Raw genomic sequence first — 136,760 nt, forward strand, 5'->3', positions numbered from 1 at the left:
TGGCATCTTGGCCAACTGGCATCTGATAACTCAGAATAAAGGCAATTAATGTCTTAAATGATAAGTTCCCATAATCCAAGTCTCATATGGATTTAAAAATTGAGGATAATAAATGATTGCAAAAAATGTGAATACATCTTGACTCAGAACACAATATATAATTATGCAACAATTTCAAATAATACCCCTTTTTTTAACTTAGTATACAATTACTTTTTTGAAAAATCTGAACATATTTAAATACAAGTTAAAGCACAACAGAATCTCAAAGAAAACTTTTTTTGAAAAAAGAAAACTTTTACAAATGTTCCCCTCTCTTTTTTTTTTTTTTTTGGAATGTGCTTATCAAAAATAATACTTCTAGAATCAATTTACACTTGCCATGGCAACCAATTTGCCAAGGAAATGCTTTAAAGAGTTTGATCAAATAATCAGTTGAGAAAAACAAAAACAAACAACTCAGAATATGGGAGCACAATACTCCTAGAATTAACATTGTATTATGAAATCAAAACCATCTTGCAATTTTTCAAAATTAGATAGATAAACGAACAGAAGAAAATACACATGGAACAATAAAAAACAATGAAATTCAAACTAGGACTAAATGAATGTGAACTTAATATTAATAAGAGTATTATAAAATATAAACTTGATCACATGACTATAAAAAGCTTTTACAAATATTCTCCTTGTTTTAGAAACTAAGTATAAGACACAATCTCAAAAGCATGAAAATCTCTATGAAAATAAACCCATACCATTAATTTCAAAATGTATATATAATAGCACAGAAATCCTATGTAACCTCTGAACTGATACTATTACTCTGAGTGAATTCAGAACACTTTTGATTCCGATATCTAAAATCCCCAATACTCATATCAATACCTTGCTGTTTACTTCTACATTTCTGTAAAATATATATACTTCCATGGCAAAAGAATCGGAGTCTTGAACTATGGTGATGATTGTCATTCTCATTCAGCTTAAGTTTTTCTTCTTTAACCCCTCTATATTGTCTGTCAGTCTTTTCACCATACAAATGCTTTATAAGATTACTAATTAAAGACAAAAGCAGGTTAGCAAAATTATGAACAAAACGAGTATATCTGGAATTTAAAGGGTTTTCTAAGGTTGTCTCAGAAGCACAGCCAGGCCGGGGAAGGGCTGAGCCTGAAGCTGCAAATGTAGTTAGAAAAAGGTGAGCATGCGCATCAGATCTCTGGACTTCCCAGGCAGGGGAAGCTATGGGCTTGGCCATAGGAGGAGTAGAGGGTGGGGTCTGGAGAGGAGGGGAGGGACCAGAGCAATTTGAATCAGACTTGATTTTGAACTCAGGCCTGGATTCCTCTTCCCCCACTTTGCCTCCAGGTGCTAGGGGATTAAAAGCTTCTAGAGGGTGGGTCATTGCCTCCAGGCATGCAAAATTAGAGCAACAATTAGTGTTAGAACTGGGAAAAGCTGCGGGAATCTCTTCAGGTTTCTCTGAAAAAGCAAGGTTGGGAGAGGGAGAGATATTTCCTTGTGTGAGTAAGTTGCTGGCTCTTTTAACAAAAATAAAAAGAAAAATAGAAAATCCACAAAAACAAAGCATTAACATGATCTTATCTCCCATTTGTCTGGTTAAACAGACTAAAATCAAAAATAGGGTAATTAGGGAGTTTAAAAGGTCCATTCGAAAAAACTTAAAGGGAAAACACAGCCAGTGCGCCAGTACTTAGCAGTTTAAAGGGTAGGAGAAATTTCTTACCCAACCAGAAGATCAGAAGTAAGGTTCAGCTTTCCTCTTCGTGGTCAGCCATCTGTTAAGGGTTAAAATTCTAGCTAGTCTGTCTAAAATATTTAATGAGTGGTCGCCAATAAATTATAAGCTTTAGCAAGAGTTAGGCTTTTAAGCATTTATTAAGGAAAACAAGAATTTGGTAAAGAGAGAGAGAAAGGCCTAGATTTCTATCTATTAAAGGGAGAGCACATTTTTAGCTCCCTTCTCTGCCAGCGTCCCCAGGAAAGAGACCGAGACTGAGCGCCAGTCTCTTCCTTCCTCCTCCCACTAGCCCGTGTCACTTCCTGATTCCTGGTCTTGCCCTCAAAGACCTTCCCTTCATGGACAGAACTCCTCTACAGTAAGTATCCAGCAGGTGGCGTTATTCCAATCGTTACATTGCCCAGGGTCACACAGCTAGTAAGTGTCAGGTGTCTGAGGCTGGATTTGAACTCAGGTCCTCCTGAATCCAAGGCTGGTGCTTTATCCACTGTGCCACCTAGCTGCCCCCGGTTGTTCACATTTTCAATTAAGACATTTAGAGAATCACAGGAGTTGAAAGCACTGTTAGAGTGCAATATCCTCTCTGGAGAATGAATCCCTTTCATAATGTCTCTACCAAGTATGGCCATTCCTAGTGATGGTGAATTCACTCTATCCCAGCCCATTGCTTGGTGGGGGCAGCTCAAATCTTTAGGATATTCTTCCTTTGTAATTGAGCTGAAATCTTTCCCCTTGTCACTGACATCTGTTCATACCTACTTTGCTCTCTGAGACCAAGCAGGGCCCTTTCCTGTATGCCATCCCTCCAGATACCTGAGGACAGTGACCATGCCCTCCCCAAGTCTTCTCTCCTCCAGCCTAATCATTCCCTATTCTTTGAACTCTTCCTTATGGGTCTTCATGTCTACACCTTGCACCTTCCTCATGATCCTCCTCAGCTTGAGCTCTATCTGGTCCTGCAGGAGAACAGGATGAGAACTGAAGCCAGAGGATCTAGAGTCAAATCCTGACTCTTTTAGCCTTTGTGACTTTGGGCAAGTCATTTAGCCACTCTGGGACTCAGTTTTCTTCTTTGTCACATGAGTGGGTGGACTTCTAGAACCTTAGAGATTCCTCCTCACTCATCATAGGTCACCTCCTCACCCTCTTAAAGTGAGCCCAACTCAGCCTTTGTCAAACAGATATTATCCCCTCACAGTAGAAGTCTCATAAGACTTCAGAGAAATAAAAACTAGCTCCTCATTGGAAAAAGATTGCCCACCTTTGATATGAGGACAAGATAATTTTGCTTAAACCCATCCCAAGTCCCACTGCTGAGAGCTAGCAGCTTGTCTCTTGCGAGAGAAGAAAACATGCCAAGTTATTTAAACTTTCTGGCTTTTTGTTGATGGCTAAGATCACATCTCTGAGGGGGATGCAGGAGGAAATGAGGTAGGTGAGAAGAGACCAGTCAAGTTACATGGGCTTTGAGGTAGTAGTACCAACTTTTCACCAGCCAGATGCCTCATGCCAATAGGTTTGGCTCTTTCCCTCTTTCCTCCATCAACAGGATGTCACAAAAATTTCAGTGCAGCCTTAAGTTACTAAAACTTCAAATTGCACTAATATTTTTGGGACACTCTGAATATATGATCATCTGGAGCCCTATTTCCCCTGCCCCAAAGATCCCAACTCCACCACCAACCTAGGACTTCTGACTACATCTAAAGTTTAAAACTGCACTAAGGTTTTGGGCACACTCTGTATGTATTGTTTGCTGGAGTCCTATTTCCCTTGCTCTGCAACCTACTTCTCCATTACCACCCTGGGCCCTCTAACTGGGCTCAAGGCTCTTTCTGGATAGTTGCTCAACTTTTTAACAGAGCAAGAAGGAGAGTTGTAGTCTGGAAAAAAAGATACTATGGAACTCCCTTATCCCAGGACTAATATTCCAGGTTCTGGAATCCATGTGCCCTGTGTAGCTTCTAAATGCCAAGAGGATTTGTTGTAATTCTGTAGTTTCAGAAACTCAGCTTACTTTCTGAGAACAAAGTTTGTATGATGATGATAAAGAGAATTGATTTAGATTCCTGCTTTATCTTTAGGATCCAGTATTAAAAGAGGAAGCCACTCAAACCTGATCTCATGTTCAAGCTCAAGATCATAAAGAAAAACATTTGTAAAACTGTATTTATGTTTGAAAACTTGTACAGGAGTGACTAGGTGGTGCAACGGATAGAGCACTGGACCTGAAGTCAGGAGTACCTGAGTTCAAATCTCACCTTGGACACCATCTGGGCCCATTAACAGTAGAAAATTCATTCCTACTTATGCCTGAGATTCCATTTTATTCTCATGATGTTCTCTATCTCTTCTTTGGCAATAAACTCCTCCTTTATCCATAAATGTGCCCCTTTATTGTCTAAAGAATGTACTCATTTTTTTAGTTCAAAAATATATGTTCTTTTCACATAACTATCATGTAAAATGAAGCTAAATTGGAGGAGGACATGAGGACAAAAACAAATTCAGGTGAGGAGGAGAGAGGTACTTTTCATCTTTTCATCTTTAGCATTCATTGTCTTTAAAAGTGAGATTTTGTCAATGGTCTTTTCCAAAAGCTCAGGCTATTCCAAGAGCTAAATAAGCAGCACAGATATATTTTACAGAATAATATAGCCAAAGTCTTACCTGTGATCTGAGTAGGTAGAGCAGAGGAAGATGAGCTAACCATTGTTTTGGGGTTTTTTGTTTGTGGGGTTTTTGTTGTTGTTGTTGTTGTTGTTGTTGTTGATTTTGTTTTGTTTTTTGTGGGGCAATGAGGGTTAAGTGACTTGCCCAGGGTCACACAGCTAGTAAGTGTCAAGTGTCTGAGGCTGGATTTGAACTCAGGTACTCCTGAATCCAAGTCTGTCACTTTATCCACTGCACCACCTAGCTGCCCCCTAACCAGTGTTTTAACTAGGGAAAGCCAATCCCCATTCATCTCTAGGAGGCTCTTAGAATTCCTAGATCAGAATCTCCATGAGATGAAGTTGGTAAAGTCCTACCTCACCCTCCTGAAGGAAATTCAAGTCAGAGCTGACCAGAATGAGTTGAACATTGTACTACTGTGCTCTCCCCACAGATTTGTCCTGGTGTTTACATTCACTTCATTGTAAGGGGAACAGCACTTAGCTGACTGTAAATCATGGCTTCAGAATTCAACACCATTCAATCCTGACTGGGAGCAAAAGACCTATTCCTCATGAGTAGAGGACACAGAGACAAGAACAAAAGCAATACAATTGACAGAATCCTTCTTAATGTTTGCCAAAGGCAATCATTCCTCTGAGAAGACTCAATTCATTGTGGCATATATCCCAGACCAGGAAAACAAGAGTCTCCATTTTCCTCCATGAAAAGGGAATTCAGGTCAGCACCAACTTTGAGCTAGCAATCAAACCTCCCCCTCCCCAGATTGGTGAGGTCACACATTACTGTGTGGTGTTCAAACTGACTCCAACCTCTGGGAATGACTAGAGGTCCACTGGCTATCAGGTAGAGTACCAAATGATAGAGGAAGGGGACTGGACCCCCATCCCTGTGTCTGGAAAGCCAGAGGCATTCAAAATTAGTGATCTCAAGCCTTGTACAGAGTATCTGCTCAGGTTTTCTGAGGTATATGAGCAAGGGTTGAGTGAGAGCAGTGATGTGAGCCTTGCTCTTTCCTTGATCATGTATTTCAGGTAGTTTGATAATTTTCAAATTATCTGTGCTGGATCTATTTTCCAGGTCAGCTGTTTTTCCAAGGAGATATTTCACATTGCCCTCTATTATTTTTTATTCATTTGGATTTGTTTTATTGTGTCTTGATTTCTCATAAAATCATTAGCTTCTATTTGCTCAATCCTAATTTTTAAGCAATGATTTTCTTCAGAGAGCTTTTGTACCTCCCAGGTCAACTTGCTAGTTAACCAGGCAGAAAAACTTTGTGTGCTGTGGTTGTTAGCTCCAATGAGCCTGTGGTCCTCCCCAATCTGGGCCACGGTTACCCAAGCCTACTTCTTGGTTCCCAGTAGGGGTGAAACACCCAAGTTCCATATCAGCACCAGCAGAGACCCCTGTGATCTCCCCCTGGCCAACTGCTCAGCCCTTTCACCAGACCGTGAGTTTGGTTCCAGAAGACACTGGCACTGCAGCTGATTCAGAGGTTCCAGGGGTCTTTTTCTCTAGTGAGACCTGCCTGGAACTGGATCTGTGTCAGTGTAACCTTGGGCTTGGGCTCCACTTCTGCCTGGGCATGTCAGCCCCCCTCCTGCCAATCTTCTAAGTCATCTTTGCATGGCTCACATTTCTAATTCATTCTGTTCAAGACTCTACCACACTGATCTAATCTTAACTCTCCTGAACAACCTGCTGGAATACATTCTTTGTTTTCCACATGATCCTTTGCTGATACTACAAAGGTCGAGGACAGCTCTGGAAGCTGCCCAGGAGATAGTGAGTGACCTTCCCTAGGTCATCATTGTAATCCCACCTCCTGCCACATGTTAGAGAGTTTTCTCTCTCTGATGGCATAATTCCAAGACATTCATATGTTTTATAACTATACTTCTAAGGACAGAATTATGGCAAACCAGATTCTCTCGTAAATCTTCCTCATCAAGTCATTTTGATTTACATTTCTCTTATTATTAGTGATTTGGAACATTGTTTTCCATGTGGTTGTGAATTCTTTACAGTTGTTTTTGTTTTTGTTTTTCTTTTGTTGTTGTTGTTGTTTTTTGGCATATTGATCATGTCCTTTGACAATTTTTCTATAGGAGAATAATTATTAGTTATATATTAGTTATACATATATACACATAGACAAATATATTCACATATACACACATGGCTACAATTATAGGTATAGCTGTTACTTTTTATATATTATATTACAAAAACCTTATCAGCAAATGTTAAAACAAAGATATTTTTTCCCCTTTGACCACTTCTTTTCTTATCCTGAATGAATTAAGGTTGTCTTAGTAGAAACTTTTCAGTATCAAGTCTTCCAAAGTTATCTATTTTTTGCCATTCATGGAAACACAGAACCAAATTAGCTCAGAGCGTGCTGGTCTGAGTAATCAGAAAAACTCATTTGGATGTATAGTATGATCCAAATTGCCTGAGGTAGAATTTTTGATATGCATATCTAACATACTTTTGTGTATTGTTTTTGAATTCATATTTATTTTCCCTAGTAGATATATATTCTTGTTTAAACCTGAAGTAGATGGGGTAAGGAAAGGGAAAAAGAACAGGGTGATAGATTTGAGGATTCAAGGTAGAATTTGCAAAGAAAGAAAGGTCAATGAGAGGTAGAGGCCAATCTTTCCCTCATCCAAGGAACCTAGCCAGCTCAGGAACCAGGAAGGTCAGGAGGTCTGCTGCTTTCTTCAACTTAGAATCTGGAGATCAGCATAGCTTTAGTATTTGAGAATGCAAGGAAGACCTTAGGCTGAAGGTAAGTTCTCCTGGTTGGAATCAAATATAAAATCCTCTGTTTGACTTTTAAAGCCCTTTGTAACCTGGCAACATTTCAATCTCTTACACATGGTTTCTGCCCACCTAAACTAAAATCCATTAAATAATGCCAGCCAGCAGTTAGACATGGCATTAAGATTTAGAAAGCACTTTTACAAATATATCTCATTTTATCCCCATGACAGCTCTAGGATGTTAGTGCTATTATTATCCCCATTTTACAAATCAGAAGACTGAGACAGACAAAAGTGATGTGCCCAAGATGCACAAAGTTCCTAAGTGTCTTAAAACTGGTCTCAGGGGCAGCTAGGTGGCGCAGTGGATAAAGCACCAGCCCTGGATTCAGGAGGGCCTGAGTTCAGATGCGGCCTCAGACACTTGACACTTACTGGCTCTGTGACCCTGGGCAAGTCACTTAACCCCAATTGCCTCACCAAAAAACCCCCCAAAAACAACAAAAAAAACTGGTCTCAAACTCAGGTCTTCACAACTCCAGGTCCAACACTCCTATTCTAGCTTCAGTGACACTGAACACCCTACTGACCAAGACACTTCATTTCCCCTGGCTGTCCCCCATGCCTGGAATACTCTCCCTCCTCCCCTCTGCCTCCTGAATTCCCTGGCATCCTTCCGGTCTTAGCTAAAACCTCCTCTTCCATCTCCCCCTTAATACTAGTGCCTTCCCTCTGAGATTACCCCCAAGTTATCCTACATTCACCCGCTTATCCATAGTTCTTTTCATGTAGTCTTCACTATGTTAACCATACAGAAAAGGGATTTTAGTGTTCCAAAAATAACATAACATAACATAACATAACATAACATAACATAACATAACATAACATAACATAACATAAACCTTCATATTTTTTCCAGCCTTGAAATTTTCCAGGCCATCAGAGTAGAGGTCTCTTATATTGTTTCTTTTTTTTGTATATCGTTTTTTAATATGTAACTAATAGGTGTCTGATCTTATATCAGCTACATTTAAATAGGAAATACCTTTACAATGTCAGAAAGTTGTCTCCATGAAGGATGTTATTCAAAATGGTTAGTTCACTTTTCAAATTTTTTCCTGCCTTATACATGAAGCCAGACTTATTTTTAGTATTCTCTAAAACATAAAACAGAATGAGATTTTAATTAACCTTGTGAAGCCAGAACCATGAGTTTTTATTCTCCCTGTAATCCCTGGGGTAAAGCGTCTTACACAGTGCCACAAAAGGCAGAATTATTGGCCAGCCCCCAATGGGCAGTGATCTATGGTATTTAACCACTTACAGGAAACAGATTATTTCTATATTTCAATTTAACCATGAGCTTTTCTTTTCTTTCTTTTTAATTTTTTTTTTAGATTTGGAATCCAATCTTGTCCAGGCTCAAAGTGCAGCAGCCACTCACCTGACCAACACTGTCGATCCTGAAAACAAATGATCAAAGAGTCACAGAGGTTATGTAACCGCTGCCAACTCAAATAAGATAAAATACCAGAGAGCTCACAAAGGTCATCACAACCATAATTAACTCAAAGAAATATACAACATTTAAAAAAATAAAACCAAAGAGATATTAGTGGTCATAAGGAGAAAGTTTTCTTTATTGATTGGAGGAGGGAAACTAGACCATGTGCCAGCGTCTAATCTAGAAAGAGGTCTGCTTTAGTGTGGGCAAATCTCAATGAAAGGACTCTGCAGTGAGGTGTAGCCCTGAAAATGAGGGGTAACAGCAACAATTAGATGTTTGATTCCTAGCAGGCCTTCATGACCAGAACACGGGTCCTGCATGTATTTGTCTGAGCTGAAGGACCAATGGGGCTGGTGTGAAACAATTCTGAGATTTTGCTGTGGCCGATTTCATCTAGTGGGCGAGCACAAAGGATTGTTGTTATGCCAAGCTCAGGACACGACTTGCTTGTTGAGCCTTTCCTCTGGAAAACAGGATATCTCCTAATGGAAAAAAGGGAGGAGTAAAAAAAGAGAGGAGGTCTTGGCCTGGGGGTCCTGACAACACCAAAGGTTTAACTTGCCCCTTTTTTCTGACCTTGGCAAGTTTGTCGCTCCTACTCAACATAATAGCCCTCCACTTCAGGAGACTCATCCTATTGGTGTTGAACATAGTCTGACATCTGATTATCTTTAGCCCTACTGCAGCTCAGAACTCCTGAACTCAAGCAATCCACCAGGCTCCCCAGAAGCAAGATGAATCTGAAAGCGTGTGGGAGAGGCCAGAGCAGATTAACTTTGAAAAAAAGTGGATGCGGGGCAGCTAGGTGGTGCAGTGGATAGAGCACCGGCCCTGGAGTCAGGAGGACCTGAGTTCAAATCTGGCCTCAGACACTTGACACTTACTAGCTGTGTGACCCTGGGCAAGTCACTTAACCCCAATTGCCTCACTTAAAAAAAAAAAAGTGGATGCTAGATACTCCCAGTCCACCCATTTGCAGAGGTAGGAAGCCCACATGGGTTCTACATTGCACATATTTCCTAATGTATTGGTCAGTTGGTGCAAAATTTCCCTTTTTTTTTTTTTTTTTTTGGTACTTAAAATACAATACTGTTTGTTCTATGAGATGGTTCCCATAGATGGGGGCAGGAAGGATACTGGGGAAACTATGGGGATGATAAGAACAAAAGACATCAGTAAAAACTCATTACAAAAGGAAGAAACAATTGATGCTCTGGGGAGTAACTAAAAGCCTTTGGATACAACTCCAGGGGCATTGCCTCTCCTCCATGGCCTCTCTCTGCTCAACTCAGCCACCTGAATTCCCTGGCTTCCTTCAAAACTCAGGTCAAGTCCTACCTTCTACAAAAATCCTCTTCCAATGGATCTGCCTCCCCGCCCCCTCCAGTGGTGCCTTCCCTCTGAGATTACCCCATATTTACCCTGTATATACCTTGTAGATACATGGTCCTTTACATGACTTTTGCATTAGAATGTGAGCTCCTTGAGGAATGATCTGCATCCACAGTCCTTAGCCCAGTGCCAGCACACAGTAAGTACTTGGTTCAAGCTTATTAACTTGTGGGGACATTCAGAATCTCTAGGGATGGGGGAGGCACCCAGATAAAAAGGGTCCTGAGGAGCCAGAGAGCCTTGGATTGGGGCTGTTGGAAGAGATATCAACCAGAAGAACCAACAGTCAAGTCATATGGAAGGAGAAAGAAAAGCCCAGGCTGTGATGAAGGTTCTGGTAGAAGCAGATCCCTGTTCTCTGAAGCATGAAGAGACTGAGAGGAGAGACCCTCTAGCTCCTGCCTCAAGACATTCAGGTACTTTTTTTCAACACAGCCAGCAGCATCCTGAGCTATGGATGCTAAGCCCCCCCACTTCCTCTCTATTGAAGTTTGGCTCTACTGGCCCAGAATTCAGAAAGTGCAGATCAAAAGGAAAAGTATGTGTGCATATATACCCCCTGACCAGCTACTTGTGCAACATTTATCTGTAATCCCCGGTATTGCTCTATAAACCATTGCTTGAGCTCAGCAAGAGTACAGTAGAAGGACAGAGAATACTCCTTTATTTAGCATCTACTAGGTGCCAGGCACTATCCTAAGCACATTTTTACAAATATTATCTCCCTTGATCCTCACAACAGCCCTGGGAGGTAGGTGTTATTATTATGCTCATTGTACAATTCAGCAAACTGAGGCAGATAGAAGCTAAGAGACTTTTTCTGGGTCACACAGCTAATAAGTGTCTAAGGCTGGATTTGAATAAATGAAGAAGAGTCCTCCTGACTCCAGACCCAGCATTCTGTGCACTGACCCACCAGCTGCATCTAGTAGGCTGAGAGTATGAAGACATCAGCAGACTGGAGGCCCCATCACAAAGAGGCTGGTTAATGAATATAATTACAATATTTGGCATTAATATATTACTTTGAGGTGTGCATAATCTTTTAATTCCATTATCTACTTTGAGTCTCACAACACACATGAAACACTAGAAAGAACAGTAACATATCTGCCCACCTTTGGTGCTGCAAGTGATGGCTGTGAGGAAGGCCTCATCAAAGGGAGATCTAATTCTGGATGAATATAGTAGAAGCTATAGTTATTAGGTTACTAAATTTAAGGCCCATACCCCCCTTTTTTTCTTTTTGACACATGTTACATCTCTTTAACATTCATATATTTTTAGTTTTGGATTTCAAATTGTCTCCATCCCACCCTCCACTCCCCCTCCGTGAGACAGTAAACCATTTGATATAGGTAAGATATGTGCAATCATGTAAGACATAGTTCCATATTGGTCATGTTGTGAAAGAAGAAAGTATCCAAAATTTAAAAGGCATGAAAAACAAAAAGTGAAAATAGTATGTCTTTGTCTTGATTCAGACTCCATCAGTTCTTTCTCTGGATGTGGAGAGCATTTTTCATCACGAGTCTTTTGGAATTGTCTTGGGTCATTAGATTGCTGAGAAGAGCTAAATCGTTCATACTTGATCATTAAACAATGTTGGGATACAATGTCTTCCTGGTTCTGCTCACTTCACTTTGTATCAGTTCACTTTAGTCTCTCCAGGTCTTTTTTAAATCTTTCTGCTCACCCTTTATTATCGTTTAATAGTATTCCATGATATTCATATACCACAACTTGTTTGACCAATGCCTAATTGAAAAGCATCCCCTTAATTTCAAATTCTTTGACACCACAAAAAGAGCTGCTATAAATATTTTTGTGCAGGTATGTCCTTTTTCCATTTTTCCCTTTTTCCTAATCCTTTTGGGATATAAACCTTGTGGTAGTATTGCTAGAAGAAAAGGTAGGCACAGTTTGATTGCCCTTTGGACATAGTTCCAAATTGTTCTCCAGAATAGTTGAATCACTTCACAACTCCACCAAAAAAGTGCATTAATGTTCCACTTTTCCCACATCCTCTCCAATATTTATCCTTTCCTTTTCTGTTATACTAGCCAATTTGGTGGATGTGTGATGGTATTTCTGAGTTGTTTTAATTTACATTTCTCTAATCAACAGTGATTTAGAACATTACTTCATATAACTATAGATAGCTTTGATTTCTTCCCCTGAAAACTGCCTGCTCATATCCTTTGAGTATTGATCAATTGGGAAATGACTTGGATTCTTATCAATTTGACTCAGTTCTCTATATATTTGAGAAATGAGACCTTTATTAGAGCCACTTGCTTTAAAAATTGTTTCCCGGCTTTATGCTTTCCTTCTAATCTTGCTTGCATGGGTTTTGTTTGTGCAAACCCTTTTTAATTTAATATATTCAAAACTATCCAATTTACATTTCCTAATGCTCTTTATCTCTTCTTTACTCATAAATTCTTCTTTTCCATTGACATGACAGGCAAACTATTCCTTCCACTTCTCTTCTAATTTGCTTGTGTATCATTCTTTTTTTTTTTTTTTTTTTTTTTTGCAGGGCAATGGGGGTTAAGTAACTTGACCAGGGTCACCCAGCTAGTAAGTGTCAAGTGTCTGAGGTTGGATTTGAACTCAGGTCCTCCTGAATCCAGGGCCAGTGCTTTATCCACTGTACCACCTAGCTGTCCCCATGTATAATTCTTTATGTCTAAAATATGTAGTCATTTTGATCTTATCTTGGTATACAGTGAAAGATGTTCTATCCCTAGTTTCTGCCACAATATTTTCTAGTTTTCCCAGCAGCTTTTGCCAAAGAGTGGTTTCTCCTACAAGCTGGGGTCTTTAGTTTTATCAAACATGAGGTTCCTGTGGGCATTAAGTACTGTGTCTTGTGTACCTAATCTATTTCACTGACTATGGGTGAATTATGGGTGGACTTCATGTTAAATGGTTTGCATCTAATATATAGTATTGAGAAAGGGATGCTGAAATACTTTGACAAGGTCTTAATAGACCTGATCCCATTATTTAAAACACTCTGGTGAGGTTCAGCATCAGGGCCTTAGTGCAACAATTTCAGAAACTACTTTAAATCACTTCAGCCAGGTGTAATCAAAGTTTCAGAACGTGGTCAATAATCACCAGGTTCACAACAGAGTTGGTGATATCAACTGGAAAGTCAATTAATATATAATGAGGGATGTTACTGCAGAGGTGACCAGGATCCTCCATGGTAGTATAAAATTTTTAGACTAAAGTGGGCTTTTGGACTGGTGTAGCATTCTGTTCTAAGGTGGGGGGAGTCTATGAAGAAAACACAATGAAGAAGGGAAGGTTCCTTGGGGATCCTAAGATAGCTTGCCCTTCTCCATATATAGGGGTAACTCCGTGGAAGCAACAGGAATAATTTTGTTGGGATATTTCTCTGTCCAGTGCATAGGGCTCAGGGAACCAAACAAATTTTTCGTAGATGCAGTTACATATCATATTGAGTAAAGGTCTGCACCTGGAAGTAGAGACATAAGTTCAAATTCAGCTTCACATCTTTCCTAGATGTGTGACCCTGCGCAAACTTCTTAACCTCTGTGTGCCTCATTTCCTTCATCTGTAAAATTCAGATAATCAGAACTACCTTCTAGAATTGCTGTAAGGATCCAAGGAAATAATGTTTGGAAAGCACTTTGCACATTTTAAAACAGTACTACTTCCCAATTAGACTTTTCTGTCACTAAAATGTGTAGTTAGGCTTCCGCCTAACAGAAAAGCAGTAATTTCTAATGTTATAACATATATTAGTCACATTTTCAGTTGAAGCCTTCTTGGACTCATTGGAAGCACTTGTATAAGCCGAGCATCCTCCACAAAGAATGAATCCCCTTTATAACATCTCTACCAACTCTGGTCATCTCCAGTGATGGTGACCTCACTCTCTCCCAGACCATTCCATGGTGGGAGCTGCTCAGATTGTTAGGGCATTCTTTCTTTTTAATTCAGCTGAAATCTTTCCCCTTCTAACTGACACCTCTTGGTGCCAACTTTGCTCTCTGGGGCCAAGCAGGAGGACTGAGGCCTTTTCTGTATGACATCCCTCCTGATACCTGAGGACAGTGACCATGCCCTCCCTAAGTCTTCTCTCCTCCAGCTAACATCCCCTATTCCTTGAACTCTCCCTTCTGGGCCATCATGTCCACACCTTGTACCTTCCTCACTGTCCTCCTCAGCATGAACTCTAGGTTCATCCTGGAGCAGAACAAGATGAGAGGTGAAGCCAGAACATCTAGAGTCAAATCCGGACTCTTTTGGCCTTTGTGACTTTGGACAAGTGATTTAACCATAATGGGACTTAATTTCCTCATTCGTCAAATGAGAGGGGAGGATTTATTTAATGCAAACTTCCAAAGCCCAAACTTCGGAAAACATGAGGCCTAAAGTAGAAAATGATACTGCACAGGGAATCTGACTAGTTTGAGGTTCAGATGGACTGTCATTTCCCATGGTAACCCCACTCCACTGTTGCTGATGCAGCTTAAGATAGCATTAGCTTTTTTGGACAGTTCACCTCATATTAAGCTTTATTTTGGTCTGTAACACAAATATTATCACAATTTCATGGGAAATCCCCATGATGGAAACTTCTAGAGGGCAGTAACACCTTTGTAACTCCTTTATGGTTAGGGGCAGGAATTCTTTTTTGTTGTTGTTGTTGTTTACTGGACCTTTGGCAATATGGTAAAGTCTGTGGATCCCTTTGCAGAATCATGTTTTTAAGTATATGAAATAAAATACAGAATTGCCAAAGTAATCCATTACATTCAAATGTAATTTTCAAAAACATTTTCAAAACAAACTTATGTTTATGGATCCCAGAGTAAAGACACCTATAATTTAGGGATTTGTTGAAAGTACACTAAGAGGTTAATGGCCTTTGCCCATCATCACACATTTCATGAACCCAGGATTCTCTGACACCAAAGCCAGCCTTCTATCTATTATCCCATAGTGCTGCTCTTAGGTTTATAGACAATTTAAAGGACCAGGTCTTACTCAGTACCTCATATCACTAAAGATGTTGTGTGGCACACAACTGACATCTTAGGTAAGAAACTTAAGCTACAAGGATTGTATTTAAGTAGCCTAAGATTCCATGAGGGTTTTCAGCTGCCCTATCACCTTGATCCTTCATTGAGGACCAAGGTGGGGAGTCCACCAAAACTCCTAGGTTGTGACAGTTTTCTGGTCTTAAATAGTTTATCCTGTGCTTGCATCTGGTAGAATTCTCCCTGAGGACAGAGGCTTTCCTCTTTGTCTTGGTATTCTCTATAAGCCTGCTTCTTACCCAATTTTTGTTGAACTGAATTTGCTCAAATGCTTTTTACAAGGCTTTTTTCTCCCAGGGCTTTATTATAAAACCTGGTCATTCAATTCTTCTTTCTTGATGGTTTGCTATAGACCCAGACAACAGTAGAAGAAAATTTACAAGTCAGAACTCAGAATTGTACTCTTGGGGAAAACAAGGGTGGGAAAAATGCAAGAGGAAACACTCTCCTGAGCTGGAGAGAGTTTGAGTACAACTATTCAAAAAAAGCAGAAAAATTTAGGAGACTGCATACCTTGCCTTATCTTTATTAGAAATAAATAGGGAGGGGGCAGCTAGGTGGCTCAGTGGATAAAGCACTGGCCTTGGATTCAGGAGGACCTGAGTTCGAATCCAGCCTCAGACACTTGACACTTAACTAGCTGTGCGACCCTGGGCAAGTCACTTAACCCTCATTGCCCTGCAAAAAAAAAAAAAAATAAATAAAGAAAGAAAGAAAGAAAGAAAGAAAGAAAGAAAGAAAGAAAGAAAGAAAGAAAGAAAGAAAGAAAGAAAGAAAGAAAGAAAGAAAGAAATAGGGTGGGGGGGCAGCTAGGTGGTGTAGTGGATAGAGCACTGGCCCTGGAGTCAGGAGTACCTGAGTTCAAATCAGGCCTCAGACACTTAACACTTACTAGCTGTGTGACCCTGGGCAAGTCAGTTAACCCCAATTGCCTCACTAAAAAAAAAAAAAAAAAAAAAAAAAGAAGGAAATAGGGGCAGCTAGATGGTGCAGTGGATAAAGCACTGGCCCTGGATTCAGGAGTACCTGAGTTCAAATCTGGCCTCAGACACTTGACACTTACTAGCTGTGTGACCCTGGGCAAGTCACTTAACCCTCATTGCTCTGCAAAAAACCAAAATGGATGTTTAAAACTATCTTTACATGTAATTGGTAATCTTTACATGTAACATGTAAAATAAAAAAATATATTAAAAAAAGAAATAAATAGAATTCCTCTTCTTTGATTTATTTAGAATCTCTGTTTTTCTGACCTACTTCTCTGAGTATTTTATATGTCTGAAAGTATTCCTCTATGTCTTTTTTGTTCTGTTTTGTTAACATATGACAGTATATAATATATTCTGATTTTTCTTTTTATTTCTTCTGGTTTTACTGTGATTTCAACTTGCTCATTGGCTATTTGATTGATTTGAATTTCTACTCTTTTATCAGGTTCACTTAGGGTTTTTTTCGATTTCCTTAATCTTTTCAAAGAGCTGGCTTTTAATTTTATCATGTATTGCCAATTTATCTATATTCTATTGAATCTAAGATCTCTTGTACTTATTTTAGCTTTGTTTGTTGATTTCCTAATTTCAAAAAATGCATATTCAGTTTTAAATATTTTTCTCTTTTTCTCTTTTGTTCAAGTAAAATTGTAAGGATATGATTTTCCACCCAAAGGAATGCTTTTGTTACATTCTAGAAAATATCCCATGTGTTTAATCATTATCATTTTCTTTCACATAATCATTAATTATTTCTATGCTATGTTCTTTGATCCACCTTTTATTTCAGATGTCATTGTTAAGTGTCCATTTGGATCTGTTTCTTCTAATTCTGGTCCCAGAATCATTTTTTATATTTATTGCATCATAATTTCTAAATGATGTATTAACTATTTATGCTTTTTTGACATTTGCTTCCAAAATCTCTGTGTAATACTTTATGAAAGATCTATGGAGTACAAAAATGTATTGTTCTTTTGCTTTTCCATTTAGAAGATGCCATAAGTCCTTCAATTCTAGTCTCACTAAAAATTATTCAATTCTACATTTTACATTTTGTTTATCTTACTATTAGGTTTATCCAAATCTTATAGAGGGATACTGAATTATCCTGTTATATATGTGTAACTGTCTAATGTCTTCTTGTAGATCATAACATTTTTGCTTTATGAATCTAGATGCTAAGACATCAGGAGACTTATTTTTTTCTTTTACTGATATTTGCTTGTTGTCTGTGGTTCATTTTGGCATAATCTAGCTTCCTTTTTGTTCTTGTTGTTCAGTCATTTCCATTGTGTCCATATTTTCATGATTCCATTTGGAGTTTTCTTGGGAAAGATACTGATGGAGTTTGCCATGTCCTCTAGTTCATTTTGTAGAGGAGAAAACAGTCAAACAAAGATTAGATGACTTAGTGAGGGTCACACAGCTAGTAAAAGTGTAAGTCTGGATTTAAACTCAGATCTTTCTGACTCCAGGCCCAGCACTCTATCCACTGTGCCACCTAGCAGATTTTCCTTATTAATGTCAAAAGTTTGAAAAATAGAAGAAAATGTGAGGTGTGTGATAAAAAAAAAAATTGACCTGGAAAAAATCAGGGAGAGATAATTTAAGAATCATTACCTGAAAACCATGACAAAAAAAGAATCTAGACATTATATTTCAAATTTTGAATGAAAAGTACCAGATCTACTAGAACCAGAGGCATAGACAGAAAGACTCCATTGACTACCTCCTCAAAGAAACCCTAAAAGGAAAAATCCTAGGAATGGCATAGTTAAAATCCAGGCCTCCCATATCAAAGATAAAATACTGCAAGCATTCCCCCCAAAAGAGAAGTTCAATTATGAAGGAACCAGAGTCAAGATCTGACAGCTGTTAGCCTAAACTTGAGGAGATCTGGGAATTCAATATTCTTAAAGGGAAAAGAATTTGCTCTACAAAGTAGAGTATGATCATACTGGGCAGATGTATATTTTTAATGGCCTACAGAACTTTCAAGCATTTCCAGTGAAAAGACCAGAACTGCATATAAATATTGAAGTGAAAAAAATAGAAGTCAAGAGAAACCTAAAAAAGATAACTTTATTTGAACAAGTTAAGTAGCCACATGGTATTGGTAATAGTCTATTGGGGGTGAGGGGGTGTAGAATAAATGTTTCCTCAGAACCTTAATGTCCTCAAGAGGTACTGAGAGAGTGAAAAAAATAGAGAATACAGTAATGTAGAAAGGAGAAATGTATTAAACTCAACAGGGAAACAAGGCAAGGGGATGGCATATTAAGAGGAAGGATAATCCTGAGGAGAGAATAGCTACAAACAAAGCAGAATAAAAGGGGAGTGGGGGGATAACAAATGAGCTAGCATCTAAAGAGGAGTACTCAAATTGGGGGATGGCTGGGACAAATATAGTATTGTGCATGAAATTGAATCTTAATTGTGCCATAATAAATGACAAAAGATGATGTCAGAGAATACAAAAAACTGATGCATGACAATTGAAGTGAGCAGAAACAGCAGAATTTCTTTTAGAAAAATAACATTGCATTAATGTGTTTGTAAATATGTAACCTACATTGGATTGCTTGTCATCTTAGGGAAGGGGGAGAAGAGAGACAGAGACAGAGACAGAGACATTTGGAATTCAAAATCTTATAAAAATAAATATTGAAAACTATCTTCACATGTAACTGGAAAAAATAAAATACTATTAAGATTGAAAAAAAAAAGAGGGGTAGCTAGGTGGCATAGTGGATAAAGCACCAGCCCTGGATTCAAGAGGACGGGAGTTCAAATCCGGCCTCAGACACTTGACATTTACTAGCTGTGTGACCCTGGGCAAGTCACTTAACCCCAATTGCCTCACCAAAAACAAAAAAACAAAACAAAACAAAAGATTGAAAAAAATACAACACTGTAGAAAAAGCAATCTGAAAGAAAAAAAATGTTAAAATAATCATCAAACAAGTGTTCAGAGGACTTATAAGGAAACATTATAGTTAAACATAATGAAACACCTCCCCTAACAGAGATGTGATAAACATAAGGTGCAGAAAGATGTGTACATTGTTGTATAATTAATATCATATTGCTTTCCTTCTCAATGGGTAGGGTAGGAAATGGAGGGAGAGAGTATTTGGAACTCAAAATTTTTTAAAGAACATTAAAAATAAACAAATAAACAAAAATATACATAGATTGTTGGCCTCAACCACTTAGGACATTTATATCATTTGACTATATTTGTCACAAATTTCTTTCTTTTTTAATGGGAGAACAGGTTGTTCGGAGAAAAAAAATGTTCAGAAGGGAGTACAGATAAGCAAGACAGTTTTGAAAGTAATATGTAGAAGTTATTATATACAGCCAGTACTTCCTTTCTGTAAGTGAACCATTCTGCAGACCTCTTTGTAAAACAATTTTTGCATAATGCAAATCTGCCCCTATCTACTCACTTCCACTTGGCTTATAAACAAAGTATTACCTTGACAGGAGTCATAAAGTGTTCAGAAATGCATATATATTACATACTACATGATAATAATCAACAGAATTATGAAAGGTAAAGTTAATGATAAAGTATCCACAATAATGTACAGTAAAATTATCACAGGTGTGTAGCATGCTATCCTTTCTGTACTCACTGCACCTAGCCTTTATTACTGGTGGTTGTCTGTACAACGTTTTTTTTTTTTTTTTATGAAGCTCTGGAGAGATGTTTGGAAAAGGTCTTTTTTTTTTTTCTTGTATATCAGATGATAGGAAGTAATATTATCCTCAACTGGTCTTTGAACTTTAAAAAAATCTTGAAGTATTTGGATCCATGTTAGGTGATAAAATGTTTCTGCCAAGTGTTTCATTGTGATGCTTTTGGTTCCACCTTGGGTTCCAAAGCTTCCCTTTCTTCTTCTGAAATCTTTACAACTACCAGCTCTATCAGATGTTCTTTGGACAATTCTTCTCCACAAGATTCAATCCACTCCTAATTATTCTCATTCACTCCTAGCTCCAATTCTGCTAATTTTATAATCCTTTTGCTCTCTTCCTTGAACTTTTCATCTTTGTCAAACCCTGGAAAATCAGAATGAACTGTAGGTACACTTTTCTCCAAACTCTCTTCATATATGCTTCTTTTACATTTTTTGATAATTTTAATTCATAAAAGTATTTTATTGTTTTCCAGCTACATGTAAAGATAGTTTTCAACATTTATTTTTTTTATTTGGGGGAGGGGCAGGGCAGTGAGCATTCAATGACTTGCCCAGGGTCACACAGTTAGTGACAAGTGCCTGAGGCCGAATTTGAACTCAGGTCCTCCTGAATACAGTGCTTTATCCACTGTGCTACCTAAATGCCCCTCAACATTTATTTTCAGAGGATTTTTAGTTTTAAATTCTCCTCCCACCCTCCATTCCCTCCCCTCTCTCCCAAGAAGGAAAGCAGTCTGATATAGGTTATATATGTATAATAACATTACACATATTTCTACATTAGTCATATTGTAAAAGAAGAAACAGAGCACAAGGGAAAAACCTCAAAAAAGAGGGGGAAAAACAGGCAAAAAGTAGAAAGAGTAAGTCTTAGTTCAATCTGCATTCAGAAACCACAGTTCTTCTTTCTGGATGTGGAGAACATTTTCTATCATGAGTTCTTTGAGATTGTTTTGGATCATTGCACTGCTGAGAAGAGCCAAGTCTATCACAGTTGATAATCACACAATGTTGCTGTTACTGTGTATAGTGTTCTCCTGGTTCTGCTCATCTTGTTCAGCATCAGTTCCTTAAAGTGTTTCTTTTACATTTTCCCTTGCCTTAGCAACGTTTCAGATTGCATGATAAATATTATACTGCTTCTAGAAGTCTCTCAACTTCAAGTTCTTATCTGCATCAAAAGCTACAATTGCCTGGGCAGATGAAATTCCCAAATAATGTGCATTGAAATTCCCAACTACTCCCTGATCTAAAGGTCAGAATAATGAAGTAGTGTTGGGGGTAGGTAGACCACTTTACATTTTTGTTAAACTCATCCAGATGGGGAGAGTGACTTGAGGATTTATCCAAAAGAAGGAGAAACTTGAAAGGAATGTCATTGTCATTACAGAATTTCTCAACTGTGGGAATGAAGAGCATATAAACCATGCCTGTCCAAAGATCCTAAGGGTTATCCATGCATTAGGGTTAGGGAAAAAATGCCTTACTGATTTCTTTCAGTGCTCTAGGATGTTCTGACAAGTGCACAAGAACAGTTTTAAATTTGCAATCCCAGATGCATTCCCTCCAAACAGAAGAGTAAATAGATTTTCCAAAGTTTTATGCCCCAGCATCGGTTTTTCCTTCCACAAAGATCTAGGTTTGAGATGGCATTTTTTGATAAAAAAGGCCAGTCCCACAAGTAGGGATTTTCATCTATTATTTTTTGTAGCAATTCTGGGAACTTCTTTGTTGTTTCAATATCTACACTATCAGCCTCTCCTGATACTTGTATATTATAAAATCCTGTGTGATTTTTAAATTGGAATACAGATTTTTTCAGAATTCTTTAAATAAAGTCAATGCCAATTTATGTAAAGTGAAATGTCTATACTTCTAAAAATAGCAGGATAAAATGGACACAATTTCATATGTAAGACATTTTTGTGTTCTGATGTATATATTATGCTCCTTTTTTGATGGGTGCTTGAGTTCTAGATTTTAAAAAATGTGTGTATATACATACACACATATACATATATATATTATATATACATATATATATGTATACACACACACACACACACACACACACACATATAACGAGATTGAAGTAGGAAAAAAGGAATTGGAGGCACTGATTGGAACCAAGTTTTTCAAAAATTTCAGCCACTGAGTAAAAGATAGCTATTTGGGGTGAGAAGCATCAAGTCAGAGTTTTGAGTATTTTATATTTATGCCACTGTTAGCTTTCTACCCAAAACTCCTCAAATCCCATATGAAAGCAATTTCTATACATATATATTCTAGAAGTTTCTTAATAAAAGAAAGTCCTGGGGCAGCTAGGTGAAAAAGTGAATAAAATACCAGCCCTCGATTCAGGAGGACTTAAGTTCAAATCCAGCCTCAGACACTTGACACTTACTGGCTGTGTGACCCTGGACAAGTCACTTAACCTTCATTGCCCTGCAAAAAAACAAACAAAAATAAATAAATAAATAAAAGAAAGTTCTTTCCTACTCCTTTTTGGCATCCAAAGTTTCATCTGTTAAAACTGACATACCTCAATCCATTAACAATTAAGCCTATTGTTTTGCAGAAACATTACTATTCTTTGATTTTATCACAAAACTGTTGTCCATGAAAGTTCCTTAAAGTGACAGCACAGCTTGCAAGCTAAGAAAAAAAGGAGAGTTCACTTACAGAGAGTAGCTCAGTCTTTCCTAATTGATTATCTTTACAATAATGCCATTACTGTGTACAGGGTTCTCATGTTTATGATCACCTCACTATTGTAGGGAACAATTTTTAATTGGGGAATGTTAGGCGGCTCGCCACAATATTGGGGCAAGGAAGGAGACCAACAGCCTCCCGCAAAATAGAGCAGGATTTATTTAACAAGAATGAACTTTAAAAAAACCCCACACAAACAGGATCAGTAGGATTAAGGAAAAGGAAATAAAATGGGGAAAGGGAAATTATACAACCTGAACAATACCACCACCCAGGAATCAGCTGAGAGCACACAGCAGCATCCTGTTGCCTTCCAGCTTCAAGCTAGAATGGTAAAAAACCTCCCTTCTTCCCAGCAGACCCCAGGCTGACCACACACAGTCCCCAGTCAATTGGCTGGCTGCTCTGACAGTCACATGACTGCCCTCACTGGGCTTCCAATCATTATAATTTTGCCAGGCCCATGTAGGCATTGGCGAGTGGTGATGATGTAAGGTGCTAGCACCATGGTGAAGGCTACAACCAGTGGGTGAAGCACCTTGAGGTTTGTGGAGCCCCAGGCCAGTGAGCAATCCGAGGTTTTTTTAAAATTCTAGCCAAAAGATGGGGTCATAAAAACCTCAAATAGAGATGCAAATTAAAACAACTCTGAGGTACCACCTAACACCTATCAGAGTGGCTAAAATGACAAAAAAGGAAAACAATGAATGTTGGAGAAGCTGTGGGAAAATTGGAACACTAATTCATTGTTGGTGGAGCTATGAACTGATCCAACCATTCTGGAGAGCAATTTGGAATTATGCCCAAAGGGCGATAAAGCTGTGCATACCCTTTGACCCAGCAATACCACTTTTAGGTCTTTTTCCCAAAGAAATCATGGAAAGGGGAAAGGGACCCACATGTACAAAAATATTTATAGCTGCTCTTTATGTGGTAGCATGGAATTGGAAGTTGAGGGGGTTCCCATCAATTGGGGAATGGCTGGACAAGTTGTGGTATATGAATACAATGGAACACTATGGTGCTATAAGAAATGATGAGCAGGAGGACTTCAGAGAAACCTGGAGGGTCTTACATGAGCTGATGATGAGTGAGATGAGCAGAACCAGAAGAACATTGTACACAGTATCATCAACATTGATTGTTGACCTACTGTGATGGACTATATTCTTCTCACCAATGCAATGGTACAGAAGAGTTCCAGGGAACTCATGAGAGAAGAGGATCTCCAAATCCAAGGAAAAAAAAAAGAACTGTGGAGTATAGATGCTGATTGAACCATACTATTTCTTTTGTTTTTGATGCTGTTGGTTTTTTTTCTATTTTGAGGTTTTGCATCATTGCTTTGATTTTTTCTCTTATAACAGGACTAATGCAGAAATAGGATTAATGTTATTATGTGTATATATATGTGTGTGTATAGATATCTATATCTATATGTATATAGATATATAGATATAACCTATATCAGATTACCTGCTGTCTAGGGGAGGGGGGAGGGAGGGGAGGGAGGGAGAAAAATCTGAAATTATAAAGCTTGTATAAACAAAAGTTGAGAACTATCTTTACATGTAATGGAAAAAATAAAATACCTTATATGTAAAATAAAAAAAATAAAATAAAATAAAAACCTCAAATAACAATTAATTCTTTACACTGTGCATCAGTTGAGATAAGTCTTCACAAGTTTTTCTGAAACCATCCCCCTATCATTTCTTATACTATAATAATATTCTATTGCAATCATATACCACAACTTGTCCAGCCATTCCCCAAATGGTGGACATCCTTCTCAACTTCTTTTTGCCACCACAAAAAGAGCTACTATAACCTGTCTCATACATATTGGTCCTTGTACTTTTTCTTTGATCTCTTTTGGATATAGACTTAGTAACTGCATTGCTAGATATAAGGGTATGCTCAGTTTTACAGCCTTTTAGAAAGACTTTGAAATTGTTCTCCAGAATACTTTGACAAGTTGAAAACTATGCCAACAATACATTAATGTCTCTGCTTTTCCATATCCCCTCCAGCATTTGTCATTTTCCTTTTCTGTCATGTTAACTAATCTGACAAGTGTGTGGTAGAACATCAGTGTTGTTTTAGTTTGCATTTCCCTAATTATGAGTTATTTGGAGCATTTTTTTCATATGCCCATAAATTGCTTTGATTTCTTTTTCTGAAAAATCCTGTTCTTATGCTTTAACCATTTATCAATTGCAGAATGGCTCTTATTGTTGTAAATGTACTTGGCTCCCTATATATCAGAGAAATGAGACCTTTATGAGAAACATTCTATGAAAAAGGTTTTCCCATTTTCCTGATTTCCTTCTAATTTTGGATACATTGGTTTTATTACTGTAAAAACTTTTTTAAATTTCATGTAATCAAAATTATTCATTTTACCCCTGTGATCTTCTATATCCCTTCTTTGTTAATAAACTCTTATCCACATATATGAGAGGTTGTTTTTCTAGGCTCCCCTAATTTGCTTATGTCTAAATTATGTAACAATTTTAGCCTTATCTTGGTATTTGGAGTGAGGTGAAGGTCTATCCCCAGTTTCTTTCCTGTTTTCTGAGCACTTTTTTTTTTTTTTTTTTTTGCCAAAGAGTCTGTTCTTGCCCCAAAGCTTGGATCTTTTGGCTTATCAAATTCTAGATTGGTATGGGCATTTCCTTCTGCATACTGTGGATCTAATTTGGGAATCAACTTTCAATACACAAAGATCCTGACAATACCATTAAAAACCTTATTAATTACCATAGCCACACATAATTGTGTATATCCTTGTGTACATTCTAAAGCAATCAATATTGAATCATTGACATTCCTGATGAGGAAAGAGACCACTTGCAGATACAAATGTCTAAGGAGTCAAAATCACATTCACAGAGACTTAATAAGAAGAGGTAGAAAACTACACAGACCAGATGTAATGAAAGCATGTATTAAGTTTTTGTGGACCCTGACACATGTTTTCAGTTGGTTTTAAGGATGAAAGGAAAGGAATCATGAAGCTATGAAAATTATGTAGGCAAACAGGACAGTAGCCAATTAACATAGGCATGAGTCTTCCCAGAGAGTATTGGTAGAAGGATGGCTTTGGGTTTTTTCTTCAAGGGAAGTCAAAGGCTGTGACTTTATGGAGGTGAGTATAACTTTTCTCTTTTGGGATTCAAACTATGAAATATCCCTTTAGATTTTTTCAGGGACAGAAGAATAAACTGCCATATCACTGAAAGATCCTAAAATGTAAGAAAAGGCCTCAGTAATTGAAATACCTGGGTATAATATGGCTATGTATAAATGTGTTCTTTCATGCATGTGTTTTCCTGGAAGCAATAATCATTCATTCATTTTATGCCCCAGAAGAAAAGTGGCATTTTCAGTATAATTCTAAGAAACCCCATCTCCCACCTCCTCCCATTCCTAATAGGCCCATGGTGGAGGTGGTGACTTCCCTTTTGCTAACAAGAATCTGTGAATTTCATTAGGAAGAAAGAGAGTTGCCCGTACTCAAAACTTGTCCAGATGTTTAGGACCTGTCTCAGCTTGTGATCCATGGGCATAGCCCTCAAGGACCTATGCATGACGTTCATGTCATGCTGGGATTTCTGAGAAGAGATTTATTACAATCATCTATAAAACTGACTCACTCATTCTTCTTTCTTACTTATTTCCTACAGACCCAGACAAGTACGGAAGAGACTCAAGGGAGCCAAAACTCAGAATTGTCCTTGTGGGGAAAACAGGGGCTGGGAAAAGTGCAACAGGAAACACCCTCCTGGGCAAGAGAGAGTTTGAGTCCAGGTGTTCAGTAACATCAGTCACCAAGGTCTGCAGGAAAGCCAAGACCACATGGAATGGGAGGAACATTGCTGTTGTTGATACTCCAGGCATTTTTGACACTGACACTAAAAAGGAAGAAAAATTGCAAGAAATAGCTCATTTCATGACACTGTCCTCTCCAGGATGACACGCTGTACTCCTGGGGCTGCAAGTGGATCATTTCACCAAGGAGGAGAAGGAAGCCATTGAAAGGCTTTATAGGATTCTAGGAGCTGAAGCAGTGAAGTTTTTGATCCTTGTATTCACTGGGAAAGACAGACTAGGAGGAGAAAGCTTAAGGGATTACTTAGAAACAATTCAAGACTCATATTTCAGGAAGTTGTTGGAGAAGTGTGAATATAGATGCTGTGCATTTGACAATAATGCTAGTGGAGCCCAGAGAGATGCCCAGGTTTCAAAGCTGATGGCCATGGTTGGGAAAATGGTACAAGATAATGCGGGTATCCATTACACCAACAATACATATAAGTCTGTGGAAATGTTCCTGCAGAAGGACATGGAGGTTCGTTGGCAACCTTACAAGCAACAGTTTGAGAGGGAGAGGGTAAAAGTCTTACAAAAGTATGAGAAGCTAGAGTTGGAGAAAGAAAAACAAATGTGGGAGAAGAACATGGGAAAGAAGCCAAAGGAAAATTTTGAGAAGAAAAAGCAGAACTTGGAGAAGAAGAGGAAACAAGAGTTGGAGCAATTAAAGCTTAAGTAAAAGGAAACTTTGCAAGGTGTCCAAAATGAGCCTGAGAATGCTCAGTCTACAGTTGTTCAAGTTTTGAAGTTTCTTTTGCCCATTCTTCTAACAGTTGCTATGACTGTAATTTTCAAGAAGACCTTCTGAAAACCAGAATCATTTCCATCTAGTTTCTACTTTTGGCTGCATCCAAAAAAGATGGGAAGTCCTTGGAGGATGCAAATCTGAATGGCAGGAAGCCTTCACAAACAATTTATTCCTGACCCTCATATTTCTAATCAAATCCTAAATGCCTTTTAGAATTACTTCACCATTAACCCAGGTAGAGCTGTGGATAGAGCACTGGTTCTCAATTTGGGAGGACCTGAGTTCAAATCTCAACTTGGACACTTACTAGCTGTGTGATCCTGGGCAAGTCATTTAACCCTAATTGCTTCAACCATAGAGGGCCATCTCCATTCATCCTGCTGTATACCTTGCGTTTGGACCCAGAGAGCTCTGTAGGAGAGAGGCTGATGACTTTGCATAGCCCTCCCTCACTTAAATCCAATTCACTACTAGTCTTGATATCACCCTGATATCATGGTCCTCTTCCAGAACAAAATATGATGTGTAATGTCACATTTATGATCCCAGGTGCCAAGTAGTCATTTGGGCCTCAGCGTAAACTTTTATATAACATCATGATTTGGGAGAGAGAGGGAGACCTCAGTTAGGGCTCCTTACTGGCAATAATTAGAACAAGGGTTTCCTGAGTTTGATGACATTTCTTTAAAGGAAGATCAAGGTTCCCTGCCTAATTCATTTCCTTCATTTGGTGGTAAATGTCTCATAAATATTTCCTAATTACATTTTAGACTTTTAAAAAATTCATTTTTAAATACTGAGTTCCAAATCTTCTTCCTCCCTCAATCCCTTAAATTATGTTTTAGAAGACAAGCAATATGATTCCCATTATACATTTGAAGTCATGCAAATTATATACCAATATTAGCCATGTTGCAAAAAAAAGAAAAAGCAACAAAAATAAAAATATATTCTTCTAGCTACACTCAGAATTAATTAGTTCTCTCTTTTGTGGATAACATTTTTCATCATGAGTCCTTTAGAATTGTCATAGATTATCAGATTGGTCAGAATAGCTAAATCTTATACCAGCAATCAACTTTACAATGTTAATGTTACTGCATACAGTGTTCTCATGGTTCTGCTCACTTCACTATGCATCAGTTCAGATAAGCCTTCACAGGTTTTTCTGAAACCACCCCCCCCTTGTCATTCTTTTACTACAACAGTACTTAATCACAATGATATGTGACAACTTGTTCAGCTATTCCCCCATTGGCGGACATTCTCTCAGGTTCCAATTCTTTTTCCACCACAGAGTTACTATAAATTATCTCTTACACATAGGAAACTTTTTCTTTGACCTATTTGGTAAACAGACCTAGTAATTGTATCACTAGGACAAAGGCTATGAACAGTTTTATAGCCTTTTAGACACAATTCCTAATTGTTCTCCAGAATGGTTGGATCAGTTCACAGTCACACCAACAAGGCATTGGTCCCTGCTGTTCCACGTCCCCTCCAACATTTGTCATTTTCCTTTTCTGTAATGTTAGCTAATTTGATAAGTATGTGGTAGGATCTCAGGGTTGTTTTAATTTTCATTTCTCTAATTATGAATTATTTGGAGCATTTGTTCATATGACTACAGATTGTTTTGATTTCTTCTTCTGAGAAAATTACTGTTCTTATCCTTTGACCATTTATCAATTAAGGAATGGCTATTATTTTTGTAAATTTGATTTGGTTCATTTGAGAAATGGGACCTTTATCAAAGACACCTGCTATAAAAAAAGCTTCCCATTTTCCTGATTCCTTTCTAATTTTAGATGCATTGGATTTATAAATGCAAAAACTTTCAATTTCATGTAATCAAAATTATCCATTTTATTCTCATGATGTTCTCTATCTCTTCTTTGGCAATAAACTCCTCCCTTATCCCTAAATAAAAATCCTTTGTTGTCTAAAGTATGTACTCATTTCTTTTTACTTCAAAAATATATGTTATTTTCACATAACTATCATGTAGAATGAAGCTAAATTGGGGGAGGACATGAGGACAAAAACAAATTCAGGTGAGGAGGAGAGAGGTACTTTTCATCTTTAGCATTCATTGTCTTTAAAAATGAGATTTTGTCAATGGTCTTTTCCAAAACAGACCAGGGATGACATTTCTAACTGAGTTTTCAAGGCTTTAGAAAACTCTCTATCCAGTAGTTCATGAAGGGACACTCCATTGTGAGTATATAACCAGTTCTTCCCTGTCCAGTTGTAGCATTTGGGACCACTGGATGAAGAAGACAATTAGATCTGCCTGTTGGGAGTCTGTTTGTTGATCACATAGGTTCCCAGTTCTCTACCCAACTTTACTGTTAGAACACTACTCCCAAATGAAACGTCATAATCCTTGGATATGTAAGGCTTGTCTCTAAGATCTTAAAAAAAATATGCTAAGGAGTCCAGTGTTTCCTCTGTAAGTTTTTTGTGTTTTCATCTAGTGAGTTTTCATCACTCAAACTTTCTGTTTTCCTCAAATTCATCAGATAGACACTCTGTTTTTTGACCTTTGGAATCTGGCCTCCAGAGCCCTGGAACTGAAAACTGAACTGCCCCAGGGACCAGGAAGCCCCAGCTCCAGCCCCTGATGCCAGAGCCAAGGGGCCTTCCTGAACTTGGAGGCTGCAGAGCCCTGCCCTCCTAGGCCCAGGCACCAGACGCTGCAGGATGTGTGGCCTGGCTCAACAGGACCTCCAGGTGCCACCTGGGCCAGCACTTCCAGCCTGGGCCTCCACATACTCCTCCAGCTGCCTGCAGCCACAGTGCCAGGGGCTGTTGTGGAGGGAACCTCAGTATGTATTCATTTTAGCCTTATCTTGGTATATGGTGTGAATGCTGGTCTATTCCTAGTTTTTGCCAGAATGCTTTCCAGTTTTTCTAGAAGTTTTTGTCAAGTAGTAAGTTCTTGTTCTAAAGGCTTGGATCTTCCTTTGGACTTACCAAACTCTAGATACTGTGGTCATTTCCTTCTGTATACTCTGGGTCTAATCTGAGAATTAACTTTCAATATACAAAGTTCCTAACAAGAGGATAAAAGTCTTACTTAGTAATATTGTCAAACATAAGTGTGTATATTCATGTGTACATTCTACAGCAATCAATATTAAATCATTTCTATTCCTGAGAGAGTAAAGATAGCACTTGTAGGTACAAATGTCTAAGAAGTCAAAATTATGTTTTCACATGTTTTCAGTTGATTTTGAGAATGAAAGAAAAAGAAATAAAGAATCAATGGAAACTACTTAGGCAAACAGGATAGTAGCCGATTAATAAGTGAATGATTCTTCCCAGGAAGTACTGGTAGAAGGATGGCTTTGGGTTTTTTCCTCAAGGGAAAATCAAGGACATTCTGATGGAGGTGATTATAACTTTTCTCTTTGTGGTTTCTAACTATGAAATAGTATTTCAGATTCTTTAGGGGAGGGAGGAATGGACTTCCATATCATGCAGATATCCTAACATGGAGGAAAAGGCCTCAATTATTCTATAATATGGCTATGTATGTACATGCAATAATGTGTTCTCAGGAAGTAGTAGTAATTCATTAATTATATTCCTCAGAGGAAGGGTAGCATTTGCAGTTATACAATTCTAGGAAACCCTACTTCCTACCCCTAGCCTTCCAATAGTCACCTGGTGGTGGTGGCCTCCCTTTCTGGGATAAAGATCTGTGAATTTCACTGGGATAATAAAGAGCCGGCCCATACTCAAAGCTTGTCCACATTGTTAGGACCTGTCTCAGCTTATGCATTAAAGGTATGTCCTTCAAGAAACTAAGGGTCATCATGTCATGCTGGGATTTTAGCAGGACTTTATTACTCTTTATTTCTAATTATCTACAAAACTGCATCAATCATTCTTTTTTCTTACTTGTTTCCCACAGGCCCAGACCGCAGTGGAAGAGGCTCAAGGGAGGCAAAACTCCAAATTATCCTAGTGGAGAAAACAGGGGTTAGGAAAAGTGCAACAGGAAACACCCTCCTAGGCAAGAGAGAGTTTGAATCCAGCTGTTCAGGGCAGTCAGTTACCAAGGTCTACAGGAAAGCCAAGTCCAGAAGAAATGGGAGAGACATTTCGGTTGTTGATATTACAGGCACTTTGGACATTTACAGTATAGGGAAAGAAGATTTGCAAGAAATAGCTCATTTCATGACGCTGTCCTCTCCAGGGCCACATGCTGTATTCCTGGTGTTGCAAGTGGGTCGTTTCACCCATGAGGACAAGGCAGTCATTGAATTATTTTTTAATGTTCTAGGACCTGAAGCAGTGAAATTTATGATCATTGTATTCACTGGGAAAGACAAACCAAGAGAAAAAAGTATAAAGGATCACTTAGGAACAATTCAAGACTCATAGCTTAGGAAGTTGTTGGAAAAGTGTGAACACAGATGCTGCGCATTTGACAATAATGCTAGAGGAGCCCAGAGAGATGCCCAGGTTTCAGAGCTCACGGACATAGTTGGGGAAATGATGCAAGATAAGAATGGTGCCAGATATACCAACAATATATATGAATCTATGGAAGTGTTCCTCCAGAAAGACACGGCGGCTCGTCAGTGACGCTACAAAAAGTAGTTTGAGAGTGAGGAAGAAAAAAATCAAACATAATTGGAACAACAACCAAAAAGTTTGAGAAGAAACATGAACTGGTTAAGAAACAAAAGGAAGACTATGAGAAGAAAGATTTGGAATTTCATGATAAAATGAAGGAAGTAATGTCAAAGTACCAGAATTACTATGAAAGTTCCAGGAGTGAGGCTGAAAATGATCAGAGTACACTTTCCAAATTTGGGCAAAATATTTGGCTCATTATTGTGAGAAATAATATAAAGGGATTATTTCTAAAGTTTCACTGTGAACCACAGGAATTCTTTAAATAATCTTAGTCCATAAAGATGTCCAGTTCTTGAATGATGCAGAGCCCAGTGGCAGGAAGACTTCACAAACGATTGATTGATTGATTGATTGATTGATTGATTGATTTAGTGAGGCAATTGGGGTCAAGTGACTTGCCCAGGGTCACACAGCTAGCAAGTATTAAGTGTCTGAGGCCGGATTTGAACTCAGGTACTCCTGAATCTAGGGCTGGTGCTCTATCCACTGCGCCATCTAGCTGCCCCTCAAATGATTTATTTTTGAACCTCATGTTTCTAATCAGATCCTAGGTTTCTTCTAGGAATTACTCCATCATTTACCCAGCTTTCCCAATAATTTTTACCAAATAATGAATTCTTATAGCCAAAACTTAAGCCTTTACACTTGTCAAACACTGGGTTACTATCTTTGTCAGTTGCTGTAGATTGTATATCAACTCTGATCCACTGATCTACCTTTCTCCTTAGGCTGTACCAGATAGTTCTGAAAATTACTGTCTTATGATATAGTTTAAGATATGGTACTGCTAAACCTCCTTCCTTTATATTTTTCCATTAGTGTCTTTTATATTTTTGACCTTTTGTTCTTTCAAATAAATTTTGTTATTATTTTTTTCAGTTCAGTCAAATTTATTTTTGGTAACTTAGTTGGGATGGCATTAAAATATAGATTAATTTTGGTAAAATTGTCATTTTTATTATATTGCCCATGTCCACCCAAGAACAATTAATATTTCTCCATTTATTTAAATCTGATTTTATCTGTGTACAAAGTTTTTTAAAATGATTTTGTTCATATAGATGCTGTTTGTTTTGGTGTTTTCTTTGTATTCTCAGTGATTAGCACAGAACTTCCACATACTAGGCACTTAGTAAATGCTTGTTGACTTGTTGATTTGGCCAAAAGGAAACAGGTCTGAGGAATTGCAAAACATAATCATGTTTCCCAGTGAACAGATACATTCCTCCCATTGTCAAAGAGACAAGAGCAACATAGGCACACATTAGACAAGGTCACTGTATCAAGGCCACTGTTTCATTTCACTGTTTCCTTTGTTACAAAGGAGTGCTCCCTGGTGAGGCATGGGTTAAGATCCAGAAACAACTGTGATTTTATCAGCAAATGATTTATGTTCAGATTTATTGAACATTCATGAAATCCATTGCAATAAGAATCATTTATCTCTACCATGTACAAGAGAGCCAAAGAGGGGCACAGTTGATCAAAGTTCTTTCTGAACACACTCTTCCAACTATCTCTGCTCCTGACCTCTACCTGGAGCTGCTGGGGAGGAGAAGGAAGAACAGGCCTACACTTGCCCCAGGGAGAAGAAAGAGTGAGGTTCTTCCCATTGGAGCCAGATGTGCAGCCCCAGGGAATCTGCTGCCATACCAGCTGTTGCTGCTGCTGTTCCTCCAACCTGACTCTACCCCACCTCTGGGCTGCAATGGCAACCATCAGTTCCAGCTCACAGGATGTTTCCCTTCTTCTCGGCCTACACCAAAAATCTGGGTAGGTAAGAGAGACCTGAACAGCAAAGTTAAACAGAGGTTAAGAAAATTCCAGCAAACACCTTTATTTTTTCACCAGTCATGGATCCCTAAACAAAATTGGAGCTGAATGCACTTAATTCACCCTCAGGTCAAACAGAGACCCAAGAAGGAAGAGCAGGGAATCTGAAAGCAGAAGGATGCTCTGCCCATTCCTGCCTCCAACTGTAATAGTTCTTCCATTCATGCCTCTTTTGTATGATATGATTTGTTCCATGTTACTTCTCCCTATACAATTTTATTTTTCAGGATCATCCCATCATACTCAATGCAGCCCTAAGCTTTCTATATACATACAGTCTTTTGAACTACCCTAGTAATGACAACATATTTAAAGTTACATATTAAAATTTCCCATATAAGAAGTAAATAATGTAACCTTATTGAATTCCTTATAGTTGGTCATTCATATTTACCTTCTTATGTTTCTCCTGATTCTTGTAAATCAAATTTTCTGTTCAGTTCTTTTCTTTTCCTCAAGAACACCTGACAGTCTTTTACTTCATTAAATATTCAGTTTTCCATTGTAGGACTACTCTCAACTTTGCTGAGTAAGTTGTTCTTTGTTTTAAACCCAACTCTTGTTCCATTCTCTTTGGTCTTTTAATGTGGAAACTGTTAAATTTTGTGTTACCCTGCTTGTAGCTTCACAATATTTAAATTATTTCTTCCAAGTTACTTGTAGTATTTTTTCCTTCTTCTGGGAGGTTTGAAACTTAGCTATAATCTCCTGTGAATTTTCATTTTTTTCATCTCATTCAGGCAGTTATGAGTGGATTTTCCTCCCTTTCTATTTTTACTCTCTACATCTAAAACTTCTGGTCAGTTTCCTTAATAATTCCTTTAAGTATAGTGTCTAGATTCTTTTTTATCATAACTTTCAGGTAGTCCAAAAATCCTTATATTATCTCTCCTCAATCTGTTTTCCAGGTCAGATGTTTTTCTAATGAAATGATTCACATTCTCTTTTATTTCTAAATTTAAAAAAAATTTAGTCATATATATATATATATATTTAGTGAGGCAATTGGGGTTAAGTGACTTGCCCAGGGTCACACAGCTAGTTAAGTGTTAAGTGTCTGAGGCTGGATTTGAACTCAGGTACTCCTTACTCTAGGGCCAGTGCTCTATCCACTATGCCATCTAGCTGCCCCTAGTCATATTATTTCCTTGGTGTCTATGAAGTCATTAGCTTCCCCTTGCATGATTCTAATTTTTCAGGAGCTTTTTTCTTTCAAAAGTTTTTGGATCTCTTTTTTCAATTGTTTAATTTTGTTTTCATAATTTTCTGGATTTTCTTGCATTACTCTTATTTTCCCCCTAATTTCTGCTCAACCTCTCTTATTTAAACTTTAAAGTCTTTTAAAAGTTCTTTCAATGGCTTGTGGCCATTATTCATTTGTCTTTGAAGCTTTACAAATGGCTGTTTTGACTTCACTGTCTTCTGAGTTTAAACCCTAATCTTCTCTATTACCATAGTAGTTATCTATAATTATGTTCTTTCTCTACTGTTCACTCTTTTAAACAACAAACCATTTATTGACTATTAACTTTATGTTTGGGTTGGACTCTGCTCTTGGGGAGTGGAGGACAATATCTTAGGGTTCAGGTTTTCATCTTGTTATTGTGTAATTTAAGATTCTAAATGTGGATTCTAATCTGTTCCCCCAGTTTTGGGGGAAACTGACTAAAATCACTGATAAAACGAGTTTAGGTTTTTAAGGGTTTATTGGAAAATAGAAAGAAAAAGATTGAGAACAGAATTCCAACAGCCTGGCATTCCTATCTTTCCTCAAATTTCCTGTGAAGTCTTCTGCCACCACCACCATCAAGTCAGGAACCCAAAAAGCCCCAGAGCTCTCTGCGCAGGCTCCCTCTCCTCCTTCCTGTCTCCTCCCAGACCATAGGAGGCTCCTCAAGTTGATTGGCTGGTAGCCTTGATAGACAGCACTCATGAGCAAACGTCATTTCCTGACGCCAAGGAAAAGCCACAATGCCTCTGAGGCATTTTCCTCATGGTGGAGCTTTCCCACAGCAAGTCTCCAGTAGGTGGCATCATTTCAATCATTACAGTCGCCCCTTTTGTTCCTCAAGAAACAAAATGTTTCCTTGACGGAACAGTAAAAAGAATATAATAACTATTGCTAACTAATATTATGTGAACAACAATATAGAAAAGGAAGAGAGGAAAGTTTTGTCCAGAAGGGCGATTTTTTTTTTTTGTCCTCATGAACCGACGCTTTGACATTAGTCTTGCAAAGGGAGAGCCTCTGCATAGAGTACATGTTACAGATGGCATATAATAACAGAAAGGAGATAGTAAAAACTAATAAAGCAAAACAGTTCATATAAAGTCTCTGAGTTCTCTTGTCTTCTTGAAGTGGTAAGATGTCATCAGGAGGAAACTGGATTCTGGTCTGGAAAACTGGATTCTGGACTCTGGTTTGGATTCTGGTCTGGAAAGCTGGATTCTCTTCTTTAATTGTTTGAATTGCTGTATTTTTACTAAACCTTAGCATAGTATTGTCAATGATCAAATTAGTAAATTCCATTACATTCCCTCCTTTATATCCTTAGACTTTTAATAAAGGGTTGAGGTAGTTATGAAATTGGTAACACTTTTTACCACCATGTGTCTGGATCAAAGTCAAATTTAGTATGTGTTCATGACACCTGAAAATGTTATGGAAAGGTTATCATACCATATCTCATGGTTCCGAGACAGCCAGTGATTGTGCTAGGCCACAGGTGAGTTCAACTGAGTGAGATAAAAAAGATAAATAAGTTCAGTTAAATTAGGTTAAATTAGGAGGGAGAGAGGATGAATACTGGACTGTGCCTAGTAATTGTGCTCTACATAGTCACCATCATAAGCAAACCATGGACTTACGTATACCTGTCTCTCCTTTTGTTGCACATATATTCTCTCCAGGGCCTGCATCAGAGTTCACAGAAAGTTAGTCTCTGAAATGATAAGTTTCCATACTTCCAAAATCTCATTAATTTCACCAAAGACAGTATGATGGTAAAAATGCGTGCTATGCTGCATAACTGAGAATATATTAGTGATATATACAATAATTCCAAACCATACCCAGAGTATAATGACATATAAATAATAAATGAATGTAAATAGCTGATTATATTAGACATTATTACATAATCTTCTTTTAGACATTATTACATAATCTTCTTTTAGCAAGTAAACCACATCATCTTATACATGAATTCTCTAGTATAACAGTAGCAGATACTTAAAGTGGTGATTAATTTATCAAAAAGAAATAAGACTTCAATTGGCAAGATTCAGTATTCAATGTTTTCCGTGAGGTATCAAGCAATAGGGTTCAATAACCCTTCCTGGTCTTTTTTTAGTTAAACAGAACAACATAAAAGAAAGGAGAAAAAGAAAAAAAAACTCATTAGAACTCATGGTTCTCTCAAAAAGAGAGAGTAAAAAAAAAGAATTCTGGTAGTTTCTGAGGCCCGATGGCCTCACCCACAGCTAGTTTACAAAATTTAGTTTTAAAGAAAAGCAAAAGAAACAAAAGTAAAAGAACAAAGCAAAACCGAAAACCAAAAATAAAAAGCAAAAGATTCGCTAAGCACCCTTTTGTGCTCTTAAAGAACTTAAAGGTGTGGTGAATTCCAGGTCTTTTCAGTGACTTTCAAAAGTCAAAACAAAAAACAAAAAGGATTAAAAAAATAGGTATAGGGTAGGGAAAGGGTGGGGGAAATTGAGGTGGGCCAGAAAACTAGGCCATGTGCTTCAAGTGCTTTTGCCTGTAGAAGGAAATGCTTGTTAAATTTTAAGGTATTTAAGCTGCTAGAGTTTGGGGTATGCCACATTGTTTTAACTGGTTCCCCAATTCTCTGCATGCCAAAGTGGCAGGGGTTTCTGAATTGTCATTGATCTTTCTAATGCTGTCATAATGTTCTTTATGGTAGAAAATGTGGAGTTCTCTAGCATCAGTTTTGTCTGTGCCACTGATTTTCAATAAGGGCTGATTTAACTGATGAACTACCACATTCAGCTGATGCTGCTTAGCAAATGCTACAATTGTATTATTTCCTCCCCACTTTCCAAATTTCTTTAATTCGTCAACATATTCTTCAAAAGGGGAGTCATTTACTCTAAAAGACTCAAACTCTTGTCTATGGTTAATCATATAAGAAGCAGCTTCTTGTCTGTGTCTGAGATGATTTCTACAGTGACCTTCTAGCTGGTCTGCTAAAGCCCTAAAAAGGCAATTTCCATCTCCTGATACTTTACAAAGACTGAGTCCCAAAGCATTTAACTGATCAGTGGGATTATCAAATGGGAACTGCCTATTTCCTCCGGACTCTCTTTGCTCTTTAACAGTTGCTATCATTAGGGTTTTTAGCTCTTTAGCGTCTACCTCAGGTCTATCTGAAATCTCTTCACCTATGAATGGTACAGGCTTTACTTGAGAGCAATGAATCCATGAGTCTTTTTCACCAATTTTAATGGCAGTAGGAGTTGTCAATAATACCTGAAAAGGTCCTTCCCAGGCAGGTTGGGTTCCACTGGTTCTCTGAAAATTCTTTACATATATTTTATCTCCTGGGTTGAAGTTATGCAATGAAAAGTCTAATGGTCCTGCCTGGACCACAGCTCCTGCCTCATGGAGTTCACGTAGCCTGGTTTGTAATTCCTGTATATAGGAGGCAACAGAAGTATCACCTCCCACCAGTGATATATAAACTGGGGAAAAAGTTTTAGCTTGGATAGGAGGGTGACCAAAAAGCATTTCATAAGGAGATATATGAAGTTCTCCTCTTGGTCTACTTCGTAGATAGAATAATGCCAATGGTAGAACATCAGGCCATTTCAAATGGGTTTCAGTACATAATTTGCCAATCATACTCTTAAGCTCTTTATTCATACGTTCAACTTGGCCTGAACTTTGTGGATGGTAGGGTGTGTAGAATTTTGGAGTCACTCCCAAGAAAGAGTAGATTTGGGATAAAATCGAATCAGTGAAATGTGTGCCTTTGTCAGAATCGATGCGGGCTGGTGGGCCAAAAAGAGGTACTATCTCTTTAAGAAGAATTTTGGCAACAAAGGCAGCTGTGGCTCTGGGGCTGGGAAATGCCTCCACCCACAGAGTGAGCTGATCAACTATAACAAGGCGAAATTTATAATGTCCTGCTTTTGGCATCGTAATATAATCAATTTGTAAGTGCTCAAAAGGTGTATATGCTAGAGGACGCCCTCCATAAGCTTTGGCCTTAAAAGCATACTGATTATAAGACTGACATGTGGAGCAGCCCGAGCAGATTCGAGATGCTGTATTAGTCACACCTGGTGCTATCCAGGTTCTCTTAATAGAGTCTACAATGCCTTGTGTACCAAAATGGCCTTTTCTGTGAACAGAGAGGCATACCTGGTGGTAGAATTTCCGGGAAAGAAATGGCTTACCTTCCGGAGACACCCAGATGCCGTTGATCTGTTTTGCCTTAAATTTCTTTTTCCACTTTTCTACTTCAGAATCATCATAGGTTAGGTTGGAAGGAATATCCTCAGAAGGCGAAAGGTTAAATACATGTTCAGGAGCTTCTAATGCAGCAAGCTTGGCTGCAGAATCGGCTCAGGGGTTTTTCAGCCATATCAACTAAAGAAGCACAGAGAATGGTAAGTTAGTGAGTAGTGTTGCTGGATTAAGAACTGTGCAGCGTTTTAAAGTGATATTCTCATTACCTAACAGGGTTATTTCATACTTAGCCAACCTTTGATCTGAAAAGGCTTGTGTCCTGTGACGTAGTAAGAGAGCCTCCACTTCGTGAGGGCATTGCACAGTTAGAGGGTTACCTAGGCTAAAAGTAAGTCATCAACATATTGTACTAGTGTGGAGTCTTTAAAGGTAATGGAGGCCAGATCCTGCTGTAAAATTTGGGAAAATAATGTGGGACTGTCTACAAATCCCTGTGGGAGTCTAGTCCAGGTCCACTGTCTATTTTTCCAGGTAAAAGCAAATAAATATTGAAAGTCCTCATGTACTGGTATGGAGAAATAGGCAGAGCAGAGGTCTACCACTGTGAAGCATGTAGATTCACAGGGAATGGAAGAAATTATGGTAGAAGGGGAAGCCACTATAGCATGTCTAGGGATAACATAATTATTAATTGCTCTAAGATCTTGCACAAAATGATAAACAGGTTTACCATCTGGCCCAGGCTTGGGTTTTTTAACTGGCAAAATGGGAGTATTGCATGGAGAGTGATGACATGGAATAATAATGCCCTGGCTTTTCAAAGCCTCAATTATAGAGGTGATCCCTTCTATTGCTTCCCTAGACAATGGATACTGTGGAATGGAGGGGGGTGGTCCCCCCTTAACTTTAAAGGTAACAGGCATGGAAGACTTAAGGAGCCCCACCTCATTAGGGGATGAGGCCCATAAAGACTCAGGAATGTCAGAGGGAATTTTGGATACTTCCCCTACTGTTCCTTGAGCTTCTGTAAGTAAAATTGGTAATAAATGAACATTATCCTCTGGCAATTGTAGGGAGACAGCCCCCTCTGGAGCACAAGATATGGTTGCTCTAAGCTTGCAAAGGAGATCATGACCTAATAAATTTACAGGGGCATCAGGCATGTGTAAGAATGAATGTTCCACTGTTAAGGGCCCCATAGATACCTTGCGAGGATTCAATTTTGCCACTCTCTGGCTCTTTCCTGAGACTCCTACTACATTCAAAAATCCCACAGGTCTACACCCAGCATCTGGTTTGCTTACTAAAACTGATTTAGAAGCTCCTGTGTCTAGCAAACAGTCATAATATGTGTCCCCTACTTTGAGGGTCACATGAGGTTCATTACTCTGGGGTGGTGAATGGACTGGCACAAGTGCATTCAAAAAATCCGGATCTGGGAATATGTTGCTTTCATTATCTATGTTCCATTCCTCCCCTTCCTCTTGTCAATCCTGTGCCCCCCTTTGAGGGACTCCACGGTTACCCTGATTCTGGTTCTGTCCTTCTGTTCCTCCCTGATAGGGTCTACGGTTATTCTGATACTGTCTCTTTGTATCCCCCTGAAAAGATTTATATCCATTTTGATTCTGCCTATAATAAGGCCTATAATTACTCCGGTTGTTTCCTTTCTGATAAAAGTTTCCAAAATTATTTCGATTTCCCCCAAAGAATTCCTCAAGGCTCTCAGTCATTGTCCTCTTAAGGTCTTGTTTTCTAGTTCTACATTCCCTCAAGAAGTGTCCTTGTTTTTTGCAGTACTCGCAAAATTTAGGGGGTTGATAACGATTTTCAATTTTCCAGTTTCTCTGCCCTGTTGTTTCCTGTACTGGAGCTAAGATGTCCTGTCTGTTCCTTTCTTCTCTCTCATTACCTTCGTAAATATATGTTGCTATTTCTTTAAGTCTGTCAGGACTCAAACTATTCTACCCAGGACATTGCTTTTTAAAATATTTCCGAATTTCTGGTAAGGACTGGTTTACAAAATGAGAGCAGATAATATGGGCGTCTCTACTGTCTAATGGGTCTAGTCTAGCATATTGCCTGGCATACTTACACAGCCTGTCATAAAATTTATTAGGTCTCTCATCAGGTCCCTGAACTGTATCTATAAATTTTTGCCAGTTATCAGTCTTTCTAATACAGGATTCCATTGCCTTCAGCAATGTTTCCCTTGCATCTTTCAACATATCAAAATGCTTAGGGTTATTGGGGTCCCAGTCAGGGTCTTGAATAGGCCACCCAATATCAACCTTTCCCGTGGCTTCCAGGCTGTTTGCTGCAGCTACTATATCTGCTCTTTCTCCTGGGGACAATATTGTTTCCATAAGGTCAGTAACATCATTCCAAGTGGGCTGATATGCTCTAAAAATTGCTCTAAACTGCCTGATAACTGCTGTGGGATCTTCATCAAATTTAGGAGTGCTTTGTCCCCATAAAGCCAAATCCTTGGGTGTAAAAGGTGTGTATTGTCTGAGCTTACGTATAGTACCTTTTTGACCATGGGTGAGGATCTCTTGAAGGGGAAAAATTCTTACTTTCTCTGTCTTCTCTACAGTGGAGTCATTTCTTTCTTTCTTTCCTTGGCATGGAGGAAGTAGAGGGCGAGGGAATAAGAGTTGGGTCATTTGGAATTTCAGTCTGAACGGCCTTGCATTCAATCTCGGGTTTGGAGGTTTGGGAGGCCATGTCTACAAGCTTAGGCTTGTCAATTTGGGGTCTGAATTTTCTTTGTATTATATTTTTAGTATGATAATTTTTGCTTGCTCTGGCCCAGATTTTCCAATAACGTAAATGTTCAGGTGGACATCTTTGCAAATGCTTCAATGTTTTGGGATCAAATGACCCATATTTGGGCCATTCTTTCTGTAATTCCTCATGCCACATAAAACACAGTCTGATAAGCCCTCCTCTGGTCATGGTTCTATTTAGTCTAAGTTTTCCCTCATTCCAATCCATAAGTAGCTTTCCTAATGGGGAATCCCGGGGAATCATCTTTATTCTAATATTATCTAGGGCATGCCAAATTCTCCATACCACACCACAAAGCCCCACAAAACCAAAAAGAGTAATAAAAACATATTCAAATTCAAACTGGCCAATATCTCTGATTAGTGAAGGTAAAGCTAGAAAAGGGGTACTTAGGATGTTTAAAAGATCCATTTGAAATTTAAAACAGCCTATACTTGATAGTACTTTCCAATTGAAAGGGACAGTGGAGGAGAAATCTTACCCAATCAGAAGATCAGAAGATGAACATTCGGTTTTCCTCTTCGTGGTCAGCCAAACTGTGTAATTTAAGATTCTAAATGTGGATTCTAATCTCTTCCCCCAGTTTTGGGGGAAACTGACTAAAATCACTGATAAAATGAGTTTAGGTTTTTCAGGGTTTATTGGAAAATAGAAAGAAAAAGATTGAGAACAAAATTCCAACAGCCTGGCATTCCTATCTTTCCTCAAATTTCCTGTGAAGTCCTCTGCCACCACCACCATCAAGTCAGGAACCCAAAAAGCCCCAGAGCTCTCCGCGCAGGCTCCCTCTCCTCCTTCCTGTCTCCTCCCAGACCATAGGAGGCTCCTCAAGTTGATTGGCTGGTAGCCTTGATAGACAGCACCCATGAGCAAACGTCATTTCCTGACGCCAAGGAAAAGCCACAATGCCTCTGAGGCATTTTCCTCATGGTGGAGCTTTCCCACAGCAAGTCTCCAGTAGGTGGCATCATTCCAATCATTACATTATTTTCTAATCTCTATCCGAGAGCCTTTGACCTCTTGATTCTTCCAATGTTTTATACTTCAAGACCAGGTATAGCCACTGCTCCTCCCATTCATACCTTGGTCTATTAGTGACCTTAGTTATTCCTTTACACCCCTGAGCACTGACTAGGTCCCCCAGCACCATGGCTACAACAAACACTCTTGCTCCCTAAGGTCCTTCAGGTTACAGGAAATGACCACCACCAGGAGGGCCCCAAGCCCTTTGCAGCCACATTCACCAGTGTGTGCTCACTCCTCACCTACAGCACAAATTAATGAATTCCATGAATTAGAGATGAAATTAATGAAATGGAAAAGAATAATTGCATTAGTAAATAAAACAAAAAATGGGTTTTTTTGTGACCTAGAAAATATATACACCATTAACAAATAATTTTGTTTTTGTTTTGTTTTTGTTTAGTTTTGGTGGGGGGTGGGGGGAGTGAGGATTAAGTGACTTGCCCAGGATCACACAGCTAGTAAGTGTCAAGTGTCTGAGGCCAGATTTGAACTCAGGTCCTCATGAATCCAGGGCCAGTGCTTTATCCACTGTGCCACCTAGCTGCCCCCCAAAAATAATTTTTTTTTAAAGAGGAAAGGGAAATCAAATTACCAAAGTGAGAAATGAGAAATGGGTCAATTATAAACAATGGAGAAAGGATATTTTAAAACTATCAGAATGATTATGTACATCTCTATACTAATAAAACCAAGAATGAGAAATAAATGGAGTAATGTTTAGGAATTTATAAAATTCACTAGTTGACCAAAGTGGAAATGGAAATATAACGTGCTAAAATTTTTCTTAGTTCTCTATGCTTTTTGAAATTCTCTTGTCCCTAAAACAATTCAGATGAGTCCCAAAATAGGTTGCATATTGGATGAAATAAGATTGCTTCCAGGTCTTTAACTTCTCTGCAGTGAGGATAAAAGAGACCCTGGCTATTATAAGCAATTAACTGTGATTTGGGCTTTTCATAACCCTAACTTTGCTTCATTATGGTCAGATTTAAAAAAATGTAAGCTTGAAAAGCCTAAGAGAAGATGGATGTGTACTTTTGGAGATAATTGAACAAACAAGAGGAACCCTGACCACGGGGAACATTTATTGAAACTAAGTAGCTAATCTCCCCTAATAGCTCCTCCATGACCACATTGGTCTGGCCAGATTATAATGGGGAGAGACAGTTAAAGGCAGTTAGAGGAAGAGGAGATTGTTCTGAGAAAAACAGGGAAGGAAGGTAGGGACAATTAGAGGAGCTGCTGGTGTTTTGAACTTCAGACAAAAACAGAAGAGACTACAAAGCTAATTCTCTTTAAAGTTACAGATTTCGGGTGGTGGTGAGTTTGAGTTTTTGAGGCAAAGCTAGCTCTTTGGAGCTAACTGGGCTGGAGGCAGGTTCAGGGTACCCAGGGTCTTTTTACCCCAGAGATTTAGACATTGTTCCTAGCTCTATTAACCTCACTTGTGTTTTAAATTTGTTCCCATTAGTAAACCTGTTTTGTGTTTTTTGAAAAAGGCTGTTTCTGGGGGGCAGCTAGGTGACACAGTGGATAGAGCACCGGCCCTGGAGTCAGGAGTACCTGAGTTCAAATCCGGCCTCAGACACTTAACACTAGCTGTGTGACCCTGGGCAAGTCACTTAACCCCAATTGCCTCGCTAAAATTAAAAAAAAAAGGCTGTTTCTTTTTTTACCACAATATTAAGGTGAGCCACCCAATTAACTCTTCCCATACTAAATTTGGCCCTTACAGATTGGCGAAGCAGCCAGGAGATAACTAACCTGGTGAATTTCTTTAACACCCCCACTGCCTCCATTATTTGTCCACTGCCTCCCATAATTTTAAAAATCCTCTGAAAGCCTCTAGCTTTTATCTGGCTGGTCAGAGAAAAGTCAGTCCAATTTAAACTTCACCATGATTGAATATTTTGCTTTCCACTTGTTTTTTCTTATTGGAATATTTTAGGACAACATAATGTCCTGGCTCAGGCGAGTGACCTATTCAGTGTTTCATCATAGTGTTATGGGTTTCCTCCTCATCCACACAGTAAGAAATTTTTGGAATAATGGGATGGGAGAACCTGTCTTCCTCATTGAGTACATGTCTAGTATTGCTAGAAGCATTGTAACTAAATTTGAGTCTTACTACTGTGGTATAATCATAGCTCTAGTGACTATAATTTTTATTCTCTCTGATATCAATATTGTAACGTGGCATTTTCTTATAAAATGCTGGAAAGAGTGTGACCATAGTAGGCCATGTGTTCAGAGAGAAGCTAAGACAGTTCCCTCTACTGGAGATCACCTGAGCTCAGAAACAGATTTTGACCAGTCTTTAGAATCAGATCAGCAGAAATTGTTCCCCCCTGCAGGATGTTACAGAACATGGTTTCCTTCACAGTTTCCCTCAGGATAGCTGGCACTCTTGCAGAGGAGTGAAGCTTAAAAGATATACTTCATTTAGCTCAAAGGATTTGAGTGCATGGAAGAAAATTATACCTAGATTTGATCAGGATCCAAAGTCAGTAATTTCACAGTTAAAGTTTATATTTAATGCACATCAACCCACTTGGGATGATGTCACTTATCTTGTGGAAATTATACTATCCCTGAGTGAGATTATAGATATTGTCACAGCAGGAAATCCCTTAGTAGCCTCAGGCTAAGATGCAACAGAATGGCCTCTCTAGGACCCTGAGGCTCCTTATATCTGGATGCCTGTTACTACTAAAGTTAAAGGGGGATCACCCCCATCCATTCCACAGTATTCATTGTCAAATAAGCCATAGAAGGGATCACCCCTATAATTGAGGCTTTGAAAAGCCAGGGTATTATTGTTCCATGTGATCACTCTCTATGCAATACTCCCATTTTGCCAGTTAAAAAACCCAAGCCTGGGCCACATGGCAAACCTATTTATTGTTTTGTACAGAATCTTAGAGTGATTAACAATTATGTTATACGTAGACATGCCATAGTCCCTAATCCTGCCACCATAGTTTCTTCAATCCCATGTTTGGTTACATGCTTCACAGTGGTAGACCTCTGGTCTGCCTTTTTCTCTATACCAGTACATGAGGATTTCCAATATTTATTTGCCTTTACTTGGAAAAATACACACAACCTGGACTAGACTCCCACAGGGATTTGTAGACAGTCCTACATTATTTTCTTAAATTTTACAGCAGGATCTGGCCTCCATTACTTTTAAAGGTTCCACTTTAGTACAGTATGTTGATGACTTACTTTTATCCTCCACTGATGCTGAAACCTGTCAGGAAGACAGCTGCCATTTATTATTAGAACTATACTAGAGAGGCCACAAGGTCTCTAAGTCAAAGGTGCAATGGTAGTTACCTCAGGTAGAATATTTGGGCTTCATTCTGGCTGTTGGAACTTGCTCTGTCTCTCCTAAGTGAATCCAGGCCATTCAACAACTTTCTGCCCCCACTACTAAGAAGCAGTTAAGTGCCATTTTGGGTGCCATGGGGTTCTGTAGACAGTGGATCCTGTCTTTCGGGGAGCTCACTAAATCCCTGATATCTTTAACAAAAAATAATGTTTCAGAGCCTTTGCAGCTAGAACCCCGACATCTCTCAGCTCTAAAAGAATTGAAGCAGGCTTTATTATTAACACCTGAACTAGGACTCCCAGAGTATAGTAAGTCTTTTACTCCTTTTGTACATGAACAGAAGGGAGTGGCTTCTGGGGTTCTGACTCAATCATTAGGACTTGTTCAGCACCCTATAGCTTATTATTCCAGCAACTAGATTCTGTGACCTCTGGGGCACCACCTTGCCTCAGGGCAGTGGCAGCTACAGCCCTTCTGGTAGAAAAAGTATCTGATTTGTTCCTCGGTAATACTCATACAATACAATGTCCTCACGAAGTAGAGGCCCTCCTACTACCCCATAGAATACAAGCCTTTTGGGATCAAAGGCTGGCTGAATGCGAAGTAACCCTGCTGGGTCATGAAAATATCACTTTAAAACACTGTACAGTCCTTAATCCAGCAACACTGCTCCCTGACTTACTATTCTCAGGGGAGTCATTGCATGATTGTGCCTCTTTAGTTGATATGGCTGAGAAACCCCATGATGATCTTTTGGATACACCTTTAGAGAACCCTGATATTGTCCTGTATTCTGATGGTTCTTCTTTTATGAAAGACAGCACCCATTACAGTGGGGCTGCTGTGGTTTCCAATTATGATATTATCTGGGCAGCTTCTCTGCCTTCACATTTTAGTGCTGTCAAGATAATGAACCTCCCCATTCTGGGAGGGGACAGGAAGGAGGAAAGGGGAGCCTGCGCGAAGAGCATTGTCTTTTTGGTTCCTGACTTGGTGGTGATGGCATGGAAAGACCGAGAGGAGCTGAGGAAAGATGGGATTGCGAGGTCGTAAGAATTCTATTCTCAATCTTTCTCTTTCTATATTTCAATAAACCCTTAAAAATCTAAACTCATTTTATCAGTGATTTTAGTCAGTTTCCTCCAAAACTGGGGGAACAGATTAGAACCCACATTTAGAATTTTAAATTACACAGTGCACAGACTGCTGAACTTGTGGCTCTTACACAAGCCTGAAACATAGCCAAAGAGAAGAGTGCTACCATTTATATTGACTCCAGATATGTGTTTGGTATATGCCATGCTGTAGGCATGCTTTGGCTACAGAGAGGCTTTCTAACATCCTCTGGCAAAGCTATTGCTAATGGAGACCTTATCAAGGACCTCCTATCTGCCCTGAAACTTCCCTCTGCTTTAACAATTGCCCTGCCCACACAGGGAATAATGATCCTGTTTCAAAGGGGAACACTCAAGCTGATTCTGCAGCTAAGCTCACTGCTTTAGAAGCCCCAGAACATGTATTTAACCTCTTACCTTCTGAGGATGTTTCTCTCCACCTAGCTTATGATGATTCTGAAGTAGAAAGGTGGAAAAAGAAATTCAAGGCTAAACAGATCAATGGAGTCTGGGTGTTTTCAGAGAGAAAACCACTTCTCCCCCAGAAATTCCATCACCAGGTATGCCTCTCTATTCGCAGGAAAGGCCATTTTGGCACACAAGGCATTGTGGACTCAGTTAGGAGGACCTGGATAGCACCAGGTATAACTGACACAGCACCTCAAATCTGCTCGGGCTGCTCCACGTGTCAATTTTACAATCAACATGCCTTCCATGCTAAAGAATATTGAGGACACCCTTTGGCATATACACCTTTTGAACATCTACATATTGACTTTATTTCTATGCCCAAAGCAGGGCAATATAAATTTTGCCTTGTTATTGTTGACCAGCTCACTTGATGGGTGGAGGCTTTTCCTGCCCCATGAGCGACTGCTGGCTTTGTGGCCAAAGCTCTCCTTAAAGAGATTGTCCCACACTTTGGGCCACCAGCATGCATTGACTCTGATAGAGGTACACATTTTACAGATTCAATTCTCTCCCAGATTTATTCTTTCTTGGGAGTAACTCCTAGATTTCATACTCCTTACCACCCTCAAAGCTCAGGCCAAGTTGAACATATGAATAAAGAGCTTAAGAGCATGATTGGCAAATTGTGTACTGAAACCCATTTAAAATGGTCTGATGTTCTACCCTTGGCATTATTCTATCTGTGCAGTAGACCAAGAGGTGAACTCCACATATCTCCTTATGAGATGCTTTTTGGTCACCCTCCTATCCAAGCTAAAACTTTTTCCCCAGTCTATACATCACTGGTGGGAAGTGATACTTCTGTTGCTTCCTATATACAGGAACTACAAACTAGGCTACATGAACTCCATGAAGCAGGAGTTGCTATACAAGCTGGTCCTTTAGACTTTTACTTGCATGATTTAAGTCCTGGAGACAATGTATATATTAAGAATTTTCAGCACTCCAGTGGGACCTGCTTAGGAGGGACCTTTTCAGGTATTATTAACAACTCCTACTGCTATTAAAATTGGAGAAAAAGAATCTTGGATTCATTGTTCCCATGAAAACCTGAACCATTTGTAAGTAAAATAATTTCAGATAAAACTCAACCAGCTGCTAAAGAGCAAAGAAACCAAATGGACCCTAGAGGTTCCAATTCGCAAACCTTATAACTCAATTGCAAATCCTGGAACTCAAACTCTGTAAGGTATCAAGGGATGGAAATTGTCTTTTCAGAGCCCTTGGACACCAGTTAGAAGGTCATTTGAAAAACCATATCAAATATAGACAAGAAACTGCTAATTATATGCTCAATCATAAAGAAGACTTTGAGTCTTTTATGGGAAAAGATATTCCCTTTGAAAAATATGTTGCTGATTTGAAAAATAAAAGCTGGTACTTTCATTGGGAATGACACAATTGTAGCCTTTGCAAAGCACAACCAACTGAATGTAATCATTCATCCATTGAATAAACCCCTATGGCAAATTTATGGCACAGACAAAGCCAACACTAAAGAACTCCATATTTTCTACCATAATGATCATTATGACAGCATTAGAAGGATCAATGATAATTTGGAAACCCCTGCCACTTTGGCATGCAGAGAATTGTGGAACCAGTTTAAAAAATGTGGTGTACCCCAAATTCTAGCAATATAAGCCTTTACCTTAAATGAGTTTTTCCTCCTACAGGTGAAGAAATTCTCCACCAAGAGCACATGGCTCTAACTTCTAGAAAGGGTTATTGAACATTATTGCTTGATTTGTAAGGCCATTAGTGAACATATTGACTCTCACTGATGTTTTATTTCTTTTTGATAAATTGTTTATCACTTCAAGTATCTGTTATTGTCATTATACTGGATAGAGAATTCATAGACACGATGATGTGGTTTACTTGCTTAATGAAGATTCCGTAATAATGTTTAATATTATCAGCCATTTACATTCATTTATTATTTATATGTCATTGTGACTATGTATAATCTGGGTATGGTTTGGGATTATTGCATATATTACAAATATCTCCTAAATTATTCAGCATAACACATATTTTTACTATCATATTGTCTTTGGTGAAATTAATATGAGATTTAGGAATTATGGAAACTTACCATTTCAGAGACTAATTACTCTTACACTGATCTTGATGGAGATGGTTCAACTCCAAGATGTAGGCCCTGGAGAGAATATATATATACAACAGGAGACACAGGTGCATGTAAGATGCCCTGATAGAGGCTGAGAGAACAGCCATTCAGTGAATCCTGGAGGCAGGATTTCCTTAGTCCAAATATATTCAGGAAGTCCATAGTTTTCTGATGATAACAGCTATGTAGAGCACAATCACTGGACACAGTCCAGTTTCTTCCTCTCTCCCTCCAAAAATGGCCTGATGTCATGGTAACTCCAACACATGCACCTGGTTCAACTTGGCTTTCTCACTCAGTCTTGTGGCATGGTCAGAATCCATCCACCTGAGGCCTAATACTACTACTGGTTGTCTACGGAACCACAAGATGTGGTATGGTGACCTTCCCATAACATTTTCAGGTGTCATCACGGACACATTACTAAATTTGGCCTTGTTCCAGACACATGGTGGTAAAAAGTGTTATATATCATAATTGCCTCAACTCTGTATTGCATATGGGTATAAGTATCCTCCAAAGGGGAAATGTAATGTGCTGTATGTATCAAGTTTAAATTTGTTCTATATGAGTTATATTTTGAAGAACTCTCACTGTTTAATTTGCTCACTAACAATGCTATACTAAAAATTAGTGGAAATCCAGCAGTTAAACAGCTAAAGAAGTAAAAGTATCCAGAGTCAACCAGTATCCAGAGACAACCAGAACCCAGTCTCCCTGATGGCATCTTAACATTCAACAAAGACAAGATTTCAAGGACTTTAAATGAACACTTTTGTTTTTTCCTTCTGTTACTATAAATATTATCTGTAATATGTATTTTATGTAGAGGATTTCCTTCTGTAGACATTGTCAAAGCACAAGTCCATGAGGAACTGCCCCTCTGGACAAAATATTCCCTTTCTCCCTTTCCTATTTGTCATTGGCATATTGTTTGTTAGCATAGGTTATGATAATCTGTTATTTTTTATTGCTTCATTAAGGAAACACCCCGTGTTTCTTTTTTTTTTCTTTTTTCTTTTTGGTGGGGCAATGAGGGTTAAGTGACTTGCCCAGGGTCACACAGCTAGTAAGTGTCAAGTGTCTAAGGTCAGATTTGAACTCAGGTACTCATGAATCTAGGGCTGCTTTATCCACTGTGCCACCTAGCTGCCCCCACCCCGTGTTTCTTAACAAAGCAAAGGGGAGAATGTAAGGAATTAATTGTGCTTTGGGGTTTTCATAACCCTATCTTTGCTTCATTATGCTCAGACTAAAAAAAATGTTTGGAAAAGGTCTTTCTTTTTTTCTTGTATATCAGATGTTAGGAAGTAATATTATCCTCAACTGGTCTTTGAACTTTAAAAAAATCTTGAAGTATTTGGATCCATGTTTTGAATATAAGAAACAAAAATAGGGGGCAGCTAGGTGGCGCAGTGGATAAAGTGCTAGTCCTGGATTCAGGAGTACCTGAGTTCAAATCTGGCCTCAGACACTTGACACTTACTAACTGTGTGATCCTGGGCAAGTCACTTAACCCTCATTGCCCTGCAAAAAAAAAAAAAAAGGAAGAAAAAAGAAAAAAAGAAAAAAACATACTCAAGTGAGGAAATGTTTCTGCCAATTGCTTTATTGTGATGCTTTTTTGTTCAACCTTGGGTTCCAAAGCTTCCCTTTCTTCTTCTGAAATCTTTAGAACTACCAGCTCAATCAGAAGTTCATTGGACAATTCTTCTCCACAAGATTCAATCCACTCCAAATCATTCTCATTCACTCCTAGCTCCAATTCTGCTAATTTTATAATCCTGTTGTTTACTTCTTTGAACTTTTCATCTTTGTCAAACCCTGGAAAATCAGAATGAACTGTAGGTACTTTTCTCCAAACTCTCTTCATATAGTCTTCTTTTAAATTTTTTGATATTTTTTATTCATAAAATTGTTTTAGTATTTTCCAGTTACATGTAAAGATAGTTTTCAAATTTATTTATTTTTTATTGGGGGGGGGGAGGTAGGGCAATAGGGGTTAAGTGACTTGCCCAGGGTCACACAGTTAATGTGAAGTGTCTGAGGCTGGATTTGAACTCAGATCCTCCTGAATACAGGGCTGGTACTTTAACCACAGCACCACCTAGATGCCCCATAACATTTATTTTCATAAGATTTTTAGTTTTAAGCTTTTCTTCCACTCATCCTTCTCTCCCCTCTCCCCCAAGAAGGAAAGCAATCTGATATAGTTTATATATGTACAATCATATTAAACATATTTCTGCATTAGTCATATTGTGAAAGAAGAAACAGAACACAAGGGAAAAACCTCAAAAAAGATGAAAAAAAAAGGCAAAAAGTAGAAACAGTACGGTTCAATCTGCATTCAGAATTCACAGTTCTTTTTTCTGGATGTGGAGAACATTTTCTATCATGAATTCTTTGAGATTGTTTTGGATCATTGCACTGCTGAGAAGAGCCAAATCTATCACAGTTGATCATCACACAATGTTGCTGTTACTGTGTACAATGTTCTCCTGGTTCTGTTCATTTCCTTCAAGATGAAGTCATGTCTTTCTTTTACATTTTCCCATGCCTTAGCAATGTTTCAGATTGCATGGTAAATATTATAGTGCTTCTAGAAATATCTCAAAGTCAAGTTCTTATCTGCATCAATCTGCATCATATCTGCATCATTGCCTGGGCAAATGAAATTCCTAAATAATATGTATCAAAATTCCCAACTACTCCCTGATCCAAAGGTCAGAATAATGAGGTAGTGTTGGGGGTAGGTAGACCACTTTTACATTTTTGTTAAACTCATCCAGCTGGGGAGAGTGACCTGAGGCTTTATCCAAAAGAAGCAGAATCTTGAAAGGAATGTCATTGTCATTACAGAACTCCTCAACTATAGGAATGAAGAGTACATAAACCATGGCTGTCCAAAGATCCTAAGGGTTATCCATGCATTAGGGTTAGAGAAAGAACGTATAGGTAGTGTTGCCTTGCTGATTTCTTTCAGTGCTATAGGATGTTCTGACAAGTGCAATCCCAGATGCATTCCCTCCAAGCAGAAGAGTAAACATATTTTCCAAAGTTTTATGCCCCAGCATAGTTTTTTTTCCTTCCACTAAGATCTAAGTTTGATTCTTTGATAAAATAGTCCAGTCCCACAAGTAGGAACTTTCATCTATTATTTTTCACAGGAACTCTGGGAACTTCTTTGTTGCTTCAATATCTACACTATCAGCCTCTCCTGACACTTGTATATTATAAAACCCTGTGTGATTTTTAAACTGGGATACAGATTTTTTTTTTCAGAATTTAAAAAACAAAGTCAATGACAATTTACATAACATGAAATGTCCGTACTTCTAAAAATAGCAGGATAAAGTGGAGACACAATTTCATATGTAAGGCATTTTGTGTTCTGGTGTGTATATTGAAATTTTCCTTTTTGATGGGTGCTTGGGTTCTACATTAAAAAATAAATGTGCATACACACACACGTATATGCATATATACATATATACACACATATAACAAAATTAAAGTAGGAAAAAAAGAAATTGGAGGCACTGATTGGAGCCAATTTTTTCAAGAATTTCAGCCACCAAGTAGAAGATGGTGTGATGAAATAATGGGATTTAGCAGATACTCAAAGACCCACCTGGAGATTAATCTATACTGATTGAATCAAGTGAGAGTGATTGACTGCTAATTAAGCCTACTTCAAGTTAATTGGATTGTAATCACACCTGGCTATCCCTTAAGAAGGTATTGTTCTCAGAAACTAGACTGTGAACTCAACTTGAGAACACCTTCAAAGACAATGGATTTGGATGACCCAACCAATCACCTTGAAGCAGTGTGTAAGGACCGCCTCTGTTCCAGATCTATAAAAAAGCTTCCACAAACAGCTTGGGGGGGGGGGGTTCCTGATTAAAGCAGGCTTGTGGAGGAGGACTTCAGGAAGAACCCAACCAGGCTGGAACTCTAGGCTAGACTGGAGCTGAAGCTTCTGATTTAAGGTGACCACAATTTAGATTTTAAACATCACAATAGCTAGTTGGGGTGAGAAGGATCAAGTGAGGGTTTTGAGTATTTTATATTTATGCCACAGTTAGCTTTCTACCCAAAACTGCTCAAATGCCATATGAAAGCAATTTCTTTACAGATACATTCTAGAAGTTTCTTAATAAAAAAACTGTTCTTTCCTACTAAGTTTCCAAAGTTTCATCTGTTAAAACTGACACAAGGGGCAGCTAGGTGGCACACTGGATAGAGCACCAGCCCTGGATTCAGGAGGACCTGAGTTCAAATCCGGCCTCAGACACTTGACACTTACTAGCTGTGTGACCCTGGGCAAGTCACTTAACCCCAATTGCCTCACCAAAAAAAAATAATAATAAAAAAAAGTGACATACCTCACATCCATTAACAGTTGTCTATTGTTTTACATAAACATTCCTGTTCTTTCTTTCCATCATAAAACTGTTGTCTGTGAAAAGTGCCTTAAATTGACAGCACAGCTTATAAGGGAAGAGAAAGGGGAGAGTTCACTTACAGACAGTTATAGTGGAAGGAGAAGAAGGTGCTTGAAAATAATGGACAGGTGAGAGAGAATATGAGTCATTTTCCAACTGACAAATGATCAAAGGATATAAATTGGTAGTTTTCCAATGAAGAAATCAAAACACTTTATAGTCATATTTTAAAAATGCTCTAAATCATTACTGATTAGAAAAATGCAAATTAAAACAACCTTGAGATATCATTTTACACACATTAGATTGGCTAAACTGATGGAAGGGAAAAGTGACAAATGTTGAAGAGGAGGTAGAAAAACTGGGACACTGGTTCATTGTTGGTGGAATTGTGAACTGATCCAACCATTTTGGAGAGCGATCTGGAATTATGCCCAAAGAGTTATTAAACTGCCATACTCTTGTACCCAGCAATATCCCCACTAGGTCTATTTCCAAAGATAATGAGGGAAAAAGGAAAAGAACCTACATGTTCTAAAATGATTATAGCAGCTTCTCTTTGGGTTGGCAAAGAGCTGGAAATTGCAGGGACACCCATCAAGTGGGGAATGATTGAACAGGTTGTGGGATGTGATTATGATGGAATCTTACTGTTGTATAGGAAATGATGAGCTCAATGATTTCAGAAAAATATGGAAAGATTTGCATGAAATAATGAAGAGCAAAATGAGGAGAACCAGGAGAACATTATATACAGCAACAATATTGTTTTAGAAAAACTTTGAGCAAATAAGTCATCATGACTCATAAATACCCAAATTAATTATAAAGGATATATGAAGAAAGATGTTATCCGCATCCAGAGAAAGAATTAATAAATAGGAGCATATATAGAATGATTTTACACACCTGCACACACACACACATTTGTGTCTACTGGTAGTCATCTCTAGGGTGAAGGGGCTAAGAAAAAAAAGAAAAAGAAAGTAATTTACATGATAACTTTATTACATATTGAAAAGGAATAGCAAGTTGTATATAATAGATTTTCAGTTTCATGTTCAATTATTTTTATTATCCTGTGGAAATTCTTGTTTTATCCCTTAAATTTAAATAAAATAAAATAATTTTTACATGACTAAAAAAATGAAATTCGCATCCAAATTAGCAAGTATGAAAATGGCAGGTACCCAGGTAGGTACCTAGAGAGACAGAGAGTGAGCAAAGGTCTAGTCAATTGACAGTTTTAATAATGAAGAGTTGGTTACATGTTAATCCAGATGAGTGTTTTGTGCCCAATAAAAATCTCTTTCTCCTGGTTCCTCAGCTCAGGGAGCCTATTGGCTCAAAAGGGCTCAGCAGGCAGGAGCACTCCCAGTCAAGTGATTTTGGATTTCTCTTTTTCCTAATCTCCCCATTTTCAGACAACTTTCAGTTTCCAGTACTTCCCTTGCTTCTCAGTCTGCCTTCTCTTGCTGCACACAGACCCAGACTGCAGGCACAGCCCACACCATCCAGGACCCCAACTGTGTGAGAAGGAGGAGGGAGGAGGCTCTTCAATCTGGTAAAGCCACAGTGTCTGGATTGGCCAGGTAAGGGGTTGGTGGCATCTCGGTGGGAGGGTGGGCTCCCTGCTCTATCCAGGCAGCAGAATTGCCCTTCTCAGATAGTCTGTTTTGTTTTTCTGCTTCCTTCAAACCTTAGCATTGGCTCCTGCTGTGTCTGGGTGAAGTATGTGTATGATGGCTGAGTCACCACTCCCTCCAGGAGCCCCAGGGTTGGCTCCTAGAGGACAACGATATCTGGGGTGAATAATTGTCCTTTCCCACTTTCCCACATTTGTGAGTGAGGCCTGTCCTTGAGGGGAGGTGGGTAAGAGAAGATGAAACCTGCACTTGATCAGCAGATCTGAAGGAAGGAACCAACCAATCTCCTGTCTAACTCCTACATAGAGTCAGGTCAGGGTTGTTACTGAGTTAAGGTTTGGGTCCCTAGTAAAGGAACCGGGACCCATAGACAAAGGCATGACCCCAAAAGGGGAGCCAGTCTCACCCTTGTCATGGGTGACTAGGATTGTGGATAACTACATTCCCACACCAAAATTTAGATAAAGTAGAAATCCATTTACTGCAATAGAGCAACTCACCAGGAGGGGAGCTCTAAGCCTCACCCTTCTGGAAGTGTAGAAACTGCCTACTTTTTATAGGGCAGAGTAAACAAACAAACAAACAAACAAAAATCATGCAAAGGGTCTTTCCCACTTCTTGGGCCCCTTCCCCCTCTTGGGATAACTCAGTGGAATATTTTGTGTAAGGAATATCATGATGTCTCAGAGGGTCTGTCCTAGGGCTGGGTAATGTCTTAGAGCAGATATCAAGGTGCTTCCGAGGCTCTAATCACATGCTTGTTCCCCCAGAAGTATGCATAATCCAGCTCTTCCTTACTAGGTGAGAGAGTCCTTTCATGCTATAGAACTGAGAACAAAAACAGTCAGGCCAGTCAGCCCAGCACAGTTCTTTCTCAATGCCAATCTGCTACTTCTGATTCTGTCCCCCCACCTCACCATTAATCAGAGAAGGTGGTGTCCCAAGTGTTGTAGTTGAAAGGCAAGCCTCAGTATCCCTAAAATGGCCCCCTTTCATTTCCCTGCCCAAAGTACCTTTTCTGAACATCAAAATCTCCATTATACATTAATTTATTTGGGTAAGCATTACTCTGTCCAGGTGTCCCTTGGCTACAAACTTTTCCTACAGGAAAATAGATTTAGCTTTCCCTCAAGCAAAAGAAGAAAGTCAGCCCAGGCTCTGCTTCCTTTCTCTAACCTTCCTGGTGGGTGCCTTGGCCATTTCTCTCCATCGCCCCCTTCCCACCCCACATACATGCAAACATTGGACTGTACTTTTCAAAGTCTCTCCAAGCAAAAAGTCTTCTCTGAGGAAGGCTAGGTAAATCCTCCCCTAGGATGAGAATTATCCTCAAATTAACTGTTCCCAGTCATTCACACTTCAGTGTGAATTATTTTATCAGACACTGACCTTGATAGCTAAAGCTTTTATTAACAGTTTATTTTGTACATGGCAGAAGGGTCTGTGGGAGCCAAGTATCACTAGTTCCCCAGTACCAATTGCTAAAATTTCAGGAAAGCCCTACGAATCCAGGGTTGGATTTCCTGTTTTATTGCTTGTATAGATTTTTTAAAAGTCATGGAGAAAATATTATTAATGAGGATTAAACTTAGAAGTGTACCAAAGGCACATTTCCCCCCCCCTGGAAAGCAGATTGTTAAACATTTAACCAACACACTCCTGGTGCCTAGGGATTTGAAAGTAGGGCCTGAGGAAATCATAGTTTTGCTGGAGGAACAAGAATTTTTTAAATTAAAGTTAAACAAATTAGAAGTGGAGATAGATAGTTGTACTATACTAGTGGGGGATATTAATCTTCCCCTTTCAGAACTAGATAAATCTAACCAAAATAAATAAAGAATTGCTAAATGGTCAAAGGATATGAACAGTCAGTTTTTCAATTTATAGTCATATGAAAAAATGCTCTAAGTCATTACTGATTAGAAAAATGCAAATTAAAACAACCTTGAGATATCATTTTATACACATTAGATTGGCCAAACTCATGGAAGGGAAAAATGACAAATGTTGGAGAGGCTGTGGAAAAATTGGGACACTGATTCATTGTTGGTGGAATTGTAAACTGATCTAACCATTTTGGAGAGCAATCTGGAATTATGCCCAAAAAGTTATTGGTCCCAGCAATACCACCACTGTGTCTATTTCCAAAGATAATGAAGGAAAAAGGAAAAGAATCTATATGACCTAAAATTATTATAGCAGCTCTTTTTGTTGGCAATGAACAGGAAATTGCAGGGATGCCCATCAAGAGGAAAATGGCTGAACAAGTTGTAGGATGTGATTATGATGGAGTGCTACTATGCAATAAGAAATTATGAGCTCAATTATCTCAGAAAAATATGGAAAGATTTGCATGAAATAATGAAGAGCAAAATGAGAACCAGGAGAACATTATATACAGCAACAACAATATTGTTTTCTGAACAACTTTGAACAAATAAGTCATAACTCTTAGAAATATCCAAATTACCCAGAAAGGATTTATGAAGAAAAATGTTATTTGCTTACAGAGAAACAATTGAGAAAGAGAAGTGTGTAGAGAATAACTTTATACACAGACACACAAACTCACACTTATTTCAATCTAATAGTAACCATCTCTGGGGAAGGGGACTGGGGAAAGGAAGAAAAAAGGAAAAGGAAAAAATCCAGAAATTTCCATGGCAATGTTATTATATACTTATAAGGAATAGCAAGTTGTTCATAATGTATTTGGAGTTTAATGTGCAACCATCTTTTTTGTTATAATATATTGTGGAAATGCTTGTTTTATTCCATAAATTAAAATTTTTAAACAAAAGAAATTTACTCCCAAAAAAAGAAAGAAAGGAGAAGTCTGAAGTCTGGACAAACAGAAAAAGATTTTCATCATGGAAAGTTCTCTGCATGTGGGGGAACATTAGGGAACTGGGTGTTCCCAACAGTGCCCTGGAGAAAAGGGGGGAGAAAAAGGAGGCAATGGAGCATCAAAGGCAGACCCAGCTCCTTCACATTTTGTTGAACTCTGCACTGAGCCAGGGAATAGTAGCCAACCATGGCTGCCCTGATACTCACAGAGATTACCTAAATTATAGGGGAGGGGAATGTCATGGAGCTGGAAGGGCCTGCAGAAGCAGCTCTGTGGGCCTGGGTGGCCCCATTTCTCCAACCTAAGAAGTGAGTGTGTGGGAAGAGAGGAGAGAAGGAGAGGAGAAGAATGGTTAGGACTACATCCAGGAAGGTCAGGGAGAGACTGGGCTGGCTCTCCTCTCCTTACACTGACCTTGGAAGGCTCCTTTGTTAATCTCCCTCCTCTCTCTTGCTGTGGGGACAATGTTTAGGTCTTCTCTCTGGGAATTCTGTGACTACACAGTGTCATCTCCCCAGCATTGTTACTGTCCTAGTAAAACTGGCACCTGAGCAATTGACCTTTGCTACCCCCAACCTCCTACTTCTCTACTTACTTCCATGAACTTTGGCAGGAAAAACATCTCTTCTTCCCCATGAAGTCTACCAGGGACTGTACAGAGGAGTGTTAAAGGGAGCATAGAACTAAAACTTGGTCCTTTTCTGCTGGGCCATACCCAAAAGCTGGGACCAAATTGGTGCTGACACAGGCCAGTCATAGAAAGTGAGAAAAGAGTGTGTGTGGGAGGGAATGATGGGTCACATAGATCCAGTTCACCAAACATATCTCTGACTTCCACTGGGGAATCAGCCATCAAGGGAATTCCTCTTTATGGGGTCAGGCAGATTTCTCCATCTGAGCCACCTAGAAATCGACAAAGGACAGTCCTTATCAAGTGCTTTTAACTGCTTTAATGGCCCTGCCAAAGCAGGCCTGTGAGCTCCCCAAGCCCAGAGAACTCTACAGCCAAGAGCAGCTCCTGCTGGACTCCCAGTAGGCCACACCCTCATTAATTCTTGCTCTGCTGACTCACTAGGTTGTTTCTCAGTCCTTCAAGTTGGGGAAGCCTGTCCCCTTCAGACTTCCCAGGGGAGGAAATGGCCCCTTGGAGTGGTAGGAGGAGGGCAACAGGGGAAGGTGTCTCATCAGCTGCACTTGCCCCCATCCTCATTTTCTCTGCCATTCTCTGCCCTTCTGGCCTCCATCTCTGCTGGCTTCAATCCATTCCCCAGTAGCATCTCTGAGACAGAGGCCATGCTTCTCCCTGGGACTTACTGATCCCTGTCCCCATCAGCAGTTCCCTGCAGGGCTGTTACTAAATCAAGAAGCTGCCCCTCTGTCTTAAAGGTCCAGTCATTATGAACCAAAAGCACACTTCAATGTGCCTCTAATTGCTGAATGCTCAAAGAGAATTTATTTTCATTTTCCTTATGCTGATGATCAGCTTTTCACAAACCACCAGTAGGAGCCAAGGAAGCTCTGATCTGCCAATACTGTGACTCTCTCTGCAAGCTTCCCATAGACTGGGGTCTTCATGCTTCAGGCACCAAACCATGGCCAGGGTTTAAGGCTGATTCCACCAAAGATAAACTCCTTATCCTCTTAAAGTTAACCCAAGCAGCCTTTCTATGCCCCCTCACACTAGAAGAAGCCAGGTGGTGCAGTGGCTAGAGGGCAGATCCTGGAGTCAGGAAGACCTGAATTCTAATTCAGCCTCACACAATATCTAGCTGTGTGACTCCAGACAAGTCATTTCCCTTCTGTTTGCCTCAGTTTCCTTAACTGTCAGTTAGGGATAATAACAGCACCTACCTCCTAGGGTTGTTGTGAGGACTAAATGAGATATTTGTAAGGCGCTTTGCAAACCTTATAGAGGTACATAACTACTTATCCCCTCCCTGCCCTCTGCCAATCAATTCTCTCTAAGCGGAGCCCCTCACTCCATGGTGTCTGCTTCCTCTGTGGGCTCCATACAAGTATGATATCTTTGCATCCCAGAAAAGACACCAAGTTTCTGCAGGATCCCTCACTAACAGAGAATGGGAGAGCTGGTCACTGAGGATTGGGGCATTTATGGCTGGAGCCTGCTAGAAAGTGAGTTCTCTGATAACTGCCTTAGACCTCCATTTTCTTTCATTAGGGAAATGTCAGAGACAGAACTTCCAACCAGCCTGACCTTGAAGACAATGGAGATCCCAGCTCTTGGTCGACCCTTACACCTGGGGACACTGTATGACTGTCGCTCAGATACTTTCATCCCTGGTAATTACTCTCCTATATTCAAAGCCTTTATCTACATGTCAACAGAGGGCAGTGCTAGGAAAGAGATTTTCTGGGTGAAAAATAATCAGTGTAAGATAGTCAGATTCAGAGAAAGTCCCAGTGATTAGAGGGTCTCACCTTCTTTTTTTCTCCCCATTAGAACACACCCAGAGCACTTTGTTCTGATATTATCTGATGGCGAATTCCAGCCAGGAATGGTGAGGGATGTTTGAGGAGGGCAGGGTAAGGGTCTCATTCACCCTTGAAGAGAGGAGGTCAAAAAGAGAAGCAATCTTCCCAAGATCTAACAAAAAGAAGACTGAGCTATTAAAAAACACCTTTATTCATAGATGGGGTCAGAGTCTTTGGTAAGTCAAACAGAATGTTGGGAGGATGGGAGGGCAGACTGTCAAACACACACACAGAGACACACAAAATCATGATGCTGGTTAACCAATCTGGTTAAAACAGTTTTGAAAGGCAATGAAGGAGATAGGAAGGCCTTGTGGTTCAGAATCAGAGATTGTGGGGAAGGTGGAAGGGCAGGCAATCCAAACATTTTCCCTTGATAAGGGTGAAGGTTGCAGGTTATTTGACTATAGGCTGGCTTTTGATCTTTAACAGCATCTACAAGGGAAGTAACTGGTGGTGCAGTGCACGGAGCTTTGGGCTTAGAGTCAGGAAGATCTGAGTTCTAATTCAGTCTCAAACACTTCCTAGTTGTGTGACTCTGGTCTAGTCACTTAACTTCTGATGGCCTAACAAAAGGATCCCCTAGATCTCCTAGAGAATGAAATGTCAAATCTCTCCAGCATGTTTGCCAAGAAAACCCCATGCACAGCTACGGTCCATGGGGTTGAGTGTCAGACACAAATCATCAACAAAAAGAAGATCTAAAAGTGCCACTTAATTCTATCACAGTTACTACCCTCCTGAGTCACATCCCAGTATGCAGATAATTGGTACAGAGAATGGACCTGGATGCAATGGACATGACATCAGGAAGACTTGAGTCTAAAGACATCCTCAGGCACACCCTAGCTGTGAGACATTAGACAAGTCATTTCACCCTGTTTGCCTTAGTTCCCTCACCTACAATATGGGGATCACAATAATAGCTCCTCCCAGAGTTGTTTTGAAGATCAAATGAAATAATATTTGCAAAATATTGTGCAAATATTTTTATTTATCCTGTTTAATTTCATTTCTTGCTCTTACATTTATAAACATTGATTTTAAAAGAATTTTGGGGGCAGCTAGGTGGCGCAGTGGATAAAGCACCGGCCCTGGATTCAGGAGGACCTGAGTTCAAATCCAGCCTCAGACACTTGACACTTACTAGCCGTGTGACTCAGAGCAAGTCACTTAACCCCCACTGCCCTGCAAAAACAAAGCAAAACAAAACAAACAACAAAAAAAGAATTTTAACATGTTTTAAAATTTTGATTTCCAAATTCCTTCCTTCTTCCCCTCCCTCCTCATTTAAAAGACAAGAAATTTTATATATATTATATACACAGTTGTGCAAAACATACTTTCCTATTAGTCATATTGAAAAGGAAAAAACAGACTGAAAAATAGAAAGACAATAAAAATAAAAGAATTCATTGCATTCAGACTCCATCCATACTTTCTCTGGAGGTGGATCGCCATGAGTCCTTCAGAATCCTCTTATATCATTGAGCCATTCACAGGGGATCCTTATACAGTATTGCTGTTACAGTGAGAAAAGTTCCCCAGGTACTGCTCACTTCTCTTTGCATCAGTTCACTTAAGTCTTTTCATGTTTTATTGAGAGTATTCTACCCATCATTTCTTATAGCACAATAGTATTCCATCAAATCATATATTATAACTTGCTCAGCCAGTCCCCGATACTTTGCAAATATTAAACTGCTATAGAAATGCTAGAGAGTGATATTATTATTGCTGGCAACATAGGATGTCTCAAAACAAGGGGCTATTCCAAGACCACCCAGAAGGACCCTGCTTCTTCAGAGGCATAAATACTCCTTTTCTGCCTCAGAGAAAGTTCCAAAGATTGCATCCTCAGCTCACACTGCCAAACCTGCTATGTACATGGCCCATTCCTCCTACTGTCACCAGTCAGTGACCTCACCCTGGGACACCTCCTGCTCTCTATCTAGGGCAGGGAATGTTGTGGACTGCTCCTGGAGTCAGAGGACAAGTGCTCTGTGTTGGCATGGACTAGATGTGTGTTCTCCAAAAAACCAACCATCATTTCTCTTGGTCTCAGTTTGTTTCTCTTCAAAACAGGGCTAACATCCATAGCACTATTTACCACATAGGAGTGTTGGGAGGAAAGTGCTTTCTAGGTCAACATGGGCTTTTATAGGATGCAGTCCCCAGGCTGGGAGGAGGAGAAGCTGCTCCACCTGTGGAAGGAACAGGGGCTTGGAGTAGGGAAATGTAGACTGGGACACAAGTGGGAGGAAGAATGAGGATCAAGACCCAGGGGTTCAGAGTAGGAAGAGGATTTTCATGAGTTCCCCCTAGAAGTCATAGAAGGCTCCGTAGCGGAAGGGAGTGTCCTAGAGAAATTTATTCCATGTCAGGAGTGGGATGTTCTCCACCTCTGGTATCTGTGCCTCTTGCCCTGCTCACCCTCCTTTAGATGTTACCACCCAGGCCCAGCTGTCCCTGCTGGAGCCATCACATTCAAGTGACAGAGAACTGTCCCTCTGCCATCTGCCATTTACTGCCTAAGTTCTCTCTCCCACTGTAGGTATCACTTTGTGGGACAGGGAGACCCTCAAGAAAGATGTGACAACAGAAGAACAATACAAGACTGACTTTGACATCATCACCTCTGACTCTATTCATGACAAGACCAATGTCATGAATGTCTCTGGGGAGCTGAAAGCAAGTGTCCTGGGGGGGCTGGTTAAAATAGGAGGCTCAGCCAAATATTTGTGTGACACCAAGACATCCCAACAGCAAGCCCAGGTCACTCTCAAGTACAGTATCACTACGCAGTATTCCCAGCTAACAATGAACCACCTGGGCTATCAGAACATCTCTTACCCTGAAGTATTTGATAAAGGAACAGCCACCCACGTGGTCACAGCAGTGCTCTATGGGGCCCAGGCTTTCTTTGTGTTTGATCAGAAAGTTTCCAGTCATGAAAATGTCAGGGATATAAAAGGAAGATTGAAGGCTACAGTAGAGAAGATTCCTAAAATGGCAGGAAAAGTAGGCGGAGAGATGAAAATGGCAGACAGTACAAAAACATCAAGCAAGGAGTTCAGGTGTAAGTTTTATGGGGATTTTGTCCTTGAGACCAATCCAGTGACTTATGAAGAAGCAGTAAAAGTCTATGCATCCCTTCCTAAGCTGCTTAGGGGCCAAGGGGTGCCCCTCCAGGTCTGGCTGTACCCTCTGGAGGAACTGAGCCCCAAGGCTGCCAAGTTGGTTCGAGGGATCAGCATTAGCTTGGTATGTGATGCCCAGGACATTCTGGAGAAGTTATCTGAGTGTGACAAGAGGTGTAATGACATGCTGGAGGCACCAGGCCTCTCAGTCTTTTCTGTAACTAAGGAAAAGATTAGGCTATTCCAAGAGCTAAATAAGCAGCATAGACATATTTTACAGAATAATATAGCCAAAGTCTTACCCAGGATCCGGGCAGGTAGAGCAGAAGAAGATGAGCTAACCAGGGTTTTAACTAGGGAAAGCCAGTCCCCATTCAGCTCTAGGAGGCTCTCAGAATTCCTAGATCAGAAGCTCCAGGAGATGAAGGTGGTAAATTCCTACCTCACCATCCTGAAGCAGGTTCGAGTCACAGCTGACCAGAGTGAGTTGAACAGTGTGGTACTAGGTTCTCCTCAGAGATTTGTTCTGGTGTTCGCACTCACCTCCTTGCAGGAAGAACCCTACTTAGCAGACTGGAAACAGTGGCTTCAGAATCCAGCATCGTTCAATCATAACTGGGAGCAAAGGACATACTCCTCGTGGGTGGAGGACACAGAGACAAGGAGAAAAGCAATACGATTGGCAGAATCCTTCTCAATGTTTGCCAAGGTCAATCATTCATCTGAGAAGACTCAATTCATCGTGGCCTCTATCCCAGACCAGGAGAACAAGGGGGTTTCCATTTACCTCTATGAAAAGGGACTGCAGGTCAGCACCAACTTTGAGCTTCCAGCCAAACCTTCCCCTCCTGAGATTTGTAAGGTCACACATGACTGTGTAGAGCTCGCACTAACCACAGCATCTGGGAAGGAGGAAAGGACCACAGGCTCTCAGGTAGAATACAAGCTTGTGGGGAAAGAGGACTGGACCCCCATTCCTGTGTCTGAAAAGCCAGAAATATTCAAAGTGAATGGCCTCAAGCCTTGCACAGAGTATCAGTTCAGGCTGGCTGAGGTGTGTGAGCAAGGGCTCAGTGAGATGAGTGATGTGAGCCCTGCTGTGAGGACACTTTCCCCAACCAGCCCTCCTGGGAAGCCAGAAGCTCTTGTGGTGGGACCACAGTCTGTAACTCTGTACTGGCAAGGTCCAAGTGTTGTTGGAGCAGGAGTCAAGATCAAGGAATATAGAATAGAGTACAGAGAGGAGACTGAGGCTGTGGGTGAGGAGGGAGAAGGAGAATGGCTTGAATACAGAACATCAAATAACCAGAAGTACTGTGACATTGAGGGACTGACCCCTCAGACTGTGTACAGGTTCCGAGTTTCTGCTGTGTGTGATGGTGGCTGGACCAGTGAGAGCAGTGACAGGAGTGACCCCGTGAGGACCCTCTCTACTACAAAGGAAGCCACAGTCTCTGGTAAGGGGCTTTTGGCCACTAGAATCCTTAAGGATGTTTCTTGTTACTAGAATATTTGAAGTGTTTGTTGGGCTTGGTCAGGAGACTCATTGAGTTTCACTATCCCCTCAATGAAATTACAGAGGGTCAGACTCTGAGAGACTTCTCTGCAGTTTGTTGTAAGAGTCCATTTAGTGAGGGAGGGGGTTGATCAAGGCAGCTCTGATCAATGAAATTCTACTCTTCCCCCTCCCAGAATAATGTCAGGTAGATTAACTATCTACTAATTGAAATAATTAAGCTAAGTGTCTGAAATTCTTACCATGGAAAATCACACACAGTTGACAAGAATTTCCCACATTTTTCTGAGCTATGGTTTTTATTCCAGGTATAAAAAGTGGCCATTGGCACATATTTATTTTTTCCAATGAAAGGTAGCTTAGATTGCTTGACTTGAGAATTTCAAGATGCTCTTTAGCACCATAAAATAAAATAAAAAATCCCAGAGTTGGAAAGAATCATAGAGCATCAGCTTTTCTGACTCCTGGTTGCTTAATATGTCATCTCCACAACATCTCCTTGGAGAGCCTGAGAGGTCTTTCTCTTCTCCACATATAGGGACAGCTCTTTGGAGCAACAGGAATAGTTCTGCACAGAACTCAAAGCCCCCACACAGAGTTTTCCTAGATGCAGCTAGCTGTTGCAATGCATAGAGAGCTGGCCCTGGAGGTGAAAAGGCTTACTATTGGGTCCAGCTTCAGACCCTTCCTATCTGTGTGACCCTGAACAAGTTTCTTAACTTCCATCTGCCTCAGTTCCTTCATGTGTAAAATGGAGCTCATAACAGTAGCTGTCTTCCAGAGGATACAAGGAGATAATATCCATGAAGCACTTTGTGAACCTTAATTAGTCTTTTCTGTCACTAAAAGGTGTAGTCAGGGCAGCTAGGTGACACAATGGATAATGGACTAGACCTGGATTCAAGAGGACCTGAGTTCAAATCTGGCCTCAGACACTTGACACTTACTAGCTGTGTGACCCTAGGCAAGTCACTTAACCCTCATTGCCTTGGAAAAAAAAAGGTGTAGTCAGGTTTCATCCTAACAGGACAGCAGCAATTTCTGATGTAGTAGCTGGTGCTAGTCACGTTTTCAGTTGAGGCCTTCATAGGATCATGGGAGCTGGAAGTACCTTTAGGGTCCACAATCCTCCCAGAAGAATGAATCCCCTTTATAACATCTCTGCCAACTCTAGCCAGCTCCAGTGATGGTGAGCTCACTGTTTCCCAGCCCATTCCATGCTGGGGGCAGCTTAGATTGTTAGGATCTTCTTCTTTTTTAAATTCAGCTGAAATATTTCCTCTTTGTAACTGATACCTGTTGGTACCAGCCTTGCTCTCTGGGGCCAAGCAGGAGGACTGAGGCCTTTTCTTTATGACATCCCTTCTTATACCTGATGACAGTGATCATGACTTCCCTAAGTCTTCTTTCCTCAATTCTAAACATCCCTATTCCTTCAACTCTTTATTCTGAGCCATCATGTCCACGCCTTGCACCTTCCTCATCGTCCTCCTCAGCATGAGCTCTAGGCTCATCCTCGAACAGAAGGAGATGAGAGCTGAAGCCAGAGGATCCAGAGTTAAATCCTGACTCTCTTTTGGGCAAGTCACTTAACCACCTAGTGACTTAGTTTGCTCATTTGCCAAATGAAGGAATGGGATCATATAACCTTGAAGATTACTCTTCTCTCCAAAACCTATGATCCAAACTTATGAAAATGAGCTGCCTACATTGGAAGATGATGTTGTACATGGGTTGTGACTAGTTTTAGGTACAGTCACTTCCCATGAAAATAAACAGTGTACTCCTACTGCTGCTTTTTCAAAACAACCATAAAAGTTCATGGATACCAGGGTAAAGACACCTAAACTATAGGGATGTGTTGTAAGTACACAAGGGATTTTGCCTTTCATCATATAGGAGTTAAAGCCAGGTCCTTCTGATTTGATAATAGCCTGCTGCTATTTATCCTACACTGTCATCCTTTTAAAGCACCAGGCCTTAGGAAATACCTCATGTTATTAGAGATGCTATATGATGTGGGCCCCAAAATGTCCAATCTTCAATAAAAGCAACTGAGGCAGGGCTCTGAGTCAATAATCATTTATTTATTTAATTTTTTTGCAGGGCAATGAGGGTTAAGTGACTTGCCCAGGGTCACACAGCTAGTAAGTGTCAAGTGTCTGAGGTTGGATTTGAACTCAGGTCCTCCTGAATCCAGGGCCAGTGCTTTATCCACTGTGCCACCTGGCTGCCCCATATCATTTATTTATTAAGGGAACCTGGACCTATTTAATGAATAAGACCTCAGATCTTCCTCACAATCTCCTTTCTCCAGGGCCTAAGTTTTATAGTGTTTGGCAAGATGATACAGATGATGCAGAGTAGAATACAGGATCTCACTCACTGACAGACACATGCCTTGACCTTCCAGGAGAATCTAAACTTCAGCCCAGGGCCCATGAGGGCCAGTAGAAAGCATCCCAAGGGTCACTTGTTGGCTAAGTGATAGTGACCAATGTTGGGCAACAGGAAGGAATACTCAAGAAGGAAGGGATGGAGGGAGGAAGAGAAGCTGAGGAACTTTGCATATGATTAGGCCATCTCAGCCACTCAGATCAGTTACTCATCAGGCAAATAAAAGGGGGTGAAGGTCCTCTAGTTAGCTTCCTGTGATTGAGCAAGTCAACTTTTAATAGGCTTTTCTAGGGCCTAATATGACAAAGGATCTGTATAAGCTTATCTAATTAGGCCTAATATAAGATATGCAAAATATGTACTACTCTTAGTTAACTAGACTGACTAAATGTATATTATTAGGCAAGTATATCAGATATAGTCCCTCACCCTATGGAATCATACTCAGCTGAACAATATTTATAGGAATAAAAATTAATCATTGGACACACTGGCCCAGAATTAACCCCTTGGGTAAGAAGCCTAGGCCACTATGAATCTATTTAAGCAGCCTAAGATTGCATGAGTGTTTTCAGCTGCCACATCACCGTGATACTTCATTCAGGCCCATGGTGGGCAGCCCAAAAAACCTACATTATGAAAGGTTTTCTAGCCTTAATTGTTTTCTCCTATAATTGCACTGGGTAGAATTCTCCCTGGGGGCAGAGACATTTTTTTTTCTTTGTATCTCCTTTAAGCCTGGTCCTTAATTAATGAACAGGCAATTGAATTTTTTCAGACTTTTTTTCCCTCCCTCAGCAAAGAAGCTTTAAGTATTCCCCTTGCTATGATTGTGGAAAAATACCAGTCTAATCAGCAATTAATTATAAGCTTCTCTTTGGGGAAGTTGCTTTGCCAAATTCTTACCTCATTCGTTTGCATTAATTCTCATTATTTTCAGTTTCTAAGGAGGCTCTTTTCTGACTTTGTTTCTGAATTCCCATAAACTCCTAGAAAACTTGAAGTGGAAGGGACCTTAAAGGTCAACTCTTCCAACCTTCTCAACTGACAGATGAGGACACTGAGGCCCAGAGAGGTCCAAGGTTTGTGCTTTTTTAAATATTGGGGGGCTAGGTGTTTCTGTCTAAATTATTGGGGAGCTGTGCTGGGGTTTCTAAAATGTTGCTACTTATAAATTAATGGCTATTGCACCCATTTAGGGAGCAAGCATTTATTAAAGTATATTAAATACAAGAAGAGCATTGACCACATGACAGTTGACCCAAGCCGAAACCCCCCAGCACCATATTTCTAAGAGAGAGAGCACATGGCCTCAAGGCCTACATTACCTAATGAGGAGAGTGCTCACCAACTGACCATGGGCCCAGACTTAAAGTGAGTTCCAAGATGGTGCTGGCCAGGAGCCTCCTCTGTGCTTGACTTGTATCCAGTCTTGATAGAGATGTGTCCCTACACACTGATCAAAGCTTAATTGGCTAGCATCATTCAATTCCATTAGATGACTTGACCTGAGGGTGGTCCATATTAAAATGAGCTCTAGCATGCCTGATGACATCAGAGTCTAGTGGCCCACCCCCTGAGGGCAAAGGGGCTTTCAGATAGGGGTGGCTTCACTGGCCTAGACACAAGGGTCTATCTCCATGGTACCTTTGGGCTGACTCTGAAAGAGATTAGCCAGAGTTCCTGAAATAAACCTTCAAGTGGGAGTGGGCCCCCCCCCCAAACAAAGCCATTATTAATAATTATTTTCTCACAGGTTAGAGAAATGAAAAGTGTCAGGTAAGATTTGAACCCAGGTCTTCTGATGCCAAACCCAGTACTCTTTCAGCTGCATCAAAGAGTTATGCTTGGGACCTGCAGTCCTCTATTCACTGCCTGACAAAATAGAGACCTTGTAGTCTCAAAGAAAGTCAGTTTATGACATGACCATTCCTTAATACCTCCCAACCCCAACTCACAGTCTTTTGTTTCCAATTCTCATCAATCATGTTGTGCAGGTGACAGGGAAAGGAGAGCCGGGGCATGAGCAGAAGGTGGGTGGGAAGGAACTGGAGACTCAGATTTTGGGAAGACATAAAAGAGACCCTCAGTTGACTCAGTGGTATTCTTTGGCCAGAATTCTGGGGACAAAAGGGGTGACAGGGTTCCCTGAAGAGAGTGCCCCCCTCAAGCTTCAATGTGCTTTCCTGTCACCACTCCCCACTGGCCCTGTTGGAAATCATGAGACTTGAGAGAAATAAAAATGAGCTTCTCATTAGAAAAAGTTGTTAACCTTTCATATTAGGGCAGAATAAGTTTGCTTATACCCATCCCAAGGCCCATTGTTGAGAGCTAAGAGCTTGTCTTTTGCTAGTGAAGGAAACCTACCCAAAGTTAAACTTTTCTTACTCTGTACTGGTGGCTAAACACCCCATCTCTGTAGTGGGTCCAAGAGGGAATGAGGTAAGGAAGAAAAGACCACTGAAGTCACATAAGCTTTGAGGTAGTAGTACTGGCCTTTCATCAACCCCTAAAGGCTTGACGCCCATATGATTCTCTGCTTCTTTTCCCTATCACCAGTGTCCCAAAACTCTTAGTGCCATCTTAAATGATTAAAACTGAAGACAGCACAAATATTTCTAGAACACTTTACACGTTATGATTGGCTGGAGCCCTACTACCCCTGCCTCAATGACCCCATGCCTTCACCTAGGCCCTAGGTTGCCATATTGTTTTTGCTGCTGTTGCTGTTTGGTCATTTCAGTTATGTCCATCTCTTCATAACTCTATTTGGGGTTTTCTTGGCAAAGATACTGGAGTGGTTTGCCATTCCCTTCTCTAGCTCATTTTACAGATGAGAAAAGTGAGGCAAACACTTAGTAAGTCTCCAAGGTTATATTTCAACTCAGCAAGATAAGTCTTAAGTATCTACTAGGTTCCCAATGAAGCAGCTGGTAGCTCAGTGGATAGAGCAGTGGGCTTGTAGTCAGGGAGACCTGAGTTCAAATCCAGCTTCAGACACTGTAACCTTGGGCAGGTCCCTTAACCTCTGTTTGCATGGCAAAAGGATCCTGTGGACAATGCAATGGCAAACTACTCCAATGTCCTTGCCAGGAAAACCCCAAGCACAAGTATGGCCATGCCATCACAAAGAGTCAGACATGAATGAACAACAACATGTATAACACTGTGCTAGGAGCTAGGTGATATACAGAGCAAGACTGAAGCAATTCCTGCTTGCAATGAACTTCTATTCTACTGGGGAAAGCTTTCATTCTAAGGAAGGAATTGGCTCCTGAATTGGAGTGAAGGTGTGGTAGTTCCTTCTAACATAGCTTCCTGGCTTTGGTACAAGGAAATCCCATTACAGAAGTGCTCTGCTTTGAGATGGGGGGACGCTGCAAAGAAACAGGATATTGATTGATGGAAAAAAAGTGCTATCTGCTGCTTTTGCTTTCAGATCTATATGCTGGGATGTTTGAACACTGTCACAGGTAGAGGGGGATGAGAATCATGGGATTGGAATACCCCCCACACATACACCTGCAAAAGGTCAGCTAATAAACGAGATAGGGAATTTCATATTCAGGATCCCAAGTGCTAAAATGTTTTTTGGGCCTAGGTGGACACATGTATAGAATCCTAACTGGGGAGACAGAGGCCTGAAGAGGGCTCCTCACCGGCAACATTTAGAAACTCATTCCTGAGTTTCAGGAATTTTTGGTTTTGTTTTTAATGAAGAAGTCATGTGATCAAGGTGCCCTACCTGTTTCTTTTCCTTCATGTGGTAGTAAATGTCCTTCCCAGTGAGTGATTATGTGGTAACACAAATGTCTAAACTAGGAATGAAATAGTAAATGCAACCTCAAGATGTATTTGTTCAAAAAATGATTTGTGAAAAGTGAGTCCCATATAGCCAACTGAAGCCCAGGATGGCTGGAGATAGGAGTGTGGTGATGTAATGCTGCAAATCTGCATCTGAACTGAGGCAGCCTGAAGGTTCCAAAAATGACTTCCCAGTTTCACTTTTTTCTATAAGAAAAGTCCCTTCTCTGATCTTTACTAGAGATGGCAAACTTGGGGGCGGGGCAGAATTCTGGGATGGTGATAGATGAGGACCAAGGTGTTATTTCACTAAATCACTTTCCAGGTCTGGGTCTTGGAATCTATGAGCACAGGAATTGGTTGAGGGGATGAACCTATGGAACTGAAAGATTCCCTGATTTATTCAGGATTGGCTGACAAGGGAACCATAAGGAAAGTGATCTGTCATGCAGGGTGATGTGGACTATCTAGGCCAAGATGGGCACTCATGCATGAAGGTATTGGAAAAGATGGAGAAACCTTCTTGACTGGTGTTATATGCAATAGCAAAAACTCATAGACAACCCTTAAAGGATATTTACCAATTGTCTGTTGAGTGATAGGAAAATGGCCTTGGGGTATTTTCCTAAGTAAAGAATCAAATATTTACAAAGGGTATCACATTTGTTTGTGTGTTTTTTCTGGTATTTTACATGTGAAATGCTAACTCAGAATCTAGACAAGTTGGGGAATGAACTTTCTTTTTTATATTTTAGTGAATTTTTCATGTTGCTAAATATTTTCAAATTACATTTTTAATCTTTTTAAAATTTCATTTTTAACATTTTGAGTTCCAAATTCTCTTCCTCCCTGAATTCATGACCCTATTCTTTGAGAACACAAGCAATATAATACCTTTTATACATCTGAAGTCATGTATATCATATACCCATATTAGACATGTTGCAAAAAGAGAAAGCAGAAAATATATACTTCTATAAACACTCTGAATTCACTAGCTTTCTATCTAGAGTGGATAACATTTTTCATCATAAATCCTTCAGAATTCTTATGGATCATTGTATTGATAAGTGTAGCTATCTTTCACAATTGATCATCATTACAATATTATTATAATTGTGCATGGCATTATCATGCTTCTACTCATTTCACTAGGCATCAATTCATACAAATCTTCCCGCTTATTTTCTGAAACCATTCCCCTCATCATTTTTTATAGAGCGAGAGTATTCCATCACAATAAAATAGGACAACTCATTCAGCCATTCCCCAATTGGTGGATATCCTCTCAATTTCCAATTCTTTGCCACCAAAAAAGAGCCGCTATAGATCATCTCTTACAACTAGATCCTTTTCCTTCTTCTTTTATCTGTTTGAGATATGAACTTAGTAGCTGTATTGCTAGGTCAAAGGACATGTAGAGTTTTATAGCCCTTTGGGCATAATTCCAAAGTGTTCTACAGAACTGTAGAGCCAGTTTACAGCTCCACCAATATTACATTAGTGTCCCTACTTTTCCACATCTCCTCCAGCATTTGTCATTTCCTTTTTATGTCTTATTAGCTAGTCTGATACATATGCTATAGCACATTAGTGTTGTTTCAATTTACATTTTTCTATTAGTGCTTTAGAGAACTTTTATATGATTATGGATAGCTTTGATTTCTTCCTTGGAAAATTGCCTGTTCTCCTTTCACTATCAATTAGGAAATGGCTTTTATTTTTTATAAATTTGAATCAGTTTGATAAATATCTATGAAATGAGAATATTATCAGAGAACTTTGGTGTAAAAAAGATTTTCATTTTCTTGCCTTCCTTCTAATTTGGGGTATATTTGGTTTTATTAGTGTAAAACCTTTTTAATTTCATGTAATAAAGATTATTAATTTTTCCCTCATGATCTTTTCTATCACTTGAACTCCTCCCTTATCCATAGATGTGATACATAATTTTCTCCAGGCTTCATCAAACTGCTTATGATATAACACTTTATATCTAAATCATGTATTCATTTTAATCTTATCTTGGTATTAGGAATGAGACATTGTTCTATCCCTGGTTTCTGTCAGAGTGCTTTCCAGTTTTCCCAGCAGTTTTGTCAAATAGTGAGATCTTGCCCCCAAAGCTTGGATCTTTGGTTTAACAAACTCTAGATTACTATGGTCAATCACTTCTGTATACTTTGTACCTAAGCTGGGAATGTACTTTCAATACACAAAGATCTTTAAAAGAGGATAAAAGCCTTACTTGTCAATAAGGCCACATAGAAGTGTGTGTATCTTTGTGTAAATTCTACAGTAATCAATACTGAATAATTTACATTCCCCAGTGACTAAAGATAGCACCCTCAAGTACAAATTTCTATGAAGCCAAAATCATATCCACATAATCCTTATTTTGTTTTTGGATTTTTTGGTGAGGCAATTGGGGTTAAGTGACTTTCCCAGGGTTACACAGCTAGTAAGTGTCAAGTGTCTGAGGCTGCAACTGAACTCAGGTCCTCCTGACTGCAGGGCTGGTGCTCTAACCACTGCACCACCTAGATGCTCCTCCACATCATCTTTAGAAGAAGAGGTGTCAAGCTGCAGAGGCCAGACATAATGAAAGCATCCATTAAAGTTTCGTTCATCCTCTCACATATTTTCAGTTTATTTTAATGATGAAAGCAAAAGGAATTAAGAAACAATGAAATCTACCTAAGAAGACAGGATTGTAGCCAGTTAATATGGCCATGAGTCTTCCCAGAGAGTATTGATAGAAGGAAGGCTTTGGGTTTTTTTTTCTTCAAGCAAAAATCAAAGGTTTTCTGATGGAGGAGATTATAGTTTTATCTTTGAAGATTCTAAATATAAATATTAATTTATATTTTATAGGGGAGGGAGGAATAAACCTATATCACACAAAGATGCAACATGAAGGAAAATGCCTCAATTATTAATATAATTATGTATAACATGGCTATGTATGAGCAATGTTTATTAATATCCAATATCTTGGGGAGAGTCACAGGTCTTTTCCTTTTCTCAGTTCCTCATTTTTCAAAGCTCACTTGTCTTAAACAGCATTACTGACAATGAGATTGCATTAACTCTCATTGGTCAGACCCCACCCAACATGACAAGGAATTTAGTCAAGACTGGTGAACCCCCTTGTGTTCTGCTCAAGCTTGAACAGAGACAGATTTTTTTGTGTGTAGATAGCCCAAGGCTGCCAGAGGTCTGAGTAGAAATTATTTCTCTGTCCAAGGGTCACTCTCAGGCCCTCTTTGCTTGAAAGGGTAAATAAACTGTGAGGCCTGCCATCATGTTTGTCTTTGGTGTAAGAGAGATGGGCAAATGACCTCCTTTTTTTATTGACATGCTGGCCTTCTTAACAAAATGATTAAATTACCTAGGATTTCTGTCTCTCAAAACTTTTTAATTGTCATAGATGTGTGACTGTGTGCAAGCATTCATGTGGATTCCAACAAGAAATAATAATTCATTCAAATAATTCCCTAAAGGAAGGATGACATTCACAGTTATATAATTCTAAAACTTTTCATCTCCTATCCCCATCCCCCAGTAGACATTTGGTGGTGGTAGACTTCCTTCTCCTGACAAAGATCTATGAATCTCATTAAGAACATAGAAAGCTGGTCATACTCAAATCTTTTCCAGATTGATTGGACCTGTCTCAGCTTGTGCTCCATGGGTATAGCATGGAAGAGACTCAGGGGCACCTCCATGTCATGATGGGATTTCTGAGCAGGGCTTTATTACATAAGTCAGTCATTCATGATTCTTTCTTACTTGTTTCCTACAGTTCCAGACAATGGGGAGCCAGAACTCAGAATTGTCCTTGTGGGGAAAACAGGGGCTGGGAAAAGTGCAACAGGAAACACCCTCCTGGGCAAGAGAGAGTTTGAGTCCAGGTGTTCAGCAATGTCAATCACCAAGGTCTGCAAGAAAGCCAGGACCACATGGAATGGGAGGAACATTGCTGTTGTCGACACTCCAGGCATTTTTGACACTGACACCAAAGAGGAAAAAAATTTGAAGGAAATAGCTCGTTTCATGACAGTGTCCTCTCCAGGACCACATGCTCTACTCCTGGTGCTGCAAGTGGGTCGTTTCACCAAGGAGGAGAAGGAAGCTGTTGAAAGGCTTTATACTATTCTAGGAACTGAAGCAGTGAAGTTTTTGATTATTGTATTCACTAGGAAAGACGACCTAGGAGATGAAAGTATAAGGGATCACTTAGGAACCATTAAGGACTTATATTTCAGGGAGTTATTGGAGAAGTGTGAACACAGATGCTGTGCATTTGACAATAAAGCTCATGGAGACCAGAGAGATGCTCAGGTTTCAGAGCTGATGGACATCATTTATAAAATGGTGGAAGAAAATGGGGGCACCCATTACAACAACAATGTATATGAATGTGTGGAAGCATTCCTTCAGAAGGAGACAGAGAATCGTCAGCAACAGTACTGGAAGGAGTTTGAAAGGAAGAGGGAAGAAATCACAAAAAAATGGGAAAAGGAAAGAGAACAGCTTGAGAAGAAAAAAGAAGAGTTTAGTAAGCAAAAGGAAGAATATGAGAAGAGACAGCAGGAGAATGAATTTAGGAAAAGGAAAGAGATTGAAGAAGAGGAAGAGAAGTTGAAAAGAAATTGTCAGAGGGCCAGGGAGGAAGTTGAGAATGATGAGGCTTTCTTTTGGAAATATCTGAAGTGGATTTGGGATGAATTCAAGAAATTGTGGTGGTGACCCAACTGGGTGAAGAAATCTATTTAATCTGGGCAGTAAATGAACCTAACATACATCAGAATTGTCTCAAAGACCTCAATCTCATTAGAATTGGCTCAAGGAAGGAATAACATACATACTCAATTGGGTAGAGTAATGTATTTAACCCTGGAGGAAAATAGGAGGGGAAAGGGATAAAGAGAGAGGGGCAAAAGAAGGAAGGGCATATTGGGGGTTGGGACAGACAGAAGAAAATCCCTTTTGAAGACGGATAGGATAAAAGAAGATGGATAATAGAATAAATATCATGGGGAAGGGAATAAGATGGATGGAGAACGGTTAACAATAAGAATCATGAAAAAGAGAAAAGGGGGAAAATTGTAAAAAAATTATTTATAGCAACTCTTTGCTAAGAATTGAGAATCAAAGGAATGTCCATCAATTGAGGAATGACAGAAGAAGCTGTGGTATATGATTGTGGTGGAATGGTCTTGTGCTATAGGAAATGACAAACAGGATGATCCCAGAAAAACCTGGAAAGACTCATAAACTGATGTATATAGTGAAGTGAGCAGAGCTGGGAGGACATTGTGCGTAGTAACAGCAGTATTGTTCAATGAGCAATTGTGAATGACTTAACTACTCTCAGCAATGCAATGAACCAAGACAATCCCAAGGGACTGATGATGAAGCTTGCTATCCACCCCCATAGAAAGAACTGATAAAAAGAGCACTTGTGGATTGTACATATATAACCTGGTTGTGGTCTTGAGGGGGGGGGGAAGAAAGGGAGGGAGGAAGGGAGAAAAATTTGGAACTCTAAATCATATGAAAATGAATGTTGAAAACTGCAATTACATATAACTGGAAAAAAATTAATGTTTGTTGCTAAAAAAAAAAAAGTGGTGTGAGAACTAAAATTCTAGCTGTGATGTCTAAAATCTAATTAGTGGTCACCTTAAATTCAAAGCTTAACAAGAGTTTAGCCTTTTAAGTATTTATTAAAGTACATTAGAAGTTAGTAAAGAGAGAAAGAGAGGTAAAAAGCCTTTATCCTAGCTGTGTCTAAGAGAGCCAGAATCTGTCCTCCCGCCAAGCCCAAGTCCACAACTGAAAAATATCACACTTCACCACTCCTTGTCCCCGAAGCCCCCTATCAAACCGGAGGCAGTGCCATCCTCACACACAGCTCCAAGCTAATTGGGTGGTAACACTGATTGACAGGACCCACAGGTGGCAGACATCACTTACTGACAACAATCTGACCTTCGAAACCCCAGAAAAGGTCATTACCGGATGATAAATCACATGCTTTCTTTTCAGGCCAGAGCTCACAATGTCCCTCCCAGCAGGGGGTGCCATTCCAATTCTCACATGGGCTAAAGACATTTTTTCTTAAATATCCTCCTGGTTACAAGAATAATTTCCACTTTGGGCTGCATTCATAGAGATGGGCAGTCACTGAAGAATGCAGAGCCAAGGGGCAGGAAGTCTTCATACACCATTGATTCCTGACCATCACTTTTCTTGTTTGTTTTGTTTTGGTTTTGTGAGGCAATTGGGGTTAAGGGACTTGCCCAGGGTCACACAGCTAGTAAGTGTCAAGTGTCTGAGGCTGGATATGAACTCAGGTCTTCCTGAATCCAGGGCTGGTGCTCTATCCACTGCACCACCTAGTTGCCCCAACCATCACTTTTCTAACCAGATCCCAAGTCTCCTGCAGGAATATTCTGTCATTAACCCAACCCCAACCAAGTATTGTGAGGGGGAAAAGGAAACAAAATAAAAGGCTTGAGAATTTAAGGTTTGCTAGAAGGAGTAGAAAGATGAAAAATAAGCTATTCAGTTGTTGGTGGTTTTTTTTGTTCAATAGAAATTTGGAAAAGTTTCAATTATAAGGTGCTACTTATTTTTAAGGCATCCTTTACCAATCTGGAGTCTCTGTTAATTTAGGAATATAAAAATGTATTGTGCTTATACCAGTTTGTTCCCCAAACAATTGTTTGATATATTTGTAGATATGAAGGCCAGAAAAATGGTAGAAAAATGTAGGAAACTAAATAACTTGCCTTGTCCCCATTAGACAAAAAAAAGTGGGGGAGCCTCCTATTTTCCTCTGCTCTTTTCCTTTTCTTCACCACCCACTAAAATTTTTAATGTTTTTCTCCCCTAACCTCCACATATAAAATAAAAAGGATTATCTAATGCATGGATGAAAGTCAAGAACAGTGTTTATAATTTTATTTTGTCACACACACACTCTCCCCTGGCTCCATTCAACAAAGGTGAATGGCTCCTTTTTGCCTCCAGGATCCAGCATACACGCCTCCCTTGGGTTGTTCAAGCCTTTGGTAGCAGGGCCCCTTGCTGCCTTCCCAGGACTCTTCCACCACACTCCCCTCCATGAATCAGCCGTCCAGTGTCCCTGCCCTTCTTCCTGTACCTCACTCTTTGCCTCGCCATCCTCCATATCTGGAATTCTCTCCTTGCCCCTTCAGCTTCCAGGCTTCCCTGGCTTCCTCCAGATTCCTCAAAAGGGACTCCAACCCCACCTCTGGTGAGAAGCCTTTCCCCACTGCCCTCACTGCCAGTGCCCTCCCTCAGTCAAGGATTCTCTCCACTTTGTCCTGGATGGGTCTGGTGGGCACAAAGGTGTTTGCCTGTTGCCCCCCCCCCCCACTTTTAGACTGTGAGTGCCTGAGAGCAGGGACTCTTCTGCCTTCCCTTACATCCCCAGTGCTTAGCACGGTGCCTGGCACACAGTAGGCTCTTAATAAATGTTTCCTGCTTTGATTCTTTTGTCCTGTGGCTTCACTTTCATAAGGGGGCCTCAGTCCAGTTGTACCTGATTAGATCATAGTGACTGTCTTGTCATCTCCTTCTCTAACAGCTGATCACAGGAGGCAAATCATGGTCACTTTAGGTGGAGGTAAAAATAGGAAGCACAGTCATTTCATTACCTCAACCCCCAACAACATGATAACATAACATTAGAAAGGCTCCATCTACTTTGGAAGGGAAATCAAATATGACGAACTCTGGATAAGAGACCCTGCAGTTTTGTCCAAAAGGATGTTCACAATGTCACAGTTGTAAAAGTATGTGGTCACATGCCCTGCTCTCCTGTCCTCAAACCAGAAATGTCTTCTCATTCTTATAAGCCCTGCCAGCTGAAATATTCCCCCAGAACTTTTCCCTTTTGTCCTTTGAATGACTGTCCTGTTCTCTAGATCCTAGTTTCTTTCTTTTTTTTTTTTAGTGAGGCAATTGGGGTTAAGTAACTTGCCCAGGGTCGCAAAGCTAGTAAGTGTTAAGTGTCTGAGGCCGGATTTGAACTCAGGTCCTCCTGAATCCAGGGGCAGTGCTCTATCCACTGCGCCACCTAGCTTCCCCTAGATCCTAGTTTCTTAAACTTTGAGTGGCAACCCCATATGGGGTCACAACTCAATGGGGGATTGGTAAAAAAAAAAAAACTTGACAACAGTAAAAGATTATACATACCAATTTTATACAGTTATATACAAAGGTCACAGAAAATTTTCTCAGGTAAAAAGGGGTCACCAGGGGAAAAAGTTTAAGAATCCCTGTTCTAGATAAGGACTTCAGAGTGGGGTTTTCACCTACAGTGGACATTTCAAAGAGCTGTTGGGGGGGGGACAGAAGGGGGAGCCAGGCTAGGAGTGGAGTCCAGACCTGCAATTGCACCCACACTGATATAGCCCCAGGCAGGCTGCACCAGAGAGACTTACCCCCTAGCCTCCAAATAAGCTGCCGGCAGTGTCTTCTGGAACTAATCTCACAGTCTGCTGAGAGGGCTGAACAGCTGCTGGCTGGGGGGAGTCTATGACCATGTATGCAGGAGCTGAGGGGGGATTTGTATGTCCTACCCCAGCAGGGAACCAGGAAGAAACTGAGTGGTGGCAGCCCAGGTAGGGGAGGGGTGCAGGCCTGTTGGAGCTAGCAACCACAGCACATAAAGTTTTGCTGCCTGGTTGGTTGGCAAGGTGGCTTGGGGTTATCTATGGAATAGAGAAAGGGCCAGGCAAATGAAGAAACTGTCCCTCATTAAATCATAACACCTGGGTCCCCCTGAGGCTTGGGCAATAGATCCTGGAAACAGGAACCCACACTAAGAAGGAGTTAAAAGTCAAGTGAAAGACAGGCAGGATGAGCAGGCAGAGAAAGTTGCAAACCAAAGAAAGCTTCTTTAGTGACAAGAAAGAAAGAGGTGCACCCTCAGAAGAGCATAGCAACATCAGGGCACCTACATCGAAAGCTTCCAAGAAAAATATGAATTGGTCTCAGGCCATAGAGGTGCTCAAAAAGGACTTTGAAGATAAAGTAAGAGAGGTAGAGTAAAAAATGGAAAGAGAAATGAGGGTGATTCAGGAAAGACATGAGAAAAAAGTCAACAGCTTGGCTCCAAAAACATCCAAATAATGCCATAGGAAAATGCCTGGAGCAGCAAAACTCACAGAAGAATGTGCTGAAATCATCTTCTAACCAAAAATGGCTTGGAAGGTCAGAAGGAGGGAGCTGCTGTGCTGATACAGGAGTCGGGCCCAACCCCATGGTAACCCTGACACAGACCCAGTCCCAGGAAGGCCTCACCAAAGAAGGAGACCCCCAGAGCCTCTGAATCAGCTGAAGCACCAGTGTCATCTAGAACTAAGCTCACAGTCTGGTGAGTGGGCTGAGCCCTGGGCAGGGGGGAGACTACAGGGGTATATGCTGATGCTGAGGCATAACTTGGATTTTACACCCCTGCTGAGAACCAGGAGGTAGGCTCCAGTAGCAGTGGCCCAGGTGGGGGAGGGGCACAGGCTCATTGGAGCTAACAACCACAACACACAAAGCTGGTTGATTGGCAAGTTGGTCTGGGGTCATCTAGGACCAGGAAACAGGCTGGGAGAGGGAAGAACCTGATTCTCCTTAAATCATACCACCTGGGACTTCTTAAGCTTGGGATACTGCAGCCTGGAAACACTGCCCCACTTTAGGGAGCTAAAAGTGTAGTAAAAGAAAGGCAATATGAGCCAACAGAGAAAGGTGAGGACCATAGAAAATTTCTTCAGTAACAAGGAAGACCAAGGGGCACCCTCAGAGGAAGATGTGAACATCAGGGCCCCTATATCTAAAGCTTCCAAGAAAAATACGAATTGGTCTCAGGCCATAGAAATGCTCAAAAAGGACTTTGAAGATAAAGTTAGAGAGGTAGAGGAAAAAATGGAAAGAGAAATGAGGGTGATGCAGGAAAGACATGAGAAAAAAGTCAACAGCTTGAAAAGCCAAATGGAAAAGCTCTCTGATGAAAATAATTGCCTATGAATTAGGATTGAACAAATGGAAGCCAGTGACTTTATGAGAAACCAAGACACAATAAAGCAATCCAAATGAATAAAAAAATAGAGGGCAATGTGAAATATCTTCTGGGAAAAACTGCCAACCTGGAAAATAGGTCCAGGAGAGATCATTTGAAAATTATTGGTCTACCTGAAAACCATGATCAAGGAAAGAGCTTAGACACCATCTTCCAAGATATTCTCAGGGAAAATTGCCCTGAAATTCTAGAAGAAGCTAAAATAGAAATTGAAAAAGTCAACAGCTTGAAAAGCCAAATGGAAAAGGAGATATAAAAGCTCTCTGATGAAAATAATTGCCTAAGAATTAGGATTGAACAAATGGAAGCTAGTGACTTTATGAGAAACCAAGACACAATAAAGCAAATTCAAATGAATTTAAAAAAAAAATAGAGGGCAATGTGAAATATCTTCTTGGAAAAACTGCTGACCTGGAAAATAGATCCAGGAGAGATCATTTGAAAACTATTGGACTACCTGAAAATCATGATCAAAAAAAGAGTTTAGACATCATCTTCCAAGAGATTGGGGAAAATTGCCCTCATATTCTAGAAGCAGAAGGTAAAATAGAAATTGAAAGAATCTACCAATCACCTCCTGAAAGAGATCCCAAAATGAAAACTTTCAGGAATATTATAGCCAAATTCCAGAGCTCCCAGGTCAAGGGGAAAATATTGCAAGCAGCCAGAAAGAAACAATTTAAATTTATACCCTCTGTGTAAAGTCCTTCTCTCTGCCCAAATACATTTACAGTTCTTAAGAGTTATCAGTATTATCTTCCTGTGTAGGGATATAAACAGTTTAAGCTAATAGGGTAACCTTTTTTCCCCCTCTGTTTACCTTTTTAAACTTCTCTTGAGTCTTTGTATGTTGAGATTGAATTTTCTATTCAGTTCTGGTCTTTTCACCAGGAAAGATTGAAAGTCCCCAGTGTCATTAAATGTCCATCTTTTCCCCTGAAAGGAAATGAACATTTTTGCTGGGTAATAGATTCTTGGCTGCAATCCAAGCTCCTTTGCCTTCCAGAATATCATATTCCAAGCCTTGCGGTCCTTTAATGTTGAAGCTGCCAGGTCCTGAGCAATCCTGACTGTGGCTCCATGATATTTAAATTGCTTCTTTCTGGCTGCTTGGAGTATTTTCTCCTTCACCTGATAATTCTGGAATTTGGCTACAATATTCCTTGGAGTTTTCCTTTTGGGGTCTCTTTCAGGAGGTGATCGGTGGATTCTTTCAATGATGATTTTATCTGCTGATTCTATGATATCAGGGCAGTTCTCCTTAATAATTTCCTGGAATATGGTGTCTAGATTCTTTTTCTGGTCATGGATTTCAGGCAGTCCAATGATTCTCAAATTGTCTCTTCTCGATCTGTTTTCCAGATCAGTTGTCTTTCCAATGAGGTATTTCACATTTTCTTCTATTTTTTCATTCTTTTGATTCTGCTTGACTGATTCCCTGTGTCTCATGGATTCCTTATCTTCCAACTGTCCCATTTTAATTTTTAAGGCATTGTTTTCTTCAGTGAGATTATGCACCTTTTTTTCCATTTGGCCAAGTGAATTTTTTAAGGCAGTGTTTTCTTCAATGAGATTATGCACCTTTTTGGCCAGATGAATTTTTTAAGGTATTGTTAAAGGCTTGAACAACCCAAGGGAGGATTGTATACTGGATCGTGGAGGCAATAAGGAGCCACTGACCTTTGTTGAATGGAGCCGGAGAGAGTGTGTATGTGTATGTGTGTGTGTGTGTATGTGTGTGTGTGTGAGAGAGAGAGAGAGAGAGACAAAATAAAATTATAAACACTGTTCTTCACTTTCATCCATGAATGAGATATTCTTTTTATTTTATACATGGAGGTTCAGGGAGAAAAGCACTAAAAATTTCATGGGGAGTTGTAGAAAAGGGAAAAGGCAGGGGGAAAGAGGAGGGCGGATTTTTTTCTTCTAACAGGGACAAGGCAAGTTATTGAGTCTCCTAAATTTTTTTCTACTTTTTTTCAGACCTTCACTTCTCCAAGTATATCAAACAGAGTAGTTTGGGAAATAAACCGATTTAAACAAACTATATTTTTATGTTCCTAAGCTAACAGACCAGAGATATATAAAAGATGCCTTAAAAATAAGCCGTGGCTTATATTTGAAATTTCTGAAAAATTCTTTTTAAAAAACCCAACCACTAGGGGCAGCTAGGTGGCGCAGTAGATAGAGCACCGGCCCTGGATTCAGAAGGACCTGAGTTCAAATCCGGCCTCAGACACTTGACACGTACTAGCTGTGTGACCCTGGGCAAGTCACTTAATCCTCACTGCCCCCCCCCCAAAAAAAAAACAAAAACAAAAACAAAAACCGCAACCACTTGCATAGCTCATCTTTCATCTCTCTGCTCCTTCTAAAGAAACTTAGATTCTCAGGTCTTTTAATTCATTTCTTCCCCCCCCCCCCAAACCACTTGGCTGGGTTTGCGTTAATGGTGTTGTTGGTCCTTTGTTCTGGAAGAGGACCATGATATCAGGGTGATATCAAGAGTAGTAGTGAATTGGATTTAAGTGAGGGAGGGCTATGCAAAGTCATCAGCCTCTCTCCTACAGAGCTCTCTGGGTCCAAACGCAAGGTATACAGCAGGATGAATGGAGATGGCCCTCTATGGTTGAAGCAATTAGGGTTAAATGACTTGCCCAGGATCACACAGCTAGTAAGTGTCCAAGTTGAGATTTGAACTCAGGTCCTCCCAAATTGAGAACCAGTGCTCTATCCACAGCTCTACCTGGGTTAATGGTGAAGTAATTCTAAAAGGCATTTAGGATTTGATTAGAAATATGAGGGTCAGGAATAAATTGTTTGTGAAGGCTTCCTGCCATTCAGATTTGCATCCTCCAAGGACTTCCCATCTTTTTTGGATGCAGCCAAAAGTAGAAACTAGATGGAAATGATTCTGGTTTTCAGAAGGTCTTCTTGAAAATTACAGTCATAGCAACTGTTAGAAGAATGGGCAAAAGAAACTTCAAAACTTGAACAACTGTAGACTGAGCATTCTCAGGCTCATTTTGGACACCTTGCAAAGTTTCCTTTTACTTAAGCTTTAATTGCTCCAACTCTTGTTTCCTCTTCTTCTCCAAGTTCTGCTTTTTCTTCTCAAAATTTTCCTTTGGCTTCTTTCCCATGTTCTTCTCCCACATTTGTTTTTCTTTCTCCAACTCTAGCTTCTCATACTTTTGTAAGACTTTTACCCTCTCCCTCTCAAACTGTTGCTTGTAAGGTTGCCAACGAACCTCCATGTCCTTCTGCAGGAACATTTCCACAGACTTATATGTATTGTTGGTGTAATGGATACCCGCATTATCTTGTACCATTTTCCCAACCATGGCCATCAGCTTTGAAACCTGGGCATCTCTCTGGGCTCCACTAGCATTATTGTCAAATGCACAGCATCTATATTCACACTTCTCCAACAACTTCCTGAAATATGAGTCTTGAATTGTTTCTAAGTAATCCCTTAAGCTTTCTCCTCCTAGTCTGTCTTTCCCAGTGAATACAAGGATCAAAAACTTCACTGCTTCAGCTCCTAGAATCCTATAAAGCCTTTCAATGGCTTCCTTCTCCTCCTTGGTGAAATGATCCACTTGCAGCCCCAGGAGTACAGCGTGTCATCCTGGAGAGGACAGTGTCATGAAATGAGCTATTTCTTGCAATTTTTCTTCCTTTTTAGTGTCAGTGTCAAAAATGCCTGGAGTATCAACAACAGCAATGTTCCTCCCATTCCATGTGGTCTTGGCTTTCCTGCAGACCTTGGTGACTGATGTTACTGAACACCTGGACTCAAACTCTCTCTTGCCCAGGAGGGTGTTTCCTGTTGCACTTTTCCCAGCCCCTGTTTTCCCCACAAGGACAATTCTGAGTTTTGGCTCCCTTGAGTCTCTTCCGTACTTGTCTGGGTCTGTAGGAAATAAGTAAGAAAGAAGAATGAGTGAGTCAGTTTTATAGATGATTGTAATAAATCTCTTCTCAGAAATCCCAGCATGACATGAACGTCATGCATAGGTCCTTGAGGGCTATGCCCATGGATCACAAGCTGAGACAGGTCCTAAACATCTGGACAAGTTTTGAGTACGGGCAACTCTCTTTCTTCCTAATGAAATTCACAGATTCTTGTTAGCAAAAGGGAAGTCACCACCTCCACCATGGGCCTATTAGGAATGGGAGGAGGTGGGAGATGGGGTTTCTTAGAATTATACTGAAAATGCCACTTTTCTTCTGGGGCATAAAATGAATGAATGATTATTGCTTCCAGGAAAACACATGCATGAAAGAACACATTTATACATAGCCATATTATACCCAGGTATTTCAATTACTGAGGCCTTTTCTTACATTTTAGGATCTTTCAGTGATATGGCAGTTTATTCTTCTGTCCCTGAAAAAATCTAAAGGGATATTTCATAGTTTGAATCCCAAAAGAGAAAAGTTATACTCACCTCCATAAAGTCACAGCCTTTGACTTCCCTTGAAGAAAAAACCCAAAGCCATCCTTCTACCAATACTCTCTGGGAAGACTCATGCCTATGTTAATTGGCTACTGTCCTGTTTGCCTACATAATTTTCATAGCTTCATGATTCCTTTCCTTTCATCCTTAAAACCAACTGAAAACATGTGTCAGGGTCCACAAAAACTTAATACATGCTTTCATTACATCTGGTCTGTGTAGTTTTCTACCTCTTCTTATTAAGTCTCTGTGAATGTGATTTTGACTCCTTAGACATTTGTATCTGCAAGTGGTCTCTTTCCTCATCAGGAATGTCAATGATTCAATATTGATTGCTTTAGAATGTACACAAGGATATACACAATTATGTGTGGCTATGGTAATTAATAAGGTTTTTAATGGTATTGTCAGGATCTTTGTGTATTGAAAGTTGATTCCCAAATTAGATCCACAGTATGCAGAAGGAAATGCCCATACCAATCTAGAATTTGATAAGCCAAAAGATCCAAGCTTTGGGGCAAGAACAGACTCTTTGGCAAAAAAAAAAAAAAAAAGTGCTCAGAAAACAGGAAAGAAACTGGGGATAGACCTTCACCTCACTCCAAATACCAAGATAAGGCTAAAATTGTTACATAATTTAGACATAAGCAAATTAGGGGAGCCTAGAAAAACAACCTCTCATATATGTGGATAAGAGTTTATTAACAAAGAAGGGATATAGAAGATCACAGGGGTAAAATGAATAATTTTGATTACATGAAATTTAAAAAAGTTTTTACAGTAATAAAACCAATGTATCCAAAATTAGAAGGAAATCAGGAAAATGGGAAAACCTTTTTCATAGAATGTTTCTCATAAAGGTCTCATTTCTCTGATATATAGGGAGCCAAGTACATTTACAACAATAAGAGCCATTCTGCAATTGATAAATGGTTAAAGCATAAGAACAGGATTTTTCAGAAAAAGAAATCAAAGCAATTTATGGGCATATGAAAAAAATGCTCCAAATAACTCATAATTAGGGAAATGCAAACTAAAACAACACTGATGTTCTACCACACACTTGTCAGATTAGTTAACATGACAGAAAAGGAAAATGACAAATGCTGGAGGGCATATGGAAAAGCAGAGACATTAATGTATTGTTGGCATAGTTTTCAACTTGTCAAAGTATTCTGGAGAACAATTTCAAAGTCTTTCTAAAAGGCTGTAAAACTGAGCATACCCTTATATCTAGCAATGCAGTTACTAAGTCTATATCCAAAAGAGATCAAAGAAAAAGTACAAGGACCAATATGTATGAGACAGGTTATAGTAGCTCTTTTTGTGGTGGCAAAAAGAAGTTGAGAAGGATGTCCACCATTTGGGGAATGGCTGGACAAGTTGTGGTATATGATTGCAATAGAATATTATTATAGTATAAGAAATGATAGGGGGATGGTTTCAGAAAAACTTGTGAAGACTTATCTCAACTGATGCACAGTGTAAAGAATTAATTGTTATTTGAGGTTTTTATTTTATTTTATTTTTTTTATTTTACATATAAGGTATTTTATTTTTTCCATTACATGTAAAGATAGTTCTCAACTTTTGTTTATACAAGCTTTATAATTTCAGATTTTTCTCCCTCCCTCCCCTCCCTCCCCCCTCCCCTAGACAGCAGGTAATCTGATATAGGTTATATCTATATATCTATATACATATAGATATAGATATCTATACACACACATATATATACATAATAACATTAATCCTATTTCTGCATTAGTCCTGTTATAAGAGAAAAAATCAAAGCAATGATGCAAAACCTCAAAATAGAAAAAAAACCAACAGCATCAAAAACAAAAGAAATAGTATGGTTCAATCAGCATCTATACTCCACAGTTCTTTTTTTTTTTCCTTGGATTTGGAGATCCTCTTCTCTCATGAGTTCCCTGGAACTCTTCTGTACCATTGCATTGGTGAGAAGAATATAGTCCATCACAGTAGGTCAACAATCAATGTTGATGATACTGTGTACAATGTTCTTCTGGTTCTGCTCATCTCACTCATCATCAGCTCATGTAAGACCCTCCAGGTTTCTCTGAAGTCCTCCTGCTCATCATTTCTTACAGCACCATAGTGTTCCATTGTATTCATATACCACAACTTGTCCAGCCATTCCCCAATTGATGGGAACCCCCTCAACTTCCAATTCCATGCTACCACATAAAGAGCAGCTATAAATATTTTTGTACATGTGGGTCCCTTTCCCCTTTCCATGATTTCTTTGGGAAAAAGACCTAAAAGTGGTATTGCTGGGTCAAAGGGTATGCACAGCTTTATCGCCCTTTGGGCATAATTCCAAATTGCTCTCCAGAATGGTTGGATCAGTTCATAGCTCCACCAACAATGAATTAGTGTTCCAATTTTCCCACAGCTTCTCCAACATTCATTGTTTTCCTTTTTTGTCATTTTAGCCACTCTGATAGGTGTTAGGTGGTACCTCAGAGTTGTTTTAATTTGCATCTCTATTTGAGGTTTTTATGACCCCATCTTTTGGCTAGAATTTTAAAAAAACCTCGGATTGCTCACTGGCCTGGGGCTCCACAAACCTCAAGGTGCTTCACCCACTGGTTGTAGCCTTCACCATGGTGCTAGCACCTTACATCATCACCACTCGCCAATGCCTACATGGGCCTGGCAAAATTATAATGATTGGAAGCCCAGTGAGGGCAGTCATGTGACTGTCAGAGCAGCCAGCCAATTGACTGGGGACTGTGTGTGGTCAGCCTGGGGTCTGCTGGGAAGAAGGGAGGTTTTTTACCATTCTAGCTTGAAGCTGGAAGGCAACAGGATGCTGCTGTGTGCTCTCAGCTGATTCCTGGGTGGTGGTATTGTTCAGGTTGTATAATTTCCCTTTCCCCATTTTATTTCCTTTTCCTTAATCCTACTGATCCTGTTTGTGTGGGGTTTTTTTAAAGTTCATTCTTGTTAAATAAATCCTGCTCTATTTTGCGGGAGGCTGTTGGTCTCCTTCCTTGCCCCAATATTGTGGCGAGCCGCCTAACATTCCCCAATTAAAAATTGTTCCCTACAATAGTGAGGTGATCATAAACATGAGAACCCTGTACACAGTAATGGCATTATTGTAAAGATAATCAATTAGGAAAGACTGAGCTACTCTCTGTAAGTGAACTCTCCTTTTTTTCTTAGCTTGCAAGCTGTGCTGTCACTTTAAGGAACTTTCATGGACAACAGTTTTGTGATAAAATCAAAGAATAGTAATGTTTCTGCAAAACAATAGGCTTAATTGTTAATGGATTGAGGTATGTCAGTTTTAACAGATGAAACTTTGGATGCCAAAAAGGAGTAGGAAAGAACTTTCTTTTATTTATTTATTTATTTTTGTTTGTTTTTTTGCAGGGCAATGAAGGTTAAGTGACTTGTCCAGGGTCACACAGCCAGTAAGTGTCAAGTGTCTGAGGCTGGATTTGAACTTAAGTCCTCCTGAATCGAGGGCTGGTATTTTATTCACTTTTTCACCTAGCTGCCCCAGGACTTTCTTTTATTAAGAAACTTCTAGAATATATATGTATAGAAATTGCTTTCATATGGGATTTGAGGAGTTTTGGGTAGAAAGCTAACAGTGGCATAAATATAAAATACTCAAAACTCTGACTTGATGCTTCTCACCCCAAATAGCTATCTTTTACTCAGTGGCTGAAATTTTTGAAAAACTTGGTTCCAATCAGTGCCTCCAATTCCTTTTTTCCTACTTCAATCTCGTTATATGTGTGTGTGTGTGTGTGTGTGTGTGTGTATACATATATATATGTATATATAATATATATATGTATATGTGTGTATGTATATACACACATTTTTTAAAATCTAGAACTCAAGCACCCATCAAAAAAGGAGCATAATATATACATCAGAACACAAAAATGTCTTACATATGAAATTGTGTCCATTTTATCCTGCTATTTTTAGAAGTATAGACATTTCACTTTACATAAATTGGCATTGACTTTATTTAAAGAATTCTGAAAAAATCTGTATTCCAATTTAAAAATCACACAGGATTTTATAATATACAAGTATCAGGAGAGGCTGATAGTGTAGATATTGAAACAACAAAGAAGTTCCCAGAATTGCTACAAAAAATAATAGATGAAAATCCCTACTTGTGGGACTGGCCTTTTTTATCAAAAAATGCCATCTCAAACCTAGATCTTTGTGGAAGGAAAAACCGATGCTGGGGCATAAAACTTTGGAAAATCTATTTACTCTTCTGTTTGGAGGGAATGCATCTGGGATTGCAAATTTAAAACTGTTCTTGTGCACTTGTCAGAACATCCTAGAGCACTGAAAGAAATCAGTAAGGCATTTTTTCCCTAACCCTAATGCATGGATAACCCTTAGGATCTTTGGACAGGCATGGTTTATATGCTCTTCATTCCCACAGTTGAGAAATTCTGTAATGACAATGACATTCCTTTCAAGTTTCTCCTTCTTTTGGATAAATCCTCAAGTCACTCTCCCCATCTGGATGAGTTTAACAAAAATGTAAAGTGGTCTACCTACCCCCAACACTACTTCATTATTCTGACCTTTAGATCAGGGAGTAGTTGGGAATTTCAATGCACATTATTTGGGAATTTCATCTGCCCAGGCAATTGTAGCTTTTGATGCAGATAAGAACTTGAAGTTGAGAGACTTCTAGAAGCAGTATAATATTTATCATGCAATCTGAAACGTTGCTAAGGCAAGGGAAAATGTAAAAGAAACACTTTAAGGAACTGATGCTGAACAAGATGAGCAGAACCAGGAGAACACTATACACAGTAACAGCAACATTGTGTGATTATCAACTGTGATAGACTTGGCTCTTCTCAGCAGTGCAATGATCCAAAACAATCTCAAAGAACTCATGATAGAAAATGTTCTCCACATCCAGAAAGAAGAACTGTGGTTTCTGAATGCAGATTGAACTAAGACTTACTCTTTCTACTTTTTGCCTGTTTTTCCCCCTCTTTTTTGAGGTTTTTCCCTTGTGCTCTGTTTCTTCTTTTACAATATGACTAATGTAGGAATATGTGTAATGTTATTATACATATATAACCTATATCAGACTGCTTTCCTTCTTGGGAGAGAGGGGAGGGAATGGAGGGTGGGAGGAGAATTTAAAACTAAAAATCCTCTGAAAATAAATGTTGAGGGGCATTTAGGTAGCACAGTGGATAAAGCACTGTATTCAGGAGGACCTGAGTTCAAATTCGGCCTCAGGCACTTGTCACTAACTGTGTGACCCTGGGCAAGTCATTGAATGCTCACTGCCCTGCCCCTCCCCCAAATAAAAAAAATAAATGTTGAAAACTATCTTTACATGTAGCTGGAAAACAATAAAATACTTTTATGAATTAAAATTATCAAAAAATGTAAAAGAAGCATATATGAAGAGAGTTTGGAGAAAAGTGTACCTACAGTTCATTCTGATTTTCCAGGGTTTGACAAAGATGAAAAGTTCAAGGAAGAGAGCAAAAGGATTATAAAATTAGCAGAATTGGAGCTAGGAGTGAATGAGAATAATTAGGAGTGGATTGAATCTTGTGGAGAAGAATTGTCCAAAGAACATCTGATAGAGCTGGTAGTTGTAAAGATTTCAGAAGAAGAAAGGGAAGCTTTGGAACCCAAGGTGGAACCAAAAGCATCACAATGAAACACTTGGCAGAAACATTTTATCACCTAACATGGATCCAAATACTTCAAGATTTTTTTAAAGTTCAAAGACCAGTTGAGGATAATATTACTTCCTATCATCTGATATACAAGAAAAAAAAAGACCTTTTCCAAACATCTCTCCAGAGCTTCATAAAAAAAAAAAAAAAAACGTTGTACAGACAACCACCAGTAATAAAGGCTAGGTGCAGTGAGTACAGAAAGGATAGCATGCTACACACCTGTGATAATTTTACTGTACATTATTGTGGATACTTTATCATTAACTTTACCTTTCATAATTCTGTTGATTATTATCATGTAGTATGTAATATATATGCATTTCTGAACACTTTATGACTCCTGTCAAGGTAATACTTTGTTTATAAGCCAAGTGGAAGTGAGTAGATAGGGGCAGATTTGCATTATGCAAAAATTGTTTTACAAAGAGGTCTGCAGAATGGTTCACTTACAGAAAGGAAGTACTGGCTGTATATAATAACTTCTACATATTACTTTCAAAACTGTCTTGCTTATCTGTACTCCCTTCTGAACATTTTTTTTCTCCGAACAACCTGTTCTCCCATTAAAAAAGAAAGAAATTTGTGACAAATATAGTCAAATGATATAAATGTCCTAAGTGGTTGAGGCCAACAATCTATGTATATTTTTGTTTATTTGTTTATTTTTAATGTTCTTTAAAAAATTTTGAGTTCCAAATACTCTCTCCCTCCATTTCCTACCCTACCCATTGAGAAGGAAAGCAATATGATATTAATTATACAACAATGTACACATCTTTCTGCACCTTATGTTTATCACATCTCTGTTAGGGGAGGTGTTTCATTATGTTTAACTATAATGTTTCCTTATAAGTCCTCTGAACACTTGTTTGATGATTATTTTAACATTTTTTTTCTTTCAGATTGCTTTTTCTACAGTGTTGTATTTTTTTCAATCTTTTGTTTTGTTTTGTTTTTTTGTTTTTGGTGAGGCAATTGGGGTTAAGTGACTTGCCCAGGGTCACACAGCTAGTAAATGTCAAGTGTCTGAGGCCGGATTTGAACTCCCGTCCTCTTGAATCCAGGGCTGGTGCTTTATCCACTATGCCACCTAGCTACCCCTCTTTTTTTTTTCAATCTTAATAGTATTTTATTTTTTCCAGTTACATGTGAAGATAGTTTTCAATATTTATTTTTATAAGATTTTGAATTCCAAATGTCTCTGTCTCTGTCTCTGTCTCTCTTCTCCCCCTTCCCTAAGATGACAAGCAATCCAATGTAGGTTACATATTTACAAACACATTAATGCAATGTTATTTTTCTAAAAGAAATTCTGCTGTTTCTGCTCACTTCAATTGTCATGCATCAGTTTTTTGTATTCTCTGACATCATCTTTTGTCATTTATTATGGCACAATTAAGATTCAATTTCATGCACAATACTATATTTGTCCCAGCCATCCCCCAATTTGAGTACTCCTCTTTAGATGCTAGCTCATTTGTTATCCCCCCACTCCCCTTTTATTCTGCTTTGTTTGTAGCTATTCTCTCCTCAGGATTATCCTTCCTCTTAATATGCCATCCCCTTGCCTTGTTTCCCTGTTGAGTTTAATACATTTCTCCTTTCTACATTACTGTATTCTCTATTTTTTTCACTCTCTCAGTACCTCTTGAGGACATTAAGGTTCTGAGGAAACATTTATTCTACACCCCCTCACCCCCAATAGACTATTACCAATACCATGTGGCTACTTAACTTGTTCAAATAAAGTTATCTTTTTTAGGTTTCTCTTGACTTCTATTTTTTTCACTTCAATATTTATATGCAGTTCTGGTCTTTTCACTGGAAATGCTTGAAAGTTCTGTAGGCCATTAAAAATATACATCTGCCCAGTATGATCATACTCTACTTTGTAGAGCAAATTCTTTTCCCTTTAAGAATATTGAATTCCCAGATCTCCTCAAGTTTAGGCTAACAGCTGTCAGATCTTGACTCTGGTTCCTTCATAATTGAACTTCTCTTTTGGGGGGAATGCTTGCAGTATTTTATCTTTGATATGGGAGGCCTGGATTTTAACTATGCCATTCCTAGGATTTTTCCTTTTAGGGTTTCTTTGAGGAGGTAGTCAATGGAGTCTTTCTGTCTATGCCTCTGGTTCTAGTAGATCTGGTACTTTTCATTCAAAATTTGAAATATAATGTCTAGATTCTTTTTTTGTCATGGTTTTCAGGTAATGATTCTTAAATTATCTCTCCCTGATTTTTTCCAGGTCAATTTTTTTTTTATCACACACCTCACATTTTCTTCTATTTTTCAAACTTTTGACATTAATAAGGAAAATCTGCTAGGTGGCACAGTGGATAGAGTGCTGGGCCTGGAGTCAGAAAGATCTGAGTTTAAATCCAGACTTACACTTTTACTAGCTGTGTGACCCTCACTAAGTCATCTAATCTTTGTTTGACTGTTTTCTCCTCTACAAAATGAACTAGAGGACATGGCAAACTCCATCAGTATCTTTCCCAAGAAAACTCCAAATGGAATCATGAAAATATGGACACAATGGAAATGACTGAACAACAAGAACAAAAAGGAAGCTAGATTATGCCAAAATGAACCACAGACAACAAGCAAATATCAGTAAAAGAAAAAAATAAGTCTCCTGATGTCTTAGCATCTAGATTCATAAAGCAAAAATGTTATGATCTACAAGAAGACATTAGACAGTTACACATATATAACAGGATAATTCAGTATCCCTCTATAAGATTTGGATAAACCTAATAGTAAGATAAACAAAATGTAAAATGTAGAATTGAATAATTTTTAGTGAGACTAGAATTGAAGGACTTATGGCATCTTCTAAATGGAAAAGCAAAAGAACAATACATTTTTGTACTCCATAGATCTTTCATAAAGTATTACACAGAGATTTTGGAAGCAAATGTCAAAAAAGCATAAATAGTTAATACATCATTTAGAAATTATGATGCAATAAATATAAAAAATGATTCTGGGACCAGAATTAGAAGAAACAGATCCAAATGGACACTTAACAATGACATCTGAAATAAAAGGTGGATCAAAGAACATAGCATAGAAATAATTAATGATTATGTGAAAGAAAATGATAATGATTAAACACATGGGATATTTTCTAGAATGTAACAAAAGCATTCCTTTGGGTGGAAAATCATATCCTTACAATTTTACTTGAACAAAAGAGAAAAAGAGAAAAATATTTAAAACTGAATATGCATTTTTTGAAATTAGGAAATCAACAAACAAAGCTAAAATAAGTACAAGAGATCTTAGATTCAATAGAATATAGATAAATTGGCAATACATGATAAAATTAAAAGCCAGCTCTTTGAAAAGATTAAGGAAATCGAAAAAAACCCTAAGTGAACCTGATAAAAGAGTAGAAATTCAAATCAATCAAATAGCCAATGAGCAAGTTGAAATCACAGTAAAACCAGAAGAAATAAAAAGAAAAATCAGAATATATTATATACTGTCATATGTTAACAAAACAGAACAAAAAAGACATAGAGGAATACTTTCAGACATATAAAATACTCAGAGAAGTAGGTCAGAAAAACAGAGATTCTAAATAAATCAAAGAAGAGGAATTCTATTTATTTCTTTTTTTAATATATTTTTTTATTTTACATGTTACATGTAAAGATTACCAATTACATGTAAAGATAGTTTTAAACATCCATTTTGGTTTTTTGCAGAGCAATGAGGGTTAAGTGACTTGCCCAGGGTCACACAGCTAGTAAGTGTCAAGTGTCTGAGGCCAGATTTGAACTCAGGTACTCCTGAATCCAGGGCCAGTGCTTTATCCACTGCACCATCTAGCTGCCCCTATTTCCTTCTTTTTTTTTTTTTTTTTTTTTTTTAGTGAGGCAATTGGGGTTAACTGACTTGCCCAGGGTCACACAGCTAGTAAGTGTTAAGTGTCTGAGGCCTGATTTGAACTCAGGTACTCCTGACTCCAGGGCCAGTGCTCTATCCACTACACCACCTAGCTGCCCCCCCACCCTATTTCTTTCTTTCTTTCTTTCTTTCTTTCTTTCTTTCTTTCTTTCTTTCTTTCTTTCTTTCTTTCTTTCTTTCTTTTTTTTTTTTTTGCAGGGCAATGAGGGTTAAGTGACTTGCCCAGGGTCGCACAGCTAGTTAAGTGTCAAGTGTCTGAGGCTGGATTCGAACTCAGGTCCTCCTGAATCCAAGGCCAGTGCTTTATCCACTGAGCCACCTAGCTGCCCCCTCCCTATTTATTTCTAATAAAGATAAGGCAAGGTATGCAGTCTCCTAAATTTTTCTGCTTTTTTTGAATAGTTGTACTCAAACTCTCTCCAGCTCAGGAGAGTGTTTCCTCTTGCATTTTTCCCACCCTTGTTTTCCCCAAGAGTACAATTCTGAGTTCTGACTTGTAAATTTTCTTCTACTGTTGTCTGGGTCTATAGCAAACCATCAAGAAAGAAGAATTGAATGACCAGGTTTTATAATAAAGCCCTGGGAGAAAAAAGCCTTGTAAAAAGCATTTGAGCAAATTCAGTTCAACAAAAATTGGGTAAGAAGCAGGCTTATAGAGAATACCAAGACAAAGAGGAAAGCCTCTGTCCTCAGGGAGAATTCTACCAGATGCAAGCACAGGATAAACTATTTAAGACCAGAAAACTGTCACAACCTAGGAGTTTTGGTGGACTCCCCACCTTGGTCCTCAATGAAGGATCAAGGTGATAGGGCAGCTGAAAACCCTCATGGAATCTTAGGCTACTTAAATACAATCCTTGTAGCTTAAGTTTCTTACCTAAGATGTCAGTTGTGTGCCACACAACATCTTTAGTGATATGAGGTACTGAGTAAGACCTGGTCCTTTAAATTGTCTATAAACCTAAGAGCAGCACTATGGGATAATAGATAGAAGGCTGGCTTTGGTGTCAGAGAATCCTGGGTTCATGAAATGTGTGATGATGGGCAAAGGCCATTAACCTCTTAGTGTACTTTCAACAAATCCCTAAATTATAGGTGTCTTTACTCTGGGATCCATAAACATAAGTTTGTTTTGAAAATGTTTTTGAAAATTACATTTGAATGTAATGGATTACTTTGGCAATTCTGTATTTTATTTCATATACTTAAAAACATGATTCTGCAAAGGGATCCACAGACTTTACCATATTGCCAAAGGTCCAGTAAACAACAACAACAACAAAAAAGAATTCCTGCCCCTAACCATAAAGGAGTTACAAAGGTGTTACTGCCCTCTAGAAGTTTCCATCATGGGGATTTCCCATGAAATTGTGATAATATTTGTGTTACAGACCAAAATAAAGCTTAATATGAGGTGAACTGTCCAAAAAAGCTAATGCTATCTTAAGCTGCATCAGCAACAGTGGAGTGGGGTTACCATGGGAAATGACAGTCCATCTGAACCTCAAACTAGTCAGATTCCCTGTGCAGTATCATTTTCTACTTTAGGCCTCATGTTTTCCGAAGTTTGGGCTTTGGAAGTTTGCATTAAATAAATCCTCCCCTCTCATTTGACGAATGAGGAAATTAAGTCCCATTATGGTTAAATCACTTGTCCAAAGTCACAAAGGCCAAAAGAGTCCGGATTTGACTCTAGATGTTCTGGCTTCACCTCTCATCTTGTTCTGCTCCAGGATGAACCTAGAGTTCATGCTGAGGAGGACAGTGAGGAAGGTACAAGGTGTGGACATGATGGCCCAGAAGGGAGAGTTCAAGGAATAGGGGATGTTAGCTGGAGGAGAGAAGACTTAGGGAGGGCATGGTCACTGTCCTCAGGTATCAGGAGGGATGTCATACAGAAAAGGCCTCAGTCCTCCTGCTTGGCCCCAGAGAGCAAAGTTGGCACCAAGAGGTGTCAGTTAGAAGGGGAAAGATTTCAGCTGAATTAAAAAGAAAGAATGCCCTAACAATCTGAGCAGCTCCCACCATGGAATGGTCTGGGAGAGAGTGAGGTCACCATCACTGGAGATGACCAGAGTTGGTAGAGATGTTATAAAGGGGATTCATTCTTTGTGGAGGATGCTCGGCTTATACAAGTGCTTCCAATGAGTCCAAGAAGGCTTCAACTGAAAATGTGACTAATATATGTTATAACATTAGAAATTACTGCTTTTCTGTTAGGCGGAAGCCTAACTACACATTTTAGTGACAGAAAAGTCTAATTGGGAAGTAGTACTGTTTTAAAATGTGCAAAGTGCTTTCCAAACATTATTTCCTTGGATCCTTACAGCAATTCTAGAAGGTAGTTCTGATTATCTGAATTTTACAGATGAAGGAAATGAGGCACACAGAGGTTAAGAAGTTTGCGCAGGGTCACACATCTAGGAAAGATGTGAAGCTGAATTTGAACTTATGTCTCTACTTCCAGGTGCAGACCTTTACTCAATATGATATGTAACTGCATCTACGAAAAATTTGTTTGGTTCCCTGAGCCCTATGCACTGGACAGAGAAATATCCCAACAAAATTATTCCTGTTGCTTCCACGGAGTTACCCCTATATATGGAGAAGGGCAAGCTATCTTAGGATCCCCAAGGAACCTTCCCTTCTTCATTGTGTTTTCTTCATAGACTCCCCCCACCTTAGAACAGAATGCTACACCAGTCCAAAAGCCCACTTTAGTCTAAAAATTTTATACTACCATGGAGGATCCTGGTCACCTCTGCAGTAACATCCCTCATTATATATTAATTGACTTTCCAGTTGATATCACCAACTCTGTTGTGAACCTGGTGATTATTGACCACGTTCTGAAACTTTGATTACACCTGGCTGAAGTGATTTAAAGTAGTTTCTGAAATTGTTGCACTAAGGCCCTGATGCTGAACCTCACCAGAGTGTTTTAAATAATGGGATCAGGTCTATTAAGACCTTGTCAAAGTATTTCAGCATCCCTTTCTCAATACTATATATTAGATGCAAACCATTTAACATGAAGTCCACCCATAATTCACCCATAGTCAGTGAAATAGATTAGGTACACAAGACACAGTACTTAATGCCCACAGGAACCTCATGTTTGATAAAACTAAAGACCCCAGCTTGTAGGAGAAACCACTATTTGGCAAAAGCTGCTGGGAAAACTAGAAAATATTGTGGCAGAAACTAGGGATAGAACATCTTTCACTGTATACCAAGATAAGATCAAAATGACTACATATTTTAGACATAAAGAATTATACATGGGGACAGCTAGGTGGTACAGTGGATAAAGCACTGGCCCTGGATTCAGGAGGACCTGAGTTCAAATCCAACCTCAGACACTTGACACTTACTAGCTGGGTGACCCTGGTCAAGTTACTTAACCCCCATTGCCCTGCAAAAAAAAAAAAAAAAAAAAAAAAGAATGATACACAAGCAAATTAGAAGAGAAGTGGAAGGAATAGTTTGCCTGTCATGTCAATGGAAAAGAAGAATTTATGAGTAAAGAAGAGATAAAGAGCATTAGGAAATGTAAATTGGATAGTTTTGAATATATTAAATTAAAAAGGGTTTGCACAAACAAAACCCATGCAAGCAAGATTAGAAGGAAAGCATAAAGCCGGGAAACAATTTTTAAAGCAAGTGGCTCTAATAAAGGTCTCATTTCTCAAATATATAGAGAACTGAGTCAAATTGATAAGAATCCAAGTCATTTCCCAATTGATCAATACTCAAAGGATATGAGCAGGCAGTTTTCAGGGGAAGAAATCAAAGCTATCTATAGTTATATGAAGTAATGTTCTAAATCACTGTTGATTAGAGAAATGTAAATTAAAACAACTCAGAAATACCATCACACATCCACCAAATTGGCTAGTATAACAGAAAAAGGAAAGGATAAATATTGGAGAGGATGTGGGAAAAGTGGAACATTAATGCACTTTTTTGGTGGAGTTGTGAAGTGATTCAACTATTCTGGAGAACAATTTGGAACTATGTCCAAAGGGCAATCAAACTGTGCCTACCTTTTCTTCTAGCAATACTACCACAAGGTTTATATCCCAAAAGGATTAGGAAAAAGGGAAAAATGGAAAAAGGACATACCTGCACAAAAATATTTATAGCAGCTCTTTTTGTGGTGTCAAAGAATTTGAAATTAAGGGGATGCTTTTCAATTAGGCATTGGTCAAACAAGTTGTGGTATATGAATATCATGGAATACTATTAAACGATAATAAAGGGTGAGCAGAAAGATTTAAAAAAGACCTGGAGAGACTAAAGTGAACTGATACAAAGTGAAGTGAGCAGAACCAGGAAGACATTGTATCCCAACATTGTTTAATGATCAAGTATGAACGATTTAGCTCTTCTCAGCAATATAATGACCCAAGACAATTCCAAAAGACTCGTGATGAAAAATGCTCTCCACATCCAGAGAAAGAACTGATGGAGTCTGAATCAAGACAAAGACATACTATTTTCACTTTTTGTTTTTCATGCCTTTTAAATTTTGGATACTTTCTTCTTTCACAACATGACCAATATGGAACTATGTCTTACATGATTGCACATATCTTACCTATATCAAATGGTTTACTGTCTCACGGAGGGGGAGTGGAGGGTGGGATGGAGACAATTTGAAATCCAAAACTAAAAATATATGAATGTTAAAGAGATGTAACATGTGTCAAAAAGAAAAAAAGGGGGGTATGGGCCTTAAATTTAGTAACCTAATAACTATAGCTTCTACTATATTCATCCAGAATTAGATCTCCCTTTGATGAGGCCTTCCTCACAGCCATCACTTGCAGCACCAAAGGTGGGCAGATATGTTACTGTTCTTTCTAGTGTTTCATGTGTGTTGTGAGACTCAAAGTAGATAATGGAATTAAAAGATTATGCACACCCCAAAGTAATATATTAATGCCAAATATTGTAATTATATTCATTAACCAGCCTCTTTGTGATGGGGCCTCCAGTCTGCTGATGTCTTCATACTCTCAGCCTACTAGATGCAGCTGGTGGGTCAGTGCACAGAATGCTGGGTCTGGAGTCAGGAGGACTCTTCTTCATTTATTCAAATCCAGCCTTAGACACTTATTAGCTGTGTGACCCAGAAAAAGTCTCTTAGCTTCTATCTGCCTCAGTTTGCTGAATTGTACAATGAGCATAATAATAACACCTACCTCCCAGGGCTGTTGTGAGGATCAAGGGAGATAATATTTGTAAAAATGTGCTTAGGATAGTGCCTGGCACCTAGTAGATGCTAAATAAAGGAGTATTCTCTGTCCTTCTACTGTACTCTTGCTGAGCTCAAGCAATGGTTTATAGAGCAATACCGGGGATTACAGATAAATGTTGCACAAGTAGCTGGTCAGGGGGTATATATGCACACATACTTTTCCTTTTGATCTGCACTTTCTGAATTCTGGGCCAGTAGAGCCAAACTTCAATAGAGAGGAAGTGGGGGGGCTTAGCATCCATAGCTCAGGATGCTGCTGGCTGTGTTGAAAAAAAGTACCTGAATGTCTTGAGGCAGGAGCTAGAGGGTCTCTCCTCTCAGTCTCTTCATGCTTCAGAGAACAGGGATCTGCTTCTACCAGAACCTTCATCACAGCCTGGGCTTTTCTTCCTCCTTCCATATGACTTGACTGTTGGTTCTTCTGGTTGATATCTCTTCCAACAGCCCCAATCCAAGGCTCTCTGGCTCCTCAGGACCCTTTTTATCTGGGTGCCTCCCCCATCCCTAGAGATTCTGAATGTCCCCACAAGTTAATAAGCTTGAACCAAGTACTTACTGTGTGCTGGCACTGGGCTAAGGACTGTGGATGCAGATCATTCCTCAAGGAGCTCACATTCTAATGCAAAAGTCATGTAAAGGACCATGTATCTACAAGGTATATACAGGGTAAATATGGGGTAATCTCAGAGGGAAGGCACCACTGGAGGGGGCGGGGAGGCAGATCCATTGGAAGAGGATTTTTGTAGAAGGTAGGACTTGACCTGAGTTTTGAAGGAAGCCAGGGAATTCAGGTGGCTGAGTTGAGCAGAGAGAGGCCATGGAGGAGAGGCAATGCCCCTGGAGTTGTATCCAAAGGCTTTTAGTTACTCCCCAGAGCATCAATTGTTTCTTCCTTTTGTAATGAGTTTTTACTGATGTCTTTTGTTCTTATCATCCCCATAGTTTCCCCAGTATCCTTCCTGCCCCCATCTATGGGAACCATCTCATAGAACAAACAGTATTGTATTTTAAGTACCAAAAAAAAAAAAAAAAAGGGAAATTTTGCACCAACTGACCAATACATTAGGAAATATGTGCAATGTAGAACCCATGTGGGCTTCCTACCTCTGCAAATGGGTGGACTGGGAGTATCTAGCATCCACTTTTTTTTTTTTAAGTGAGGCAATTGGGGTTAAGTGACTTGCCCAGGGTCACACAGCTAGTAAGTGTCAAGTGTCTGAGGCCAGATTTGAACTCAGGTCCTCCTGACTCCAGGGCCGGTGCTCTATCCACTGCACCACCTAGCTGCCCCGCATCCACTTTTTTTCAAAGTTAATCTGCTCTGGCCTCTCCCACACACTTTCAGATTCATCTTGCTTCTGGGGAGCCTGGTGGATTGCTTGAGTTCAGGAGTTCTGAGCTGCAGTAGGGCTAAAGATAATCAGATGTCAGACTATGTTCAACACCAATAGGATGAGTCTCCTGAAGTGGAGGGCTATTATGTTGAGTAGGAGCGACAAACTTGCCAAGGTCAGAAAAAAGGGGCAAGTTAAACCTTTGGTGTTGTCAGGACCCCCAGGCCAAGACCTCCTCTCTTTTTTTACTCCTCCCTTTTTTCCATTAGGAGATATCCTGTTTTCCAGAGGAAAGGCTCAACAAGCAAGTCGTGTCCTGAGCTTGGCATAACAACAATCCTTTGTGCTCGCCCACTAGATGAAATCGGCCACAGCAAAATCTCAGAATTGTTTCACACCAGCCCCATTGGTCCTTCAGCTCAGACAAATACATGCAGGACCCGTGTTCTGGTCATGAAGGCCTGCTAGGAATCAAACATCTAATTGTTGCTGTTACCCCTCATTTTCAGGGCTACACCTCACTGCAGAGTCCTTTCATTGAGATTTGCCCACACTAAAGCAGACCTCTTTCTAGATTAGACGCTGGCACATGGTCTAGTTTCCCTCCTCCAATCAATAAAGAAAACTTTCTCCTTATGACCACTAATATCTCTTTGGTTTTATTTTTTTAAATGTTGTATATTTCTTTGAGTTAATTATGGTTGTGATGACCTTTGTGAGCTCTCTGGTATTTTATCTTATTTGAGTTGGCAGCGGTTACATAACCTCTGTGACTCTTTGATCATTTGTTTTCAGGATCGACAGTGTTGGTCAGGTGAGTGGCTGCTGCACTTTGAGCCTGGACAAGATTGGATTCCAAATCTAAAAAAAAAATTAAAAAGAAAGAAAAGAAAAGCTCATGGTTAAATTGAAATATAGAAATAATCTGTTTCCTGTAAGTGGTTAAATACCATAGATCACTGCCCATTGGGGGCTGGCCAATAATTCTGCCTTTTGTGGCACTGTGTAAGACGCTTTACCCCAGGGATTACAGGGAGAATAAAAACTCATGGTTCTGGCTTCACAAGGTTAATTAAAATCTCATTCTGTTTTATGTTTTAGAGAATACTAAAAATAAGTCTGGCTTCATGTATAAGGCAGGAAAAAATTTGAAAAGTGAACTAACCATTTTGAATAACATCCTTCATGGAGACAACTTTCTGACATTGTAAAGGTATTTCCTATTTAAATGTAGCTGATATAAGATCAGACACCTATTAGTTACATATTAAAAAACGATATACAAAAAAAAGAAACAATATAAGAGACCTCTACTCTGATGGCCTGGAAAATTTCAAGGCTGGAAAAAATATGAAGGTTTATTTTATGTTATGTTATGTTATGTTATGTTATGTTATGTTATGTTATGTTATGTTATGTTATTTTTGGAACACTAAAATCCCTTTTCTGTATGGTTAACATAGTGAAGACTACATGAAAAGAACTATGGATAAGCGGGTGAATGTAGGATAACTTGGGGGTAATCTCAGAGGGAAGGCACTAGTATTAAGGGGGAGATGGAAGAGGAGGTTTTAGCTAAGACCGGAAGGATGCCAGGGAATTCAGGAGGCAGAGGGGAGGAGGGAGAGTATTCCAGGCATGGGGGACAGCCAGGGGAAATGAAGTGTCTTGGTCAGTAGGGTGTTCAGTGTCACTGAAGCTAGAATAGGAGTGTTGGACCTGGAGTTGTGAAGACCTGAGTTTGAGACCAGTTTTTTTTGTTGTTTTTGGGGGGTTTTTTGGTGAGGCAATTGGGGTTAAGTGACTTGCCCAGGGTCACAGAGCCAGTAAGTGTCAAGTGTCTGAGGCCGCATCTGAACTCAGGCCCTCCTGAATCCAGGGCTGGTGCTTTATCCACTGCGCCACCTAGCTGCCCCTGAGACCAGTTTTAAGACACTTAGGAACTTTGTGCATCTTGGGCACATCACTTTTGTCTGTCTCAGTCTTCTGATTTGTAAAATGGGGATAATAATAGCACTAACATCCTAGAGCTGTCATGGGGATAAAATGAGATATATTTGTAAAAGTGCTTTCTAAATCTTAATGCCATGTCTAACTGCTGGCTGGCATTATTTAATGGATTTTAGTTTAGGTGGGCAGAAACCATGTGTAAGAGATTGAAATGTTGCCAGGTTACAAAGGGCTTTAAAAGTCAAACAGAGGATTTTATATTTGATTCCAACCAGGAGAACTTACCTTCAGCCTAAGGTCTTCCTTGCATTCTCAAATACTAAAGCTATGCTGATCTCCAGATTCTAAGTTGAAGAAAGCAGCAGACCTCCTGACCTTCCTGGTTCCTGAGCTGGCTAGGTTCCTTGGATGAGGGAAAGATTGGCCTCTACCTCTCATTGACCTTTCTTTCTTTGCAAATTCTACCTTGAATCCTCAAATCTATCACCCTGTTCTTTTTCCCTTTCCTTACCCCATCTACTTCAGGTTTAAACAAGAATATATATCTACTAGGGAAAATAAATATGAATTCAAAAACAATACACAAAAGTATGTTAGATATGCATATCAAAAATTCTACCTCAGGCAATTTGGATCATACTATACATCCAAATGAGTTTTTCTGATTACTCAAACCAGCACGCTCTGAGCTAATTTGGTTCTGTGTTTCCATGAATGGCAAAAAATAGATAACTTTGGAAGACTTGATACTGAAAAGTTTCTACTAAGACAACCTTAATTCATTCAGGATAAGAAAAGAAGTGGTCAAAGGGGAAAAAATATCTTTGTTTTAACATTTGCTGATAAGGTTTTTGTAATATAATATATAAAAAGTAACAGCTATACCTATAATTGTAGCCATGTGTGTATATGTGAATATATTTGTCTATGTGTATATATGTATAACTAATATATAACTAATAATTATTCTCCTATAGAAAAATTGTCAAAGGACATGATCAATATGCCAAAAAACAACAACAACAACAAAAGAAAAACAAAAACAAAAACAACTGTAAAGAATTCACAACCACATGGAAAACAATGTTCCAAATCACTAATAATAAGAGAAATGTAAATCAAAATGACTTGATGAGGAAGATTTACGAGAGAATCTGGTTTGCCATAATTCTGTCCTTAGAAGTATAGTTATAAAACATATGAATGTCTTGGAATTATGCCATCAGAGAGAGAAAACTCTCTAACATGTGGCAGGAGGTGGGATTGCAATGATGACCTAGGGAAGGTCACTCACTATCTCCTGGGCAGCTTCCAGAGCTGTCCTCGACCTTTGTAGTATCAGCAAAGGATCATGTGGAAAACAAAGAATGTATTCCAGCAGGTTGTTCAGGAGAGTTAAGATTAGATCAGTGTGGTAGAGTCTTGAACAGAATGAATTAGAAATGTGAGCCATGCAAAGATGACTTAGAAGATTGGCAGGAGGGGGGCTGACATGCCCAGGCAGAAGTGGAGCCCAAGCCCAAGGTTACACTGACACAGATCCAGTTCCAGGCAGGTCTCACTAGAGAAAAAGACCCCTGGAACCTCTGAATCAGCTGCAGTGCCAGTGTCTTCTGGAACCAAACTCACGGTCTGGTGAAAGGGCTGAGCAGTTGGCCAGGGGGAGATCACAGGGGTCTCTGCTGGTGCTGATATGGAACTTGGGTGTTTCACCCCTACTGGGAACCAAGAAGTAGGCTTGGGTAACCGTGGCCCAGATTGGGGAGGACCACAGGCTCATTGGAGCTAACAACCACAGCACACAAAGTTTTTCTGCCTGGTTAACTAGCAAGTTGACCTGGGAGGTACAAAAGCTCTCTGAAGAAAATCATTGCTTAAAAATTAGGATTGAGCAAATAGAAGCTAATGATTTTATGAGAAATCAAGACACAATAAAACAAATCCAAATGAATAAAAAATAATAGAGGGCAATGTGAAATATCTCCTTGGAAAAACAGCTGACCTGGAAAATAGATCCAGCACAGATAATTTGAAAATTATCAAACTACCTGAAATACATGATCAAGGAAAGAGCAAGGCTCACATCACTGCTCTCACTCAACCCTTGCTCATATACCTCAGAAAACCTGAGCAGATACTCTGTACAAGGCTTGAGATCACTCATTTTGAATGCCTCTGGCTTTCCAGACACAGGGATGGGGGTCCAGTCCCCTTCCTCTATCATTTGGTACTCTACCTGATAGCCAGTGGACCTCTAGTCATTCCCAGAGGTTGGAGTCAGTTTGAACACCACACAGTAATGTGTGACCTCACCAATCTGGGGAGGGGGAGGTTTGATTGCTAGCTCAAAGTTGGTGCTGACCTGAATTCCCTTTTCATGGAGGAAAATGGAGACTCTTGTTTTCCTGGTCTGGGATATATGCCACAATGAATTGAGTCTTCTCAGAGGAATGATTGCCTTTGGCAAACATTAAGAAGGATTCTGTCAATTGTATTGCTTTTGTTCTTGTCTCTGTGTCCTCTACTCATGAGGAATAGGTCTTTTGCTCCCAGTCAGGATTGAATGGTGTTGAATTCTGAAGCCATGATTTACAGTCAGCTAAGTGCTGTTCCCCTTACAATGAAGTGAATGTAAACACCAGGACAAATCTGTGGGGAGAGCACAGTAGTACAATGTTCAACTCATTCTGGTCAGCTCTGACTTGAATTTCCTTCAGGAGGGTGAGGTAGGACTTTACCAACTTCATCTCATGGAGATTCTGATCTAGGAATTCTAAGAGCCTCCTAGAGATGAATGGGGATTGGCTTTCCCTAGTTAAAACACTGGTTAGGGGGCAGCTAGGTGGTGCAGTGGATAAAGTGACAGACTTGGATTCAGGAGTACCTGAGTTCAAATCCAGCCTCAGACACTTGACACTTACTAGCTGTGTGACCCTGGGCAAGTCACTTAACCCTCATTGCCCCACAAAAAACAAAACAAAATAAACAACAACAACAACAACAAAAACCCCACAAACAAAAAACCCCAAAACAATGGTTAGCTCATCTTCCTCTGCTCTACCTACTCAGATCACAGGTAAGACTTTGGCTATATTATTCTGTAAAATATATCTGTGCTGCTTATTTAGCTCTTGGAATAGCCTGAGCTTTTGGAAAAGACCATTGACAAAATCTCACTTTTAAAGACAATGAATGCTAAAGATGAAAAGATGAAAAGTACCTCTCTCCTCCTCACCTGAATTTGTTTTTGTCCTCATGTCCTCCTCCAATTTAGCTTCATTTTACATGATAGTTATGTGAAAAGAACATATATTTTTGAACTAAAAAAATGAGTACATTCTTTAGACAATAAAGGGGCACATTTATGGATAAAGGAGGAGTTTATTGCCAAAGAAGAGATAGAGAACATCATGAGAATAAAATGGATAATTTTGATTACATGAAATTAAAAGTTTTTGCATTTATAAATCAAATGCATCCAAAATTAGAAGGAAATCAGGAAAATGGGAAACTTTTTAATAGCAAGTTTCTTTGATAAAGGTCCCATTTCTCAAATGAACCAAATCAAATTTACAAAAATAATAGCCATTTCTCAATTGATAAATGGTCAAAGGATAAGAACAGGAATTTTTTTCAGAAGAAGAAATAAAAAAAATCTGTATTCATATGAACAAATGCTCCAAATCACTCACAATTAGAGAAATGAAAATTAAAACAACCCTGAGATCCTACCACACACTTATCAAATTAGCTAACATTACAGAAAAGGAAAATGACAAATGTTGAAGGGGATGTGTAAAAGCAGGGATTAATGCCTTGTTGGTGAGGCTGTGAACTGATCCAAACATTCTGGAGAACAATTAGGAATTGTGTCTAAAAGGCTATAAAACTGTTCATACCCTTTGATGTAGTAATACCAAAGAGGTCAAAGAAAATTTTCCTATGTGTAAGAGATAATTTATAGTAACTCTCTTTGTGGTGGAAAAAGAATTAGAACCTGAGAGAATGTCCACCAACTGGGAAATAGCTGAACAAGTTGTCACATATCATTGTGATTAAGTACTGTTGTAGTAAAAGAATGATAAGGGGGATGGTTTCAGAAAAACCTGTGAAGGCTTATCTGAACTGATGCATAGTGAAGTGAACAGAACCACGAGAACACTATGCAGTAATAGTAACATTGTAAAGTTGATTACTGGTATAAGATTTAGCTATTCTGACCAATCTGATAATCTATGACAATTCTAAAGGACTCATGATGAAAAATGTTATCCACAAAAGAGAGAACTAATGAATTCTGAGTGTAGCTAGAAGAATATATTTTTATTTTTGTTACTTTTTCTTTTCTTTGCAACATGGCTAATATTGGTATATAATTTGCATGACTTCAAATGTATAATGGGAATCATATTGCTTGTCTTCTAAAACATAATTTAAGGGATTGAGGGAGGAAGAAGATTTGGAACTCAGTATTTAAAAATGAATTTTTAAAAAGTCTAAAATGTAATTAGGAAATATTTATCAAAATAAATAAAATATAAAAATGTAATTATTCCCTAACCTATCTAGATTCTGAATGCATTTCACATGTAGAATCCCAGGAAAAATACCAACAAATGTGGGCACCTCTATAAATCTATGATTCCTGACTTTTGAAAACAACTCAAAGCTCTTCTCCTATCATTTTACAAATAAATGGCAAGTTTCCTTTAAGTATTGTCTATTTAGTTTTTGCTATTGCATTTAAAATCAGTCAAGAAGTTCTTTCTATCTTGTCCAATTAATTACTTTTTAATTTTTTTTTAATTTAGTGAGGCAATTGGGGTTAAGTGACTTGCCCAGGGTCACACAGCTAGTAAGTGTTAAGTGTCTGAGGCCGGATTTGAACTCAGGTACTCCTGACTCCAGGGCTGGTGCTCTATCCACTGCACCATCTAGCTGCCCCTTGTCCAATTAATTACACAGATGAGTGACCACTTTGCCCTAGATGACTCATATCACCTGGCATCATAGATAAATTTCTTTATAGCTCTCTTTTTAACCAATCAAAAAAAATGAGGGAATCTTTCTGTTCCTTACGCATTTCCCATAAAACCAATTCTTGTGCTCAAAGATTCCAAGACCCAGACCTGGAAACTGAGGTGGCAAATAGCACCTTTGTCCTCAGGCATCCCCATCCTGGAACACCCCTACCCCCACCCCAAATCAGGTGTCTCTAGCACAGATGAGAGAAGAGACTTTTCATATACAAAAAGTCATTTTTGGACAGTCATTCATATACAAAGAAGTCATTTTTGGAACTTCCATACTGGACTGATACAGATGCATATTTGGAGCACTGCAGAATCCCACTCCTATCTACAGCCAGTCTGAGCCTTTGGTAGGATATGGAAGTTATTTTTAATCAATCATTTTTTGAACATATAAATCTTGTAGCTGGATTTCCTTTTCCCCTTTTCTAGTGTAGACACTTGGGTTGCCACATAATCACTCAGTGGGAGAGACATTTACCACCAAATGAAGGAAATGAATTAGGTAGGGAACCTTGATCTTCCTTTAAAGAAATGTCATGTTCTAATTGTTGCCAGTAAGGAGCCCTAACTGAGGTCTCCCTCTCTCTCCCAAATCATGATGTTATATAAAAGTTTCCGCTGAGGTCCAAATAACTACTTGGCACCTGGGATCATAAATGTGACATTACACATCATATTTCTTAGCTGACCTCAGATAGTTGGGACATTACAACCCCATCACTCTCATCCCCCCTCCAGTTATGACAATGGTCAAAGATCTCAGCATATGGATCTGGAAGTAAAAGTAGCAGATAGCACCTTTTCTCCCATCAATTCCCATCCTGTAACTTTTTCTTCTCTTCCCATCTCAAAAAGAAACCATATCCCTAACACCCATCAAAAAGGGGTTTTCTTATACAAAAGGGGAAATCTGGGAAGCCATATTAGGAAGAACTGCCCTTCTGCACACAATTATCCTGCAAAAAAAGTACTGAAATGAATGTAACACTATACATTATGCCAATTATTCATTCATCTAGTCACCCACTTTTGTAATTGTGAGGTCAATGGAACAGTCACACCTACAAACAAGGAAAGGATTTTCTAAGGAGCAAATAAGCAAAAAAAACAATTCCCAAACCCCATACTCCCCTTGCAAAGTCATGGTGTTTCAAGATAGCAAAAAAGGGACCTAACACTCTAAATACAAAAGTGAAATTGAAAACTGAAATATTTTCTTCCCCTCTCCTGGAGAAAATCTCCAAAAAACCTGAGAGATGTCAAATTGAATAACAAAACATTTGTAAGTTTGTTATTATGTATGTTCATTGTTGTTGTTTGTCCTTTGTTCTCAAAGAGGGCCATGACATCAGAGTAATGTCATGATTTGCAATGAATTGGATTTAAGTTAGAGTGGGCTCCAGATCCATTTGGGTCGAGTGGCAAGACATATATTCCTGGAGCTGGACCCGGATATTTTAAGGCAATTGAAGTTAAGTGACTTGCCCAGTATTACAAAGCTAGTTAGTTTCTAAGGTGAGATTTGAACTTAGGTACTCCTGAATTCAGGTCCAGTGCTCTATCCACTGCACCACCTAGTCACTCCTGTACAAGTTTTCAAACATAAATAAACACAGTTTTACAAAAGTTTTTCTTTATGATCTTGAGCTTGAACATGAGATAAGGTTTGAGTGGCTTCCTCTTTTAATACTGGATCCTAAAGATAAAGCAGGAATCTAAACCAATTCTGTTTATCATCATCATACAAACTTTGTTCTTATCAAGTAAGCTGAGTCTCTGAAACTACAAAATTATAATAAATCCTTTCCCAAGGGAGCATCTGAAAAGGACAGAACCTCCTGGCATCTGAAAGCCACACAGGGCACATGGATTCCAGAACCTATTAGTCCTGGGATGAGGGAGTTCCATAGTATCTTTTTTTCCAGACTACAACTCTCCTTCTTGCTCTGTTAAAATGTTGAGCAACTATCCAGAAAGAGCCTTGGGCCCAGTTAGAGGGCCCAGGGTGGTAATGGAGAAGTAGGTTGCAGAGCAAGGGAAATAGGACTCCAGCAGACAATACATACAGAGTGTTCCCAAAACCTTAGTGCAGTTTTAAACTTTGGATGTAGTCAGAGGTCCTAGGCTGGTGGTGGAGTTGGGAGATTTGGGTCAGGGGAAATAAGGCTCCAGATGATCATATATTCAGAGTGTCCCAACAATCTTAATGCAATTTGAAGTTTTAATAACTTAAGGCTGCACTGAAATTTTTGTGACATCCTATTGAGGGAGAACAGAGGGAAAGAGCCAACCCTACTGTCATGAGGCATCTGGCTGGTGAAAAGTTGGTACTACTACCTCAAAGCCCATGTAACTTGACTGGTCTCTTCTCACCTACCTCATTTCCTCCTGCACCCACCTCAGAGATGTGATCTTAGCCATCAACAAAAAGCCAGAAAGTTTAAATAACTGTTGGCATGTTTTCTTCTCTAACAAGAGACAAGCTGCTAGCTCTCAGCAGCGGGACTTGGGATGGGTTTAAGCAAAATTATCTTGTCCTCATATCAAAGGTGGGCAATCTTTTTCCAACGAGGAGCTAGTTTTTATTTCTCTGAAGTCTTATGAGACTTCTACTGTGAGGGGATAATATCTGTTTGACAAAGGCTGAGTTGGGCTCACTTTAAGAGGGTGAGGAGGTGACCTATGATGAGTGAGGAGGAATCTCTAAGGTTCTAGAAGTCCACCCGCTCATGTGACAAAGGAGAAAACTGATTCTCAGAGTGGCTAAATGACTTGCCCAAAGTCACAAAGGCTAAAAGAGTCAGGATTTGACTCTAGATCCTCTGACTTCAGTTCTCATCCTGTTCTCCTGCAGGACCAGCTAGAGGTCATGCTGAGGAGGATCACGAGGAAGGTGCAAGGTGTGGGTATGATTGCCCAGAAGGAAGAGTTCAAGGAATAGGGGATGTTTAGGGTGGGAGCAGTGAAGGCTAAGGGAGGGCATGGTCACTGTCCTCAGGTATCTGGAGGGATGTCATATAGAAGAGGCCTCAGTCCTCCTGCTTGGCCCCAGAGAGCAAGGTTGGTACCAAGTGGTGTCAATTAGAAGGGGAAAGATTTCAGCTGAATTAAAAAGGAAGCATATCCTAACAATCTGAACTGCCCTCACCATGGAATGGACTGGGACAGAGTGGGCTCACTATCACTGGGAGTGGCCACATTTGTTAGAGATATTATGAAGGGGATTCATTCTCCAGGGAAGATATTGGATTCTTTATTTTTTTTTTTGCAGGGCAATGGGGGTTAAGTGACTTGCCCAGGGTCACACAGCTAGTAAGTGTCAAGTGTCTGAGGTCAGATTTGAACTCAGGTACTCCTGAATCCAGGGCCGGTGCTCTTTCCACTGTGCCACCTAGCTGCCCCCCGAAGATATTGGATTCTAAAGGTGCTTCCAACTCCCAGGATTCTCTAAAAGCCTTAATTGAAAATGTGACCAATCTAAGCTAGAAAATTAGAAATTACTGCTTTCATGTCAGGAGGAAGCCTGACTACAAATTTAGTGAAAGAAAAGTGGAAAGTTGTGCTGTTTCAGATTTGCAAAGTGCTTTACAATTCTACCTCCTTGGATCCTCACATAAGTTCTGGAAAACAGGTATTCTTATTATTATCTCAATTTTACAGATGATGGAACTGAGGCAGACAGAGGTTAAGAGACTCTCCCAGGGTCACACAGAAAGTACAGGTCTGAAGCTGGATTTCATAGTAAGTCTTTTCGCCTCAAGGTCCAGCTCTATACCCACAGCTGCACCCAGAATCCCCTAGGAAAAACCTGTGTGAGGGCCCTGAGCCCTGTGCACAGAGAGGGGAATATTTCAACAGGAGGATCCTCTTGCCTCCAAAGAGTTCCCTATATGTGGAGAAGAGAAAAATGTCTCAGGTTCCCGGGGAAGACATTGTAGAGAGGTCATGTGATACTGCCAGGAGTCAGAAAAGGTGATGCTCCATGACACCTTCCAACTTTAGGATTTTTTATTTTATTGTGGTAAGTAACATCTTGAAATTCTCAAGTCAAGGGGGGCAACTAGGTGGCACAGTGGATAAAGAACCGGCCCTTGATTTAGGAGGACCTCAGTTCAAATCTGACCTCAGACACTTGAAACTAGACACTAGCTGTGTGACCCTGGGCAAGTCACTTAACCCTCATTGCCCCACCAAAAAAAAAAAAAAAGAAAGAAAGAAAGAAAAGAAATTCTCAAGTCAAGCAATTTCAGCTGACTTTTCTTTTACAAGAAAAAATTAAAATAAATATGAATATAAATATAAATAAATACATGTCAAGGGACACTTTTTTTTTTGTGGGCCTGCCCAGAGTCACCCAGCTAATATGAGTGAAGTGTCTGAGGCCACATTTGAACTCAGATCCTCCTGAATCTAGGACTGATGCTTTATCCACAGCACCACTGAGCTGCCCCCTGAAGGCCACTTTTTATACCTGGACTAAAAACCATAGCTCAGGAAAAAAATGTGGGGAATTACTGTCACCTGGGTATAATTTTCAATGGGAAGAATTTCAGGTACTTAGTTGAATTAGCTGAATTAGTTGAGTGGAATTTGATTGATCAGACCTGCCTTGATCGACCCCCTCCCTCACCAAATGGACTGCAGAGAAGTCTCTCAGAGTCTGACCCTCTGTAATTTCATTGAGTGGATAGTGAAACTCAATGAGTCTCCTGATCAAGCCCAGCAACACTTCAAATATTACAGTGAGGAGAAACATCCTTATGGATTCTGGTGGCCAAAAGCCCCTCACCAGAGACTGTGGCTTCCTCTGTGGTAGAGAGGGTCCTCACGGGGTCACTGCTCTCACTGGTCCAGCTGCCATCACACACAGCAGAGACTCGGGACCTATACACAGTCTGAGGGGTCAGTCCCTCAATGTCACAGGAATTCTCATTACTTCCTGTTCTATATTCAAGCCACTTTCCTCCCTGCTCCTCATCCAGAGTTTCAGTCTCTTCTCTGTACTCTATTCTATATTCCTTGACCTTGTCTGCTGCTCCAACAACACTTGGACCCTGCCAGTGCAGGGATACGGATTGTGGTCCCACAAAAATAGCTTTTGGCTTCCCAGGAGGGTGTGGTAAAAAGTTTTAACAGTCAGTTAGTAATAATGGAGAGACGCCAGTTTTTTTAAGAACCACCCTTTTGGGGAGAAGACCAACGGCATGAGCTACGCACGCCAGTCCGCCTGCTACGCACGCCAGACTGCCTGCTAGCACTCCACTTCCGGGGTGCAAGCTTAAAAGGCAAGGAGAGAACGGAAGTGGGATCTTTTTACCTGCTCTGCTCGTCTCCTGGCTGTGCTGCACAGACAGACGCTGACTGGAGTTCGACTCGGCCCAGCTCTCGGTTAGCAGCACGCGCTTGACTCGGTCTCTCTCTCTCTCCCCAAAGGTGGCCTTGGGTTTTGGTGAGTTTTATATGGAATATAGACTAAGCTTAGACTTAAGACTATTTGTTTTGTATTTCTACTTTCCTATCCCTCTAATCAACATCACCTGGTAACTACCATACAATAAAAGCTCTAACTAGAAAACCAGAAGCTTCTTCCATTTACTAGTCTGGGAGATAAATTAAGGGAAAGGTTAAAGAGGGGAGATTTATGATCTAATATCCAATTTTAAATCTCACAAGGGCCAGTTGGGGGAAATGTCCTCACAGCAGGGCCCACATCACTGCTCTTACTGAGCCCTTGCTCACACAGCTCACATAACCTAAACAGATACTCTGTGCAAGGTTTGGGGACACTCACTTTGAATACCTCTGGCTTTCCAGACACAGAGATGGTGGTCTAGTCCACTTCCCTGTCACCTAGTACTCTACCTGATAGCCAGTGGTCCTCTCTTCCTTCCCAATTGTTGGGGTCAGTGTGAGCTCTACACAGTCATGTGTGACCTTACCAATCTGGGAAGGGGGAGCTTTGGCTGGTAGCTCAAAATTGGTGCTGACCTGCAGTCCCTTTTCATAGGGGTAAATGGAGACTCCCTTGTTCTCCTGGTCTGGGTTAGGGGCCACAATGAATTGAGTGTTCTCAGAGGAATGAATGGCTTTGGCAAACATTGAGAAGTATTCTGCCAATCGTATTGCTTTTCTCTTTGTCTCTGTGTCCTCCACCCACGAGGAGTATGTCTTTTGCTTCCAGTCAGGATTGAATGATGCTAGATTCTGAAATCACTGTTTCCAATCTGCTAAGTAGGCTTCCTCCTGCATGGAGGTGAACACAAACACCAGGAATTATCTGTGGGGAGAGCCTAGTACCACACTGTCCAACTCACTTTGGGCAGCTGTGACTCTCACCTGCTTCAGGAGGGTGAGGTAGGAATTACCAACTTCATCTCATGGAGCTTCTGGTCTAGTAATTCTGAGAGCCTCATAGAGCTGAATGGGGACTGGTTTTCCCTATTTAAAACCCTGGTTAGCTCATCTTCCTCTGCTCTGCTTGCCCAGATAATGGGTAAGACTTTGGCTATATTATTCTGTAAAATATGTCTGTGCTGCTTATTTAGTTCTTGGAATAGCCTGATCTTTTACTTGGTTGCAGAAAAGACTGAGAGACCTGGTGCCTCCAGCATGTCATTACACCTCTTGTCACACTCAGATAACTTCTCCAGAGTGTCCTGGGCATCACATACCAAGCTAATGCTGATCCCTCGAACCAGCTTGGCAGCCTTGGGGCTACAGCCAGACCTGGAGGGGCACCCCTTGGCCCCTAAGCAGCTTAGGAAGGGATGCATAGACTTTTACTGCTTCTTCATAAGTCACTGGATTGGTCCCAAAAACAAAATCCCCATAAAACTTGCACCTGAATTTTTCTTGGTTCACGTTTTCTTACTTTCCTCCATTTGCATCTTTCCTCCTACTTTTCCTGCTTTTTGAGGAACCTTCTCTACTCCAACCTTCAAAATTCCTTTTATATCCTTGACATTATCATGAGTAAAAATAATCTGATCAAACACAAAGAAAGCCTGGGCCCCATAGAGCACTGCTGTGACCACATGGGTGGCTGTTCCTTTATCAAACATTTCAGGGTAAGAGATGTTCTGATAGCCCAGGTGGTTCATGGTTAGCTGAGAATACAGTGTAGTCCTACTGTACTTGAGAGTGACCCGGGCTTTCCTGTCAGATATCTTTGTGTCACATAAATATTTGGCAGACCCTTCCATTTTAACCAGCCCACCCAGCACACTTGCTTTCAGCTACCCAGAGACATTCATGGTGTGAGATTTAAAATTGGATATTAGATCATAAATCTCCCCTACTTAACCCTTCCCTTAATTCATCTCCCAGACTAGTAAATGGAAGAAGCTTCTGGTTTTCTAGATAGAGCCTTTATTGTATATAAGGTGTTGTTGATTAGAAGGATAGGAAAACAGAAATACAGTACAAATCGTCTTAAATCTAGGCTTAGTCTATATTCCTTATAAAAACTCACCAAACCGATTTAGGCCACCTTTGGAGTGAGTCAGACCGTCTGTGCCGCGCCGCCCGGAGTCCCGCCAAGCCGGCAAAAAAGGCTATTCCCCTTCTCTCCACCCCGGAAGTCAAAAAACCCGGCAGGCAGTCTGACATGCGCAGCAGGCGGACTGTACCCGGCAGGCAGTCTGACATGCGCAGCAGGCGGACTGTACCCGGCAGGCAGTCTGACATGCGCAGCAGGCGGACTGTTCATCTCCTCCCCAAAAGGGTGGTCCTTGAAAAACTGGCGTCTTTCAGTTATCCTAGCCGACTGTTAAAAACTTTCATATTTTACCACAATGGCATTGGTCTTCTCATCAATAGAGTCAGAGGTGATGATGTCAAAGTCAGTCTTGTATTCCTCTTCTGTTGCCACATTTCTCTCCAGGGTCTCTATGTCCCACAAACTGATGCCTAGAATGGAAGAGCAACCTTAGGAAGAAAATGACAGATTGCAGAGGGACCACACTCTGTCATGTTAGGGTAACAGCTCCAGCAGAGACAGCTGGACCTGAGAGGCAGCATCTGGAAGGAGGATGAGCAGGTAAAGAGGTACAGATACCAGAAGTGAAGAAAATCTCATTCCTGGCCTGGAAAAAAATTTCTCTAGCACTCTGCAACTCCCTTCTTCTACTGATCCTTTTATGCCTAAGAGGGGGAACTCTTGAAAATCCTCTTCTTACTCTGAACCCCTGGATCTGGATCATCATTCTTCCTACCCATGGGACCTAGTACACATCTCTTTACTCTGAGCACCTCTGTTCCTTCCACATGTAGGGGATGCTCTTCCATCTCCTAGCCCAGGGACTGCATCCTAAAAAAAGCCCATGTTGACCTAGATTTCACAGGGTTTACAAAGCACTTTCCTCCCAATACTTCCATGAGGTAAGTAGTGTTATTCTCATTAGCCCCATTTTACAGACAAATAAAGTGAGACTCAGAGAGATGATGGTTACCTTTTTGGAGAACACACATTTAGTCATTGTGAAAGGAGAAGCCACCACACTGCCTGCTTGATATAGAAAGTAGGAGGTGACTCAGGGTGAGGTCAGTGCCTGGTGTGGGTAGGACAAATGGGTCATGTACATAGCAGGTTTGGCAGTGTTAGCTGAGGATACAATCTTTCTCTGAGATAGAAAAGGAGTATTTATGCCTCTGAAGAAGCAGGGCTTCTTCTGGGTTCTCTTGGCCAGGCCCTTGTTTTGAGACATCCCATGTTGCCAGCAACAATAATATTACTCTAGCATTTCTATAGCCCTTTAATATTTGCAAAGTATTGGGGACTGGCTGAGTAAGTTGTAACATATGATTGTTATGGAATACTATTGTGCTAATGAGAAATGATGAGCAGGATGGTCTCTGCAAAACCTCGAAGGACTTACATGAACTGATGTAAAGTGAAGTGAACAGTGCTTGGAGAACTCTGCACATGGAAAAGGCAATATTGTACAGTGATCACCTGTGAATCCCTTTGCTCTTTTCAGCAATGTGAAGATCTGGTCCCCTTCCTTCCTTCATTCCTCCCTCCCTCCCTCCCTCCTTCCCCACTTCCTCCCTCCATTCTTCCCTTACTCCCTTCTTTCCTTCCTTCCTTCTTTCCTTCCTTTTGTTCTTTCTTTTTTTTTGTATTTCTTATTAATTTTTTTTACTTATGGAGTAAAGCATTTCCATAAGATAGTATAATAAAAAAGATGGTTGCACATGAAATTCCAAATCTGTTATGTACAACTTGCTATTCCTTTTAAAGATACAATAATGTTATCATTTATATTTCTCTTTTTTTCCTTTTCTTTCTTCCTTTCCCCACTCCTCATTCCCCAAAGCTAGCTACCATTAGATAGAAATAGGTGTGTGTGTGTGTGTGTGTGTGTGAATATTAAGTTATCCTATGTTTAAAAAATTCACTATAACTAATCTGAAAACTTATAACTGCTCTCTGAAAAATTATATCTACTGAAAAATTATAACTGGCTGAAAAATTATAACTGGGCCATAAGTCCCATCTGGGTCACCATTTAAATGTGAAAATTATTTTAACTAATGGGGGCCTAATCTGTGGACTTTTGGCTTGGCTATCTGACTGCTTTTAATATAATATGGGCTGTTTAAAAATTCCCACACTGCTTCTCCCAAATTGATAAGCAAATGCCTCTTTTAATTAAATAATCAAAGCAGGGTTTATTTATATGAAACAATTACACTGTTGCTGGTATTTTGTATACAGTACATTTCACTCTGCTTCAGTTCATATAGGTCTTCCTAGGTTTTTCTGATAGCATCCTGTTCACCATAACTTTTATATAATACCTTAAACATGACAAAGAATTTTCTTCCCAATAGCCCAGCAAAATAGGTACCATACATTTTGCCATTATAATCAATCATCATAACTGTTTCCCTCTATCCTATTCCCTTCCCATGATATTTACTCTATTTTCTATTTTCTTTTACCCTATTCCTCCTCAAAAGTGTTTTACTTCTGACTGCCCCCTACCCCACTCTGCCCTCCCTTCCTTCACCCTTCCCTACTTATTCCCTCCCCCTCCTACTTTCCTGCAGGGTTAGATAGATTACTCCACCCAATTGGATGTATATGTTATTCCCTCCTTGAGCCATCTCTGATGAGATTAAGGTCTTTGAGCTAATTCTGTGTTCTAAATTTTCTTCCCCCCCCCCACACTTAACCCTCCCTAAGAAATCAAGCAATTCAATATGTTATATATGTGTAGTTATGCAGAACATCTTCACCTTCCTCAAAAATGTTTTGCTTTATACTGCCCCCTCCCCCAATCTGCCCTTCCATCCTTTCCCTCTTCCCCACCCCCTTTATCTCTTTCCCCTCCCACTTTCCCTCAGGGAAAAATATATTACTATACCTGCTTGAGTATGTATGTTATTCCCTCTTTGAGCTAATTCTGATGATAGTAAGGTTCACTCATTCCTCCACTCCTTCCCCCTCTTCACCTCCCCTCCATAAGCTTTTTCTTGTTTCTTTTATGTGACCTACTTTTTCCCAGTCTACCTCTCCCTTTCCCTTGCTTCCAGTGCATTCCTCTTACCCCTTAACTTTATATTAAAGATGTCATCATGGGTTAGTTATGTGACACAGTGGACAAAGCACTAGCCCTGGACCCATGAGGCCCCAAGCCCAAATCCAGCCTCAGACATAAGTTACCCCACAAAAAACAAGGATAAACAAAAAATAAATGCTTTACAGATACCATCCTTTCATATTCAGTTCAGACCTGTGTCCTTTGTCTAAGTGTATTCATTTCAGCTGCCATAATACTGAAAAAGTTCTTATCAGTTGGAAGTATTCTCTTCCCATGTAGGAATATAAACAGTTTAATCTTTTAATATCCCTCATGATTTCTTTTTCTTGTTTACCATTTTATGCTTCTCTAGGGTCTTGTATTTGAAAGTCAAATTTTCTATTCGGTTCAGGTCTTTTCATCACAAATGCCTGAAAGTCCTCTTTTTCATTGAAGTCCCATTTTTCCCCTGAAAGATTTTACTCAGTTTTGCTGGGTCAGTCATTTGTGGCTGTGGTCCCAGTTCCTTTGCCCTCTGGAATATCATATTCTATGCCTTCCGGTTCTTTAATGTAGATGCTGTTAGATCTTGTTTTATCCTCACTGTAGCTCCACAATATTTGAATTCCTTTTTTCTAGCTGCTTCCAATATTTTCTCCTTGACCTGGGAGCTCAGGAATATAATATTCCTGAAGGTTTTCCTTTGGGGACCTCTTTCAGGAGGTGATTGGTGGATTCTTTCAATTTATATTTTAGCTTCTGCTTCTAGAATATCAGGGCAATTTTCCCTGACAATCTCTTGAGATGCTATCTAAACTCTTATTTTGGTCATGGTTTTCAGGTAGTCCAATAATTTTCAAGTTATCTCTCCTGAATCTATTTTCCAGGTCATCTGTTTTTCCAAAGAAATATTTCATATTGCCCTCTATTTTTTTATTCATTTGGATTTGCTTTACTGTATCTTGCTTTCTCATAAAGTCACTAGCTTCCATTTGTTCAATCCTAATTCTTAGGCAATTATTTTCTTCAGAGAGCTTTTGTATCTCCTTTTCCATTTGGCTTTTCAAGCTGTTGACTTTTTTCCCATGACTCTCCTGCATTGCTCTCATTTCTCTTTCCATTCTTTCCTCTACCTCTCTAAATCTTCCTTCTGTTTCTACTGCTTTCTCTTCAAAGTCCCTTTTGAAAGCTTCCATGGCCTGAGACCAATTCTTATTTTTCTTGGAAGCTTTGGATGTAGGGGCCCTGAGGTTGCTTTCCTCTTCTGAGGGTGCACCTTGATCTTCCTTGTTGCTAAAGAAACTTTCTATGCTTCTCAACTTTCTCTGCTTGCTCATCTTGCCATCTTTTACTTGACTTTTAACTTCCTTTTACAGTGGGGCCTAAATTCCTAGCTACACTGTCCCAAGCTTCAGAGGGTCCCAGGTGTTTTGATTTGAGGGAGGGCAGATTTTTCTCTTGCCTGGACTGTTCTCTGGTCTAAAAATAACCTCAAGCCAACTTGCTAATTAACCAGCCAGCAAAACTTTGTGTGCTGTGGTTCTTAGCTCTGAAGAGCCTTGCCCCTCCCCCACCCGGGCTTCCCACCACTCAAGATTTCTTCCTGGTTCACTGCTGGGGTAAGAAAACCAAATACCTCCTTAGATCCTGCAGACACACCAATATCCCACCACCCCCAAACCAGTTGTTCAGCCCTTTCATGTGATGGTAAGCTTAGTTCCAGAAGATGCGGATGTTGCAGCTGATTTGGAAGCTGGGGTAGGGGCATTTTTTCCTATGACCTAAATTACTTTGATTTCCTCATTGGAAAAGTGCCGTTCATGCCCTTTGACCATTTGTCAATTCTTTATTTATCTGAGAGGGGAAGATTAAATTCCACATTATTATAGTACTAGTATATATCTCCACATGTAATTAATTTAACTTTTCTTTTAAAAATTCATCCTTTCTTGTTCTTCCAGCAAAACTACCATTCCCTCACACCCTAACTTTCAAGTCCTTAGTTATCAGGAGTGTGCTGGTAAATGTTTAACATCCAGCTTCCCGGGGGGGAAATGTACCTTTGATACACTTCTAAGTTTAATCTACATTATTAACATTTTCTTCATGACTTCTTAAAGTCTTCTATACAAGCAAGAAAACTATAAATGCAATCCAAATTAGTAGGGCTTTCCTGAAAATTTAGTAATTGACTGTGGGGAGCTAGCGAGAGTTGGCTCCAGCACACACCTCTGCTATGGACAAAATAAACTCTTTTTAAAGTAATATACATTTTATTTATAGTTTTGGGTTCTAATTTTTATCCCTCTTTTCCTCCCTCCAGTCTACCCCTCTCTGAGGTGGTAAACAATCAGTTATGGGTTATACATGTTTGGCTATGTAAAACATTACCATCTTTGTCATTTTGTACAAGAAAACACTTAAAAGAAAAAAATGAAAGAAAGTGAAAAACAGCATGCTTCAGTCTGTGTTCCATCACTATCAGTTCTTTCTTTGGAGGTGGGTAATATGTTTCATCAATAGTCCTTTGGACTTGTCTTGGACCATTGTATTGTTGAGAATAGTCAAGTCATTCACAGTTCTTCATCAAACAATATTGCTGTCTCTGTGTACAATGTTCTTTTGGTTCTTCTCACTTCACTATACATCATTTTATACATGCCTTTCCAGGCCTTTCTGAAGTCATCCTGCTTGTCATTTCTTATAGTACAATAATATTCTTTCACCATCATATACCACAGTTTATCCATTCCCCAACTGATGGGCAGTCCTTTGATTACACATTCTTAGCAACCACAAAAAGAACTGCTATAAGTATTTTTGTACAAATAAGTCTTTTTCTCTTTTGGGGGATGTCAAAGTAAACTCAATACTGATAAACTAATGTCTGATAAACTAATTCACACTGAAGTGTGAATGTCTGGGAAGAATTTATTAGTAGATAATTATCAACCTAGAGGAGGATTTACTTAGCCTTCCTTTGAAGAAGGCTTGTTGCTTGAAGTGGCTTTAAAAAGTATAGCCCAGGGGCGGCTAGGTGGTGCAGTGGATAAAGCACGGGCCCTGGAGTCAGGAGTACCTGAGTTCAAATCCAGCCTCAGACACTTAACACTTACTAGCTGTGTGACCCTGGGCAAGTCACTTAACCCCAATTGCCTCACTAAAAAAAAAACAAAAAACAAAAAAAAACAAAACAAAAAGTATAGCCCAATGGTGTGTGTGTGTGTGTGTGTGTGTGTGTGTGTGTGTGTGTGTGTGTGTGTGTGTGTGTGTGTATGAGATGAGGAGAGGATGGAGAGGAATGACCAGGTCAGCACCCACCAGGAATGTCAGAAGAAGGAAGGGGAGCCTGCTCTGGCTTTCTTATTGTTCTTTTGGGATTGCTGTCAGTCTTCTTGTAGGAAGAGACTTTAGCTAGAGGGCACCTGGAGAAGGCAATGCTTACTGCAAATAAATGAATATATAATGGTGAGTTAGAGATTTAGAACAGGTACTATGGAAAGGAAAAGGAAAAGGGGGACATTTTGGGAAACCAATACTTGCCTTTCAACTACAAAACTTAGGACACCACTCTCTCTGATTGAGAGTGAGGCTGGCTTCCCATTTGGGGGTTGTGACTTTGTCTGTGGGTCCCTGTTCCTTTACCAGTGACCCAAACCTCAACTCCATAATGACCCTGAATAGAGGCAGGAGATTAGTTGGTTCCTTCCTTCAAATTTGTTGATCAAAGTCTGGTTTCCTCTCTCACCATTCTCCCCTCAAGAACAGACCTCACTCACATATTAGGCAAAGTGTAAAAGGAAAATCATTCACCTGAGAAGGACTTTCCTCTATAAGCCAACCCTGGGATTCTTGGAGGGATTGGGGATTCCTTGACTCAGAAGGAACCTAAATTTAACAAGCAGAGAAACAAAGCCAATTTTCTGAGAGGGGCATATCTGCCCTTTTCACAGAGCATGGAGCACACCCTCCCTCAGAGATACCACTAACCCCTCACCTGGCCAGTCCTGGCACTTTGGCTTTACCAGAAGCAGAAGACTTCTCCTTCCTCTTAACAGACCTGAGCTTTGGGGTCAGTGTTGGTGTAGGGTATACCTGGATTCTGGGTGTGTGTGCAACAGCAGAAGACAGGCTGAGAAAGAATGAGTTCTCTGACCCAGGGATTGCCCATTTCCTAAAACTGGGGAGATTAAGAGAAAGAGATGTCCAAGTTTATCTGACTGGGTGTGCTCCTGCCTGCTGAGCCTTTTTGATCCAACAGGGTCTCTGAGCTGAGGAGAAAGAGATTTGTACTGAACACAAAACATTCCTTTGGACTAACATGTAATCAACTCTTCATTGTTAGAGCTATGGATTAACAAGACCTTTGCTCACTCTCTATTTCCCTTGGTACCTACTTCTGTACATACCATTTTCCTGCTTGCTCAGTTGCCCATTATTATCCATTTTAAAAATATATTTTTTTTTGTTTTTGTTTTGTGAGGCAATTGGGGTTAAGTGACTTGCCCAGAGTCACACAGCTAGTAAGTGTTAAGTATCTGAGGCCGGATTTGAACTCAGGTCCTCCTGAATCCAGGGCCAGTGCTTTATCCACTGCACCACCTAGCTGCCCCTAAAAATATTTTTTTATTTATAAGAATGCAAGTCATTTCCCATTTGAGAAATGGTCAAAGGATATGAGCAGGCCGTTTTCTGATGAAGAAATCAAAGCTATCTATTTCCACATGAAGAAATGCTCTAAATCACTATTGGTTAGAGAAATGCAAATTAAAACAACTCTGAGATACCATATCACACCTATAAGATTGGCTAATATGACAAAAAAGGAAAATAATAAACGTTGGAGAAGCTGTGGAAAAATTGGAACACTAATGCATTGTTGGTGGAGTCATGAACTGATTCAACCATTCTGGAGATCAATTTGGTACTATGCCCAAATGGAATACTATTGTGCTGTAAGAAATGATTAGCAGGCAGATTTCAGAAAAACCTGGAAAGATTTAGGTGGACCGATGCTGAGTGAAGTGATCAGAACCAGGAGAACACTGTACACAATAACAGCAACATTGTGTGATGATCAGCTGTGATAGACTTACCTCTTCTCAGCAGTTCAATGATCCAAGATAATTCCAAAGAACTCATGATGGAAAAAGGTTCTCCACATCCAGAATAAAGAATTGTGGATTCCGAATGCAGATTGAATCATACTGTTTCTACTTTTGTTTATGTTTATACTTTTTTGAGGTTTTTTCCTTTTGTTATTCTTCTTTTACAACATGACTAATGCTGAAATATGTATAATGTATTTGTACCCCGTCTTGGGGAGGGGGGAGGCAAGGGAAAGGGAAAAAATTTGGAACTAAAAATCTTGTGAAAACAAATGTTGAAAATTCTCTTTACATGTAACTGGAAAATCATAAAATACTTTTAAGATTAAAATATTTTTAAATTATTTATTTTATTTTAAATTTGTAGAATAAAACAAATATTTCCATAACATGGTATAAAAAATAATGATTTCTGGGTAGTTAGGTAGCACAATGGATAAAGCACTAGCCCTGGATTCAGGAGGACTTGAGTTCAAATCTAGCCTCAGACACTTGACACTTGCTAGCTGTGTGACCCTGGGCAAATCACTTAACCATCATTGCCCCACCAAAAAAAAAAAAAATGATTGTACATGAAATGCAAATCTATCATATACAACTTGCTATTCCTTTTAAGTATATGATAAAGTTATCATATAAATTACTTTATTTTTCATTTTTTCTTAACCCCCTCCCCCTAGAGATGGCTACCTTTAAACACACACAAGTGTGTGTGTGTTTAAAATCATTCTATACTTACTTATACTTATCAGTTCCTTCTTTAGAGTCAGATAACATCTTCCTTAATACTATTGTAGTTAATTTAGATATAGTCAAAATGAATTATTTGCCAAAAATTGTTCATAAAATAACACTGTTGCTGTATATAATGTTCTCTTGGTTCTACTCCTTTCACTCTTCATTATTTTGTGCAAGTCTTTCGATGATTTTATAAGATCATTAAACTCATCACTTCTTATAGCACAGTAGGATTCCATCATAATCACATACTACAACTTGTTCAGACATTCCCCAATTGATGGAAACCACTGCAATTTCCATTTCTTTGCCACCACAAAGAGAGATGCTATAGACATTTTAGAACATATAGGTTCTTTTCATTTTTCTCTCATCATCTTTGGAAATAGACCTAGAAGTGGTATTGCTGGGTCAAAAGGTATAGGGAATTTAATAACTCTCTGGGCATAAGTTCAGGTTACTCTCCAAAATTATTGGATCTGTTTACAATTTCACCAACAATGAATCAGTGTCCCATTTCTTCTATATCTTCTCCAACTTTTGTCACTTTCCCCTTCAATAATTTTACTCAATCTGATATGTATAATATGATATCTTGAGGTTGTTTTAATTTGCTTTTCTCTAATCAATAAGATTTAGAGCATTTTTTAGATGATTATAAATTGTTTTGATCTCTTCTTTGGGAAACTGCCAGATCAAAACCTTTGACCATTTATAAATATTGGAATGACTCATATTCTCTCTCACCTGTCCATTATTTTCCAGCTCCTTCTTCCCCTCCCACTGCAACCTTCTGATAAGTGAACTTTCTCCTTTCTCTTACACTTTAAGCCATGCTGTCCTTTCATGCACTTTTCAAATAGACCAATTTTGTGATAAAAGGAAAGAAAAAGATTTTTTTATGTAAAAGAGAAGAATTAACTGTTAATTGATGTAACATATTGCCACTGTTAACAGATAAGGCTTTGAATGCCCAAAAAGAATAGGAAAATAATTTTGTTTTATTATAAAAACTTATAGAATGCATGTGTTATGAAATGAGTTTCATATGAGATATGAGCAGTTTCAGGTAGAAAGATAACTGTGGCATAAACATAAAATACTCAAAACTGTCACTTGCTGCTATCATCCTGACCAGCTATCTTCTGCTTGGTGGCTGGAATTCTTTTTTTTTTAATTATAAAAGTATTTTATTATTTTCCAGTTTCATGTAGAGATAGTTTTCAACATTTGTTTTTATAAGATTTCTAGTTTCAAATTTTTCTCCCTCCCTCCCCTCCCTCCCCCCCCCTCCCCAAGACAGCAAGTAATTTGATGTAGGTTATATATGTACAATAACATTAAGCATATTTCTGCATTAGTCATGTTATAAGAGAAGAATCACAGCAAAAAGGAGAAACCTCAAAAAAGAAAAACAATAGCACCAAAAATAAAAGAAATAGCATGATTTAATCTGTATCCATATTCCATAGTTTTGTGGGGGATTTTTCCTGGATTTGGAGAGCATTTTCCATCTTGAGTTCTTTGGAACTATCTTGGACCATTGTATTGCTGAGAAGAATCAAGTCTATCACAGTTGATCAACATATAATGTTGATGATACTGTATACAATGTTCTCCTGGTTCTACTCATCGCACTCACCATCAGTTCATGCAAGTCCTTCCAGGTTTTTCTGAAATCCACCTGCTCATCGTTTCTTATAGCACAATAGAATTCCATTACATTCATATACTACAAAAAGAGCAGCTATAAATATTTTTGTACATGTGGGCCCTTTTCCCTTTTTTATGATCTCTTTGGGGAAAAGACCCAATAGTGGCATTGCTGGGTCAAAGGGTATGCACAATTTTATAGCCCTTTGGGCATAATTCCAAATTGCTCTCCAGAATGGTTGGATCAGTCCACAGCTTCACCAGCAATGCATTAGTGTTCCAATTTTTCCACAGCTTCTCCAACATTTATTATTTTCCTTTTTTGTCATATTAGCCAATCTGATAGGTAATATTCCTTCTTAATCACATACCACACCTTGTTAAGTAATTTCCCTATTGATGGGCATCCCTGCAATTTCCAGTTCTTTCCTACAACAAAAAGAGCTGCTATAAGAACATATAGATTCTTTTCCTTTTTCCCTCATTATGTTTGGAAACAGACCTAGTAAGGGTATTGCTGTGTCAAAGGGTATAGGCACTTTAATAACTATTTGGGCATAATTCCAGATTTCTCTCCAAAATGGTTGGATCAGTTCACAGTTCCACCAACAATGAATCAGTGTCCTGATTTTCCCACATCCCTTCCAACTTTTGTCACTTTCCCCTTCAATAATTTTATCCAATGTGTGTAAAATGATATCTCAAGGTTGTTTTGATTTATATATCTTTAATCAATAATGATTTAGAGCAGAATAACAAGAGCATTGTACACAACAATATCAGCAACACTGTACAAGGACCAACAATGAATGACTTAGCTCTTTTCAGCAATACAATAATCCAAGCAATTCCAAGGGACTCATGATGAACAGTGCTCTCCACATTCAGAGAAAAAAGTGGTGGAGTCTGAATGCAGATTGAAAGATACTATTTTCACTCTGGTTTTTGTGCCTTTAAAAATTTTTGAGTTTCTTCTTTAACAACATGACTAATATGGAAATGTGTTTTACATGGTTGCACATATCCTACCTATATCAAATAGTTTACTCTCTTAAAGAGGGAGATTTGGGGGAGGGGGAGGGAAAATTTGGAATTCAAAATAAAAAAGAAGTATAGTAAAGAAGTGTGCCCTGTGTCAAAAAGAAAGGGGGGAGGGGGGCGGCTAGATAGCACAGTGGATGAAGCACCGGCCCTGGATTCAGGAGTACCTGAGTTCAAATCCAGCCTCAGACACTTGACACTACTAACTGTGTGACCCTGGGCAAGTCACTTAACTCCCATTGCCCCACAAAAAAAAAAAAAAAGAAGGTATGTGCCTTAACTTTGGTGACCTAGTGACAATAGCCTCTGTTATATTTAAAGAGAATTAGGTCTCCATTTGATAAGGCCTTAGGCACAGCCATGTCTAGCAGCACCAAGGGTGGGCAGATATGGTAGTGTCCTTTCTAGTGTTTCAGGTGTGTTGTAAGACTCAAAGCAGCTAATGGAAGTAAAGGACTGTGCACACTTGAAAGTGCCACTTTAATGCCAGATATTATGATTATTAACCAGCCTCTTGTTCCTGGGTCTCCAGCCTGCTGATGACTTGATGCCTTCAGCCTTCTAGATACAGCTGGTGGGTCAGTGCACAGAATGCTGGGCCTGGAAACAGGAAGACTCTTCTTCATTTATTCAAATCCAACCTTAGACACTTACTAGCTGTGTGCCCCTGAAAAAGTCTCAGCCTCTGTCTGCCTCAGTTTCCTGAACTGTAAAATGGGCAGAATAATAGAACCTACCTCCCAGGGTTGTTGTGAGCATCGAGTGAGATAATATTTGTAAAAATTCTCTTAGCAGCATGCCTGGTGCCTAGTAGGTGCTAAATAAAGGCTTATTTTCTGTCTTTCTACTGTACTCCTGCTGAGCTCAAGCAAAGGTTATGGAGCAATACCAGGGCTTGCTAGTAAATGTTCCACAAATGAGAGGGGGGAGGATATATGCACACACACCTTTCCTTTTGATCTGCATTATTAACACTTTCTTAAGTTTAGGCCAGTGCAGCCACACTCCAATAGAAAGGGGTTGGGGGGGGGGGCTTAGCCTCCATAGATCATGGTCCCTGCTGGTTGCTTACTGACTTTGTTGAAAAAGGCACTATTATCTATTAACCCCTGAATGTCTTGAGACAGGAACTGGAGGGTCTCTCCTCTGAGTCTCTTCATGCTTCAGAGTACAGGGATCATCTTCTACCAGAGCCTCCAACACAGCCTGGGCTTTTCTCCCTCCTTCTTCCTTTTGTGGGGACCAATTTTTAATTGGGGAGTGCTAGCTAAGCAGCTCACCACAATATTGGGGCAAGGAAGGAGACCGGCAGCCTCCCTCAAAACAGAACAAGATTTATTTTAACAAGAATGAACTTACAAAAAAACACAAATAGGATCCGTAGGATCAAGGGAAAGGAAATAAAATGGGGAAAAGGAAATTATAATACCTGAAAAAATACCACCGTCCAGGAATCAGCTGAAAATACGCAGCAGAACGCATGTCGCTTTCCAGCTTCCACCTAGAATGCCCAATTCTCCTCCCCCAAACCTAGAAACACCCCTCACAGCCCCAGCCAATGGGATGGCCACTCTGACAGTCACATGACTGCTGTCACTAGGCTTCCAATCATTATAATTTTGCCAGACCCATGTAGGCATCGGCGAGTGGTGATGACGTGAGGTGCCAGAGCCCTGGCAACAGCTACAACCAGTGGGTGGAGCACCGTGCGGTTTGCAGAGCCCCAGGCCAGTGCTTGCTGAGGCATAAAAACCCCAAATAACAAGTAATTCTTTACATTCCCCCCCCCCTTTGTTTCATCAAGAAACACAGGGTGTTTCCTTGATGGAACTATAAACAAGAAACAAGAAATAAATTTTTAAAAATAACAGAATATATACTAATAACAATATAGGAAAGGGAAAATACATATTACAGATGATGTATATAGTAACAGAAGGAAAAACAAAAATGTCCATTTAAAGTCCTTAAAATCTTGTCTTCAAAGGAGAGTTGAGATGTCATCAGGGGAACTGGACTCTGGTCTGGATTCTGGCTGTCTCTGGAACTGCTGGATTTTCATTAATCTTTAGGATAGCATTGTCCAAAAATGTTCAAATTAAACAATGACTGTTCTTCAAAATATACAAAACAAGTTTAAACTTTATATATATATATACAGCATATTGGAGTACCCCCTTTGGAGGATACTCATATCCTATCCATACGCAATACAAAATTGAGACAGTTATGACATTACTAACACTTTTTACCACTATATGTCTGGATCAAGGCCAAATTTAGTTATGTGCCCATAATGACACCTGAAAATGTTATGGAAAGGTTACCATACCACATTTCATGGTGCATAGACATCTAATAATTGTGCTAGGCCTCAGGTGGATCGATTCTGACCATGCCACCAGATTGAGTGAAGAAACCAAGTTAAGTTAAACCAGGTGCATGCATTAGGGCTAACATGACACCAGAACATTTTTGGAGTGAGAGAGGAAGAAACTGGACTATGTCCAGCAATTGTGCTCTACATAGCTGCTCTCATAAGCAAATTATGGACTTCCTGAATGTATTTGGCTGTTCTCTCAGCCTCTATCAGGGTATCTTAAATGTACCTGTCTCTCTTCCTGTTGTACATATATTCTCTCCAGGGCTTGCAACGTGGAGTTGAACCATCTCCATTAAGCTCATTGTAAGAGCAATTAGTCTCTGAAATGGTAAGTTTTCCATAAATCATAAATCCTGTATTAATTTCACCAAAGACAATTTGATGGTAAAAATGCATGCTATACTGCATAACTTAGGATATACTTGAAATATATATATAATCCCAAACTGTACCCAGAGTATACATAGTCACAATGACATACAAATGATAAATGAATGTAAATGGCTGATATTATTAAACCTTATTACAGAATTTTCATTAAGCAAGTAAACCACATCATCTTATCCATGAATTCTCTAACTAGTACAATGACAATAACAGATACTTGAAATGATAAACAATTTATCAAAAGGAAATAAAACATCAGCAAGACTCAATATGTTCATTAATTGCCTTATAAATCAAGCAATAATGTTCAATAACCCTTTCTAGAAGACAGAGCCATGTGCTCTTGGTGGAGAAGTTCTTCACCTGTAGGAGGAAAAGCTTATTTAAGGTAAAAGCTTATAATGCTAGAATTTGGGGTACACCACATTTTTTAAACTGGTTCCCCAATTCTCTGCATGCCAAAGTGGCAGGGGTTTCTGAATCATCATTGATTCTTCTAATGCTGTCATAATGACCGTTATGGTAGAAAATATGGAGTTTTTTAGCATCGACTTTGTCTGTGCCACAAATTTGCCATAGAGGTTCATTCAACTGGTGAATGATTACATTCAGTTGGTTATGTTTGGCAAAGGCTACAATGGCATCATTCCCAGCACAAGTACCAGCTTTTTTCAAATCAGCAACATATTCTTCAAAGGGAATATCTGTTTCTATAAAAGACCTAAAGTCTTCTTTATGACTGAGCATATAATTAGCAGTTTCTTGTCTGTGTTTGAGATGGTTTTGGGAATGACCTTCTAACTGGTCTCTGAGGGTTCTGAAAAAACAATTTCCATCTCCTGATACCTTATAGAGTTTGAGTCCCAGGGTTTGCAATTGAGTGATAATGCTTGCAAATTGGAACTGTCTATTACCCCTGTGCTCTGTTTGGTTTCTTTGCTCTTTAGCAGCTGGTTGAATTTTATCTGAAATTACCCACAAATGGCGTGGGCTTCACATGGGAACAATGAATCCAAGATTCTTTTTCTCCAATTTTAATAGCAGTAGGAGTTGTCAATAATACCTGGAAAGGTCCCTCCCAAGCAGGCTGGGTCCCACTGGTCCGCTGAAAATTCTTAATATATACATCGTCTCTAGGACTTAAATCATGCAAGTAAAAGTCTAAAGGACCAGCTTGTATAGCAACTCCTGCTTCATGGAGTTCATATAGCCTAGTTTGTAGTTCCTGTATATAGGAAGCAACAGAAGTATCACTTCCCACCAGTGATGTATAGACTGGGGAAAAAGTTTTAGCTTGGATAGGAGGGTGACCAAAAAGCATCTCATAAGGAGATATGTGGAGTTCACCTCTTGGTCTACTGCACAGATAGAATAATGCCAAGAGTAGAACATCAGGCCATTTTATTTTATTTTATTTTATTTTAGTGAGGCAATTGGGGTCAAGTGACTTGCCTAAGGTCACACAGCTAGTAAGTGTTAAGTGTCTGAGGCTGGATTTGAACTCAGGTACTCCTGACTCCAAGGCCGGTGCTCTATCCACTGCGCCACCTAGCTGCCCCTCATCAGGCCTCAAACAAGCTAAATGGGTTTCAGTACACAATTTGCCAATCATGCTCTTAAGCTCTTTATTCATACGTTCAACTTGGCCTGAGCTTTGAGGGTGGTAAGGAGTATGAAATCTAGGAGTTACTCCCAAGAAAGAATAAATCTGGGAGAGAATTGAATCTGTAAAATATGTACCTCTATCAGAGTCAATGTATACTGGTGGCCCAAAGTGAGGAACAATTTCTTTAAGGAGAGCTTTGGCCACAAAACCAGCAGTCGCTCATGGGGCAGGAAAAGCTTCCACCCATCAAGTGAGGTGGTCAACAATAACAAGGCAAAATTTATATTGCCCTGCTTTGGGCATAGAAATAAAGTCAATTTGTAGATGTTCAAAAGGTGTATATGCCAAAGGGCGCCCTCCATATGCTTTAGCACAGAAAGCATGTTGATTGTAAGACTGACATATGGAGCAGGCCAAGGAGATTTGAGATGTCCCCTCTTTCCCAGGCAAATGAATTGCCTGGGGCTGACTGTCTTTGTCATTTCCAGACTCTTGATGGACTTATGGACCTTCCCCCTAGCAACTTATCTCCTCCCAATGTTCCCTACCTTACTCCCTGGACTTTATGTTATTATGCAAAAAGGGTCCACCTACATTAAGTAGTTTCTATTCAGAGTCAGTAAAACCTATACTTAACTTAGGAGCAGTTCTATTATTTCTTTTGTCAAAGGTTCATTTACATTAATTAGCTATATGTCCCTCTGGAGCAATCTTTTGGTTCCCTTTTTGTTCTGTTACCCCATAAAAACCCTGTCCTCAGTTCCCATCTTTGGGTATTCCTAGCTTCTGAGCTTTTTGATACCAGGAGCTATAGTTCCTCTGCCCCTCTTAAAGACCTTATTTCTCCTATATTGATTGTTTCCTTAATTTCCAGGTTAACATATGGGGGCTCATCCGAGATTTGAAGACTCCGTGTCCAGCCAGCCACTGTTTTTGACCTCCGGATGCTCGGCGCCAGTAGGAATCTTTTGTGTTCCAGTCTGGACTCAAATTTGGAGGCCTGACCTGGGTAAGCGCCTCTCAAATTCAGAACTCGTGTCCTTTTCGCTTGAGTTCCTAAAAAGCTCTTTGGTTGGGGGTCTGGTTATGTCCATGGATGATTTTTGTAATGGGTCCCCAAAAAGGGGATGGCTGCAGGTTTTTTATGGACCCTATGTGGCCACTCTGACAGGTCCTGGAAAGGATGGATGGCTGCTGGGTTTTATTTTCAAATCATGTACCACATGATTGCAAGTGCTAGCAGAATTCAAGTCTGACCCACAGTGGGGTCACTCCTTTTTGAGTTTGGTCTTGATTCTGCCAGCTAAAGGCCCTCAGTGGGACTTTGCTTTTTTTCTTTCTCCTTTTTCAATGACATTTTGAATCAATTAAGTGAGAATCTAAATCTGAACCCTCGCCTTAAAAAAGGGGGGGGGAGGGGAGAGGAAATAGGATTTTTCATAGGACATTTTGTCCCTCAGAAAAAGGTCTAATTTTTTACAGAAAAAAAAAAGACCAATTTATCTGGCTCAAATTAATAGGTCTTTGAGGATAGAGGAGAACTTAATGTGTGCAGGCTAAATTGAATCTTTACCATTATTGTTTTTGTGTCTGTTCTTGTAGAATGCTATTTGTGTTAAAATGTTCTATATGTGTATGTGTGTTGCTTGCTATTCAAGCTGATTCCTTTATCTTGCACTCTGTTAGCAATCCTCTTTGCCACTCAAAGTAGAATTGTCAGAAAGGTAATTTACACAGAGGCAGTTAGACTATAGCTTGATTTAATTTTTACCTATTTTTATGAAATTTATTCGAACTTTAGTTGAGAATTGATCTCCAATATTAGTTTAAATCCAGGTTTTATGAACCCAAATTAAGGTTAATCAGGTTCTATTTAAATTTGGGGAACTATCTGGCTTCTCAAGTCACCAGTGTTTCTCACCAGGTAAAAATGAGTTTATTGATAATAATGGTCTGATATTAAAAGGCTAGTAGACAGGCTTTAGATAAATTGAGAATTTTACCATATGAGAATAGTTCCAGTTGTAACTGAATTTATTCATCCTATTTTAAATGAAATATGTCTTCTAATAAGATGTGTGGGGTTTAAAGTTAGTTTATTTTGCATTAATATAAAGTGTTTAAAAAGTTGGATCTGGAAATTTGTTAATTGCATGAGCTTAAAGCAAGTTACTTTAGTTTATCAATCTGTAATGTGGATATTTTATAATTATAGAGTATTCTTTTGGGCTTATAAATTGTTCTAAGTGCAACTGTTAAAAGAATGTCAAATACTTGAAACTTTGTTTAGAAATTCACTATTACTGTGAATTCACAAAAGAGGTGATCTCAAAGTCTGAGTTCAAGTTTTCCCTCTGGATACTCCCTATCTAGGTATAATGAATGTTTGACTCTGGCAAAAATAACTTGGCTTCTAGGTGTTAATAACAAAAACAAATTTTAAAATTCTGAAAACTGGAGGTTTCCCTAATATGCCAGAGAAACTTGTTCCATTTAGCAGTAGTACCATTTCATAGCTTTTCTCAATAACTCTGTTAAGCAGTTACTATTGAAAAAAATTACACAAATTAATAATGGTGTGGTAATTAATAACTTTGTTTTAACTTTGCTAAACTTTTACTGTTTTCTTTCTTCAAGCTTCACAGGTATTTCAAGGTTTCATACCCCTAGCAATTCAAATATTATGATGGTTTTGTGTGTCTAATAACTTTTAATGTTGGAGTAAGTTTTATTTCAAAATAGGATGTTCAACTATAATTTGTGTTACTATCTGGTGTTTTTGTTAAAAACATTTATGCTTAATGTTAATGTTAATGTTAAAAACATTTAACTTAATATTCTATTTCATTGCCAGGATTTCCATAGCATTTATCTACTTTTTAAATGTTGTCCTAACTATATTAATGGTATTTTTAGGCAATAAGTGTGAATTATCTGAGCCAACCTTAATGAGGTATTGTCTATTTTTCTTCCTGAAAGATATGATTACTGTTACAATTAATTTCTAATGAAAATGTAAAAAGATGTGCCTCCCCACCTTCTAGGCCGTGACTTTCACCAGATATATAGAATTCTATTTAATTCTCTCCCCATAATAACATCCAGCTTTTCCTCTTTCTGAAAAGCTCTCTACCTTTCCCCACTATCCTGACAACTCCTGTCATAATCTGCTCTTCCCCACCCCTGGAAGAAGTCCCATCTTCCTATC

The 136,760-nt window shown here is 39.5% G+C and overlaps 2 protein-coding genes and 4 pseudogenes across 3 annotated transcripts in view; 3 read left to right on the forward strand and 3 right to left on the reverse strand.

Annotated features, from left to right (window-relative positions):
* The window catches only part of LOC122728739 (stonustoxin subunit alpha-like), a 10,073-nt gene extending 7,323 nt beyond the window's left edge, over positions 1 to 2,750 (forward strand). The window contains 1 exon segment of the mRNA XM_043967527.1: positions 2,731 to 2,750. Within this exon segment, the coding sequence (XP_043823462.1) occupies positions 2,731 to 2,750 (20 nt within the window).
* Positions 2,751 to 10,439: 7,689 nt separating this feature from the next.
* LOC122728740 lies at positions 10,440 to 27,350 on the forward strand (annotated as a pseudogene).
* Positions 27,351 to 29,345: 1,995 nt separating this feature from the next.
* Positions 29,346 to 30,003, reverse strand: LOC122728741 (annotated as a pseudogene).
* A 25,812-nt stretch (positions 30,004 to 55,815) lies between these two features.
* Positions 55,816 to 77,204, forward strand: LOC122729283 (neoverrucotoxin subunit beta-like). Of its 2 annotated transcripts, XM_043968056.1 has the most exons (5): positions 55,816 to 56,060; positions 61,142 to 61,263; positions 61,424 to 61,631; positions 64,010 to 66,052; positions 76,118 to 77,204. In XM_043968056.1, the coding sequence occupies exons 4-5, from the start codon at positions 64,123 to 64,125 to the stop codon at positions 77,062 to 77,064; spliced, it is 2,877 nt and encodes a 958-aa protein (XP_043823991.1). In that variant the 5' UTR covers positions 55,816 to 56,060; positions 61,142 to 61,263; positions 61,424 to 61,631; positions 64,010 to 64,122; the 3' UTR covers positions 77,065 to 77,204. The 2 variants fall into 2 exon arrangements, with proteins under 2 accessions (XP_043823991.1, XP_043823990.1); XM_043968055.1 differs by lacking the exon at positions 61,424 to 61,631.
* Positions 77,205 to 85,284: 8,080 nt separating this feature from the next.
* Positions 85,285 to 102,647, reverse strand: LOC122729833 (annotated as a pseudogene).
* Positions 102,648 to 103,908: 1,261 nt separating this feature from the next.
* Positions 103,909 to 118,327, reverse strand: LOC122728742 (annotated as a pseudogene).
* Between the last annotated feature and the right edge of the window lie 18,433 nt (positions 118,328 to 136,760).

This window comes from Dromiciops gliroides, chromosome 5, assembly GCF_019393635.1.
Source record: "Dromiciops gliroides isolate mDroGli1 chromosome 5, mDroGli1.pri, whole genome shotgun sequence".
In the NCBI taxonomy this organism is placed as follows: domain Eukaryota; kingdom Metazoa; phylum Chordata; class Mammalia; order Microbiotheria; family Microbiotheriidae; genus Dromiciops; species Dromiciops gliroides.

Bases quoted from the DNA above. Each gene is read 5' to 3' on its own strand.
- LOC122729283 (XM_043968055.1), top strand. From the start codon at position 61,146: ATGTCAGAGACAGAACTTCCAACCAGCCTGACCTTGAAGACAATGGAG. The intron at 61,264-64,009 runs GTAATTACTCTC...CTCCCACTGTAG, and splicing joins CTCAGATACTTTCATCCCTG to GTATCACTTTGTGGGACAGG. The intron at 66,053-76,117 runs GTAAGGGGCTTT...TGTTTCCTACAG, and splicing joins AAAGGAAGCCACAGTCTCTG to TTCCAGACAATGGGGAGCCA.